Source organism: Mya arenaria, chromosome 3, assembly GCF_026914265.1.
Source record: "Mya arenaria isolate MELC-2E11 chromosome 3, ASM2691426v1".
NCBI lineage: Eukaryota > Metazoa > Mollusca > Bivalvia > Myida > Myidae > Mya > Mya arenaria.
The window spans coordinates 70,653,911-70,798,089 of record NC_069124.1 but is presented as its reverse complement, the minus strand read 5'-3'; the positions used below and the strand labels follow the sequence as shown (position 1 = coordinate 70,798,089).

The 144,179-nt window shown below is 37.3% G+C and overlaps 2 protein-coding genes across 5 annotated transcripts; one reads left to right on the top strand and one right to left on the bottom strand.

Annotated features, from left to right (window-relative positions):
* Positions 1 to 32,429: 32,429 nt before the first annotated feature.
* Positions 32,430 to 95,347, top strand: LOC128226697 (probable E3 ubiquitin-protein ligase HERC1). 2 transcript variants are annotated; one of them, XM_052936677.1, is made up of 84 exons: positions 32,430 to 32,552; positions 33,944 to 34,855; positions 35,749 to 35,847; positions 36,147 to 36,389; positions 37,076 to 37,307; positions 37,426 to 37,502; positions 37,934 to 38,030; positions 39,557 to 39,700; positions 39,920 to 40,047; positions 41,767 to 41,911; positions 42,065 to 42,236; positions 43,159 to 43,293; positions 43,589 to 43,754; positions 43,931 to 44,056; positions 44,418 to 44,582; positions 45,744 to 45,899; positions 46,184 to 46,319; positions 46,490 to 46,672; positions 47,517 to 47,696; positions 49,461 to 49,664; positions 49,905 to 50,025; positions 50,295 to 50,485; positions 50,853 to 50,972; positions 52,553 to 52,603; positions 53,599 to 53,730; positions 53,958 to 54,205; positions 54,401 to 54,604; positions 54,747 to 54,867; positions 55,059 to 55,299; positions 55,985 to 56,208; positions 57,069 to 57,160; positions 57,326 to 57,856; positions 58,049 to 58,288; positions 58,396 to 58,479; positions 58,729 to 58,856; positions 59,415 to 59,599; positions 60,142 to 60,218; positions 60,376 to 60,539; positions 60,815 to 60,956; positions 61,149 to 61,335; positions 62,010 to 62,102; positions 62,278 to 62,391; positions 63,894 to 64,604; positions 64,906 to 65,092; positions 65,678 to 65,877; positions 66,102 to 66,236; positions 66,544 to 66,712; positions 66,979 to 67,118; positions 70,808 to 70,849; positions 70,883 to 70,989; positions 71,241 to 71,343; positions 71,534 to 71,746; positions 72,018 to 72,197; positions 73,102 to 73,282; positions 73,473 to 73,707; positions 75,196 to 75,382; positions 76,077 to 76,203; positions 76,619 to 76,774; positions 77,512 to 77,714; positions 78,014 to 78,217; positions 78,703 to 78,827; positions 79,029 to 79,231; positions 79,424 to 79,520; positions 79,707 to 79,853; positions 80,280 to 80,378; positions 81,091 to 81,261; positions 81,684 to 81,807; positions 83,049 to 83,206; positions 83,463 to 83,654; positions 84,438 to 84,576; positions 85,208 to 85,389; positions 86,770 to 86,925; positions 87,796 to 88,021; positions 88,288 to 88,535; positions 88,901 to 89,131; positions 89,400 to 89,569; positions 89,764 to 89,929; positions 90,455 to 90,531; positions 90,786 to 90,957; positions 91,248 to 91,328; positions 91,594 to 91,746; positions 92,017 to 92,150; positions 92,640 to 92,811; positions 93,230 to 95,347. In XM_052936677.1, exons 2-84 carry the CDS (start codon positions 33,956 to 33,958, stop codon positions 93,440 to 93,442), a joined length of 14,694 nt encoding a protein of 4,897 aa, XP_052792637.1. In that variant the 5' UTR covers positions 32,430 to 32,552; positions 33,944 to 33,955; the 3' UTR covers positions 93,443 to 95,347. The 2 variants fall into 2 exon arrangements, with proteins under 2 accessions (XP_052792637.1, XP_052792636.1); XM_052936676.1 differs by having other exon boundaries at positions 70,808 to 70,989.
* A 20,683-nt stretch (positions 95,348 to 116,030) lies between these two features.
* Positions 116,031 to 137,921, bottom strand: LOC128227138 (repulsive guidance molecule A-like). 3 transcript variants are annotated; one of them, XM_052937378.1, is made up of 4 exons: positions 137,308 to 137,921; positions 127,078 to 127,247; positions 125,927 to 126,399; positions 116,031 to 121,746 (listed from the first exon to the last, which is right to left on the bottom strand). In XM_052937378.1, exons 1-4 carry the CDS (start codon positions 137,322 to 137,324, stop codon positions 121,060 to 121,062), a joined length of 1,347 nt encoding a protein of 448 aa, XP_052793338.1. In that variant the 5' UTR covers positions 137,325 to 137,921; the 3' UTR covers positions 116,031 to 121,059. The 3 variants fall into 3 exon arrangements, with proteins under 3 accessions (XP_052793338.1, XP_052793339.1, XP_052793337.1); XM_052937379.1 differs by lacking the exon at positions 137,308 to 137,921 and adding an exon at positions 127,351 to 127,395; XM_052937377.1 differs by lacking the exon at positions 137,308 to 137,921 and having other exon boundaries at positions 127,078 to 127,392.
* Positions 137,922 to 144,179: the final 6,258 nt, after the last annotated feature.

Genomic DNA, 144,179 nt, shown 5'->3' with positions numbered 1-144,179 from the left:
CAACCCATAACCCTGTCCCTTGAATTTTAAACAGTAAAGGCCCGAATCTAAACCAACAACCCATAACCCTGTCCCTTGAATTTTAAACAGTAAAGGTCAAAATCTAAACCAACAACCCATAACCCTTTACCTTGAATTATAAACAGTAAAGGCCCGAATCTAAACCAACAACCCATAACCCTGTCCCTTGAATTTTAAACAGTAAAGGCCCGAATCTAAACCAACAACCCATAACCCTGTCCCTTGAATTTTAAACAGTAAAGGCCGAATCTAAACCAACAACCCATAACCCTGTCCCTTGAATTATAAACAATAAAGGCCCGAATCTAAACCAACAACCCATAACCCTGTCCCTTGAATTTTAAACAGTAAAGGCCCGAATCTAAACCAACAACCCATAACCCTGTCCCTTGAATTTTAAACAGTAAAGGCCAAAATCTAAACCAACAACACGTAACCCTGTCCCTTCAATTTAAACAGTAAAGGTCAAAATCTAAACCAACAACCCATAACCCTGTCCCTTGAATTTTAAACAGTAAAGGCCCGAATCTAAACCAACAACCCATAACCCTGTCCGTTCAATTTTAAACAGTAAAGGCCAAAATCTAAACCAACAACCCATAACCCTGTCCCTTAAATTTTAAACTGTAAAGGCCAAAATCTAAACCAACAACACGTAACCCTGTCCCTTCAATTTTAAACAGTAAAGACTCGAATCACAACCAACAACACGTAACCCTGTCCCTTGAATTTTAAACAGTAAAGGCCAAATTCTAAACCAACAACACGTAACCCTGTCCCTTCAATTTTAAACAGTAAAGGTCAAAATCTAAACCAACAACCCATAACCCTCTCCCTTGAATTATAAACAGCAAAGGCCCGAATCTAAACCAACAACACGTAACCCTGTTCCTTCAATTTTAAACAGTAAAGGCCCGAATCTAAACCAACAACCCATAACCCTGTCCCTTCAATTTTAAACAGTAAAGGCCCGAATCTAAACCAACAACACGTAACCATGTCCCTTGAATTTTAAACAGTAAAGGCCCGAATCTAAACCAACAACACGTAACCCTGTCCCTTGAATTATAAACAGTAAAGGCCAAAATCTAAACCAACAACCCATAACCCTGTCCCTTGAATTATAAACAGTAAAGGCCAAAATCTAAACCAACAACCCATAACCCTGTCCGTTCAATTTTAAACAGTAAAGGCCAAAATCGAAACCAACAACCCAAAACCCTGTCCCTTAAATTTTAAACAGTAAAGGCCAAAATCTAAACCAACAACACGTAACCCTGTCCCTTCAATTTTAAACAGTAAAGACCCGAATCTAAACCAACAACCCATAACCCTGTCCCTTGAATTTTAAACAGTAAAGGCCAAATTCTAAACCAACAACACGTAACCCTGTCCCTTGAATTTTAAACAGTAAAGGTCAAAATCTAAACCAACAACCCATAACCCTCTCCCTTGAATTATAAACAGCAAAGGCCCGAATCTAAACCAACAACCCATAACCCTGTCCCTTAAATTTTAAACAGTAAAGGTCAAAATCTACACAAACAACCCATAACCCTGTCCCTTGAATTTTAAACTGTAAAGGCCCGAATCTAAACCAACAACACGTAACCATGTCCCTTAAATTTTAAACAGTAAAGGCCCGAATCTAAACCAACAACACGTAACCCTCTCCCTTGAATTTTAAACAGTAAAGGCCCGAATCTAAACCAACATCCCATAACCCTGTCCCTTGAATTTTAAACAGTAAAGGTCATATTCTAAACCAACAACCCATAACCCTGTCCCTTGAATTTTAAACAGTAAAGGTCAAAATCTAAACCAACAACCCATAACCCTGTCCCTTGAATTTTAAACAGTAAAGGTCAAAATCTAAACCAACAACCCATAACCCTGTCCCTTGAATATTAAACAGTAAAGGTCAAATTCTAAACCAACAACCCATAACCCTGTCCCTTGAATTTTAAACAGTAAAGGTCAAAATCTAAACCAACAACCCATAACACTGTCCCTTAAATTTTAAACAGTAAACTTTCGAATCTAAACCAACAACCCATAACCCTGTCCCTTGAATTTTAAACAGTAAAGGCCGAATCTAAACCAAGAACACGTAACCCTGTCCCTTGAATTATAAACAGTAAAGGCCAAAATCTAAACCAACAACCCAAAACCCTGTCCCTTGAATTTTAAACAGTAAAGGTCCGAATCTAAACCAACAACCCATAACCCTGTCCCTTGAATTTTAAACAGTAAAGGCCAAATTCTAAACCAACAACACGTAACCCTGTCCCTTGAATTTTAAACAGTAAAGGTCAAAATCTAAACCAACAACCCGTAACCATGTCCCTTCAATTTTAAACAGTAAAGGCCCGAATCTAAAGCAACAACCCATAACCCTGTCCCTTGAATTATAAACAGTAAAGGTCTGAATCTAAACCAACAACCCATAACCCTGTCCCTTGAATTATAAACAGTAAAGGCCTGAATCTAAACCAACAACCCATAACCCTATCCCTTGAATTTTAATCTGTAAAGGACAAAATCTAAACTAACAACACGTAACCCTCTCCCTTCAATTTAAACAGTAAAGGTCAAAATCTAAACCAACAACCCATAACCCTGTCCCTTGAATTTTAAACAGTAAAGGCCCGAATCTAAACCAACAACCTATAACCCTCTCCGTTCAATTTTAAACAGTTAAGGCCAAAATCTAAACCAACAACCCATAACCCTGTCCCTTGAATTTTAAACAGTAAAGGTCGAATCTAAACCAACAACCCATAACCCTGTCCCTTGAATTTTAAACAGTAAAGGCCAAAATCTAAACCAACAACACGTAACCCTGTCCCTTCAATTTTAAACAGTAAAGGCCCGAATCTAAACCAACAACCCATAACCCTGTCCCTTGAATTTTAAACAGTAAAGGCCAATTTCTAAACCAACAACACGTAACCCTGTCCCTTGAATTTTAAACAGTAAAGGTCAAAATCTAAACCAACAACCCATAACCCTGTCCCTTGAATTATAAACAGTAAAGGCCTGAATCTAAACCAACAACCCATAACCCTGTCCCTTGAATTTTAAACAGTAAAGGCCAAAATCTAAACCAACAACCCATAACCCTGTCCCTTGAATTTTAAACAGTAAAGGCCCAAATCTAAACCAACAACCCATAACCCTGTCCCTTGAATTTTAAACAGTAAAGGCCGAATCTAAACCAACAACACGTAACCCTGTCCCTTGAATTTTAAACAGTAAAGGCCCAATTCTAAACCAACAACACGTAACCCTGTTCCTTCAATTTTAAACAGTAAAGGCCAAAATCTAAACCAACTACCCATAACCCTGTCCCTTCAATTTTAAACAGTAAAGGTCAAAATCTGAACCAACAACCCATAACCCTGTCCCTTGAATTTTAAACAGTAAAGGCCAAAATCTAAACAAACAACCCATAACCCTGTCCCTTGAATTTTAAACAGTAAAGGCCAAAATCTAAACCAACAACCCATAACCGTGTCCCTTGAATTTTAAACAGTAAAGGTCAAAATCTAAACCAACAACCCATAACCCTGTCTTGAATTTTAAACAGTAAAGGCCAAATTCTAAACCAACAACCCATAACCCTGTCCCTTGAATTTTAAACAGTAAAGGCCGAATCTAAACCAACAACCCATAACCCTGTCCCTTGAATTTTAAACAGTAAAGGCCCGAATCTAAACCAACAACCCATAACCCTGTCCCTTGAATTATAAACAGTAAACTTCCGAATCTAAATCAACAACCCATAACCCTGTCCCTTGAATTATAAACAGTAAAGGCCAAAATCTAAACCAACAACCCATAACCCTGTCCCTTGAATTTTAAACAGTAAACTTCCAAATCGAAACCAACAACACGTAACCCTGTCCCTTCAATTTTAAACAGTAAAGGCCAAAATCTAAACCAACAACACGTAACCCTGTCCCTTCAATTTTAAACAGTAAAGGCCCGAATCTAAACCAACAACCCTTAACCCTGTCCCTTGAATTTTAAACAGTAAAGGCCAATTTCTAAACCAACAACACGTAACCCTGTCCCTTGAATTTTAAACAGTAAAGGTCAAAATCTAAACCAACAACCCATAACCCTGTCCCTTGAATTATAAACAGTAAAGGCCTGAATCTAAACCAACAACCCATAACCCTGTCCCTTGAATTTTAAACTGTAAAGGCCAAAATCTAAACCAACAACCCATAACCCTGTCCAGGGTTGCCAGCGGACTTGAAAAGTCAGGGAAATTGGGTATTTTTTCAAGGTCAGGGAATTGTCAGGGAATTTTGAAATTTGGTCAGTGAAAAATGAAAATCCTGAAAAGTCAGGGAAAAGTCAGGGAAAAATTATTTCAAAGGTCGAAAAATATACGCATTGAAGGTCTTTCTTGGCTATGGCAGTCTTTAGGCATTTAATATTTGACTTTATCACTCTCACAGTTAAGCATTAAATTCAAATAACAGTAAACTGTATTAAGAAGCATTATATGTTAACTTAGTGATTATAATACCCATTATTTACCTTAGAACATCATTCAGCCTAAAGACTGAAAGGCTTTGCAACCCTTGCCTCCAGAGCTGACTAATACGTAATTTCTGTTGTATTGTAGGAATATAACACCAGAAAAGAGAATTTACCTGACATTATATTCTAATCTATAGATTATTATCCTTGTTTCAGGTGTTGCGGTTTCTTTATATCATCTAATAAAGGGATTTGATGGCAGATAATATAATTAAATTACTAGAAGGGCTTTTAATTACTAACAAAATCTAGTCAATATACATGTATACCAAACTACCATATTGGCATATAACCTGCTTTGCTTTTTGCTTTGACACTAAGAAATTGTAAAAGAGGATTTGTCTTGCAAACATGATGGAAACTGGTTAAATTATGCAATGCTATGTTTTTCACACTAACTTTTTTTCACACTTACTTACCATACTCATTCAAAGTCTTTAATTTTATAGTGATTATTTCATGATATGCCAAAATGAGCCCTATGTTCTTGTTTTCATGCTAATGTTTCACATGTTTCACTGACCAACAGTCACACTGTGTTTGAATAGAAATAGTTAAGAATAGTAGAACACTATGTTTGAATCATTACTTTGATGTACAATGTAAATGTTTTATATTTTGGAAAATAAATACAAGTTTACATGCAAAAATATAATGGGAGGATCGGACGGCTATAGGGGAGGTCAGGAGGCCGTTAATGTGTTTGACGATTTTGGTCAGTGAAAAACATGAATTGGTCAGTGAAAAGTCAGGGAAAAGTCAGGGAATTTTATTTCACCAAAGTGCTGGCAACCCTGCTGTCCCTTGAATTTTAAACAGTAAAAGCCCAAATCTAAACCAACAACCCATAACCCTGTCCCTTGAATTTTAAACAGTAAAGGCCGAATCTAAACCAACAACACGTAACCCTGTCCCTTGAATTTTAAACAGTAAAGGCCCAATTCTAAACCAACAACCCATAACCCTGTTCCTTCAATTTTAAACAGTAAAGGCCAAAATCTAAACCAACAACACGTAACCCTGTCCCTTGAATTTTAAACAGTAAAGGTCAAAATCTAAACCAACAACCCATAACCCTGTCCCTTGAATTATAAACAGTAAAGGCCCGAATCTAAACCAACAACCCATAACCCTGTCCCTTGAATTTTAAACAGTAAAGGCCCGAATATAAACTAACAACGCATAACCCTGTCCCTTGAATTTTAAACAGTAAAGGTCAAAATCTAAACCAACAACCCATTACCCTGTACCTTGAATTATAAACAGTAAAGGCCCGAATCTAAACCAACAACCCATAACCCTGTCCCTTGAATTTTAAACAGTAAAGGCCCGAATCTAAACCAACAACCCATAACCCTGTCCCTTGAATTTTAAACAGTAAAGGCCGAATCTAAACCAACAACCCATAACCCTGTCCCTTCCATTTTAAACAGTAAAGGCGAAAATCTAAACCAACAACACGTAACCCTGTCCCTTCAATTTAAACAGTAAAGGTCAAAATCTAAACCAACAACCCATAACCCTGTCCCTTGAATTTTAAACAGTAAAGGCCCGAATCTAAACCAACAACCCATAACCCTGTTCCTTCAATTTTAAACAGTAAAGGCCAAAATCTAAACCAACAACCCATAACCCTGTCCCTTGAATTTTAAACAGTAAAGGCCAAAATCTTAACCAACAACACGTAACCCTGTCCCTTCAATTTTAAACAGTAAAGGCCCGAATCTAAACCAACAACCCATAATCCTGTCCCTTCAATTATAAACAGTAAACTTCCGTATCTAAACCAACAACCCATAACCCTGTCCTTTGAATTATAAACAGTAAAGGCCAAAATCTAAACCAACAACCCATAACCCTGTCCCTTGAATTTTAAACAGTAAAGGTCAAAATCTAAACCAACAACCCATAACCCTGTCTTGAATTTTAAACAGTAAAGGCCAAATTCTAAACCAACAACCCATAACCCTGTCCCTTGAATTTTAAACAGTAAAGGCCGAATCTAAACCAACAACCCATAACCCTGTCCCTTGAATTTTAAACAGTAAAGGCCCGAATCTTAACCAACAACCCATAACCCTGTCCCTTGAATTATAAACAGTAAACTTCCGAATCTAAATCAACAACCCATAACCCTGTCCCTTGAATTATAAACAGTAAAGGCCAAAATCTAAACCAACAACCCATAACCCTGTCCCTTGAATTTTAAACAGTAAACTTCCAAATCGAAACCAACAACACGTAACCCTGTCCCTTCAATTTTAAACAGTAAAGGCCAAAATCTAAACCAACAACACGTAAACCTGTCCCTTCAATTTTAAACAGTAAAGGCCAAAATCTAAACCAACAACCCATAACCCTGTCCCTTGAATTTTAAACAGTAAAGGTCAAAATCTAAACCAACAACCCATAACCCTGTCCCTTGAATTTTAAACAGTAAAGGCCAAAATCTAAACCAACAACCCTTAACCCTGTTCCTTGAATTTTAAACAGTGAAGGCCAATATCTAATCCAATAACCCATAACCTTGTCCTTTGAATTTTAAACAGTAAAAGCCGAATCTAAACCAACAACACATAACCCTGTCCCTTCAATTATAAACAGTAAAGGTCAAAATCTAAACCAACAACCCATAACCCTGTCCCTTGAATTTTAAACAGTAAAGGCCAAAATCTAAACCAACAACCCATAACCCTGTCCCTTGAATTTTAAACAGTAAAGGTCAAAATCTAAACCAACAACCCATAACCCTGTCCCTTGAATTTTAAACAGTAAAGGTCATAATCTAAACCAACAACCCATAACCCTGTCCCTTGAATTTTAAACAGTAAAGGTCAAAATCTAAACGAACAACACGTAACCCTGTCCCTTGAATTTTAAACAGTAGAGGTCAAAATCTAAACAAACAACCCATAACCCTGTCCCTTGAATTTTAAACAGTAAAGGCCAAAATCTAAAAAAAACAACCCATAACCCTGTCCTTTGAATTTTAAACAGTAAAGGCCGAATATAAACCAACAACCCATAACCCTGTCCCTTCAATTTTAAACAGTAAAGGCCCGAATCTAAACCAACAACCCATAATCCTGTCCCTTCAATTATAAACAGTAAACTTCCGTATCTAAACCAACAACCCATTACCCTGTCCCTTGAATTTTAAACAGTAAAGGCCAAAATCTAAACCAACAACCCATAACCCTGTCCCTTGAAATTTAAACAGTAATGGTCAAAATCTAAACCAACAACCCATAACCCTGTCCCTTCAATTTTAAACAGTAAAGGCCAGAATCTAAACCAACAACCCATAACCCTGTCCCTTGAATTTTAAACAGTAAAGGCCGAATCTAAACCAACAACCCATAACCCTGTCCCTTGAATTATAAACAATAAAGGCCCGAATCTAAACCAACAACCCATAACCCTGTCCCTTCAATTTTAAACAGTAAAGGCCAAAATCTAAACCAACAACACGTAACCCTGTCCCTTCAATTTAAACAGTAAAGGTCAAAATCTAAACCAACAACCCATAACCCTGTCCCTTGAATTTCAAACAGTAAACTTCCTAATCTAAACCAACAACCCATAACCCTGTCCCTTCAATTTTAAACAGTAAAGGCCAAAATCTAAACCAACAACCAATAACCCTGTCCCTTCAATTTAAACAGTAAAGGTCAAAATCTAAACCAACAACCCATAACCCTGTCCCTTGAATTTTAAACAGTAAAGGCCCGAATCTAAACCAACAACCCATAACCCTGTTCCTTCAATTTTAAACAGTAAAGGCCAAAATCTAAACCAACAACACGTAACCCTGTCCCTTCAATTTAAACAGTAAAGGTCAAAATCTAAACCAACAACCCATAACCCTGTCCCTTGAATTTAAAACAGTAAAGGTCAAAATCTAAACCAACAACCCATAACCCTGTCCCTTAAATTTTAAACAGTAAAGGCCAAGATCTAAACCAACAACCCATAACCCTGTCCCTTGAATTTTAAACAGTAAAGGCCAAAATCTAAACCAACAACCCATAGCCCTGTCCCTTGAATTTTAAACAGTAAAGGCCCGAATCTAAACCAACAACCCATAACCCTGTCCCTTGAATTTTAAACAGTAAAGGCCAAGATCTAAACCAACAACCCATACTGTCCCTTGAATTTTAAACAGTAAAGGCCAAAATCTAAACCAACAACCCATAGCCCTGTCCCTTGAATTTTAAACAGTAAAGGCCCGAATCTAAACCAACAACACATAACCCTGTCCCTTCAATTTTAAACAGTAAAGGCCCGAATCTAAACCAACAACCATAATCCTGTCCCTTGAATTATAAACACTAAACTTTTGAATCTAAACCAACAACCCATAACCCTGTCCCTTGAATTATAAACAGTAAAGGCCAAAATCTAAACCAACAACCCATAACCCTGTCCCTTGAATTTTAAACATTAAGGCCGAATCTAAACCAACAACACGTAACCCTGTCCCTTGAATTTTAAACAGTAAAGGTCAAAATCTAAACCAACAACCCATAACCCTGTCCCTTGAATTATAAACAGTAAAGGCCAAAATCTAAACCAACAACCCATAACCCTGTCCCTTGAATTATAAACAGTAAAGACCAAAATCTAAACCAACAACACGTAACCCTGTCCCTTCAATTATAAACAGTAAAGGTCAAAATCTAAACCAACAACCCATAACCCGGTCCCTTGAATTTTAAACAGTAAAGACCAAAATCTAAACCAACAACCCACAACCCTGTCCCTTGAATTTTAAACAGTAAAGGTCAAAATCTAAACCAACAACCCATAACCCTGTCCCATGAATTTTAAACAGTAAAGGCCAAAATCTAAACCAACAACCCATAACCCTGTCCCTTGAATTTTAAACAGTAAAGGCCGAATCTAAACCAACAACCCATAACCCTGTCCCTTGAATTTTAAACAGTAAAGGTCAAAATCTAAACCAACAACCCATAACCCTGTCCCTTGAATTTTAAACAGTAAAGGCCGAATCTAAACCAACAACCCATAACCATGTCCCTTGAATTTTAAACAGTAAAGGCCAAAATCTAAACCAACAACCCATAACCCTGTCCCTTGAATTTTAAACAGTAAAGGCCAAGATCTAAACCAACAACCCATAACCCTGTCCCTTCAATTATAAACAGTAAAGGTCAAAATCTAAACCAACAACCCATAACCCTGTCCCTTGAATTTTAAACAGTAAAGGCCCGAATCTAAACCAACAACCCATAACCATGTCCCTTGAATTATAAACAGTAAACTTCCGAAACTAAACCAACAACCCATAACCCTGTCCCTTGAATTATAAACAGTAAAGGCCAAAATCTAAACCAACAACCCATAACCCTGTCCCTTGAATTTTAAACAGTAAACTTCCGAATCTAAACCAACAACACGTAACCCTGTCCCTTGAATTTTAAACAGTAAAGGCCAAAATCTAAACCAACAACCCATAACCCTGTCCCTTGAATTTTAAACAGTAAAGGTCAAAATCTAAACCAACAACCCATAACCCTGTCCCTTGAATTTTAAACAGTAAAGGCCCGAATCTAAACCAACAACCCATAACCCTGTCCCTTGAATTTTAAACAGTAAACTTCCGAATCTAAACCAACAACACGTAACCCTGTCCCTTCAATTTTAAACAGTAAAGGCCAAAATCTAAACCAACAACCCATAACCCTGTCCCTTGAATTTTAAACATTAAAGGCCCGAATCTAAACCAACAACACGTAACCCTGTCCCTTCAATTTTAAACAGTAAAGGCCCGAATCTAAACCAACAACCCATAATCCTGTCCCTTGAATTATAAACAGTAAACTTTTGAATCTAAACCAACAACCCATAACCCTGTCCCTTGAATTATAAACAGTAAAGGCCAAAATCTAAACCAACAAAACGTAACCCTGTCCCTTCAATTTTAAACAGTAAAGGCCGAATCTAAACCAACAACACGTAACCCTGTCCCTTCAATTTAAACAGTAAAGGTCAAAATCTAAACCAACAACCCATAATCCTGTCCCTTGAATTTTAAACAGTAAAGGCCCGAATCTAAACCAACAACCCATAACCCTGTTCCTTCAATTTAAACAGTAAAGGTCAAAATCTAAACCAACAACCCATAACCCTGTCCCTTGAATTTTAAACAGTAAAGGCCCGAATCTAAACCAACAACCCATAACCCTGTCCCTTGAATTTCAAACAGTAAACTTCCTAATCTAAACCAACAACCCATAACCCTGTCCCTTCAATTTTAAACAGTAAAGGCCCGAATCTAAACCAACAACCCATAGCCCTGTCCCTTGAATTTTAAACAGTAAAGACCCGAATCTAAACCAACAACAAATAACCCTGTCCCTTCAATTTTAAACAGTAAAGGCCCGAATCTAAACCAACAACCCATAACCCTGTCCCTTGAATTATAAACAGTAAACTTTTGAATCTAAACCAACAACCCATAACCCTGTCCCTTGAATTTTAAACAGTAAAGGCCGAATCTAAACCAACAACCCATAACCCTGTCCCTTGAATTTTAAACAGTAAAGGTCAAAATCTAAACCAACAACCCATAACCCTGTCCCTTGAATTATAAACAGTAAAGGCCAAAATCTAAACCAACAACCCATAACCCTGTCCCTTGAATTTTAAACAGTAAAGACCAAAATCTAAACCAACAACACGTAACCCTGTCCCTTCAATTATAAACAGTAAAGGTCAAAATCTAAACCAACAACCCATAACCCGGTGCCTTGAATTTTAAACAGTAAAGACCAAAATCTAAACCAACAACCCACAACCCTGTCCCTTGAATTTTAAACAGTAAAGGTCAAAATCTAAACCAACAACCCATAACCCTGTCCCATGAATTTTAAACAGTAAAGGCCAAAATCTAAACCAACAACCCATAACCCTGTCCCTTGAATTTTAAACAGTAAAGGCCGAATCTAAACCAACAAGCCATAACCCTGTCCCTTGAATTTTAAACTGTAAAGGCCAAAATCTAAACCAACAACCCATAACCCTGTCCCATGAATTTTAAACAGTAAAGGCCAAAATCTAAACCAACAACCCATAACCCTGTCCCTTGAATTTTAAACAGTAAAGGCCGAATCTAAACCAACAACCCATAACCCTGTCCCTTGAATTTTAAACAGTAAAGGTCAAAATCTAAACCAACAACCCATAACCCTGTCCCTTGAATTTTAAACAGTAAAGGCCGAATCTAAACCAACAACCCATAACCATGTCCCTTGAATTTTAAACAGTAAAGGCCAAAATTTAAACCAACAACCCATAACCCTGTCCCTTGAATTTTAAACAGTAAAGGCCAAGATCTAAACCAACAACCCATAACCCTGTCCCTTCAATTATAAACAGTAAAGGTCAAAATCTAAACCAACAACCCATAACCCTGTCCCTTGAATTTTAAACAGTAAAGGCCCGAATCTAAAACCAACAACCCATAACCATGTCCCTTGAATTATAAACAGTAAACTTCCGAAACTAAACCAACAACCCATAACCCTGTCCCTTGAATTATAAACAGTAAAGGCCAAAATCTAAACCAACAACCCATAACCCTGTCCCTTGAATTTTAAACAGTAAAGGCCCGAATCTAAACCAATAACGCGTAACCCTGTCCCTTGAATTTTAAACAGTAAAGGCCAAAATCTAAACCAACAACCCATAACCCTGTCCCTTGAATTTTAAACAGTAAAGGTCAAAATCTAAACCAACAACCCATAACCCTGTCCCTTGAATTTTAAACAGTAAAGGCCGAATCTAAACCAACAACCCATAACCCTGTCCCTTGAATTTTAAACAGTAAAGGCCCGAATCTAAACCAACAACACCTAACCCTGTCCCTTGAATTTTAAACAGTAAAGGCCCGAATCTAAACCAACAACCCATAACCCTGTCCCTTCAATTTTAAACAGTAAAGGCCCGAATCTAAACCAACAGCCCATAACCCTGTCCCTTCAATTTTAAACAGTAAAGGCCCGAATCTAAACCAACAATCCATAACCCTGTCCCTTGAAATTTAAACAGTAAAGGCCAAAATCTAAACCAACAACACGTAACCCTGTCCCTTGAATTTTAAACAGTAAAGGTCAAAATCTAAACCAACAACCCATAACCCTGTCCCTTGAATTTTAAACAGGAAAGGCCCGAATCTAAACCAACAACACGTAACCCTGTCCCTTGAATTTTAAACAGTAAAGGCCAAAATCTAAACTAACAACACGTAACCCTGTCCCTTGAATTTTAAACTGTAAAGGCCAAAATCTAAACCAACAACCCATAACCCTGTCCCTTGAATTTTAAACAGTAAAGGCCAAATCTAAACCAACAACACGTAACCATGTCCCTTGAATTTTAAACTGTAAAGGCCAAAATCTAAACCAACAACCCATAACCCTGTCCCTTGAATTTTAAACAGTAAAGGCCAAATCTAAACCAACAACACGTAACCCTGTTCCTTCAATTATAAACAGTAAAGGTCAAAATCTCAACCAACAACCCATAACCCTGTCCCTTGAATTTTAAACAGTAAAGGCCAAAATCTAAACCAACAACCCATAACCCTGTCCCTTGAATTTTAAACAGTAAACTTCCGAATCTAAACCAACAACACGTAACCCTGTCCCTTCAATTTTAAACAGTAGAGGCCATAATCTAAACCAACAACCCATCACCCTGTCCCTTGAATTTTAAACAGTAAAGGCCAAAATCTAAACCAACAACACGTAGCCCTGTCCCTTGAATTTTAAACAGTTAAGGTCAAAATCTAAACCAACAATACGTAACCCTGTCCCTTCAATTTTAAACAGTAAAGGCCCGAATCTAAACCAACAACACGTAACCCTGTCCGTTCAATTTTAAACAGTAAAGGCCAAAATCTAAACCAACAACCCATAACCCTGTCCCTTGAATTTTAAACAGTAAAGGCCAAAATCTAAACCAACAACCCATAACCCTGTCCCTTCAATTTTAAACAGTAAAGGCCAAAATCTAAACCAACAACCCATAACCCTGTCCCTTGAATTTTAAACAGTAAAGGCCCGAATCTAAACCAACAACACGTAACCCTGTCCCTTCAATTTTAAACAGTAAAGGCCCGAATCTAAACCAACAACCCATAACCCTGTCCCTTGAATTTTAAACATTAAAGGCCCGAATGTAAACCAACAACCCATAACCCTGTCCCTTCAATTTTAAACAGTAAAGGCCCGAATCTAAACCAACAACACGTTACCCTGTCCCTTGAATTATAAACATTAAAGGTCCGAATCTAAACCAACGACACTGTAGTATATCAACTTTTAAGGTTCAATCCAAACTAACAACACGTTTCCCTGTCCTGTAGTATAATAAAAATTGAAAGCCAAATCTAAATCATCAACACGTTATCCCGTCTTTTAATATATAAACAAAGCCCACATTTAAACTAACCACACATAATCCTGTGCCTTTAATCATAAACATTGAAGGCCCGAGTCAAAACCAACAATACATATCCCTGTCCCTTGAATTGTAAACATCAAATTCTCCAATCAAATCCAACAGCATGTTACCCTGTCACTTTTGAATGATGATAAACATTAAAGGCCCGAATCTTCACCAGCAACACGTTACCTTTTCCTTTAATTTATCAACATTAAAACTCCGAATCCTAACCAACAAACCGTAACCCTGTCCCTTGAAATATAAGCATTAAAGGCCGCAATGTAAACCACAAACACATTACCCTGTCCAAAAAAATATAAACATAAAGTTCCCCATCTGTACCAACAAAACGTTCACCCTGTTGTTTAATATATAAACATTTAAGGCCCAATCTAAACCATCAACATATTACTCTTGTCTTTGAATATGGAAACATTAAAGGTCCCATATAAACCAACAACATGCAACCCTGTCCTTTAATATACACATTAGTGGCCCCATCTAAACCAACAATACGTTACCCTGTCTTTTTATATATCAACATTAAAGGCCCCATCCAAACCAACAATATGTAACCCTTGAATTATGAAGATTAAAGGCCCCAATCTTAACCACCATCATGTTACCATGTCCTTTTATATTCAAACAATAAAGGCCGAAATTTAAACCAACAATACGTTATCCTATCCCTTGAATGATAAACATTAAAAAAACCAAACTTAACCAGAAAGACGTTGCCCTGTCATTTAGTATGTCAACATTAGAGGCAAAGCCCAAATCTAAACTAACAAACCGTAACCCTGTTTATTAAATTATAAAAATTAAAGACTGCAATCTAAGCTACCAACACATATTCCTATCAAAAATATATAAACATAAAAATCCACCATCCAAACCAACAAAACGTCTCCCTGTCGTTTAATAGACCCAGTCTAAACCACCAACACCTTACCCTATCCTTTATTATATTAACATGAATTTAGGCCCCAATCTTAACTAACAACACGTTACCTTGTCCTACCATATACCAACAACGCGTGAACGTGTTCTTTAATAATAATAATTATATCAACATAATATTCACCCATCTAAACAAATAATGTTACACTGTCCTTAAATCTATAAAACATTCTAGGCCACTATCTAAACCAATCACACGCTACCCTGTCCCTTGAATTTTACACATTTAAGGTCCCTATCTAAACTAACAACACGTTACCATGTCCTTTAATATTTAAATGTTATAGGCCCCCATCAAGACTAACAACACGTTACTCTGTCCTATAATATATTAACCTGAAAGGTCCCCATCTAAACTAACAAATCGTTCCTGGTGATCTTTAAGATATACACATAAAAGGCCACCATGTAAACCAACAGCACGTTACCCTGTCCTTTAATCTAAACACATGTATGGTCCCCATCCAAACTAACAACACATTACACTGTCCTTTTAAAAATAAACATTAAATGCCCCCATCTAAACCAGCAACATTTTACCCTTTCCTTTAAAATATGAGCATTAAAGGCCCCAATTTAAACAACCAACAAGTAACCCTGTCCTTTGAAGTATAAACACAAAAGGCCCTTACCTAAACCACAACTCATTTCCTTGTTTCTTGAAATATATACATTAAAGATCCACATTCAAACCAACAACACATAACCCTGACCTATAATGTATAAAAATTGAAAGCCAAAAACTCTACCATCAACACTTAACCCTGTCTCCATATATAAAAACATAGGCCCCATTAACTAACAAAAAAACGTGTTCAGGCCCTTTATTATATTAACGAAGACTTGATGTAAAATGACAACAAATAACCCGTCTTAATATATAAACATAAAAGTCCCCAATGTAAACCAAGAATGTAGACCTGTCGTTTCATATAAATCCGTTAAAGACACCATGTAAACCAACAATACGCAATGTTGTCCTTTATATTTATAAACATAAGCCACATGCCTTTGAACAAAACGTTGCTATGACCTTAATGATATTAACATTAAAGACCACAATGTAAATAAACTACACAAAACCCTGTCCTTTAAAATATAAACACAGGCCCCCATATAAACCAACAAAACATAATCATACCCTTCAAAATATAAACATTTAAGACCGACATGCTTTCCAACAACGTGTTATATTTACCATAAATATATTATATTAAAGGGTCCCATGCCTTCCAAAAACAGGTAACAGTGACCTTTAATTCATAAACATATACGCCTCCATGTAAACCAATATCACGTAACTCTGTCCTTAAATATATAAATATTAAAAGGCCCCATGAGACTTACAACGCCTAACCCTTTACTTTGATATATAAATTTTAAAGGCCCCCATGTAAACCAATAACACATTACCCTGTCCTTTTACATATATTAACACAGACCCCATGCCTTTATACTACCCTTAACAATGCCTTTTACTATATAAACATTATTGGCCTCATGAAAAGCAACAACATTTAACGCTGCCGTTTGATATAAAAAACACCCGAATGTAAACCAAAAGCACATTATGATGGTCTGTTATATATAAATATAGGCCCCCATGTTAATCAACAACACGTAACACTGTCGATAAATGCATAAACACTGAGTCCCCCATCCCGTAATAATGTCCGTATATATACGTTGAAAAGTCATGTATTTCAACAATAAATTACACTTGCTTTTAATGTGCAAACCACCATGCCTTCCATCAACATATAATGCTGTCTTTAAAGGTAAAAACGTTTGCCCATTCAAACGCAGGTAGTAAAATGTTTCAAGGCTCCCATGCTATTAATATAAAAGCTTTCAAGGCTCCTATGCTTCTAACAACACGTTACGCTGCCCTCTAATGTTTAATCATGTGCTCCAACACCATGTAACACTGTACCTTAATACATTATCATTAAACGCCCCCATGTAAACCATCAACACGTAACTCAGCCCTTTATTATATAAACATTAATGGCCCCCTTGGAAATAAACGACACCTAACTCTGCTGTTTCATGTGTGAATATTAAAGGCCCCCATGTAAATCAACAACATGGAACCCTGTCGTTTCATATGTAAACATAAAAGGCCCTCATGTTAACCAATAACACGTAACCATATACTTTAATGTATAATCATTGAAAGCCCTATGCCGTCCAACAACACCTATCGCTGTCATATAATATATAAACATTAAAGGCACCCATGTAAACCAACAACACGTTACCCTGTCCTTGAATATATAATTAAACAACCCCATGTTACCCAACAACACATAACCCTGTCCTTTAGTATGTAAACAGTGGACCCCATGTAAACTAATGACATGTAACCCTGTCCTTAAATATATAAACACAAGCCCTAGTGAAAACTAACAACATGTTATCCGGTACTTTAATTTATAAAGATAGGCTCCCATATAATCCAACAACAGGTAACACTGCTTTTTAATATAAACACAAAGGCTCCAAAGTAAACTTACAACACATCACCCTTTTCTATTAATATATAAACATAGAACACAGTGTCTGCCAACATCATGTAGTCTTTATATTTAATATGAAAACACAGGCACTCATGTAAACCAACAACAGGTAAGCCTGTTCTTTAATATGGAACTATAGGCCCAAGTGTCTGCCAACACCATGCAACTCTGTCCTTTATATGAACATAAAAGGCCCCAATGTAAACCAACAGCACATACCACTGTCTTTTAATGAAATATTATATACAGGAAACCCCTATGTAAACCAAAAACATGTAACCCTGCCGATTAGTATTAAAACACAGGCCTCCTTGCCTTCCAACACATGTAATACTAACCTTTATTATATAAATATCAAAGGCTCCCATGTCAACCAACAACGTGTAACCCCATCCTGTACAATTTCATTATAGGCCTCTATGAATACCTACAACAGGTAACCCTGTCCTTTAATAAATAAACACAGGCCCCTATGCCTTTAAGTAACACGTAACAATGTCTTTTAATATACAAGCTGTGATGGAACCCTATGTAAACCAGAAACACATTACCCCCTACTTTACTATATGAACATTTAAACTCCAATGCCTTTCAATAACATGTAACTCTTTTTTTGTCTTTCATATATAAGCATTAAAGGCCCCCATGAAAGCAAACAACACACGGACATGTTCTTTAACATATAGAGACAGGCCCCATGTAAACAAACAACATGGTATAATTTATTGCCCTTTAATATACAAACATTAAAGGAGTCAATGTAATTCAACAACATCTAACCATGTCCTTTAATATGTAAACATTAAAGGCGCCTATGTTTAGCATTACCACGTGAACCCGTTTTTAGTATATAAACACAGGCCCCCATGTAAACCAAGAACACCTAACCCTGTATTTAATATTTACACATTAAAGGTCGAAATGTAAAATAACAAAAACGTAACCCTGTGTAAACAAAGGCCCCATGTAAACAAAACAACGTAAAACCCCTGCTTTTTCATATAAAAAGACAAGCCCAATATTTACCAACAACACATCAAAAAGTCCTTTTTTTATATAAACGTAGTTCCCCATGTAAACCAACAGCATGTTGACTTGCCCTTTAATATAAAAACACAGCCCCCAATGTAAACTAACAATGCGTTCCCCTGCCGTCTAATATCAAAACACTGAGGCCCCAATATAAACTAACAATGCGTTACCCTGCCGTCTAATATCAAAACACTGAGGCCCCAATATAAACTAACAATGCGTTACCCTGCCGTCTAATATCAAAACACTGAGGCCGCAATATAAACTAACAATGCGTTCCCTTGCCGTCTAATATCAAAACACTGAGGCCCCAATATAAACTAACAATGCGTTACCCTGCCGTCTAATTTCAAAACACTGAGGCCGCAATATAAACTAACAGCCCGTTACACAGTCTTTTAATATATAAACATTGGCCCCCATGTAAACCAATAACGCAGAACCCTGTCCTTTAATATAAAAACATAGGCCCCATTGTAAACCAACAACACGATGCTCAACACAAAGGTCCCTAGGTAAACAGACAACACTTAAGCTTTAATATAAAAACACTAAAACAAATGTTAACCAACAACATGTAACCCTGCCCTTAAATATTAAATATTAAACATTAAAGGCACCCAAATAAGCTAACAAAACGTTACCCTGACCTTTGATATATAAACACAGATCCCATGCCCTCCTACACAACGTATTGCTGCCCTTTAATATAAAAACAAGGCCCCGTGCCTTCCAACAACAAATAGCACTATCCTTTTTTATATAAAGCCCCCACCCCCATGTTAACAAAAACATGGTACACTGTCCTTTTATATATACACTTTAATGGCCCCCATATAAACCGACACCACATTACCCTTTCCTTTAAAATGTAAACTTTAAGGGCCCCCATGTAAATCAACAACACGTAACACTGTCTTTTAATTTATAAATATAGCCCCGGGTAAACTATCAACATGTAACCTTGCCCTTTAATATACACAATCATAGGCCCCATGTAAACCAACAACACATAACCCTTTCTTTAAAATATAAACATAGGCCAAAGTGTAAACCAACAACAGGTAACCATGCCCTGTTATATATTAACTCAGGCCCGGATGCGAACCAAGAACACGTAAACCTGTTCTTTGATAAATAAGCATAGGCCTCAATTTAGGCCAATAACACGTAACCTTGCCCTTTTATTTATAAATACAGTCCCAAGTGTCTGCTAGCAACGGCTAACCCTGTTTGTTTTTTTTTTTAAATTTTAGATACAGACCCCATATAAAACAACAACATGGTACACTGTTCTTAAATGTATATACATAGGCTATGTACCTGACAACACCACGCAACTTTGCCCTTTAATACACATACATAGGCCTAATGATTGCCCCCATGTATACCACAATTCAAAACATTTTCCTTAACATTTAAGCAAAGGACCCAATGTGTACCAGCAACATGTTATTCTGTCTTATAATACATAAATGCAGTTCCCCATGTGTATCAAAAACATATAACCATGTTCGTAAATATATAAACTCAGTCCCCAATGTTAAACAACAACATGTAACGCTGTCCTTTATTATAAACAAAGGCCCAAACATTTCCCAAAATCACATAACATTGTCCTTTCATGTATAAACACAAGCTTTTATGTCTGCAAACAACGCTCAATTATGATGTATTCAATTATGATATATAATCACAGTATATATCTTTCAATAATACATACCTTTAATATATAATTACTAGCCCGTAGGTTGACCAACAACCCCCTTATTCTGCCCTTTAATATATAAAAATTCAGCTCCCAATGTCTTCCAACAACACTTATAATTGTCTGTTTATATATGAACATAGTCTCCTATGTAAACCAAAAATCATAACCTTGTCCTTATATATAAACACATGACCCTATGTCAAAATTTCCTATATATAGCCATAAGCCCCACATGTTTACCAACAACACATAACACTTTCCTTCAATTTATAAGCACAGACCCCAATGTTGTAATAATTGCATGCAATTTACTCATTTATGTGTTGTGTATTTTGTGGATTCAATATAATGTAGGAACGGTTCAAAGTTTGTTAAATAATTTAAGTCATGTGTTGAAGAATACCAGGCTGATGTAAACAATAATTGAACCTTTTGTTTCACTACTTTATTTTTTGTTTCATAAACATTGCAATCAACACATGAGGACCATGAACGAAGATGGCGAAATGTCTTCATAGACATTAGCAAACCATCGCTTCCTTGCATCTGGCTGCGGTACCAAACCTTCGCCCCCCTGCTTCTGGCTGCGGTACAAAACCATCGCTCCCCTGCTTCTGGGTGCGGTACCAAACCATCGCTCCCCTGCTTCTGGGTGCGGTACCAAACCATCGCTCCCCTGCTTCGGGGTGCGGTACCAAACCATCGCTCCCCTGCTTCTGGGTGCGGTACCAAACCATCGCTCCCCTGCTTCTGGGTGCGGTACCAAACCATCGCTCCCCTGCTTCTGGGTGCGGTACCAAACCATCGCTCCCCTGCTTCTGGGTGCGGTACCAAACCATCGCTCCCCTGCTTCTGGGTGCGGTACCAAACCATCGCTCCCCTGCTTCTGGCTGCGGTACCAAACCATCGCTCCCCTGCTTCTGGGTGCGGTACCAAACCATCGCTCCCCTGCTTCTGGGTGCGGTACCAAACCATCGCTCCCCTGCTTCTGGGTGCGGTACCAAACCATCGCTCCCCTGCTTCTGGGTGCGGTACCAAACCATCGCTCCACTGCTTCTGGGTGCGGTACAAAAATTTATAAAACGGAAATAGGTATCGGCGATACTAGTTACCATTTCCTACCTGCTTTTGAATGGGCAAAGTGAGTCTGTGGCCAAACAATTGCTTCATTACTCATAATATGGTGCATGTTTGAAGGTGAACTCAGTAGCTTTCCATAGATGAAATGCGAAATAAGTCTACAGAGTTTTCAAGCCTGACTGGTGGTTTAAGTACATGATGTTGATTGCAGACATCCCTTCGTAACTGATCGGACTATGCGGCTAATGCACCCGATACTTGCATTAGTATATCCCTTCATGTATCTTGATCATTAGTTTGGCGTTATACCCATGAAATGCCAGTGTGGCCCCGTAGAAATGTTCCGAGAGGCCCAGTACTACTCCTCGCTAGGACTTCTACAGTAGATAACCCGCCTGGGAGGGCTCTTAAGGGTGCTGGCAGAGTAGTGGTGTGTAACACTTTTGGAAATAGGTTCTGCGAACATAGTAACCATTTCCTTCTCCTTTGTCAAGTGGGTAACCTGACCTAAGCCAGTCACAAGTCTGGTTGAAAAAACAGGGAGTGACCACATTTCATGACAAAAATAAACACTTTATTAAAAATAAAATCTATTCTCATATTTATTAACTTTGAAATTTTGTCATTTTAGCTCTTGTAATTTCTTGCTTCTGTTTATGTTTCATAAATCCAATTTCTTATAAAAATTTATGTTGTTGTTTCTATTGTTCATGCATATTTTCCATCTGTCGCCTTCTTTTAAATAAATCTGAAACTGAAATTAGTTGTACATGTATATGAGAAATGATCAATCGTTACCATCGAGTGGAACAAAATTTAAACATCATGAAAACTTTGTTGCTGTTTTCAAATCGGAGTAATCACTTCACTTTAACGAGGAAAGCATGTTTTAATTTCTTCGCGTGTTTTCAGAAACTTCAAAGTTGAAAAAAATTGTTATGTTTTCAAAAACTTTGGCAAAACGTTAGAAACAAAAGATATTTGTGTTCCTATTTCATTATAAATTCTCATTGCTTGTGTCTGATTAATTCAGTAGATGTCAGATATGTTATAAACAACTTAAACCAATTTCACTTGGGAAACACATTTTGGAGTATTATAAAAGTTTGAGTGTATAGGGTACAAAAAAGTGTATATGAGATATCACGAAAGATAACACCAGTAGAAATTAATCGAAAACGAGATTATACATTTACCCTTTTGGGTGCCGCTACTGTACCAATTATTATAACACTATGTGACTATGTCACAGTATCAAAAGAAAAGATTTACAAAGTGACAAAAGTAACCTGCATAGAATGAATTGAACATGCTCGAGAGAACGGAATAAGAAGCCATACAGTATGTGTTTGACCACTTATACAGTTGGTAAAAATATTTATATGAATTACTACAGAAACAAACCCAGCTTAAAGAGTGTGGAAAATAGGGGTTTTCATCAATTAAAGAACTTGCTATTACCATTTTCTATATAGCATGCTTTGATGTATTTTAACAGCTATGACAAATTTTATGAAAGAAATATCAACTAGAACTCTGCGAGTCGGATGTATCGCCTGACGAATTATTTACTGTCGGCATTATAGCTGTTAGATTGGCATTTTATTCATTTATAAATTATGTTGCCATTTAACTTTCAAGTGTAGGTGGCATTTGAACTGAAGGTAACAACGTTAAGGCGGACTAGAATAAACAACGAAATTTAACATAGGACAATAACTCAAAAAATATGGAAGCAAGACTTGCGGTTCTTGTTCACTGTATTTGCCCTCAGTAAGATATATCTACCTATTAAGTTTCAGGTTGATACCTCTTATAGTTTACGATATATGGCCCTTACAAAATTAAAGCTTGAAAATTAACAAAGGGAAATAACTCTAAACATATAGATGCAAGAGTTACGGTTCTTATGCACTGCACTTGCCCTCAATGAGATCTATCGAGCTATGGAGTTTCAAGTTGATACCTCTTATATTCTTCAAGATATGCCCCGGACAAAACTTTAAGCATAAAAATTAACAAAGGGCAACAACTCTTAAATATGGAAGCAAGAGAACCAGTTCTTGTGAACTGCACTTGCCCTTAATGAGATCTATTTAGCTATTAAGTTTCAAATTGATACCTCTTATATTCTTTAAGATATACCCTGGACAAAACTTTAAGCATGAAAATTAAAAAAGGGCAATTACTCTAAAACTAAGAAAGCAAGAGTTACCATTATTTTGCACTGCACTTGCCCTCCATGAGATCTATCTACATATGAAGTTTCAAGTTGATAACTATTATATTCTACAAGATATGCCCCGGACAAAACTAAGCATGAAAATTAACAGAGGGCAATTACTCTAAAAGTGAGAAAGCATGAGTTACTGTTTTGTGCACTGCACTTGCCCTCCATGAGATCTATCTACAAATTTAAGCATGAAAATTAACAAAGGGCAGTAATTCTGATAATATGGTCGCAAGAGTAATAGTTCTTGTGCACTGCACTTGCCCTCAAAAAGATCTAAATACAAATGGAATTTCAAGTCGATACCACTAATACTTTACGAGATATGCCCCAGACAAGTGGAAACGGGACGCGACCGCCACCGCCGCCGCCGGCAAAAGTAGCCCCAATGTGTTGCCTGACTATGTAGGAAAAAATAGGAAACCTTTCAAGTGGGTGAAAAGGAGGAAATATACGAGCACTGGAAATCACTTTCAGCCCCATTCCATTCACTCAGTATTTTATTTTAAATTAATTCACAACTTTACACCATATCATAGTTTTATTCAAAATAGAGATTTTATAAATTACAAACAGTTTCCAGGCATGTGATGAAAGTTCAAAAGGCACACATCAATGTAGCAAAATCAGAAAGAGTAGCAAAAACGTAAAAAAATCGAACAGAATCTGTTCGTTCCCATTTCATAAGTTAAGTCATTCCAAAAACATATTTCATTTCAAAGGCAAACATAATTCTTGTAACAATGACGAAATATCATCAACATTTAAGTAAGAGCTCTTTTTTGTTAACTATAGAAATAAATAATATAAATAAAGTATTAGAGAAGATGCTTATTCTAGCTGTAAAGCATAAGTTACACTAGGATAAACACATTTCTTTTTACTGTTTCTACTTTTGCACAGACCCTATATACACGTGTGTGTCTAGTATGTCACTGCCCATATATACATGTGTGTTTCTACTTCGTCACAGGCCCTATATACACGTGTCTATCTAGTATGTCACTGACCCTATATGCACGTGTGTATCTACTATGTCACTGACCCTATATGCATGTGTGTGTCTAGTATGTCACTGACCCTATATACACGTGTTTGTCAAGTAAGTCACTGACCCGATATACACGTGTGTTTCAAGTATGTCACAGACCCTATATACACGTGTTTGTCAAGTAAGTCACTGACCCTATATACACGTGTGTTTCTAGTATGTCACTGACCCTATATACACGTGTTTGTCTAGTATGTCACTGACCCTATATACACGTGTGTATCTACTATGTCACTGACCCTATATGCATGTGTGTTTCTAGTATGTCACAGACCCTATATACACGTGTTTGTCAAGTAAGTCACTGACCCTATATACACGTGTGTTTCTAGTATGTCACTGACCCTATATACACGTGTTTGTCTAATATGTCACTGACCCTATATACACGTGTGTGTCTAGTATGTCACTGACCCTATATACACGTCTGTGTCTAGTATGTCACTGACCCTATAGACACGTGTGTGTCTAGTATGTCACAGACCGTATATACACGTGTTTGTCTAGTATGTCACTGACCCTATAGACACGTGTGTGTCTTGTATGTCACTGACCCTATATGCATGTGTGTTTCTAGTATGTCACAGACCCTATATACACATGTTTGTCAAGTAAGTCACTGACCCTATATACATGTGTTTGTCAAGTAAGTCACAGACCCTATATACAAGTGTGTGTCTAGTATGTCACTGACCCTCTATATACACGTGTTTGTCAAGTAAGTCACAGCCCCTATATACACGTGTTTGTCAAGTAAGTCACTGACCCTATATACACGTGTTTGTCAAGTAAGTCACTGACCCTATATACACGTGTTTGTCAAGTAAGTCACTGACCCTATATGCACGTGTTTGTCAAGTAAGTCATAGCCCCTATATAACGTGTGTGTCTAGTATGTCACAGACCCTATATACACATGTGTTTGTCAATTATGTCACTGACCCTATATACACGTGTTTGTCAAGTATGTCACTGACCCTAGATACACGTGTTTGTCAAGTAAGTCACTGACCCTATATACACGTGTTTGTCAATTATGTCACTGACCCTATATACACGTGTTTGTCAAGTAAGTCACTGACCATATATACACGTGTTTGTCAATTATGTCACTGACCCTATATACAGGTGTGTGTCGAGTAAGTCACTGACCCTATATACACGTGTGTGTCAAGTAAGTCAATGACCCTATATACACGTGTTTGTGAAGTTAGTCACTGACCCTATATACACGTGTTTGTAAAGTTAGTCACTGACCCTATATACACGTGTTTGTCAAGTTGTCACTGACCCTATATACACGTGTGTGTCAAGTAAGTCACTGACCCTATATACAGGTGTGTGTCGAGTAAGTCACTGACCCTATATACACGTGTGTGTCAAGTAAGTCACAGACCCTATATACACGTGTTTGTGAAGTTAGTCACTGACCCTATATACACGTGTTTGTGAAGTTAGTCACAGACCCTATATACACGTGTTTGTGAAGTTAGTCACAGACCCTATATACACATGTGTGTCAAGTAAGTCACTGACCCTATATACACGTGTTTGTGAAGTTAGTCACTGACCCTATATACACGTGTTTGTCAAGTAAATCACTGACCCTATATACACGTGTTTGTCAAGTAAGTCACAGACCCTATATACACGTGTTTGTGAAGTTAGTCACAGACCCTATATACACGTGTTTGTGAAGTTAGTCACATACCCTATATACACATGTATGTCAAGTAAGTCACTGACCCTATATACACGTGTTTGTGAAGTTAGTCACTGACCCTATATACACGTGTTTGTGAAGTTAGTCACAGACCCTATATACACCTGTGTGTCAAGTAAGTCACTGACCCTATATACACGTGTTTGTCAAGTAAGTCACTGACCCTATATACACGTGTTTTTCAAGTAAGTCACAGACCCTATATACATGCGTTTGTCAAGTAAATCACTGACCTTATATACATGTACACGTGTTTGTCTAGTATGTCACTGACCCTATATACACGTGTTTGTCAAGTAAGTCACAGACCCTATATAGATGTGTTTGTCTAGTATGTCACTGACCCTATATACACGTGTTTGTCAAGTAAGTCAATGACCCTATATACACGTGTTTGTCAAGTATTTCACATACCCTATATACATGTGTTTGTCAAGTAAGTCACTGACCTTATATACACGTGTTTGTCAAGTATGTCACTGACCCTATATACATGTGTTTGTCAAGTAAGTCACAGACCGTATATACACGTGTTTGTCTAGTATGTCACAGACCCTATATACACGTGTTTGTCAAGTAAGTCACAGACCGTATATACACGTGTTTGTCTAGTATGTCACAGACCCTATATACACCTGTTTGTCTAGTATGTCACTGACCCTATATACACGTGTTTGTCTAGTATGTCACTGACCCTATATACACGTGTTTGTCAAGTATGTCACAGACCCTATATACACGTGTTTGTCAAGTAAGTCACAGACCGTATATACACGTGTTTGTCTAGTATGTCACTGACCCTATATACGCGTGTTTGTCAAGTAAGTCACAGACCGTATATACACGTGTTTGTCTAGTATGTCACAGACCCTATACACACGTGTTTGTCAAGTAAGTCACAGACCGTATATACACGTGTTTGTCTAGTATGTCACAGACCCTTTATACACATGTTTTTCAAGTATGTCACAGACCCTATATATACGTGTTTGTCTAGTATGTCACTGACCCTATACACACATGTTTGTCTAGTATGTCACTGACCCTATATACACATGTTTGTCTAGTATGTCACAGACCCTATATACACCTGTTTGTCAAGTATGTCACAGACCCTATATACACGTGTTTGTCTAGTATGTCACTGACCCTATATACACGTGTTTGTCTAGTATGTCACTGACCCTAGATACACGTGTTTGTCTAGTAAGTCACTGACCTTATATACACGTGTTTGTGAAGTAAGTCACAGACCGTAGATACACATGTTTGTCAAGTAAGTCACTGACCCTAAAAACACGTGTTTGTCAAGTAAGTCACTGACCCTATATATACGTGTTTGTCAAGTATGTCACTGACCCTATATACACGTGTGTTTCAAGTAAGTCACTGACCCTAGATACACGTGTTTGTCAAGTAAGTCACAGACCCTATATACACGTGTTTGTCAAGTAAGTCACTGACGCTATATACACGTGTTTGTCAAGTAAGTCACTGACCCTATAAACACGTGTTTGTCTAGTATGTCACTGACCCTATATACACGTGTGTTTCAAGTAAGTCACTGACCCTAGATACACGTGTTTGTCAAGTAAGTCACAGACCCTATATACACGTGTTTGTCAAGTAAGTCACTGACCCTATATACACGTGTGTTTCAAGTAAGTCACTGACGCTATATACACGTGTGTGTCTAGTATGTCACTGACCCTATATACACATGTTTGTCAAGTAAGTCACTGATACATGTGTGTTTCTAGTATGTCACAGACCCTATTTAGACGTATGTTTCAAATAGGGTTTGATGTATTGTGGCGGTGCTTATGCACTGGTGCACGATAAAGTACGAAAGAGCACCAGTATATCTCTACCCAGGGTTTCATTCTGTCGGTGCACTTTTCCCCAAAAATCTTATATGAATAGCAATCTTATCGGAGCACACGCCGACTTGGCATTGCCCAAGTGCAAGAATAAATACACGTATACACCCAAAATGAATATTAATTTCAAATAAATAAACGTATTATTGTGTTACTCTCTATTCATTGTTTTTTGGAATTTTGATATTGTATGTTATGTCTGATTCGGATGTCTGTATTGGATGTGCTGCAACACGCTATCACCAGCGATGAAAGTGACTGATGCATCGAGTCTGCAATACAGGTAGGTGTAAGCAAAATATTGAGCATTAAACAACCCACTTGCATATTATGTAAACAGTCAATGAACTCATTTCAAATAAGAGTGCTGGTTATTTGTCAATTGGAAACCTTAAATGGTGTGTTCCTACCGTAAACGTTGTAATGACATGAAAATATTTTAAGAGCACGTATTTTTAGTTCCAACCCTTATTATAGATTTCAAAAGTGCAAATGCTATTTAGGTATATAGCACTAGCGGATCCAGGGGGGGCGCCCCCGGCGCACGCCCCCGGCGCACGCCCCCCCCCCCCCTAAAATTCCCGGAGCTTACATGTTCTTTGGTATGGAAACAATAAAATATACTATATTTTCCCATTTTTTCTTCGCTCGCTTCGCTCGCGTATCTTTATACAACATTGCCTTTTGAGATGTACTCGTACACAACACAGAGTGCACGCAATTTAAACGTTCCCGCCTTCCCTTACTGTAATAATTCGGCACTATATAACATGATCATGTTGATGCGCCATAAAACCCATACAAAAAAACACATCAGTCAATTAATTTCCTTTGGGTACATTTATACGACAACAAATATGGCTGCGCCGTCAAGTCCCAAACGCCACTTAGTCGTCCTAATAGAAACCTCGTTATGATATTAGAACTATAGGTATGCCCCTGGATCTGCTAGTGCAACCTTTAGAGTGATTAAAAGTTACGCCCCCCTAACCCAAAATCCTGGAGCCGCCCCTGTATAAGGTGCATTGTAGCTGATCCACAAACAGCGAGCTTTCTCTTAGCCCATTACTTTTATATATATATATATATACCTCTGTACATTTGTCGGCATTATAAAATACACGCGTGATTCACTGACATGGTACATGTATTATCAATATATGATTTAATATCATTTTTAAAAGGACACTATGTAAAATGATTTATAACTTATTTGCATTTTCGATTTTTGTTTTGTTTTAATTATACACACCTTACAAGTTCAAAATGTATAAGAAGATGTGAACACAAGACTCGCAATGATGAAAGCATATCATTTCTATACGCCCACGTGGATGGAAATGTTGCCATATCTTCAATAAAGGATAAAAGAGGACCATTTTAAAAATAGTTTCGAAATATGTTTTGACGTTTCCTCATACATATATGATTCAAAATCTGTGAACATGTAAATACGGATATTGTTCATCAGAAAGTACAGGTTCAATAGACGATATACGATAGAAGAGCTTATCACCCAAGCCTGAACCCGATGCCTCCATTATTTAATAACTCAAATATATATAGTTATATATTATATAATAAATCCCTTGACTGCCAATGAAATAGACCAATTTACTGGCGCCCCTGTGGGAAGGGCGACCTCAGTTAAGGAACGCAATCTTTGGTTTCTACATGGGACATCGTGTAATTAATAACTGCACTCGTATAAAATTCATTTTATTAATCGTACATCGTTTTTGTTATAATTTAATGATGAAATGTTTTGAAACACGACCAGAACATAGAATAAAATAATTTAGGTTCCAAATGAACTCTGCATGAATGCCAGTATTGGAAAAAAAAATCCTTAGAAAGCACAATGCACAATTTTATTCTGAAAATTATCATACATTTTTTTAAGGGGAGGACACTACCCCAAATTACTACGAACATAACAACCTGTAATTTCTGTCGTTTAGTTAGTGTATAATGTATGTATAGAAACGGGAATTACAAATACCATCAATCTTACAGATTAACTGATTTTGATATCATTGCCTTCAATTCAGTCAGTCATATAAGATGATTCACAAAATAACAGATCTCAGTTGTTTGAAACACTGTCAAAAGACTCCATTTTCTTAAAGCGTTAGAAACGCTTCCAACCATAAATATATCCATTTTCAAACAAAGACATTTTTTTGTCAAAACGGTCAAGATAATTCTGTAAAAATGTTTTCTGATCTTCCATCAGCAATCTTATATCACTGGTTTTCAGACATTTTTTTTTGTCAAAATGGTCAGTCTGAGAATGCAGCTTTAAAACTTGAGCACTGTATTTACAATGATGAACAATTTTAGTTATGAAAATTAAAATACATAGGAGCAGATGTACATGTATTGAATCATTCAAGTCTTGAAATATTATGTATGATCTTGCTGGACATGAGCCTATTGTTTCTGGAAATTTGCATGTGTACCAAGTTTCATTTAAATCTCAAGGCTGTTTGAATTTGGGCCAAGAAAATATTCGGCCTACAGTACTGCGCTAACGACACCTAGGCTTATTGACTATAACAATACTAAAGTAACATGATAGGAAAAAGCTCGAACCAAGGGCTGTCGAAAAAAGCACGGTGCTCCTACAAATTAAGTTAACCGGGTGGCTAGTTATTGCCCACAAACGTTAACTCGACTTTATGTCTTTTTAATATTAACCATGGGAGTTTACACAGTCATTGGAATAAAAAGATCATAGACAATCATATTAATAACAACGGTATTTTTTACAATTCAATAATAACATTAAACATGATATAATTCAATAACAATAAATTGTCCTTGGTATGCAATAATCCCTTTAAAGGTTCATTTGCCAAGGGTTAAAAAACCACATCTTGCTTCTTTTTGAAAAATCTCTTGTTCGACTGTTATCAGCTATAAAGTGTTGTTTCACATCCTGTGTCATAATTTTAAGTTCTAAATGTCTACTTTTTGTACTAAACATTTAAATTTATGTCACTTGTGTGCATTTCTTTAGTCCTTGCAGTCAAGGAAAGTTTTCATTCATATTGACACACTTCATTTATTTTATCTCTGTTCTTGAACCGATTCCGTCTCTTGTGTTTTGCACAAAAATATCTTGTAAAACCACTGATATAGCAGGTGCTATCAGATCAATGGTATCAACTGCCTACTCCTGTTGAGCGTCAACTTGGCGGAATGAAACATCCAGAATGGACATCTCTGAAATAAAATAAATAGTTTTATCATCACCCAACTTAGCCAGAAAAAAATAAAAATATAAAAGACTCTTAACTGTTAAAGCTGCACTCTCACAGATATACCGTTTTGACAACTTTTTTTATTTGTTGTCTTGAAAGAGGCAATTTCTGCGTAAATATCTGCAAACCAGTGATATAAGCCTGCTGATCACCGATTTTCATATCTCCATTTAAAAATTATTATTTTATGGCTAATTTTAAAAGCGTTACTAACAGTTTAAGAAAAATGCATTAAAAAATATTATATTTACTTAAAAATGAAAATCTGCGATCCAATGTTTTGTCAGCAGTCTTATATCACTGGTTTTCTTGCACGTTTGCATAAATTGGCAGTCGAATACAAAAAAAAACAGTTGTCAAAATGTTTAATCTGTGAGAGTGCAGCTTTAATATCAGTCAGATATTTAAATAGTTACAATTTACTAGTACAATATCAATAAGCTGTTATTTTAAGACCTGCATATTTGTTTACATACAGCACAGCAGTCAGTATTTAAATGCCCTTCTTAATCACATTTAAGCTTCATTTACTTGACTGTTTTGAAGTTGCAGATTTTAACAATTTCACACTAATTGCAACATATCATTCATTTAATTTAATAACAACTCAACAAAACACAATTGAATGCATACTTCATAACAACCAATATGTATTTGAAGTCTTTAAGAACTACTATGAAAGTCTTTACCATTATATTTGCTATTTTACCCCACCCACTTAAATGTGTACAGAAGTTGGGTATAAACGTCGAAAACTTCATTGACATTTACAAAAAACGGTAGATATTTATAGAAGAATGTATAACCTGATGTTTCTAACATGTTTTACTCACCTATCGATCTTATTTGGCCAATTATGCTTTCCTTTCACTCGTATCGATAACTAGGAAATTGAATGCGGAAATAAACCGGAAGTCACCTTTGTCGCAAAGCATTATGGGCTTCTGGAATAAGGCGAATAGGAAGAACTGGTACAAATTTGAAACGAATCAGCAGACGGAAATCTCAGCACGCAAAATGCGTTTTTCGGAGTAAATGATGAAAATAAGAAACGGTAATTGGAAAATAAAATTGTTGTATATATATTTAATAATTATGTACTAAACATTTGCATTGCTTTTGACCTGATAGCGAGCTTGCAGATAAAAATTGTAGAACACTATTCGGACATTTTATATTTCGGATAATGAAATAAACATAGAATCTTAAATGGATTGGTAATAGCCCCTTCATTTGTTAGTAAGCAAGACGTGAGGAAAATAATTGGTCCAAAACTTTGGTCCAATGGGATGAGCATGGGAGAGGTATGCCAATACATGGGATATTTTTTGCAAAACTCACATTAGACTTAAAAGTTCAAGAGATAGATTGTGTCGGATTAAAGTCTCAATTTACAGTCTTACAAATAAGTCAACGTAGACAAAAAAATAGTATCAGATGCAAATTAATAAATAATACAGAATAATAATGATGGTTCATAGCATCTAGGCACCGGCATTGTCTATTGATTACATTCAATGTGTAACTAGAATTTTCAGAAAACATAAAGGCGATGTTCCATGTTCCATTACTCAATACAAGTTTTACACAGTTCCAATGTTGTTAGTGACCTCCTTGTGGTTTGTACACTTGTGTTCAGAGGTTTAATTTGATTTGATTTCAAGCAGTTTACCTGACAGTGCAGCAAAGTAATTTTGGAACCATTGTGCATTGAACACTCTTTTTCTTGATTTTCAAACATCAATTTCTAACTTTACTTTCATTATAAAGGTAAAGATTTCATGTACAATAAAAAACCAGTACATGGTGCATGCAATTTGTACAATGCATTTTTGCTAGTTAATATATTTATCATCTTTGAATCCTATCTCAGTTGAATCCTTTATTGTTTTAACATCCAAATAATGCATTGTGTAATGCAAATGAATTTGTTTGTCACCTTGTTAGTTTTCTTCTAATTGACATAGTGCTCTATTTTTACTGTTGGGGAATGTGCCCGAGCCTTTCCAAAGTGGAATTTTACTGACAAAAGGGAATTTTAAATTCATGCAGTACTACTTATTCATATAAGACAATGTTTTTTTATGCTATATATTATTTAGATTCACATTTATAAATACAACACGATTCTAATACATGACAGCATATTGCAAAAGAAAAAACCTATCATGGCAATTTTTGTCAGTATTTTTACAAAACAAAATTGCACTTAAACAGGAAAATTCATACAATGGAGCTTCAAGAAAATAAAATATGAAAATGTAAATTTACACTCAATTTGTTCAATCTGTGAATTTACAGATTATGTGTAACATGTTGTGCAAATTTAGCCCTTTCTTCAATCTTGGACCTTATGAAGGGTCTTAGAAACAAATGTTTTTCAGCCTTGCATTATATCATCATGAAGTAATTTATGCTTAATCATTTTTATATTTTAAATTACAGTGAAAAAAAGCCATGAGTCGGGACAGCAATGTGCAGCTCAAATTTTCGGATCATTTCAACTCTAAATGGCTTCAAGAGAGCTGCAGAGCGGTTAGCACTTCAACTGAGCTTGATGCGCTGTATTCTAGACTAATTTCCAGTAAGGAAATTATCATCAATGTACCACATACTATTCATCTGAAGGGACCCAACATTCCTGACTTTGACCAAGATACTCCATCAAATGAAGAACAGGAACATTTAGTTAATGCTTTAATATCAAGTCAGACGTCTTTGGCTGAAATAGTTGTATCAAGTTCACCATTTGCACAAAACCTAAAGAAAAGGCTTTCAGTACTTCAAAGAATTTACCATGCAACATCAAAGCTTTGTCAACTTCCAACTGTTGAGATCATTGATGGTATTGGGGTTTCAGACAATAATTCTGGGTCCTCTCAGGATGACAATGAGCCTAAGACGGGAAATGAGGTTCTTGTAGAACTTGGCGTGGAGACTGGCCTCAGCCTTGTGTTTTCACTGCTTGAACAAAACTGGAAACTGTCAGCGCAAGTTGGGACTACAAGCTTTTGCAACAATGTTTTATCAACAGCACTAAACATACTAGTAGTGCTTAAACCTTTGTCATTATCAAATGAATCAAAGCTCACACGTCTAGGTATCAAATCCTTGAATCAAACATCAAGTTTTCTAAAGTCAGTATGCAGCTCAAATTCTGGTGCGGAAGGTTCTGCGAGGAAGTTGGCCTCAGAGCTAATGATAACTCTGGCAGCCCAGCGTGGGTCCCTTAAGTTTCTCCTGGAATGGGTGGAGCTGGCTGTGATGACCCCAGCCCGCCCTGGTAACAGTGATGGGGAAAACAAGATCAGCTGGCAGCTTTTCCATGATGTTACTGGCAAGATGATGAAGTCAGCAGTAAGTTTTTTACATATGAGTGATTGACGTTTCAATAATATAATATATACAACATGAATTGTGACTTAAATGCTCTTTCAAGATGTTGTTTATCTAGAAATAATGTAAAATTCTAAATGAATAAGGGCCGTAATTCCTTGTGTTAAAATGTATACACTATTGGCTTGATCCTAACTAAGAAATTAATCTTAATTAACAGCACCAACATCACTTACTTTCCTTTGCATTATAAAACAAAGCTTGTCAAGGTAAATCACTGCATATGAGTTGAAGTGTTTCTACATCAGTTATGCAGCCATCTTTCATTTGGTCATTATGGATATTCCTGAAAAAATGAGCAATGGTACTCCCCTAATAACAATTTGTATTCATACCGTCCGATACAAACAGATTTGATTTGATTGGTGCATTTTGAGCTGTATTTACGCAAATTACAATACTGCAAATGATGCATACATGTATTTTAATTTTTTTACATTTGGTTCAAGTGACCCGACCCTACCTAGGATATATAGGCATTTTTTATTTATTAAGTGTGTTTTGATATGTAGTTTAAAACGTTTGACGCTGTATACGGAAGATTACTTCAACACGATTCTCCAATGGTGAATATAACATTCTTATATAAAGCCTAATAAAAAAGAAAGCATTAAAAAGCTTACCTACCCTAGGCTACCTGTTTTTGAAAAGGATGTTATTATAACCAAACTATTATTCTTTTTTGGCCTTTCATATTTATCGTGTCATTTTTCTTTCAATTATGTTTTCTGACGCTTGTACATGTTTTCTATTTGAAATGAAGTTTATATTTGTATACTGAAACATATTAAGTTTTAAAATTCACCTCTGCAAAATGTCTTTTCAACATTGATTAAAGGGCACTTATCTTGCAGGGGTTTGGAGATCTGCAGCCAGGGTCGGTAGAGGAACCAGTGTGTGATGAGGATGGGCAGGTGCTTGTTTACCAGGCCGCCATATACCTACTACAGCAGGTCAGGGACAGACTGGTTTGATTAATTTGGGAAGCTGGTTTTTATACCAAAAGAAAAAGAAAATATTAGGGTCAAATAATAGACTTACAGCACATTAGTGGATAAAAAATTTATTAGACAGTGATGAATGTTTTTAGAGAGTAAGAACTGTTACATGATATTTATCTGAATCAGATATGAGAGGCCTAGCCAGTTGTTATAAAATTCTTACCGTCAGTGTCTATGTAAAAGTTGAACTTATACTACCTATTTAATGTATTTGTGTCTTATTGCTTAACTGGCTTTCTACATGTTTTCAGTTGCACAAGCTGGCAAAGGACTACTGTATGTCTCTTTCCCGCCTGTCCCCACCCTCCTCAGATACCCCACCCTTCCCCAGCACCTCCCGCTCCTCGGGCATCTCCTCGACAACCTCCTCCGTCGCCATGGAGACGAGTGACGTATACATCTGGGGCAGCAACAGCACCCACCAGCTGGCTGAGGGAACCACAGAGAGGATTCTTACACCTAAGATCTCCTCAAGCTTCAGGGACAGTCCTACGGTAATGTGCATGTATACCAGTACTCAATATATTTTAAATGGCAAATATTTATAGTACAATGTAAACAATTATATTGATGTAAATCAGTCACAATTTTTTTTAGAGGTCTGAGATCATGCTAAATTTGCAAATTTATGTCATTATGTCTGTAAGGTTGAATATAAAGTAAGCTAATACTTTTGATAAAATGAACTCTTTTTTATCAAAGCCTATAAAGCTTCCATACTAATTTTATAGTGAATCCATGCATTCTGCAATAGTTAAAAGTTCTTCAAGCATGTCCTTAATTTTATCGTAACTTTGATAGCCAACTTTAATATTGGCCTAGAAAGATCAATGTCGGAGCATTTTCAATAGTTCCTTGATATTTCAAAATTGGTTTTACTTTAAAAGTGACTAAAACATGCTGGTTATAAAAGACTGAATATTGCTAGGGTTGAGAGGCATTTTTGAGCTCACTGGAAGTTATCAAAATAGTTCTAACTGGAATTATAATTTGAAATTGTGCATCGGTCATTGTCAGTGAATGATCATGGGTCGAAGGTCAATGTCATTGTTATCTTTATTAGAAGAATTACAGGGTCATTTGTGTCCAATTAATACTCAACTTATGAACGACTTGGTGTAAGGTCTTCAAACTTTGTATGCACATTGGTCAGGGTCAGTAGATTTTTTTTTTATCCCAGGCTGAGGCTGGACAGTTCTGCACTTTCCTGCTCACAAAGGAGGGGTATGTGAATGCATGTGGGAAGGGTAGCTATGGGCGACTTGGTCTTGGTGACTCCACCAACCAACCCTCACCCAAGAAACTCACCTTCCCAAAGGACCGCCCAATCAAGGCCATCTCCTCATCCAAGGGCTCGGATGGACACACCTTAGCCCTCTCCAGAAACGGGGAAGTCTTCAGTTGGGGTGATGGTGAGTTTGTTGTTTTTTGTTTCATGTATGAACAAGCATTTCTTCATGCTATAATAAGTTTGAAAACCTAAGATGGTTCTGTGAATAAGGCTGATTTAAGTTTTGTTTTTATTTTCAGGGGACTATGGAAAATTGGGCCATGGAAACAACTCCACACAGAAAATTCCAAAACAAATCGCTGGGCTCTCTGGCATTGTAAGCATAATTAAAATGCATGTGGTTATGTGAAAAAACATTCTTACCACTTATATTATAGTCGAACCCCATTGGCTCAAACTCCTAGCGACCGGCTAAAATACCTTGATCTGCAGAAAATTAGAGCCAAACGGTAATGCTTACATTCAGTTTAAATAAATCAGTCCTTTCAACTTCAAGCCATTGAGGAGTTTACACCTTGATTTCAAGCCAACGGGGTTTGACTGTATTATTAACCATGAAACTTTTAGCATTAGTCTTCTGTGCTCTGTACATGTTGTTTTTCTGCCATCATCAACTTTATAATTTAGCACAGGTTGGTCACATCAATGGCCTACTGTGAAATTGTGTCTCAAAATTGAAAATTTCATTTCATAATGTCAAGAAAGTTGTGAAAATAAATACTTAAACAAGTTTTTCTATGCCTGAAGATGGTGAAGCAGATATCGGCAGGATTTCGTCACAGTGCAGCGGTCACGGAAGACGGGGATCTATACACCTGGGGCGAGGGAGATTATGGCAGGCTAGGTACGTAAAGTTGTAGAAGTAGGGAGATGGCAGGCTTGGTACATATTGTTGTAGAATTATGGAGATTATGGCAGGCTAGGTACATAATGTTGTAGAAGTAGGGAGATTATGGCAGGCTACGTACATAATGTTGTAGAAGTAGGGAGATTATGGCAGGCTAGATACATAATGTTGTAGAAGTAGGGAGATTATGGCAGGCTACATACATAATGTTGTAGAAGTAGGGAGATTATGGCAGGCTAGGTACGTAAAGTTGTAGAAGTAGGGAGATTATGGCAGGCTAGGTACATAATGTTGTAGAAGTAGGGAGATTATGGCAGGCTAGGTACATAATGTTGTAGAAGTAGGGAGATTATGGCAGGCTACGTACATAATTTTGTAGAAGTAGGGAGATTATGGCAGGCTAGGTACGTAAAGTTGTAGAAGTAGAGAGATTATGGCAGGCTAGGTACATAATGTTGTAGAAGTAGAGAGATTATGGCAGGCTAGGTACATAATGTTGTAGAAGTAGTGAGATTATGGCAGGCTAGGTACATAATGTTGTAGAAGTAGGGAGATTATGGCAGGCTACGTACATAATGTTGTAGAAGTAGGGAGATTATGGCAGGCTAGGTACGTAAAGTTGTAGAAGTAGGGAGATTATGGCAGGCTACGTACATGACGTTGTAGAAGTGGCTTTTGGAGATCACTTATGTTACTTTCTTTGTAATTTATTGAAATTTAAAATCCATTGAGAAGTTGTGCATCCTAATTCAAGGGAGTAAGTTAGTTTTCGTGTCACCTCAAGGTAGTAAGTCAGTTTTTGTGTCACCTACGAAGCATGGCTGACACAGCTATTTCTTTGTCCAGCATCAGGGCCACATTTTTGTTTTCTATCAATAACTTTGAACAGCTTGTTTTTGAACAGGGCTGCTAAATAATTTAAACTCTATCATGGTTCAGGCACGTCCACCTCAGCCACCTCCCCTGCCATTTTTTTTTAAAATAAAATAATAAATGATATGAAAAAAATAATCAGATTATAGAAGCCCTGGTGTTGAAATTTAAACTTGATAAGCACCTTGGTCATGGTCAGTAGATGTCCCCTTATAATTTTGGGTCATAACATCATGGCGACCTTTACTTAAAATACAGGTATTTCCTTTCAATAACTTTTGATTGACTTGGTGTGGAATCTTAAAACTTTGTTTTCACATTTGTCATGGTCAGAAGAAAACCCGATATTTTTGTGGTTAAATAGGTCAAGGTCATGGTGACCTTTCCTTAAGTCTTCAAACTTGGTATGCTAGTCATGGTCATAAGATTACCCCTTCTTTGGGGGGATCAGTAGGTCAAAATCATGGTAACCATTACTACAAAAATTATAGATGCTCCCAACAGACAAGACACCCAATTTGGGGAAATTATTTAATACCTTGAAAATCTGTAAAACAATGATACATAATTGCTTTCTGCCTTTCAACATAAGGTATTGTTGTTGTTTATGATAATATGGCCATTCAACAATGTGTGATTGTGATACGTAGGCCATGGTGACAGTGCAAGTAAGAATCTGCCAACAAAGGTGAAAGATTTACCTCCCCTGGACCATGTGGCCTGCGGTAGCTCACACACGGTGGCTGTGTCCAAGGATGGCAAGACAGTCTGGTCATTTGGAAGCGGAGATGCTGGTGTGTAACTTGTAGTGTACATGTATACATGCTTAAATAACAGAAGAAAATATTACCATGTCTCAGTGTACCATTTTCAGTACTTAAACCAAGAGCAAAGTACTTGTTACTGTCATTAAAAATATGTCATGGTAACTATAAAAATGCTTTTGAAAATATTTGCACACAGTTTTGTTGTTCAAACAAATACATGAATATGATAGGGCAAATGTTCTACAGGTAAACTAGGTCATGGGGACACATGTCGGCAGTACAAGCCGAAGGTGATAGACAGTCTGGCTGGCCTGGTGTTACAGAAAGTCACATGTGGATGCCACTTCTCCATGGCACTCTCCAACACTGGACAGGTAGGTAGTTTGCATAGTTGTTTTGTATTTCCAAAACTGGACTGGTGGTAGTTTACACTGGATAGGTTGGGTGATGTACATCATGTTTTGTAAGCATGTTTGCAGGGGTCGACACTAACCATTTTCCCAAGGGATTCCGAAGGGACACCAACATCTGAAATCAGGTGTCCCTTCCTGAAATTAAGAGTCCCTTCCATTTTTTACATTTTTTTCATTAATGAACCTGTTTTAATATTAAATTGAACATACAAATTCAGTGCCTTTTACTTTTCAAGTATACACCATATTATACATGTTTTCAACAGCATGCAATGACAAGTTAGTTATGGCACAATGTCACCCATGTGAACCTCTGGCAATGGCAGAGAGGAAGATATGGGTCTTAAGTCGGTAGATTGGGTTCAAAAGTGGTAGTCACACAATGGGTACAATGTAAACAAAAACTTGATGTTGTTACTATTTTTAGATTTTCGGAAAATACGCATTAAAAATGCCATGGTTCAGGGTCTTGTCAGATGTCATTGCTTTTGATTGAAAAACAGTAGAAATATTACATCTGGCTTGTGAATCAATCAGACTGCCCAACAAGTGTAGTGCATACTGGAAGAGCAGACAACTGGAAAATAGTGAATGTTTATTTTCGCGCCAAAATATCATAATATTTTTATCCATTGATTGAAGATAAATAATAAAACTTTGGGAATTTTATTTCTATAATGTTTTGATCAAGGCATAAAACAAAGAATGCTGAATAGTAGGATGGCTTCCCAGTAAACTAGTTCCGTAGGATGCCAGTCTTTTGTGCCGTAAATGTTACTGAAACAACTCGATGGTCGCATCATTAAGGCATCAAAGTCAGCAGTTTTAGCATCTTTTTGGGCGGTTCTGACACATGAGCAAACTAGTTCACCATAATTATTGTACCGATTATAACAGTCCGTCACCTCTGACACCATAATTATTGTACCAATTATTAAAGTCTGTCACCTCTGACCTTGTTGATAATGTAAACAACAAAGCGGAAGCGTTAACCCGCATGCGCACTGTGAAATGACCTGTTTATTTATAGATTCATGACATGATTATAGTGAAAAGGTCAGCCATACTTTCGCTTTAGTGTGTGCGACATATTAATATTAATATCTTATTTACGTGCACTGTCAAGAAAGTTAGGGGGACCCAAATTTAGGTAATTAATTCATGAAACGCTATTTATTTATTGATATTTAGCTTTTATCGGTCAAAATCTAAGTGTCCCGACGGAATACCGGACTTTGAAGTTCAGGTGTTCCTCCCGAAAAATTGGTGTCCTCGGGATCCCGGGACCCCGTTAGTGTCGAACACTGATGTTTGACACTCTTGTATGCGTCTTTGAAAAATCTTATTCCTGCTAGTAGGGAATGATTATGCCTACAACCTAATAAGGCATCTACTTGGTCCTTAATGTTTTAATGTCACAATAAGTAAAGATTTACAGCTCAGAAAATCGAGCTTTGATTTTTGTGAGTTCCATTTATTGCAGATAACATACTGTGTTATTTTCTTATTAAATTTGGGGCCAAAATTGTGCATGTCATTCAATGCTTAAAATATATGCTTTTATCACAAAATGAATTCCCAATTTTTGTTTCTAACTAATTAAACTGGAAACTGCTTTTGTTTGGAAGAATTGTATGGAAAAATTGGTGTTCAGACTTGTTATCATTATTTTCATTGCAGCTATATGTGTGGGGAAGTGGGTCAGTGATCGGCTGTGGATCCCAAGATGCTATAGACGCCAAGCCCCGGGTTCTGGAGGACTTGCAGACTGTCCGTATCATAGACATTGCCAGTGGGGACAACCATTGCCTAGCTTTGTCATATGGTAAATTGCTGATGTATATTCATTAGGCCCCTTATGGATGTATTGTAATTGCAAAATACACATTGTAAATTTTTGCATCTGCAATTTTGTAAAAAAAAAATTTTGCACATTAAATTTTGCACATTTATAATGAAAAAATAAATTCTCTTACAGACAACTGTGTGTATGCATGGGGTAACAATGCCATGGGTCAGTGTGGTCAGGGTCATTCCCAGAGCCCAGTGACACGCCCCCGGAAGGTGGTCGGGCTAACCAAGGTGCCTGTACAGCAAATATCTGCCGGCACATCACACAGTCTTGCATGGACTGCCGTACCCAGTGACAGGTTGGATGTTTGTTAAAACATGTTATTGTGTGATTGATGTTAAGGAGTTAAGTATTTTGTTGCTATCAATTATCATGATATATAAATATAAAGTTCAAGAAAATGATATAATTAGATTGATATGTGAATTTCACACTTATAATTATACCCCCCAAAACAAAGTTTGGGGGGGTATACTGGAATCGGGTTGTCCGTCTGTCTGTCCGTCCGTTTTTTTTTTGTCCGGGATTCATCTTTGTCGTTATTGAACAAATCTTTTTCAAACTTTCAGATATTAATGGCCATGATGTAAACTTGCGCCTCTGTGAAATTGGTACGGGTCACATGACCCTGACCAGAGTTATCTCCCCTTGATGTGTTAAAGTAGGCAAAATAAGCCCTGTCCGGGATTCATCTTTGTTATTATTCAACAAATTTTTATCAAACTTTCAGAAATTAATTGCCATGTTGTAAACTTTCGCCTCTGTGAATTTGGTACAGGTCACATGACCCTGACTGGAGTTATCTCCCCTTGATGTGTTAAAGTAGGCAAAATAAGCCCTGTCCGGGATTCATCTTTGTTATTATTCAACAAATCTTTATCAAACTTTCAGAAATTAATGGCCATGTTGTAAACTTTCGCCTCTGTGAATTTGGTACAGGTCACATGACCCTGACTGGAGTTATCTCCCCTTGTAGGCAAAATTAGCTTTGTCCGGCCTAACTCCAGGGCAAACAACCTAGACATGGAGGGGTGGGGGGTATTCGTTAGCCTATGGCTTACAGTTCTAGTTGGATATGGTATGTTAAGCAATGTTTGTATGTTGCAAGGTGAATGAACTTTTACAGTTTGAATTTTAATACTGCAGCATCAATTCATCTTCATTTGCTCTTCAAAAATGTATGTACTTTTTGCACATTCCGGGATCCATCTTGTTTGCAGACGCATGTTGTCCCTGCACAAGGCTTTCTGTGTGGACATACAGGAGGAAACCTTTTGTGTGCTGAGGTCATTCCTGGAGAGATACTGCCTCGGATTCACTGATCAAACCCCGCCACAGCCCTTCAACACAGAAATGTAAGAGTTGCTGCTAAAATTGTTGGATCCTCTTTGCTTTTCTATTGCCAAAAAGCTATGTAAATTTTGAATAGATTGACAGCTTTATTTAATAGCATTTCAAATATGGTTAATATATAGGGTAAATTTCAAATATCAATTTTCATACTAAGGGACTTATTAGAAGTGAAGAGTGCATTGAATGTCATAGTGGTTAAAATCTGAATACAGCTTATCACACAACAGTGACTGTTTATATAACTTTCTTTGGGTTGTTAAAGAACTTTACATTCTGTTTCTTTACATTCATTCCTAGTGAGCATGAGGAGTTTGTCTTGCTGTGCCTGAAGGTACTGTGTGTTCACCTGAACATGGCGGCTAACATGAGCCCAAGCACTTCTCACTTGGGAGCCCAGGCCCGCCCGCTCAGGAATCTTCTCTTCAAGGTCATTGATATGAACACTCCACAGTCAATACAGATGGTGAGCACTGCTTTGATTGTAGAACATTTTCTTCTGTAGAATTGAATCCTTAAATGGGTGTTATTGTAGTTAAGAGTGGCAACTTATTTTTCTTTTCACTTTTTCCAATTTCTTCCCATATTCTTGGTGAATTGCTTCACTTTCATTTGTTGACGACTGGTTTTCTGCTCTTATAGAAAGTGTGTGAGTGCCTGTCTGTGGGGACCAGCCTCCTGTTGCCGAGCCTAGGAGAAAGGCTGGAGCTGCTCCACTCCCTCCTGCCACAGTCTCCAGAGGCATGGAAGGCCCTCTCCAAGGGACAGGTATACCATTTTGACAGACTGTAGATTTACTGACGTATGATATTGTCATATCCTATAGCTATAGCCACTTTATTACTCGTAAGTAGGTTTGCTTTTGAAAATTATCTGGGCATATCTATAAATAATTGTTTGATTTTAGTACTTAATGGATTTTTTCTCACCCTAATTGTAACATTAAGTCCATCCCATCCAAATTGTGTTTACCAACTAACCTTACAGGTACAATGATGAATTAATAACCTAAGTTCTAAGAAACAACCTATAGCAAGAGTTGTTTGTTGATAGAGTATAAGCACATATTGTTATTGTATTGTTATTGTTTAAATACTGTCCGAAAATATACAATGCCATATATTTACAGATGATGCAGTTGAACATGGTGTTACACAGCCTACAGAACAACAGCCACATAGCAGTGCTACTGGGCCTGAAGCAGACCAGGGCAGCCAGTCTACAGTTCACACCAGACCTAAACCTGACACAGATGCTTATGAAGAACTTACTAAGGAATCTCACTTTTGAAACTGTAGGTCTTTTATCGTGGGATTCTTAAAGACTTAAAGAACCTCAAAAGATTAAAGAACTTAGTGTGAAAGATTTAAATATCAAAACATTTATGCTTAATGCTTTGTAAATGCAATTTGAGGCTTGAACTATTTAGAACTTCTTATTTAAATGTATTAGAAGGTAATAATGCAGACAATGCTTGGATCATCTCATTACCCAATTCATAGGGGATATTATGATAGGACGCTTTTCTGGTGACCTGTATCACATCGAGTTCGGTGTGTAAACACGGTTTCGACGGATACATGTTTACTCACCCAACGAGACGTGATGCAGGTCACCAGAAAATCGTTTTATCATAATATTCCATTTATTATATACCTGCCTATTTAATTACTCCTTTTTATTTTTCGGTTTCAATTTGAATTAAATATAATGCCATCTGTCAAATGCGTGTATGTATTCGAATGTGTTACATAGTTTTGTGTAATGAAGTCAAGGGAGGCTAATTGTCATTTCCTGTAATGAAACGCGGCCATTTTAAACAAAGTAAATATTTGTGGGATTTTTTGATGATCATAATATGCAGAATTGAGGGAAGTTTGTGAGTCAATATTTCTATCGATGACGCGAATTCGCCTATTTCTTTGTATTGGCGAGCTGCTCATATTTATGATAATAAACATGGATAATGCAACAATTTATGAAGTTCGAAATGGCAAACAACTAGTTCACTGAAGCATGTGTGAAGTAGCTGTCTAGATAGATTGGAAGTGTTCTCTTCTCTGTGCTTATCCTCATGGTTTTTTGAAGAACATGAGAACCATGCTCTTAAATATTAACATGCTTCTGGAGCGTGAGTCAAGATTGCTATTTTTAGCAACGCGGAAGTAGTTCCGACATTACAAACGGTACTCGCATGATACGGAATCAGAAAACGACAGTATCATGATACAGATTTTTCAATACGGCGTGCTGTATTTTCACTGTTGGATATGGAAAAGGAAATTGATAGGCATATAATATACTGGTATATTATGTTGTGTTGGCATGCGTTTCAATGACTAGAAAGAAAGTGTATGTGTTATTGTGATATACCACATATTGACCCAAACCCAATCACAAACTGTGAACTATCAGTCATCTCTACCAGAGTATATAACAGTTACCACCATTCCAGGAAATGGCTCTTCACCATGTAGAGACAACCTCTGACACAGGTGAGGCTAGCATGTACCAGCCCGACTCCTGCTGTCCTCAGCTACATGACCTCCTCTCATCTATACACAAACACCTGTTTGCCTACTGCACACAGGAGGAACACACACAACCTACTGTAAGTAAAGCACCAAACAGTATAGTGGTATCTGTTGGAGAAAAACAAAGCTAGATTTTACTGCTAAATTTTGTATAGTAAATTGTGTAGAAGTATTGTGCTGGTGTCCAAAATGTCACTAGCATATACTAGTTCTTGGGGCCCAATTTTACATGAGATTGTTAGCTTTCACAAATAGCGTACAATAAAGCCATAGTTTATACATGTACATTCATGTTACAATGTACAGCCAGAAGTACATACATGCATTCAATAACTAATTATAAATTCTTTCACTTTCCCAGTATGATGGAGTGATAGAGCTGATCCAGGAGCACATATCTCTAATCCTGCCTCTGAGCTCCGAGCTGCTCTCACAGTCAGCTCGTATACTGGGACACTGCCAGGACAGGAAACTGCTCATACAGGAACATGTACTCGGTAAGGCTTCATTATAAGAATAGGTATAAAGTAATTCCATATATTGTAAACACATGAAGTTGTCATGCACTTTGTCAGGTTCAACAAAAATTGTCATAATCAGAAACACTACAAAGCCATGTTGTTAAAAAAAGTTTGTGTATGAAATAAATGTTGAATGTTTATTTTAGACATCCTGTATGACTCACCAGTTGGAGCGATGCTGTTCCATCTACTGCATTCCCTCCTGCTGATTCCCCAGTGGAGAGTTGTCCCCCTTCTCAACTCGCTGCTCTCCCTTCTCTCGAGACTCGACCACCTCTGTAAACTCCTCACAAACATCGAACGATACGAGAAAAGGGAACTTGAACAATGTATGTTGAACCAGACTACTACCAGTAACATTAATTTTTATATGAATGATATTGACAACATGGTTCTAAGACAGGTTTTAAAAAGAGCAAGATGCTGCAGAAAAGAGACAGGGTGATAAGGTAGAAAAGGGTAATTTTATCGGGCTGTGAAGAACATTTAATATTACATGTATGCCATAATTAGATGCTATAAATATAACGAATATGCACTATTTGTACTTTTAAGGGGTTTTTTACCCAAAAAGTCAAATGAAATACCACATTTAAATGAGCTGCTGTTGCTGCTTTTTTTACATAAAAAACCCCGCAATTGTTTTTCCCTTCTCTTGTTTAAACGTGGGAAAGTATTATGTTTTATTTAAACAATCATAATTCTTACACATCAATGACCTTCATTTTCCTATAAATTCTTATTTTTGCAAAACTATGTGTTACACAAGCGGTTAAACAAAACTGAGTGGCCTAAGTAATCTAAGTAAAAATCATAAAAATGGTTTTAGGCCTAATCCCCCAGTTATATTAATTGTATATATTATTATATAAAAAGCTTTAAAACAAAACAAAGGTCCTTAGGATGCTTATCATTCAATTCTAAAATGGTAGAAGGGTGCACATGCTGTACACTTTTAGAGCAAAAGGTGGTACCCAAAATGGGCAGGGTGCAGCACTATTGTATACCTACTTAGTTAAAACGCTACTACAACATAAACATTATATTAATTAGGTTATGTTGATGTTATATGATACATTTAAAATTCATCATATTTCAGTGAGAGTTGTTTGCAAAGTTTGGTTTGTGATGGAATAACTTTGGCTTGAATTTCCTATTTTATTTTTGTTTCAGGTTTCAACTCTAGCATGTCCGCTTTATGGTTGGTTGACTTAGAAAGGGTGTGCTCTCTTCTGATTGGTCATTGCCTTGGCAGCATGTTGCTGGGTCCACCAATCAGTGAAGCTGAAAATATGTCAGCGGCCTGGCTGGAGAACAAAATCTTCAGCAATGGGCTGGAATCCTTGCCAACTGGTACACTATTGTTTAATGCTCTTGAGTTAATATGTTAAATGGTTAAGCATTTGTATTATAACACAAGCTATTTCTGGTTAATGCTTATTTTACAGGCAAAGAGTGTTACAATAAGTCATTTTAAAGCCTGCTTTGTGTCATATGCTTATATGCTTAAAAATGTTTATCAATCTAATTATGCCCCCCTTCGAAGAAGAGGGGTATATTGCTTTGCACAGGCATGTCGGTCGGTCGGTCCGTCGGTCGGTCCGTCGGTAGACCAAAGCTTGTCCGAGTGATAACTCAACAATCCCTGGACGTATGGTCATCAAACTTCACATGAAGGTTGGGCCTGACCAGTAGATGACCCCTATTGATTTGGGGGTCATCGGGTCAAAGGTCAAGGTCACAGTGACCTTTAATGGTAAAATAATTTTAAAGCTTGTCCGAGTGATAACTCAACAATGCCTGCACCCATGGCCCTCAAACTTGATATGGAGGTTGGGCCTGACCAGTAGTTGACCCCTATTGTTTTTGGGGGTCATCATGCCAAAGGTCAAGGTCACAGTGACCTTGAATGGTAAAAGGTTGTCCGAGTGATAACGTGACAATGCCTGTCCCCATGGCCCTCAAACTTGACTTGGAGGTTGGGCCTGACCAGTAGCTGACCCCTATTGTTTTTTGGGCTCAATGTTTTGGGGAGTCATTGGGCCAAAGGTCAAGGTCACAGTGACCTTGAATGGTAAAAGGTTGTCTGATTGATAACTCAACAATGCCTGCACCCATGGCCCTCAAACTTGACTTGGAGAATTGGCCTGACCAGGAGATGACCCCTATGGTTTTTGGGGGTCATCTGGCCAAAGGTCAAGGTCACAGTGACCTGGAATGGTAAAAGGTTGTCCGAGTGATAACTCGACAATGCCTGCACCCATGGCCCTGAAGGTTGGGCCTGCCCAGTAGATGACCCCTATCGACTTTGGGGGTCATCAGGCCAAGGTCAATGTCCCAGTAACCTTTAACGCAAAAAAGTTAACAAATCTTCCCCCACTGATTTCTCAACAATGCCTGAACCTATGATCATTAAACTTGACATGGATGTTAAGCCTGACCAGTAGATCACCCTTATTGATTTTAGGATTCATAGAGCCAAAGGTCAAGGTCACAGTGATTTTGAATGGTAAAAGGTTGTCCGAGTGATAACTCAACAATGCCTGAACCCATGGCCTTCAAACTTGACTTGGAGTTGCATCTGACTTGTAGATGACCCCTTATGATTTAAGGGGTCATCAGGTCAAAGGTCAAGGTCACAGTGACTTTGAACGAAAAAAACTTGTCTTGTGATAACTTGACAATGCCTGCACCCATGGCCCTCAAACTTGACATTTAGGTTTCTGGTGACCAGCTGATGACTCTGGATTTTGAGTTCATAGAGTCAAAGGTCATGACGGTCATGACACACTTTATCCTCACACTTTAATGGTCATAATCTTAAAACAGCAACAAATTAGCTGTCATTTCGGTCCATGCATATTTCATTCAATTGTCCATATAATCCTGACAACATGGCGCTCAGGGGGGGCATAATGTTTGACAAACATCTCTTGTTTAATTGGAGTTGATATTTCTCTTGAACCTTTTGTATTTCAAAAGATTCTACTCTACTAGATATATATGAGGTTTCCAAAGCTTATACTGTTAGAGCTCAAGTTGGGATACACAACGACAAAAAGCTGTGGATAATGGTCAGTTAGCTCACATACCATACCCTACATAAACCTGTTTCAGGGTGTGAGGATGTAGGTGAGGAAGTAAATCAGATAGTGTCATGCCTACTGGAGTTCCCTACAGAGACTGCGGGTCACTATGAGCGATTGAGTGCAACAGAATGGGAGAGGGACACTGACTGGCTTCTCAAACTGGGCTGTCATGTGCAGGAGGACAGCGTGGTGGCCATACACAGCCTCATGGTGGACACGGCTGAGAGCCTGGGTATGTATAAAAATTTGCCCATTACTAGTAGTGTGTGCCAGATTTTACAAAAATGTTTTAGCCAAATATTCAACTTTGATTGTCATTCCTACTGTTTTGATTGCAAATTATGAATACAAAAAAATTATGGTATAGTGGTGCTCCAGCCTTGTACTGTTCATTATATGGAATCTTTAGAAGAATGTGCTGTAATAAAAAAGGACCATGAACCATGTGAAAACAATACCCCTCTGCTTTCAGACCTTGACACATGTGATGTACGTGGTGACCCTGTGCTGGAGTTGGTCACCCGCTTCACCCTGGCTGCAATCCTCAAGCACACCAACACAGTGGAGCAGGCTAGGAGTGGCAAGATTGGCATGTAAGCGAACACTTGCTTAATGGATTAGTTAAAAGAGGATCAACCACCTTGACTTATCTAAAATGAATGTCTTGCTAGACATTTTTTTAAATGTTTAATTGCAAAACATGACACTTACTAGGTCATTTAACAATATTTTACAGTTTTATCATGTTTTATTGGTATTACGATTTTCAAGGTCTGAGATTAATTTTTGGAAAAAGAAAGTATTAAATTGATATTTGGTATCTTGAAAAAATGAACATAGATGGACAACTCTTTGCTTTCAGTGATGATGCCAGCTTCATATCAGCTGTGCAGGAGGTTTATCGTCTACGCCTGTACCTAGTTAACCGTCATAAGTTCCAGGTTGCCGGGAGTGATGGAGAGAATGCTCCCCCAAATCTGTCAGCAGACTTGGACACGGGGGAGAACTCAAGACTCCGCAATGTAGACATGGAGAATGGCCATGACACTGATGGTTTGTATCTATTTGTATTTTGTCTGTCCAGGTGACTGTATTCCAATGGATGTTTTTAGCTTTAATTGTAATGCTATCTTTGAAAATAATTTGACATTATCCTGAAAATTAAGAAATCTCATACTGTTCAACTTACATTCTTTACTATGAAAAAATTGTAAAATGGTCTGTAAGCTTACCATCATTTTTTAAGGAAGGTAACTGGGTAGTTATAAAATTAAATGGACTGGATTATGCGTTTATAGGCTATGGCAACTATGCCTACAAAATTCGAATCTATTGGTCAACTAAATTTTTGTTGGCAAATTTTCATTTGTTAATAAATTAGTTTATATCCATTCATCCATTCTTTATTGTTCCCCCATAGATGAGAGTGAAGACGCTGAGACAGTAAGGCCAGATAGCGAGAGTTCTTACCAGGATCTGTGTGCCGCCAGCCTTAGACGAGCACTCTTCCTCATACTGGCTGTCAAAACTTACTGGACTGGTGAGTTAGTTCCTCCAAAACATTTAGGATTTGATTTTATTGAAACAAAAATGTAGGTCTGTATTGTGCTCGAAACTTAGAATGATGATGTGTCTTATGAGGAAAAGTTAGCGTCTTGAGAGGTGAAGGTGAAAATGTTCTAACCTTCTTCATTCAATGTCATTTAGAACCTTTTTGACAATATAAGTCTCCATGTTCTTAATTATGCCCCCTTTTGAAGAAGAGGGGTATATTAGTTTGCACCTGACAGTCGGTCCATCTGTCCGTCCGTAGACCAAAGCTTGTCCGAGTGATAACTCAACAATTCCTTGACGTATGGTCATCAAACTTGATATGAAGATAGGGCCTGACCAGTAGATGACCCCTATTGATTTTAGGGTTCATCGGGTCAAAGGTCAAGGTCACAGTGACTTTAAATGGTAAAAGGATTGTAAAGCTTGTCCGAGTGATTAATCAACAATGCATAGACCTATGGTCATCAAACTTGACATGGAGGCTGGACCTGACCAGTAGATGACACCTATTGATTTTAGGGTTCATCAGGTCAAAGGTCAAGGTCACAGTGACCTTGAATAATAAAAGGTTGGTAATTTGACAATGCCTACACCCATGGCCCTCAATCTTGACTTGGGAGGTTGGGTCTGGCCAGTAGATGACCCCTTTTGATTTTGGGGCTCATCGGGCCAAAGGTCAAGGTCACATTGACCTTGAAGGATGAAAAGTTGTCCGAGTGATAGCTCGACGATGCCTTCACCCATGGCCCTCAAACATGACATAGAGCTTCGGCCTGACCAGTAGATGACCCCTTTTGATTTTGGGGGTTACCAGGCCAAAGGTCAAGGTCAAATTGACCTTAATGATAAAAGGTTGTCCAAGTGATAACTGGACAATGCCTGCACCAATGGCCCTCATACTTAACTTGTGGGTTGGGCCTGACCAGTTGATGACCCCTATTTGTTTTGGGTCAAAGGTCAAGGTCACAGTGACCTTTAACACAAAAGAGTTAACAAAGCTTCTCCCAGTGATATCTCAACAAAGCCTGAACCTATGATCATCAAACTTGACTAGGGGATTGAGCCTGACCTGTAGATGACCCCTTTTAATTTAAGGGGTCATCAGGTCAAAGGTCAAGGTCACAGTGACCTTGAACGCAATAAGCTTGTCTGTGTGATTCCTTGACACTGCCTGCACCCATGGCCCTAAAACTTTACGTGGAGGTCAATGCATATTCCATTCAATTGTCCAAATTTTCCTGACAACATGGCTCTCAGGAGGGTCATAATGTTTGACAAACATCTCTTGTTAAAATTTGAAGTCAAGTCAATATTTTATTGGCAGATACATTAAATACATTGCCATAACACTGTCAGAATAAACAAGCAAGGTCACAATTTCTCAAATTATCTCATATTCCTTATAACAGCATCAAGCTCAACACCAATTTTATTTGGTATAATTTGTGTTATATTCTCATTCTATGTACTTTGTAATACAAGTAAAATTAAGTAATTTGGCTAAATGAAACATGTGTCTGATTTTTCAAGAATTTTGGTCCAGATGTTTGTGGTTTTCGATTTCAGTGCCATCTTCACCAAAAGAAACAAGAACAAATGGGAAACCTAGTGATAAAAGTAAGTTAACATATAAACCATTATGGTGTTGCTTTTAAATTTTTGTATACAGATTAACAGGAAAGATAAATATAAACATCATAAATGTGGTGTCATGGATACCAGAAATCTAAGTATTGCATTTGATAAGATATCAGTATCATTTTACAATTATCAATGTGAATTGCTTCGAACTTCATATGTGCCAATCTACAAACATTTTAAACAAATTTGATGTTTTCATGTGCTATGTGAGTTGAAGTATTTTTCTGCGTCATAAATACAAATATTTTTATCCGATCTTCATGTTACTAGGTCAGAATATTTGTCAGCATGTTGTTTATGACCGATGTAAATATGGATCATCTCTTGGAACACGCTAGGCCGAATATTACGACAAAATGTGTTACCTCTTATTCCCATAACAAATTCATCAATAAATCTAGAAGAAACTCAGTCAGAAAGAATCTGATATATAGGACCAGTGTGTATATGGGTCAACTTCGGTAAAAAAAATAGGTAAGTAGGTCAAATCAAGAAAAAATGCATTTATAAGTTCAACAGTGATCTTTATGAAACTCAGTCAGAATATTTATCAATATGATATTCACGGGTCCAAATATAAGTCACTTAGTCAAATATTAAGACAAAACATAGTGTTAAAATTTCTCATTCTGAATATTTCTCAACATGATGTTTAGGACCAGTGTGAATGTGGGTCATCTAGGGTCAAAATCTAGGTCAGACCAGTGTGTTTATTGGTCAGCAGCAATTACTTTTTCCTCTTTAGGAACTTTATTTTCATAACACACCCATCTCCACTGAAAAGGTAAATCAACTTGTGTGTATTTGAACACTACACTTTAAATACAACCTTTAACTGATCCATAATCTTGATCAAAACCCATCTAATAATTGCTTTGCGACATAATTGATATAATTTGATTATTTCATGGAAACGAATTAATCCCCGTAATACTCCTACAGTCATCCAACATGTACATGTTTTTATCAAGGGGAGAGCAAGTCCGACACTGAGCAAGGTGTTGTTCACAAGGGAAGCTACCCTGATCTGCAGACCCTGGACCCCTCTAGTGCTGAGTTACTTCACCGCGAGGGCAGTGCCACACCTAACCCATCAAGTACAGGTAGTTAAGAAGTGGTCTGTATTTCAAAAAGCTGATGATGTGAGATTTGGTACATTACTGAATAAGCTCAAACTCTTTATTTTGCAAGCCGTATTCTGCTTTTTGATTCAGTAATCTTCAATAATTTAATCTGTCGTTAATTTTTAAAACAACGTATTTTTAGGGAAAAAAGATGCATCAAATAACTTAAGGGATATGAAGCATTTTACAGTTAACTTTCTTTACAGAAACAAGAACATTACTGTCACTACAAAAAGTTAAACAAACCCTGCGAAGGCTTCGCTGGCACCACCACCACTCAAAGCAACTTGCTGGGCTGAAAAACCTTCAAACTGAGCAAGGCATAGCTGGGGAGCTGTGTGCTTTCATTAAGGGAGAGTCTCAGTCTCAGAAAAGGCCGACAGGAGTTGCAGCCCCTGATGTTTCGTACAAGTCTGTGCTGGAGGCAATGCAACTGCAGAACAAAAGAGCAGAGGTACCAGACACACAGTTTATGCAAGACTGATTCTTATTCATAAAATAAGAATAATAAATAAAAATTAACATTTGTTACATTTCCATTATAGTTTCAATCCATCAGACTTAAACGGACCAGTAGGGCATGAGAAATATTTAACATTTTTATGATTTAGACCAGTGAAACTTACCATTAACTTGTACTCCATTCTAGAGTCGACTGTATGCATTGAACCAGATCCGGGAGATCTTGTCAGCCCACAAGGAGAAAGAAGAAGGTGCAGGGCCTCCAGTCCAACCCCAAACCCTGTCCACCCTGCTATGCTCCGCCCATCTCTGTCTCCTGGCTGGGTGCTTTAACCTTGGCCTTACACAGGGACCTGAAGGCACAAAGATTCAACGACTTTCGTACTACTGCGTAAGTCCTTTTTGTTATTTCCTAGTTTTGCATGAAACTAATTGTAGATACACATGGAAAGAGGCAGATAGTTTTAAAAAACATAATTCACTTAAGTAAACTAGTATTCAATTTTATTTCTATTTTGATCCAACAATTTCAGGATGGTGTGAGGTCAGCCCACTCAGAGACCCAGAGAGAAATCCAGATTGCTGCTCATGATATCTATGAATCTCTCGTGCTAGGACTGCTGGACATTGTTAGATCTGATTCACTTAGTCTAGGCAAGTGCTCATTTTACTGATCATAAGCTGTAAGTTTTCTGGAAAGTAATCATTTATTTGATCATTAGTCACTTAGCTTTGCTCTGACTTAATCATTATATAGCTGATGTTGTGAGCAATTTAGCTTTGATCAACTTCTACACATTTGAAGATCTTGTTTATGGTTAAACATTTAGTGTTGTCTTTTTCAGCCTGCAAGCACCGAATGATCCTGGTATCTCTGTTTTCATTGAGCGTGAACTACCGGGCTGTGGACATTTCTCTGTTCACAGCCTGTGGTCTTTTGCCTTCCCTCTATGATATGGTTGGGGTGGTTACGCCCATATTTGGTTTTGTGCAGCCCGTCAATGGCAGACTGCTGCAGTCACATCTTGCCATCATACTGAGGGTTGCCAGCTTCAGATTGGTCCAGATTATCACACTCACTGCAAGGTATGTAAGAGTGAAGGAGCTGTGTCATTGAGATACTGTTTATATGATATTAAATGGGCACTAAGTTTGATCATTAAAATACATGTATCTGTATCTTACAGGACCTTTAGGATGATTAATACTGAGAGATTGAGGCATGCTGTGACAACAGAAATATCTTTTGCAAAAAATGGATATGAAGAAATTATGTGGATTGCTTGATTTTTAGTTTTTTGGTCAAACCAGCCTTGATTTATTCACAATTAGAACAATTTTACAGTAAATTGAAACGCAATATTTATATAAGATCTCCTTTGGAGCATCATCAAAGCCGTGCTTCACGTGCACAATTAAAGAATAAAAATGTGACTAACTTACCGTACTAAAAGAATAAATTAAATATAAAAAAATCTCTAATTCGAAGGAACGGGCATGCATTGCATTATTTTATGTAAATTTCAATCATCATGAGCATCATCTAACAACAACATTAAAGTTTGATGTCGTGATATGATGAAAAGACTATTTTCAAATTTCTCTTAATTCTGTAATAAAAAATATCTTTGGTGAAACCTTGCATACCTGTTTCAGATAGTTTAATCTCTTTTTTAAGTAAATAACAAATAAATTGCATGAATGGTTTTGAAGTTATATGAAAAGTCTACAATTTAGCACCATTAGTATGTAAGATGTTTTTTTGTTCCAGCCTACACTGCAGTGAGCTGACCAGTGGGGTGTTACAGTCTGTCCTGGACCTGTTGTGGCTGCAGATCCACCGTCACCTTGACAATGCCAGTAGCCATGGTAACCAGGTGGCCAACTTCCTGGGTTTTGTCCGTCGGGTCATCCTTGCGCCCAACATACAGCAACTCCTCACAAACAGGCGCTGGACAGACATGCTCATCTCTGTACTCCGGGAGACAAGACATGGTTTGTAGAATGAGATGTTTATACACTGCAAATTACTTGCATTTTTAGGGGATCATTAGATAACACAACAAATCAGTTGTTTTTGCCAGAGCTTTTTCTAGGGTACCCGCAAGGGGTGATATGCGGCCCATTCCCAAATCCATTTAGCCTTTAAATTGAGACAAAGTCCCAAGAAATTGAACACAATTCTACAAAATTGATACAAGTGAAATAGGAAAAAGTTGATGAAATATGATACGGTAATATAATTGGATTTCATGTTGAAAATGTTATCTTTGCAGTAACTTGAAAACAGTATTTATACATAAAACTTGGTACACATGTTGACATTCACTTGTATATAGCTAGGCTCTTAACTCTGACTTTGATATTTGTTGAGTAATGCCCTTTTTAAACAAAAACAAAAAAGCTTTTTTTTACCGTGGCAATGACTAAAATGCTGTTGAAGGTGTGCAGATGAAACTTAATACGCATGTTGACAGCGACAATATGCACATGTATATAAAGGCCCATAACTCTGACTTTACTAATGGTGGGAAGTGCCCCTTTTTCGCCAACACAGTGATTAAAAAACTTATTGTACTTACTGGCATAACTAAACAAAAAACAACCAAGATATTCGAATTTATCTTGGTTTATATGTTGCCAGAGACAATTTGCACATGTATAGCACAGCTGCCTACTCTGAATTCAATAATATCAATAGAATAATAATCATCAAGTTTTGCCCCGTTTTCCACAAAAACAACAGAACAGTGTTAGTGTTCTCTCCATGGCTCTCTTTTTTATACTAGATAATTTAAAATTCTTTTAAAATTCTGAAACAACTGCCCTGTTTGAATGAAATAATCTTAATTCAGGTCACAGTCTAAGGACAAAGCTAGCTGCTCTGCAAGTTCTAGAAAGCGTGCTTCCAGCTTGTGACAGTAAAGACACCGATTTCCAGAAACAGGTAAATGTAAAACCAGTTTTTGTCCTACTGTGTTTTATCTTACAGAGGATTTTACATATGAAACATTTTATAAAGCATGCCATTGTAGCTCAGTTGAAAGTCAATCGCTTCCCATTTACTTTGGTACACAAGATTGTCATTGAATACTCATCTATTCTTCTTCAGGTGGTGTCAGACCTGCTCATCTGCCTAGCAGACAACATGTGGAGTCTCCCCCTGGATTGTGCCATCATGAGCGCGAGGTTAGAGGAGCTGTCCCTCATACGAAGAGTTGAGAAACTCAAGATAGAGGAGTCAAGCACAGATCAGCTGAAAACCAGTCAGTCAGATATCCAGTCCAGCAGCAGGTTTGATTCCCCCAGGTCCAGCTTTTCAGATAATATTGTCACTGAATCTGGCCGTTCTCGAAGAAAGGGGAGTAAGTATGTAAGAAATGACTCCATGGGAGGTAACTCTAGTGGAGAAGAGCAAACTAGAGGAGATAACAACATTGCAGAAGTGAGCAGGAGTGGTTCCATTGTCAGTGGGGATATTGACTTTGATGATGAAGGGCTGACAACATTGGATGTGTCCTTTGACCTTGAGAAGTGTGTGTGCTGTACTGTGGAGAATGGACATACACTGGTACACAGCATTGCTGGAAAGGGGTATGGAGTGGCCTCAACACCCATCTCTTCTGGGTGTTACACTTGGAGGGTAATTATTAAAAAAAAAAGTGTCTTTTCTCCAACAAATTAAGCCGAGTTCATTCTTTCAAATACTGAAATACTTAAAAATATAATGTTTTAATATCAAAGCAATAGATACTAACTGTTTCGACATCATAGTAAAAAGCCTTATGTTAAATTAACATTCTTGGCGGTACAGTTCTGATATTGTTTTGTACAGTTCCAAGTCCTGAAGGAGAACAAGAGCAATGAGGGTACGTGTGTGGGTGTGTGCCGGTTACCAGTGTTAGACTATGGGCACCGGTCAACATCAGACATGTGGCTGTACCGGGCATACAGTGGCAACCTGTACCACAATGGGGAGCAGGCCCGCTCTCTCACAGGCTTCACACAGGCAGACTACATCATCTGTGTACTTGACATGGACTCCAAGACTCTCTCATTTGGCAAGAACGGAGAGGTAAAGCTTTACATCTTAAAAGAAGCTTAGATTTTTAACAATATGCATTATTTAAATTGATTTTCAAATGTTTAATCTTATAAATATTTACTGTTTACATTTTGTAGGAGCCGAAGTTGGCCTTTGAAGACATTGAAGCGACAGAACTGTACCCATGCGTGACCTTTTATAGCAGTAATCCAGGAGAAAAGGTAACTGTTTTGACTTCTTAGAGAACAAAAGTCATTTAGTTACAACATATAAATTTTTAATAGAAGTCAACAGTGATTCCCTGATAACAGACACTTTGTTAATAACTCAATTACATTGCAAACATTTATTTCAGATGAAGATAGTGACCATGCATATTTAGATAGTGAACAATGACCTGTTTCCATTGGAGGCCATGTGTGCCCCACCCAACACTGCCATGCAGTACATTCTCTACTGTCCTGTTTCAGATTAAGATAGTGGACATGCAGATTCAGGCAGTCAACAAGGAATTGCTGCCAGGGGAGCCCCTGTGTGCCCCACCTAGCACCGTCGTGTCCGAGGCCATGGTCAACCTTATACGAACTCTACATTCAAGGTTTGCACTGACTTATTTCTCTACCAAACAAGCACATAAAAATGATCATAATCATGTGGTTTATCATTATGTGATCCCCATTTAGAAAAACATGTGCAATTTAAAATATAGTCATTGCAGTCAATGTTTTATGTAAAATTATATATATATATATATATATATCATTTGTGTTGAAACAAATATTGAAACTGTAAATATGCATGCATTTCTAAAAGGCAACGTTCTTAAACCTAGGTGTATTTTGGTGTGCACCATACCTACATACATCGGTATTATGCTGAAGTTACTTTTTTTAAGTTAAATTTTTTGAGTGCATCATTATTTTTTTGATTCAAACTGCTTTATAGAAAAGAAAATTATTGTTTATTACATCTTGTAAGTTTTACTGTATTTGTAAGTCAGATATAGAAAATAGTAATAAATTCTTTGATTTACAGGGGAACTCCTTGTGGTAAAATAATTTATGTATTATCATGATTATAAAGTATCTTGATGGAAATGAGTCTCCTAAATAGTTTGCAATATCTTGTGTGTAATCCACAAACCCTAACGCTTCAGGCCTGAATGGACCGAGGTTGTAAATGAAGCCATCATCCAGGGTTTTAACAAGGTCAAGGACACTGACATGCTACAGGAAGTGCCAGGCATGAGCAGTAATCAGGGGAAAGAAACAAAGGAGCCAAAAGAGAACATTGAGCAGAAAAATGATCAAAAGGAGCAACAAGATTTCATGGACAAAGATGGTATGAACATTTCAGCTGATGAGAAGAGTGCTTGTATCAAATTGTTTTTATCTTGAAATCATCATTGTTGTGCTCAAGAATTGCTAAAAGAAAATGCTGGACATAATTACCGGAAATCAGAGCTCCAATAAAGGTGGTTAAATGGATTAAACTGCAAGAACAAAATGAAAAAAAAGCAATTGATTTTGATATTTTGTGTATTGAAACACATTGGGATTTTTCCGGAACATAATTCAATTTATTAGCATGCATATTTGTGAGTTAAAAAGATATTAATCAATTAGATTTTAAAAAGTTGAGTGTAGCCATTTCCAGACAGCATTTACTTCCCTTTACGATACACCGGATATCCCATTGGATTTAAAGGGGAGTTCACTGCATAGGAGATTGTCTTATTTTAACGGTTTAGCATCTTTTTTAGAAATAATAACTAAATAGGACTTCATTTATTTCGATACTGGCCGTTTTTATTGGTAAATACTTTATGCATTTGAATAAATACTCTTAGAAGAGAAAATCAGGGAATATAACACTCATTCCAGATAAAGAAACATCTAAGGAGACAATTGAGAAAGAGAGTGACCTGGATGATGACAACATCTCTCAGCTCTGCTCACAGGCAAGTAAAATGAATTCAGAATAAGATCAAACTCAAAACTTGTTAATTGTTATAGAAATCAATAAACTCACAGAAAACTAGACATTTCTGTTTTCCTCTTTAGGTGTGGCCATGCCTAGCGTCTCGGTAAACTAGACATTTCTGTTTTCCTCTTTAGGTGTGGCCCTGCTTAGCAGTGCTTGGTGGTGTGGACGCAGGTCTCCGTGTTGGAGGCAGATGTGTTCACCAGGGCACATCAAAACAGGGAACCATCCTGGGTGTAACCAGTCAAGGGGCCACCACTGTCAAGGTCCAGTGGGACAATGGGGACGTCTCTGTCAGGTAGGTGTAAGGACGGGCATGGTATACAGTCTGCACACCGTAACAAGTCTGTTTCATGAACCATCTATATATAAACAGTGACCAATTAGTGATGATTGTGTTATACAGGAGTTCAGCAGCTACATAAAACAAATGATTTCCAAGATTCAAAGGACTTTAAGACAGAGCACTGATTTTTTTTTTTTTTGGAAAAGATTATCAAAAAAGATTATTGTATACAAATGTAACATAGTTTGAGTATCAAATGTAAACTAACAGTTGCAACATTGTTGCAGTGATATGGCCCTGGCCACCCTGAAGCCGTACCCCTCCCCACAGTTTGACATCAGCCTGGTAACGGGCTTCACAGCCAAACACCTGGAGACCATCATGAAACTGGCCTTCCTCACACCACACACAGAGTCCAGTAAATCACAGGTATGTACCACCAAAGTCAAGACACCAATGGGTGATTGTCTAAATATTTTGCACTGCAAACAACTTGTGACTTTTTTTTGCAATGAAGATGGCTAAATACTTGAAAAACAAATTGATAATTGTATTTCAAAGATTCAGTTGGAGTGGATTGAAGCTACATATAGATCAAATGATGTGTGTCTCTCCTTGCAGTCAAAACCAAAGCCTGCCTTCCCTGTTTCGGTTATAGAGGGAGACTCCACAGCAGTTGATGAAGCCAGGGTTGTGCTGGAGGAGTCGGACGCCCTGATGAGGAAACTTGATGCGGATATCGCCCGGGTTCTTGACCAGGAGGAGCAGGATCACAACTCTGATAAGAGGGATGTTGTCAGGCAATCTGGTAAGTTCTGAATTCAAACGCAGTTGATGATTTAATAGAACAATGTCTTTGTTTTACCTCATGAAACAAAGTTTGCGAGGTATATAGTAGTGAGCTTGTGGGTCAGTTTTGTTGGTTTTGTGGGTATGATTACACATGAAAGGTTGGACAGATTTAAATGAATTTTGGTACACATGTTTAACACCATAAAATACTTGTCCTTTTCAACTTTGCCGTAATTGTGCTGTCTAGCAAATAACTTGTGAAAGGATTGGTTGATTTCAATAGTTTATGGCACACATGCTAAACACCATTAAATACAGGTCAAGTTTGACTTCGGTTACTAACCACTACTTATTTATGGAGTTCTGGTCTCTTTTCGACATGCAATTTGCCAACATATGGTGTCTGGACAAAAACTGATGAAAGGGTTGACAGATTTAAATCATGTTTTATATCTAATACATGTTAAACACCATAGAATACATGATTCCAGATGATAGATGTAAAAAAACAAAAAAAACAAAAACACATAAGACACTGAATAGTCCCTTCTTAATTGGGGGTAATTTGCCCTTAATATTAAATTGGTTCAGTTGCAAAACAGACTACAAAGAAAAGAATTGGCTTTTTGTATCTGTGATTTACAAATGTTAGCAAATGATTGTATTGCAACACAAGTTGTTCATTCACAGATTCAGAGTCCGGAGCCGACCTGAATGACAGTTTCCTGAGTGCATCTTCCACAGCGAGCAGTGGCACAAACCTGACGATGTCTGGCCTGCCAGGTATGGGGAAGGGTTTCATTTTGCCCACACAAGCCATTGAACATGGACAAGATTTTGATATGTGAATTTCAGCAAAACAAATAAATGAATTAGTTAGCTATGGAACACTTTTATGTGGTCTTCTATTCCAGATGTAATTATGTGTGAGTTATTTTTTTCTGTCCCTGTTTTGTAGACCTGACCTCCTCATTGAAAGTGTCAAGGAGCGAGACAGAAGACTCCTCCACCAGCCTTACTGCAGCTAGTAGTTTCCTCACTGCCAGCAGTCAAATTGATGCTTCCAAGTCGGGTAATAGGCTAGGATAGCAAACAGGTTGAGGGCTTGGTTAAATGCCTGAAAGGGAGCTGATATTTGGTGGAATCCATATTCTAATACTTTGCTGATATAGTGTTTTAGTCTTAGTGTTGGAAACGTTTCTTTGATGTAAGCACATACTTTATTCTTCAAATTTAGGCAGTCTGGACAAAATTAAATGTAAATGTCAATACCTGGAGTGCTAGTTTCAAACTAAAACTACTTATCACATACTGCTGTTAATACTATTGTGGGACTTGTAATACAAACAACATAATTTTAATAGCATGATTATCATGTAGATGTATGAAATGTTTTTCTTTCATGCTTTTCAATGAAATATGGAGTTTCATCCGTGAACTAACAACAGTGGAAATATCAATTTGATATTTTCACTGCAAAATAAGGAGTGAAAATATCAACTTTCAGAACTACTTTTAAAATCCATTGTAGTTTCCTCCCCTTGATCAAAACAGAAAAACTTTATTAGAAAAATGGTTATCACATTTTCAAACGTTTTCTTGATCTTGAAGCTGAATGTTTGAACATTTGCTTTCATACCAAACAAATTGCACAAGAAAACAACTTTTCAAACATAAATAGAATGTTATATCATCGTTCAAATGTATTTTGAATTGTTTGTCGTTGTAATACGTAATACTAACTTCTTGGAAAATTCACACTACAATTCAAAGATTTACTGATTTTTTACCCCACCCACGCCTCACAATTTGTCAAGATACTAGCGTGGTCCTCATCATTACCTGGAAATCAACCTGTCTTCAAGTAAAACAGACTGGGGTCTGACAGTAAAATGACTGAATATCCATGTATCATAAAACACACTCTAAAACTAAGAAAAATGTTTTATATTCAATGATTATCTGCAGTTGTTTTGCTAACACATTTGATCTTTCAAATTTTCATTCAAAGAATGGCAGCATAGAAATTTGGTTATGTATATAAAACAAAGAAAAATGTTTTATATTCAATGATTATCCACAATAGTTTTGCAAACACATTCGACCTTTCAAATTTTCATTCAATAAATGGTGGGGTAGTAATTTGCTATGTATTCATGCCCCGCTTAAAATAAACGTGTTTTCGTTATTTTGTTTTAACATAGATGCACTAATATAACTTCATTGATTACTTTTCATAAAATCTTTGCACTATAAAACGAGAGAATAATTTACTATAAAAAAGAATTTCAGAGAACTTTTTCTCAACAAACCAGAAATAAAGAATTGACAGCTACGTCATCTGCAATTATATATGTAGAATTTGCGTGAGGGGCGTCCCACGTGTTACGGCGTAAAAAAAAACACCCTTTTCAAAAAAGGGAGTAATTAAGAAAATAAATTAAAATACTAATTATAACTTTGAAAATAAGCACAAAAGAAACAGAAAAATTGTTTATTTCTGTGTAAGCACGTATTTTATTTCACGAGTGTCATAGAAAAACATATCTTCACAATATTATTTATTACTTTCAGAATCAAGACACCAGAAAGCATTGCCTGCAGGTATAGACACAACAAGAGATGCTATCACTTCTCAAACGCAACTGAACCAAACAGCAACCAACATCTTTGATAACCAGGAGAACTGTTACGATGGTCTGCTTGTGCGTTCCCTACACCAGGAAACAGATAGGGGCGACAGATCTCCTAGCAGCTCTGGGACTGAACGAAGCCAGGAGGATACATCCTCGAGAACAGGGTTGGAGATTGTGGGCCACAGAGTTAAATTTGCTGAAGATCAAGAAGGTGTTGGTTTAAAGTCTGAGAATCTAGCTTTTGATGTTCAAAATCAAACTGATGGAGAAAATGATGCTGAAGTGCAAGACAAGCTTATACTCAAGGAGATTACTGCTCTACAGTTCTCTTCCATCCAGATAACAGCTTTGAAGGCAGTACAATGTGTCCTGTCCAGCCAGAAGTATGGTGAAATGCTGCTGGTTCCCAAGTCAGACCTGGTGGCAGACAGCAGCAAGGCCCTGGCTGATGGAACCGTCATACGGAAGGATGAGGAGATGAAAGGGGTGATATGTAGCTTTATGAAGCGGCTCATCCTTGTAGCGGCTAGCCCCTCCCCCTTCAGGAGGGTGGTCGGTTTGGAAGAGTTGGACAGGACACGCGCGATGCTCCACAAGCTAGCCATAGAGAAACATGCAGAGGAGAAGACTAACCTCCGTGGGCTCAAAGGTACAGCATGAAGCTAATGTAATGGTGTGTTTAAAAGTGAAAATATAATATTGTGAGATAACATTGCCTGTTAATATGTTAACCAAGTAAAAGTTTTTTTTATATCTTGGTAACTCTTTGATACTTTATCATGAAAATAATGGTTAAAATTGAAGCTCTTTGCAGAAATTTATTTATTTAGTCCCTCTTCATTTTATCACCGTATATTAATTTAGGAGAAAGGGGAATGTTTTGAAAATTTGGGATTATTGCTTTGCTGAAACAAAATAAACATCACATGAAGTATTTACTAAATTTCCAGAGAAGTACATGCCCATACTTTCATGCCCACCCTCCTACCAGTCAAGTGTAGAGAGACTGGCACCACCTCTAGCGACGACAGTGCCATCCAAACCCCCACTTACCCGCCTGTGCAGGGGCCAGGACCGCACCACTGACCAGCAGAGGGCTCTTATGCAGACATCCATACTCCAGTACATTAGGGCTGGGTAAGTCACTGCTATAACAGCTCTCCATCAGTCAATAATTTAAAAGTGAGGAATTAATGCTTATGTTTTAAAATGCACTCTTGCTTCAAAATGAGCAGTACCACAATTAATTCAGTTGTTTTAATTAAACAAAAAGGATGAATAAATGTCAAATCAATGGTTCTTATGAAGGATTACACGTTTAATTTGAAAGAAAGGTGTAGAAAACATGTTTTTCTATCTTATGAGACAATAGTTGATCACTGTAAATCTTTTAGGACCCACCAGTCTTTTTAACAATTGTGCATTTTCAGCTTTTAAATACATGGTTACAATCTTGATAGAGTAATAAATATTTTCCTATAAATGTATTTTTAGTAAGTGATTGAAGGTTTATCAATCAAAATTTATGTTTGTTATACATGTATATGTATTGATTTTAAATATGAGTACCACTTTAAATTAGGGAAGAACATTCTTACATGTGTGTAGGAATTTTGCAGATCTTGCTGTTTAGGTTTAATACTTTGAAATGTTTTCCAAACCAATCATTCCCATAGGATTCCCATATTCAAGGTCTTAATTGGCTTGTATGTTTATACACAGGAACCCAGAGAGTAATGCATTACGCGGTGGTCGTGCCCGAAGCCTGCCCCACTATGTGAACCGTACCCAGCAGGATGGCACAGGTCACCCGAGCGCCCACACCAGCCAGCTGCCCTCCCTGTTCACCCAGGCCCTTGTCAGCGTGCCTACACCAGCCCCACCCCTCCGTGGACCACCACCACCACAATACACCACTGCCGGTGGGTAGTGTCAGAATCAGTTTGATTATTTTGATAATTTGATTATAATAGGTGATTTATACATGTGTTTAGTTGACAGTGTTTATGAGACATGATAGTGTTGCCTACTGTGCGTTATAAAGAGGTTTGATTGTATAGTGTTGATCTTTTTCTATTCAAGTGTTATAGGGTCTTACTCCTGTTATGTTTAACTGTTCTTTGATAATCATGCTGCATGCTTGTAGGAGCCAGCCCTGTGTTGCGGCACAAGCGTCGAGCCCAGCGCACCCCATCCCCTCCATTGATGCCCCCAATATACACTCCGCTGATTGAGATGGGCTTCACCTCTTCACATATAGACCAGGCTGTAGAAGAAACAGGTGAGGCTTTGTCGTCTAGGATGTGATAATTAGAGAAATTTATCAGCAATTGATATTAAAAAATAGCCGAATTATCACATATGTATATACAATATTGAATAAATCCTTTCTTGTTTTAAACAATGGCCTATGTGATGCACAGTTAAAGTAAAATGTCTTGAATAAAAAAAAGTGGCATCAGTGGACCCAAAATAACTTCTTTTATTCACAATAAAGAATGAGAACACACCATTTAACAAATATTCACCTGTATTATTAATCTAACATTTATTTTTAATAAAGAACATGAGTGTTTTTTCCTGTACAGGTATAGACCAGTGGGAGGTGACATCTCAGGCAGTGAACAACTTGGCCACATGGATGATAGAGCACCCACAGGAAACGACCCTGCCCTCGACCTCCTTGGAGCCCGGACCATCCACCAGGGAGCCTACGGTGCCCACTGAGGTTGCCATCAGCTCTGACAGGCCCACCAGGTTTGGGGTTTGACTTTTGAAAAAGACAAAACTATTGATAATGTTACTATAGGTTCACTCCTAAACAAAACTTCATGCCTGTGTTGTTAGCATGATAAACTGCCTTTCAATAACATTAAGAGATGAAAAACATGTTCTATGTGTCTATCTGGGTTTAAAAATATAAAATTATTATGCAAAAATTTAGTCTTACCATCTGTTATAATATATATTTACTTGAATAAACAGTTCCTGGATAGAATGTACAATCTATTTATCTCCACTAGGACATCAGTGAGTGACGTGGTGGATCTGTCAGAGTTCCTAATAGAGGAACTAGAGGATGACAACCCAGGTCTGATACGGAGACCAAGAAGGCTAACCCGAACACGGCACCTTGACATACGCAGCTTCCTTTCCAGTCTTGGTATGAACCATTGGATTTATACCTCTTTTAAGTTCTAAATAGTTGTCTATGTGTTGATAGCTATGGTGATTATGTGTAGATAGCTATTGTGTCTATATGTAGAAATCTATGGTGTCTATGTGTAGATAGCTATGAAGTCTGTGTAGAAGGCTATGGTGTCTATGTGTAGATAGTAGCTATGGTGTCTATGTGTAGATAGCTATGGTGTCTATGTGTTCATAGCTACGGTGTCTATGTGTAGATTGCTACAGTGTCTATGTGTTCTTAGCTATGGTGTCTATGTGTAGATAGCTATGGTGTCTAAGTGTTGATAGCTATGGTGTCTATGGGCCGAATTCAGAACAACCACTCTCACTCACGAGTGCTCGGCTAGGCCACTTGAACAGCACTCGAGGATTGATTGTGAATACAAATTGAATGAGTGTGAGGGATAAATGTACATGCCAAGTAGAAAAGGTGAAATATATCAGATGTTGGAATAAATAAGAGACATCCTCGCTCCCAGAACATATTTAAGAGACCGGGATAATCCATTGAAGTACGTGTGCTTCAAAAACGTTGCCTTCTATAAAAATCAAATTTTCAAAAGGAAGCGCCAATCATATATTTGTTTTGTTTCGTAATGATCTTGAACGCCCAGCAAACTTGATGGTTGTGTTTCATCGATGGCTGCAAGAACATGCAGCTAAATGTATGTGAAGTTAGCAGCCTAGCGGCGTGAACTTGGCGGACTAGCTGCCTAAATTTGTTCTCTATTTCAAAGTTATTGTTTATGCGCTTAAGTGGGAAATATGATAAATCAATGTTTTTATTCATACATAATTATAGCGGTCTTAAATTGTTTTCAAAGCATGTTTATATGAGTTTTCCTCTAAAACAATGCTAAAATAATGTTTTTCTATGCAAAATTCATCACGCTGGAGCAATTTCTTTTTATCAAGCATTCCAGCGCCCTACTGTGGCGTGTAGTTAGCAGCCTAGTGGCCTAAAATTCCCAAAAACTCAATCCACCAGCCCCCCAAAAGGGGGAAACGCTAATATTCGCTAAAGGATGTAGATTTATGAATATAACATTTAATTTATCATTGTTTTGGAAAAGAACTCATATCAAATGCTTTGAAATAGGCAACAATTTTAGGCCGCTAGGCACATGAGGCAGCTAGACCGCCAGGCCGCTAACTATACGCCGCTTGGTCGCTAGACATTACATACACGGTATTAGGCAATGCTCATGTTCATTTCAGATCGTGGTCAGAGAATTGATATGTATTTTCCAGCCGATACTCAGTTGGATTATTATCATCATCATCATCATCATCATCATCATCATCATCATCATCATCATCACCACCTCCACCACCACCATCACCACCAACAACAAAAACATCATCATTATTATTATTATTATTATGCCCCCCTTCGAAGAAGAGGGGTATATATTGCTTTGCACATGTCTGTCGGTAGGTCGGTCGGTCAGTCCGTCGGTAGACCAAAGCTTGTCTGAGTGATAACTCAACAATTCCTTGAGGTATGGTCATCAAACTTGACATGAAGGTTGAGCCTGACCAGTAGATGGCCCTTATTGATTTTATGGCTCATTGGGCCAAAGGTCAAGGTCACAGTGACCTTGAATGATAAAATGTTGTCCAAGTGATAACTCAACAATGCCTGCACCCATGGCCCTCAAACTTGACTTGGAGGTTGGGCCTGACCATTAGATGATTTTAGGGGTCATTGGGCCAAAGGTCAAGGTCACAGTGACCTATAATGATAAAAGGTTGTCCGAGTGATAACTCAACCATGCCTGCACCCATGGCCCTCAAATTTGACTTGGAAGTTTGGCCTGACCAATAGATGACCCCTATTGATTGAAGGAGTCAAATGTCAAGGTCACGGTGACCTTGAAAGCAAATTCAACAATTCCTGGACCTATGGTCATCAAACTTGACATGAAGGTTGGGCCTGACCAGTAGTTGACCCCTATTGACTTTGGGGGTCATCGGGCCATAGGTCAAGTTCACAGTAACCTTTAATGCAAAAAGTTAACAAATCTTCTCCCAGTGATATCTCAACAATGCCTAAACCTATGATCATCAAACTTGACATGAAAGTGGGGCCTGACCAGTTGATGACCTGTATTGACTTTAGGAGTCATCGGGTCAAAGGTCAAGGTCACAGTGACCTTGAATGCGAAAATGTTGTTCGAGTGATAACTCAACAATGCCTGCATCCATGGCCCTCAAACTTGACTTGGGGTTACGTCTGATCTGTAGATGACCCCTTATGATTTTAGAGGTTATCAGGTCAAAGGTCAAGGTTACAGTGACCTTGACCAAAAAAAGCTTGTCTGTGGCATAATGTGTGACAAACATCTCTTGTTATTATTATTATAACTTAAGTTGTTTTTCACTCCGAGGTGTAATTACCCCATAAGAGGTAGATTCATTCGCTAATTTTATCCATGTGATATTTTAAATTAAGTGTTTTCAACTTTCATATTTTTTTAAACGTCAAAGACCGCTTTATGCAGACTACAAAAGCAAAATTATATACCAATACATATTTAAATCAAGTGATACAATGGAAAGCGGATACATATTTAAAACAACAAAAAAACATGCATTTAAACGCATTTTGCAACAGTTATTTACAATCCAAAATGTTTATTATTATTAACCAAATGTTTTAAAATGTTAAGTGTCAGAATAACAATTATTGTCATTTGTTTGTCGCCATATCTACCAATAAGGTACCCAAATCGCAAATAAACATACGCTTACTGTAAACATCACCATAGTCAAACAGGTAATCCGCTATGATCATGAAAACATACATGTATTTGTACTGTATTGATCACTTGATGAAGTGGAGTGTTAGTGAGGCATGTGAATACGAACAGATCACTTGAGTGTCACTCCCCTTATTTCACTCAAGTGATCACTTGGGTGTCCCTTACGGGAATGTGGTTGTTCTGAATTCGGCCCTATGTGTTCATAGTTATGGTGTCTATGTGTAGATAGCTACAGTGACTATGTGCAGATAGCTATGGTGTCTATGTGTAGAAAGCTACGGTCTCTATGTGTAGATAGCTACGGTGTCTATGTGTAGATAGCTACCATGTCTATGTGAAGATAGCTACCGTGTCTATGTGTAGATAGCTACAGTCTCTATGTGTAGATAGCTACGGTGTCTGTGTAGATAGCTACCATGTCTATGTGAAGATAACTACTGTGTCTATGTGTAGATAGCTACGGTGTCTATGTGTAGATAGCTATGGTGTCTATGTGTAGATAGCTATGGTGTCTATGTGTAGTTCGCTATGGTGTCTATGTGTAGATATCTATGGTGTCTATGTGTAGATAGCTATGGTGTCTATGTGTAGTTCGCTATTGTGTCTATGTGTAGATAGCTATGGTGTCTATGTGTAGATAGCTATGGTGTCTATGTGTAGTTTGCTATTGTGTCTATGTGTAGATAGCTACTGTGTCTATGTGTAGATAGCTATGGTGTCTATGTGTAGATAGCTACGGTGTCTATGTGTAGTTCGCTATTTTGTCTATGTGTAGATAGCTATGGTGTGTAGATAGCTTTGGTGTCAATGTGTAGCTATGGCTGGTCTCTTTATTACCAGTTTTGCAATCTCCAAGTTGAAAAACACAGTACGTCTGGACTGTATTTCTTTCTTCCAGAGAACCCTGAAAGGCGGGTAGAGAGACCGGAGCGTTCCCGGCAGGTGGACAGTGATGGTCGGTCCCTGGAGGAGCTATATGACGAGGTTCGGGACCTCCAGGAGGAGCTGTATGGAGATATGGCCATGGATGACATCTTCTCCTTTGACAACAGGGAGACACTCGATCTCTTCACTGCACTTGTAAGTGGGGAAAGTATGGTTTAGTGAAAAATAAATGGAGAAATAGAAGTCGTATTTGTGCAGATTTCATTTTATTAATTGGCATATACTCTTTGAGTATTAAAGGACTTGATTTGTCAGTTTGTCACATCTCAAGTGTGAATAAATGTATTCTTTTCATTAGAATGCCTGGTCAGGCTTGTGAATAGACAACAACATTTAAAACCTAGTCACTCGACAGACTTCCAATGGTCACACTGCATCAATTACAGAGGCGAGACTTGGAGGAGGACCTGACTGTTGTGTGTGAGCTGTGTAGGGAGAGGACCATCAACTTCAACAGGCACATGAAGACAGCACACCCTGGGTGTGGAGGTAGTTCACATTATTGACAATTAAAAACTCTTTTTGGGGAAAAACCTTTTACATACTTTGAACAATTAAAATTTGTTATTTTATCAACTTCATAAATAACCTCAGAAATGATTAAACAATTATCTTTATAAAGTGAAAAACAAGGATGTGTATTCTTAAGAGGTTTACTCAAAGTGTCGATCTTTTTCAGGAAGTTGTGACAACCATGGTTACCGGAGTACAGGCAGCTACTGTAGTGGCTGGTTTGGTGGCCAGTGTGGGAGCGGCCATCCATTCTACCTGCTATGTCAAGCCTGCAGGCAGCGGTACCTTGCCCAGGGGCCCAATAGTGAGGGGACAACAGGAAACCAGGAAAGCAGGTTCAATGAGTTCCAGGAGGGAGTAGAGGCTGTCTCATCACCAGGTATGGGGATAATTTGTTTCAAGAAAACTGCTATTATATTATACATTTGTCAAATTTAATACAAGATAAACTTAAATTTATACAACACTACATTACCCTTTTCATAAAGAATATATTTGTAATGTTCTAAGGTTAAACTCAAGTATAACACTTTGAAGTTTAATTTCACTTTAGGTTAATGTTCATTACTTTTTGCAGATTATGTAATGTAATTGAATGTTCATTGTATGAAATGTTTGATGATGTTGAATACATGGTGTTTTACCTGTAGACATGGTGTACAATGTTGAGGGTGAAGGCTGGCTGCCGAGTCTGGACAACACAGACAAGCTACAGCAGCTACTTGGGCTATCTGACAAGGACTCCGTGCCTGACCCTGTCACCTTCGCAAGTAATGATCCCCTTGGGGCATCCAGTGTGGCAAAAACTGGAGATGATAATGGGTCAACAGGTATACAGGAAGACTTTCTGCCATATGTGCCATCTTCACTACAACAGTTGTATGATATTAGTAGTTATGGCTTCAACCAGGACTGCTAAAATCCAACATTTTGCCAGTTTTGACCATTTTTAACCACGCCAGATCGATTTCATTAATAGATAATGGCAAAAAATTTAGTCAGAATTTTTTACTTTTTGTATAATTTTTGTCCATAATGATTAAGTCAGTAGAAAATGTAGTAAACAAACCCTGTTTGTTGTTCACACATTCCCAAATACCCCCAATAAATGTGTCAAGATAACCAATGCACCAACTCGACCATGCTGCTAATCCGCTATGATGATCAATCTTATATTTGGCGGAAGCTTGTAATTGGTCCAAACATGTGGTAGATCACAGGAGACGCAATTAAACAGATCATATTCTTGAACTGTTAAACTTAAAACAAACAGCTGTTGCCACTGATCACTACATGAGACTATGCTGTATGTATAGATAGCAGCGTTTTGTTTGTGGATTACCAAACTTTTGTTTTAAAAAGGGTTTTAAAGATCACCTTAATATCATAAAAAAACTGCCAACAATTCTTGTTTTTATTGCTAACGATATGATGCAAATCTTTTGGATATTGTTTGCATTGAAATGAAAGTATTATAATTAGATAAAACACATATTTATACATTATTTGAATAGAACAACTAATTTTTTCTATGGCATTGTGTTTATGAAGCGTAACAGAGATCAATATTTGCTATATGCATTTATTTTGGGAACATCAAGTAAACTTCTGTTTACATAAGGGGATTGTTTATGTTTTAAGAGAGTCATTTACAATCCCATTATTGGAAAAAGACTTTGTTTATTATTTTCTATTTTGTATTGCGAAATATTTCTACAACTCCTATTCCTACAGGTGCTGATGGCCCGCGGTGGAGTCGCGGTGAGGATCGGGCCACAAGGAGCCTTGCTGAGCAGGTGTGTGGGCTCAGTTCTGGAGCAGATAGACTGCTTGCCCTGCAGAGAACCACCCGGGCGGCTCAGGTTGCACTTGCCCGCGCTGTTATACTTCAAGCTCTTGCTGTTCTCTCTGGAAGGTGTGGCTCATTGGCTGTTTTCTTGTACTTAATAATCAAAAGAAATACTAATTTGATTTATAGAAGTACCTTCATAACAGGTGCACAAAAATGTATTTAAATGAGTCAATAATAACAATAAACACATTTAAATTGTGTTTTCTGTTTTGAAGTAAATTAAGTGAAGAATATTACTCCTTTCTTTTCGTAGTGGTACAACCTGCAGCCTGCCAGCTGCCCTGGAGAAGATGGGACTGTCAGACATCATGCTGATAGTGCGACTGATGTGCCTGTGTGCCGCAGGAAAGGTAACTTTGTCTGACATTGGCCCAGAGGACAGTCAGGGGAGTCAACCCAGCAGTCTTGATCACCTTACTGCAGCGATCGGTTCCCTGGTGGCAGAAAATAACAGGGCCCAGAACCAGCTCCTTCACCTCTGTGTCAAGGTAAGGAAATCTTAGTATTATAAATAGTTACAAGTTTCAAGCTCAAAGTATTCCTTCAAACATTGATATAACTCTTCATTTCTAATCTATCCCATGTTTATATTTGGTCTAAGCAGTCTTCAAAACCTTTTTTACTGATTTTGCCCTGTCTTGCCAGCAGCTTTCAAAATGTACCTGCCAAAAACATTTTTAACTTGCCCGACAGCTTCACATAAAAGGTAGGGATGAGGTGTTCAAGTCATCATGCGATATGATTTGTATCGATACAAATTCATGCCAATATTACATTTTCTGATGCGCTACAGATACTTCAATTCAAATACAAAGCACAAAAGAGAACTTTTATAATTTGATTTTCATTTCATTAACCATTTCTCAAACATATTATATAACATGAGATATTTGTGACAGGAAGACATCTTGAATATATATATTTTTTTTATTTTATGTTTTTGTTTGGTTTGTTATAAAAATAATTAATATATTTGGAATTCTGATTTTTTATGACGATTATATGACACTGTTACAAATGCTGTTGTTACCATCCCATTGATATTGATAACACTCCTGAAGTCCTATCATGTTTTCTACTCCTTCAGTCATCACTGTTAACATTTTTGTTGCCATTATATTCTCCCCTGCCACTGTTGTTACCACCACTGATGCAGTATTACAGCTATCATCATTAACAGACGTCATGTCATCATTGTTTCTGTCTGTGTCATCACATTTATTTAAACACCCTCGGTTGGCACCATTTTTTCACCTTTGCCAGTGTTGTTGAGTCTCCCGTCATGGTTGTTTATACTCCTGTTGCAATTGTTACCACTCTCACTATTACCGTTACCACTCCTATCTACTTTTACTTACTACCTGTCCCTTCTCTGTTTGTTATTCCCCTGTTTTAAGTGCCATGGCAGTATAAACACCTTATGTTTCTGTCTGTGGCGTAGCCGATGACATTATTACAATTTCTTTGTTGTCACTGGTACTAAATTGTCATAGTCAGTCACAATGTATGTTTTAGAATTTCGTTTTCATATTTTGTTTTGTTTTATCATCAATATTAGCTCAGTGCTATTGTATATGGTATATGCTATATTTGTCTCTTTGAATATTAACATTCAATTAATTGTACATCAACAGTTCACATAGGAAATCCATAATATTTTGGCACTTGTGACTTGCATGAAATTGGCATGTGGCTAATAAGTGGCGATGTATTTTAATGCATTTTCGATTTCCGATTTTGATTACTTTCAACCTTTTTTTTAACTTTCCACCAAGATTTTTACTTGTCCCTTGCTAAAGGCAAGGGTGTTATTTTGAAGACTGTATAAATTGATGTCTATATTTGCTAAACTGGGACTCGGGTCAAAACACCTTTTTTCAAAATGGATATTGATATTTCAATTGATATTTTATCTTTTCCCTATGGTCGTCTTGTTAAGAACGTCCAGCTGAATTAAAAATACCATATCCTTTTAGGAGTTGTTATCAGCTGCCTTGGGAGGAGCACAGAATTCTGACCAAAGTGTCCGCAACAAGAAGCCCTCAAAGTCAACGGGTGATGCCCGCAAGTCCACCCTCTCTGTCACCAAGTCACTTGTAGCCCTGCTTGCCAAGTGTGGGGTCACTGGTACACAGGCGGCCACTGCCAGACAAAAAGCTGGAAGTAAGATTGATACTTGTGGTATTACTTGTCTAAGAAAACCATATTGGGTAAGAGCGAAGAGTTGACGACCTGTTTACTTTGATCAACTTATGGGAAATGTATTATTTATTGATTGGAATTGGAAAATAGGAATCATTTTGGAACGATATAATTTACTGACCCAATATTGGGACACCACATGACTGGTTTTCCACCAATGGCGTTGCTTCATTCATGTTTGAGGCGTGCTTTAGAGAGATGTAGCAAGGCACCTTACTCCAGCTTAATCATTTGTCTAGTTGTGGGTTTGAAAAAGTTAACTTTATTTTAGCCATTTTTCAAAAACTGTTCAAGATAATTACATGAAACTTTGAACACATGTTACCTGTGACAATTGCATATAGATAACAAAACCTACATATATAAGTATTGAGTTATACCCCCTGTTAGACTGAAGAAAAACAACAGGCTAGCATTGGGTTTTCACTCTATAGCACTCTTTTTAGTTTTGTGGGAGATTGATTAAAATTATACCAATGTCTGTGTTTGTTCTCACTTACATTTCAACCTTTGATATTGAGTTTAGTTAAACTGAAATCGCAATAACTAAGTTAATATGTCACCATTTAGGGATGTTTTATGCCAACCAAAGATATTATGATGAATGTATTGAAAGGTGTTTATCATGACTGGTAATGCCAATGTTTGCCTCCAGGTACAAGTGGAGAGCAGGATGATCAACCAGTGAGTATGGTCCAGCTGATTGAAGCCCTGGCTGCATGCACCCTCTCCAAACACATCGACCAGCAGTATCGGCGCTGGGCCGGGGCTCAACTAGTCAGGTACAGTGTAGGGGGAATGATTTTGACTAAGTATGGAATAGCTGATAAATGCCCTGTAAGCATCCACCCTCTCCAAAAGTAAATACTATCAGTCCTGAAGTTGGGTCACAGCTGAATAACCGTAGCCAAATGGGTTTTAGGGAGTATTGTTGAATGAATATAAAGGGTTGCTGCAATCTTAACAGGGTGAAGAAATAAAAATAATTCATGATGTCTATCAATTACAACTTTAGTTATTTGTGCACCAAAGCAAAAACAATTATGTATCAGTATTTTTATCACAATGTTATGATTGTCTTATGAATTTTTGTCATGTAAACACAATGGACATGCGTTTTTTAAGGGTATCAATAAAATGATGATGTGTTTGGTTTATGTCAGTTGACAGAATGTAAAACAATTCATGATTTTGCAGGTCAATAGCCACAGAGCTGGGCCACTCTGGCCTCAGTGGCCCCCAGATAGACCTGGGGTCAGACCTGCCCCCCTGTACAGTGAATAAGCTGAGAGGCCATCAGAACAGACTCTCTGACTGCTGCTGGAGCAAGAGCAAGTCACTTCTGGCTACCAGGTAAATGGAGAAGTTTATTATGCTTTTATGTGTTCTATAAAGCTTAGTAAGCTTACAATCCGATTGATGATAAGAAATGTGATTATTCAAACAAAGGTAAGAGGTATATTATAATATTGATTGAAACAAAATGACTTACCTATAATAGTTTGCGCCTGGTCCATATCTTTCTCATTCATGGGCAGATTTTAAAATTATTTGGTAGAACTGACACCATAACATGAGAACGTGTTGCGACCAAGACTGGTGACTCTACCTTCAATGCCAAGGTCACATTAACCTCCTGAACTTAGTTGGTGTTCATCGGTCCGTCCCATTTTTGTCTAGTCCATCCTTGTACTTGTCCTGACCATATCTTTCTCATGATTCATGATCATTTTAAAATTATTTGGCGAAGGGACCACATTAGCAGGAGGATGTGTCAAGCACAAGACCTTTTTCGCTACCTTCAACGTCAATCACAGCAACCTCATGAATTTAGTATTGTTTACTGATCCAGCCCATATTTTCTTTTCTGTGGTCAGATTTTAAAATTATTTGGCATTCCAATACTTAAGTTTGCGGGGATATTAATCGCATTCTGTGATAGCTATAGTTTTCTTTCACATAGTGTAGAAATATGTTAGAGAAATTCCTCATGCAATACAGTGCTTTGTATACTATCCTAAGATGTATAAATATTTCTTTGAAGTAGTGAAATTTCAGTTTTAATAAGAATGATTGTATCACAATCGCAGTGGGTGTGATGGTGTGGTGCGGGTATGGAGTGTCCTGAACAAGACAGGCCAGGGTCTCCAGCAGACATGCATCTTTAACTGTGGTGAGGGCGTGGCAGGGGAAAGTACAGACGGCCAGGTCTTGGATAACCTTGCCTGGAACAGCTCTGGAAAGCTCCTTGCTTGCTCCATGGACAACATGGTCAACATCTGGGCCACAGGAGGTACACTACCATGTAGTTTATAAAGTTATGAAGACCAGATGCAGCATGATATCATAGTGTACAAGCAATTAGCTTCTTCCCACCCTCTTGTTGGCGTAAGCCTGATTTACAACCATATAAAATACAGGTTTTGATTCTTGTAAAAAGATACTGAAAATAAAAACGAATGATGTGGTAAAAAAATTAGGAAAAATGGATCATGGCAAAATTATTGATGATCAGAATCATTAGAGTGCCATATTGGGCAACATAAAGGAAAGCTCACTTATGAGTGTAATCTCTGTATTCCACCATGTCAGGAGGTCGAGGTCACCTGGACATCCAACCCCACTGTGTGACAGCCCTGACCTGGGCCCAGTGTAAGCCAGTGTTTGGGGGTCAGATGTGGCTCAACACTGACAGACTCGTTGTGGGCAGGCTGGACGGGTCACTGGCATATATAGACATACTGGACGATGCGGGATGTGACCGACATGAGCTGGAACACTGCTACAGGCAGGATGGTCAGTACGGGAACAAACATATACAGATTTATTTTCACATGTTTAGTAAAGTCATGTCAATTCCACTTTTTAATATTTGATCAATGCCACCTGCACAATATGTTACATACATAAAACAACACAAAACTTGTATCAACACAAGAATATTAAAAACATGATTATGAAACTGGGAATAACTGCCAGATTGATCCTTGCGGAAAATTTATTTTTTTACATCATTTGTTTTAAGGTAATTGTAAATTTGTCAAATATTGTACAATTCAAGTGAACTATTTCCAAACAAGGCTAGGTGAGTTTCTCCAATGCATGTATAATAAATTGATAAGTTCATAAAAGATATGGAAAGCAAATTGAGATAGTTTGTTATGAAGATATGACATATTTAAGTTCCAACATGTATTTCATATTTCAGTGTCAGTATCTCTGAGATAGTTTGTTATAAAGATATAACATATTTAAGTTCCAACATGTATTTCATATTTCAGTGTCAGTATCTCGGATAGCTTGGTATGATGAGGGTCGGAGGTTTGTGGTGGGCTATAGTGATGGCATGGTGTATCAGTGTAGCCCAGAACCATTTGAGGAGCCATTCAAAACTCAGGCACATGAGGTAGGCATACCATGATATTTCTGTGTGTTTCCAATCCATTGATTTAATTGATAGTGGCTTGAGTCATGTGTTTTGTTATTTAGATAACATAGCACTCTGTATACACATAAACTTGTTGCAAGTATGCAGTGTGTTTCCCAGTTAAATAAATGTATAATATTATGCACAAGCTTCAATAAACAAATTACTTCCCATTTTCAGACATCACTGACATGTATAGAGTGGGACCCTACAGGTCACATGGTGATGACATGTGCAGCAGGCGACTCCCACTTGAAGGTCTGGATTCCAGGGCTTGACGGGCTAACCCTCTTACACGACTTCTCCCACAGCGCGGCCGTCACCCTCATACACTGGTGCCCACTGCTGGGAACTGGAGAAAACAAGAACTTGCTCCTGGCCAGGTATGTGTGATATACACAATGGTTAGTTTCTGGTAAGCAATTGCTTACTCAACGTAAATGAAATCTGTAATGATTTAGAAAGTTTTAAATCTTCTTTAACAAATGTTTGCAAAATAGGAATCATTTTGAAAGTCATTCTTCAATCTTGAAAAGCCTATTCTTAATATACTGTGAGCTTCATGTTTATTTTAGTGGCTGTGACAACGGAAGTGTGTATGTGCAGACTGTTCCTCAGCTGTCTGTCAACGAGCTTCAACTCTCACCAGTGCATTCACAACATAACCTTCCAGTAAGTAAAGTACTTATGGACCTTTAAACTTCACACTGAAATGGCTGTTGTTACTTTTATTTGCTTTATTACAGTAGCTGTCAAATTTCTTTTTCATCAGAATCATACGGCATTCTATTATTCTTAGACTCGAGAAGGTAAAATAATTATGTCATTGATAACACATGTATAATTATCCCCATTTAGGCAGAGACACAGGTGGCATCCAGCCCGCGGACCTTATTTACCCTCAGTGGTCATGTGACAGCCATCTCCTCCATGGCCTTTTGTCCCAACAGTCTTCTTCTGGCCACTGGCTGCAGCAAGGGCTGGCTCAAGATATGGTCACTTCAGGTAAGTCCTTGTATTTATGATGTATGTAAGTATGTGGATACCAGCTGTGTAAGATCTATTATTTCTTCTGCAAAGAGTTTGGGTCTAAGGACCTAGAATAAAAAGCCAACACTACAGTCAGTTTTCTGAAACACTACCCCTACAGCAAGGAAGGAACTTGGTACAGCTTGCACTACAGCATGTTCATATAGAGTATTCCTTTATTAGCCGTACTGTAAATAACTGTTCATAGGACACTCCTTTTCCTCTCAGAATTTCCATAAAAAATGCCTGTGTCTAAACTATAGTATTAGGCTTCTGATATTTTTTTTACAGAAGCCTAATATTTTAGATAACACTCATAGTATTAGTGTTAATTCTGGTAGTAATTATAAATAGTACGATAAAAGTTAAGTTATCTATAACAATGCTTCATATTTCCTACAGGATGGCAGCCTACTTCAGGTGTACATAGGGGCAGGATCTCTCCGTAGCATGTGCTGGTTTGCTGACTACGGCCTGGCTGCCTGCTTTAACAGGTCTAAGGTGGGACATTTGGCATTCAAGTCTCACAGAAGGCACTCATTTCTGGCTTGCTTCTGTTAAAGAAGGGCATTAAATCATTGTTTTATTGCAATTTATCATTTATTAGATGTCAGATGCAAATGATTCAAAATCTTTCCTTGAAGTAAAGTCTTTGCTAGTATTTAAAGGGACTATACACCAGATTTGCTCCAAAAAACGTTTTTGTCTGTAATGAATCTCAGGACAATTATTTAATAGAATGTTCTACTCTTTGATATCATAATTGTAAAAAAAAATACCAAAATGAAAAAAAATCGTAGACCGGGATCGAACCGGTGTCGCCATAATTGCAGTCCAGCATTGTATCCACTGTGCTATGAAGGCTAACGCTAAACTGTTGGAATATTTAAGCTATATACCTAACTTGGTAATATCACATGATAACATCGACTAGCCAATCACATATAAGGAATGAATTCTACTAGGTAGACATACCTAGTAATCTTTTTTAATGGAAAAAACTGTGAAAAATAAATTGTAAACTATGTGGTACTTCATTTAGTAAGTTTCAATGCATTGTACACATCGATACCAAGTTTTTGTCAGTTTACTACAAGTTTCTTTTTTTTTGCTATTTCATCATACGGAGTGCAGCCCCTTAAAACAAATAGAAATAAGTCTAAATCAAATAAAGTTTTGTGAAGTTTCAAAGTTTTTACCTCATCATTCCCAGGATGTGGTGTTGGTGAGCTACCCAGAGGACATCCGCATGAGGCAGCAAGTGTCTGCCACCGCCCGAACCCACCTCCAGACAGGCGGTATTAACCTGATACATGCTCCCTGTCTCAAAACACTCCTCAACAACATACCTCAGCTGCTCCAGCAACAATACACATATGAGAAGGTAGGTGTTTGGTTTCAGCTATATATTAGTTTCAGCAGCTGTACATTGATTTTAGTCAGACAACTGCAGTTGTCCCATTATTGTAAATACATATTAAAGTAACTGTTGTAATTACAAATCAAAGTTGATAAAATCATTGTTGTTACCTAATGTGCAATAACAGTTTACTCATTTCAGTTATTTTAGTGAGATTTTTTTTTAATAAGCAATAATTTGTACTAGGTTCTTAGCAACCCTTGGTGTGTGTTCCCTCACTGTGGGGCTATGGCTGGATGGGGTTTAATATTTTACCTGTTTCTTCATTCCTTACAGCCTTTAGTCATGGGGGGAGATCAGTTGCTACACAGCCATTACCTACAAGCCATGTGTTCTCTCACGGTGTGGCTACAGCTGAATTTAACATGTTATTTTTTTCCTTACAGCCTTTAGTGATGGGAGGAGATCAGTTGCTACACAGCAGTTACCTACAAGCCATGTGTTCCCTCACTGTGGGGCTACAGTTAGACAAGGTCCTCTGCTACAACCCATCACCCCCACACCATACAGGTACAAATGGACTGCTTGTCTGCATAATGTACACAGTATATTGTTCTGTACCTTTTGAGGTTTGAGAACAAAATGCCTGTGACTTTTTTGTTATTGTCATAGACAAAATCGCTTCTTCCAACCCCAGGCATGTGCAGAAATTCTTAAAAAATCATCAATTTGAATTAATGATTGAAAATTTTGAGCTCTGGAACAAGCATTTTCTTAAAATTGCAAAAGAATCTAAATAAATATGACTTATTGTATGGGTTAACTTGTAAAATCAGTAATTCATGTGTTTATATTAGGGATGGCAACGTGTAGCAAAATTAATACTTGAGTACTCGGACGATCGTTTGATCGAGTACTCGATTATTCGGAAAAATTGAATATGTGTTCGCGAAGACAAGTTTGTATCGTTAATGGCGTATATTGTGCGTTGGTCGTATTATTGGTCGTTTTCACCTTTAAAGTAAACTTTAATTACGTATTTTAACAAAAAATGATATAAAAAGAAAACAAATGTTGTTTCATGCTTTTAATTTGTTTAATTCGTTTCATTTTATACAAGTATGCACTGCAGAAATGAACAACAATCAGAATTACAATGAACAAAAATTAATAGCATACATAAAAAAGTGAACGAAATTCAATACGAAGTTCAGTTTTTTAGTTGTTTACTTTACAAATGATATTTTTAAATGATAGTTTTTCGTACTCTGTAATTGTTGTTTACCTCATTGATATTCATAATTCTTGATTTAAAATATCAACCAATAAATTGTGATAATCATTGCAAAAATAGTTAAAATACGCCCATTAAGAAATCAATTCTCGTAACGGGTGATACTCTTTCGCTCGTTAGCGTCCTTTGTTTGGTGAAAGGTCTCTAATTGGTATACAATAGAATTGTGTAGGTGAAAGTACCTCTATCAAAACTTCGCTAATTGACATCAGTGTGAATTTGAAATTGGGGTCCTTTGTTGACAGTTTGCAACTATCACAACAACTGTCAACTAATCGATTGAGGTCAATTGTATACACAGCGGGGATTAGAGGGACCGTAAATTGTCCTATTGGCAACTAACCAGATCTGATATTTTGTCTGTAAATCGTGTATTTGGTGATTTTTAAAGATTTTTAAAAAACAAATCCGAGTACTCGAGTAGTGATTTGGTACTCGAGTACTCGGACGTTCGATCGAGTACTCAAGTACTCGGGTACTCGTTGCCATCCCTAGTTTATATGTGTTCCTCCCCTAGATGTTGGCCAAGGTGTGATTCAAGAGTGGCATTGGCTTCACTCCTACTCTCTGGCCCTGAAGGCCTCCCAGAGTATTGTGGCCAGACAGCCCTTCCCTCAGGCCTTCACACACCTTGACATCTCCACATACAGTGAAAACATAACACCAGATGTCTGGGTTAGTACTGTCAGTTCACATTCATTGCTAGGAGTTTTTATTTAATCTCATTATCTGTAGATTAGTTTCGCTCAGAAATCAAAAAGTCAAACCAATAACAATTCACAATTTGATTTCATCACTCTAATTCAAATTTAGTGGGTAAATATATCATTGGAACTTGTTAAGTTTGCATTAGTGTGACATTTTATGACGTTTTGTGGTACTCAAGTAGATGCCAAGTCAATGACTTCTTGCTCTTTATTTGTTCACACAGGACAACTCCAAATGGAACCTGTCTGCAGATGCTGACATCATGGCTTGGGCTTCCCAAAAGCCAGAGGACTGGCAGATAGGTGGAAAGTGTGAGGCCTACATGTGGGGGTATGAGAGGCACGGACAACTGTGTGAGGGTGGCAGAGTGGTCCTCACACCCATCAATGTACCTGCATATACTGTTGCACAACAGGTGAGTGTTGAATGGGGAAGTGTAAGGTTTACATGAGAGATATGAGAGGTATGGACAGCTGTGTAGGGGTGGCAGAGTGGTCCTCACACCCATCAATGTACCTGCATATACTGTAGCACAACAGGTGAGTGTTGAATGGGGAAGTGTAAGGTTTACATGAGGGATATGAGAGGTATGGACAGCTGTGTAGGGGTGGCAGAGTGGTCCTCACACCCATCAATGTACCTGCATATACTGTAGCACAACAGGTGAGTGTTGAATGGGGAAGTGTAAGGTTTACATGAGAGATATGAGAGGCATGGACAGCTTTGTTGGGGTGGCAGAGTGGTCCTCACACCCATCAATGTACCTGCATATACTGTAGCACAACAGGTGAGTGTTGAATGGGGAAGTGTAAGGTTTACATGAGGGATATGAGAGGCACAGACAGCTGTGTAGGGGTGGCAGAGTGGTCCTCACACCCATCAATGTACCTGCATATACTGTAGCACAACAGGTGAGTGTTGAATGGGGAAGTGTAAGGTTTACATGAGGGATATGAGAGGCATGGACAGCTTTGTTGGGTGGCAGAGTAACTCTCATGCCTGCCAATGGACCTGTATACACTGTTGCACAACACAGAGGAGTGTTAACATACAAACTCAGGGTGGGGCTAAATGTAATGAAAATGATTTTGTATACAGTGTTGTACCATAAATTGGCTTGTGATATGTGACACTTTTTATCCATCCTCCTTTGAAAAAAAACTTACTGTTCATGAACAATGTATGTGTTTTATTGTAGATAATCTGTGGGCAGAACTGCACGTTTGTGATCCAGGCCAATGGCACAGTGCTGGCCTGTGGGGAGGGGAGCTATGGGAGGCTGGGACAGGGCAACTCAGATGACCTTAAATCACTTACCATCATTTCAGCATTGCAAGGTCAGCTTCCTGACTTATATTTATCAGCTTATAAGTACTAATTCATGATGATATACATAGTAGTATCAGATCATGCTAACTAAGTATACCTCCGACAAGTTTTATTGGGTGTATTGAAGTCCCCTTGTGGTGGGTTAGGTCAGTCTGTTACTTTTTTTTACTGGAGCATTTCCCGAAAACCACTGGTTGGAATTTAATTAAACTTTATATGATGGTAGAGCACAATGAGAGGAAGTTCAGTGCATAAGAACCATAACTCTATTTCAGCTTCTTACATAGTAATTGCCCTTTGTTACTTTTTCTTGTCAGCAGCATAACTTCTTAACTTCATAAATTACTCAATGGATTTAATTAAACAACACACATTGGGTAAGCATGTGTACAATCACCTCTGAGTTATGGCCTCTTTTCAAAGAAACAGTTTGCCATTCAAGTATCCGGGCAGCATTCAGGGGTATTTGTCACTCCTGTGACATCTCTAGTTAGATTTTTAGTGGCATAGCAAAATGCAACACTCCTAACAATCTACACAAGTATAATCTGAATTTCTTTAAATTTCAAGCAGAAGATTTTGTGCTTTTGATATCCTGTGTTGAATTAAAGTGTATATGGTGACTGATGAATTCTACAGGTTATGTAGTGACGCAGCTGTCCACATCGGTGGGATCTGATGGACACAGTATGGCATTGACTGAGAGCGGAGAGGTGTTTAGCTGGGGTGATGGGGACTATGGGAAACTAGGGCATGGAAACAGTGACAGACAGAGGCGCCCCCTACAGATAGAGGCGCTAAGGGGGGAAGAGGTTATACAGGTGGGTATTCCAGGGTTTAGCTGTGGTGATGGGGACTATAGGAAACTAGACCATGGAAACAATGACAGACAGAGGCTGGCCCTACATGTGCAATTAGAGGCGCTATGGGGGGAAGAGGTTATACAGGTGGGTATTCCAGGGTTTAGCTGTGGTGATGGGGACTCTGGGAAACTAGACCATGGAAACAATGACAGACAGAGGCGGGCTCTACATGTGCTATTAGAGGCGCTACGGGGGGAACAGGTTATACAGGTGGGTATTCCAGGGTTTAGCTGTGGTGATGGGGACTATAGGAAACTAGACCATGGAAACAATGACAGACAGAGGCGGGCTCTACATGTGCTATTAGAGGTGCTAAGGGGGGAAGAGGTTATACAGGTGGGTATTCCAGGGTTTAGCTGTGGTGATGGGGACTCTGGGAAACTAGACCATGGAAACAATGACAGACAGAGGCGGGCTCTACATGTGCTATTAGAGGCGCTACGGGGGGAACAGGTGGTACAGGTGGGTATTCCAGGGTTTAGCTGTGGTGATGGGGACTCTGGGAAACTAGACCATGGAAACAATGACAGACAGAGGCAGTCTCTACATGTGCAATTAGAGGCGCTATGGGGGGAAGAGGTTATACAGGTGGGTATTCCAGGGTTTAGCTGTGGTGATGGGGACTCTGGGAAACTAGACCATGGAAACAATGACAGACAGAGGCGGGCTCTACATTTGCTATTAGAGGTGCTAAGGGGGAAAGAGGTTATACAGGTGGATATTCCAGGGTTTAGCTGTGGTGATGGGGACTCTGGGAAACTAGACCATGGAAACAATGACAGACAGAGGCGGGCTCTACATGTGCTATTAGAGGCGCTACGGGGGGAAGAGGTTATACAGGTGGGTATTCCAGGGTTTAGCTGTGGTGATGGGGACTCTGGGAAACTAGACCATGGAAACAATGACAGACAGAGGCGGGCTCTACATGTGCAATTAGAGGCGCTACGGGGGGTACAGGTGGGTATTCCAGGGTTTAGCTGTGGTGATGGGGACTATCGGAAACTAGAGCATGGAAACAATGACAGACAGAGGCGGGCTCTACATGTGCAAGAGAGACGCTAAGGGGGGAAAAGGTTATGGATATGCCAGGGTTTACCTAGGAGTATATGGGAAACTGGAACATCGAAACGGTGACAGACATCTATGCCCTCTACAGATATTTCAGTATTTATTTGATCATTTGCGTCAATGTAATATTAACTTATTTAATTCAATAAAGATGAGGAAACAATAAGTTTATTGTTCATATTATTAATGCTCATCCTCCTATTGACAATGCCTTTTTTTCCTGGCATTAACTGGCATGTGTTCTCAACTCATTCTAACTCTGTTTTCCAGGTTGCTTGTGGATTCAAGCACAGTGCAGTGGTAACTGCCAGCGGGAAGCTGTTCATGTTTGGTAATGGTGATTATGGCAGACTGGGCCTGGGCTCCACCAGTAATGTCAAACTGCCCACCAGGGTACCAGGCCTTGATGCATTCCAGATTGGTCAGGTATGCTTTGCATGAGGATATTTGTGTATTAGAATAGAATTTTCATTCAACCTTTAGTGTGTATTTTCTGACCTAGTAAAGGCTGAAATACAGCCCTATTCCCAATGCTTAAACATAAGAATATGAAAATAAAATTCTTAATTTTGAGTTTTAAAATTAATATATTTTATTTTAGTTAATATAAAAATGGACCCTCAACCATTTGTGTTTATGAGTAAAATGCCCAATTATTCCCAAATTTAAAAAAAGAGAAGCATTTTTTCACTGAGATATTTATTTTACAAATAAGCGAGCCTTGGGGATAATGTATAATGTAATGTGACCCTATATAATCATGTGAAAAGGAATTGCTCGCTGATTAATAATATGTAAGATAGTTGACAGAAAGATAACTGCCTTGCACTGGAAGCTTAACACTGTATTTGGCATTTTAGAATTAGTGTCTTTGTTCATTTTTATATTTAAATTTTAGGTATTGTCTTCAAACCTCATACACATATCTTCTTTGTTTATTTTTTATCCGCATTGTAACTCCAGAAGTCTTTGAGGTAAGGACTTCAAACCTCATACACAGGCAGATCTTATTGAGGAGGAGTTCAGTACACAAGAAACATGACTTTTTTAGTATTTTAACAATAGTTGCCCTTTGCTCAGTTTAATACTTATTTTTTGTCTGGAGCATAGTTTTTATGACTTTCCATGCTTTAATATCAAACACTAAAATTCTTAGGTCACAAGGCGTCCAATAATTGTTCATCAGATACAAAATACTTGGATACTTTCATTGAACAAATGAATTATTCTGTTAGTGGGAATTGTAGAGTATAATGCGAGGCAAAATGGGAAAACCATCTTGATTTTCTGCTGCAGGTAGCATGTGGTCTAAACCACACCCTGTGTGTGTCGGCTGATGGCTCCACTGTGTGGTCGTTTGGTGATGGTGACTATGGGAAGCTTGGCGTGGGAAACACCAACCGGGTTCTCACACCCACTAAGGTTGAGGCCCTGCATGGGATACCTGTGAAAAAGGTTGGCTGTGGGGCCCAGTTCTCTGTTGCCCTGTCCAGGGATGGAACTGTCTACACATGTGGGCAAGGTGAGTTAGCTACCATTAGTTTATGAACAATCGTAATGACTGTAATATTTACCTAAAACTTACAAATTAATTGAAGAACATTTCCATAGAATTTCCATGCTTTCATAACAAATTAGTTTCATTCTATATAACTCTGTTCAGATTCGGTCGATCAATACTTAGCTTAAAAAGATTGACATTCATTAAGATAGTTTAAGTGTTTGTCTGTTGTTATAACTTGAATGATTAAAAATACATCAGTTATTTAATGTATTTATTATTTTTAGACCGGCTACTAGGCCAGCCTGACCACCGGTCTCGTAATCACATGAAGCCCCAGCAGGTTCCCAGCATCTCCAGCTACTTTCTGGAGGATGTGGTGGTCGGAGTGGACCACACCCTTGCACTCACCAGCTCCGGCAACATCTGGGCATGGGGGAACAATGCGGATGGTCAATTGGGGCTCGGGCACACAAATTCCCCAGTCAGGGAGCCCCAGATTGTCCCAGGCATGGATGGCAAGGAGATCAGGCAGGTCGGTTACACAGTTTTCATCTTTTAAATTTGTTTTTAGACATGAACGATTGAGATGTAGGGAGACTCTTAGTTATAAAATTTAAATATGTTTTATTGTGTTACTGTCAAGATTTAACTTAAATTTGATAATGTTTATAGATCGACAAGGAATTAGTTATTTCATAACTCAATTGTGACGAAAGCTAATAGCTTATAAAATCACTCTTGAGAATGCTTTCTGGGTAAAAACCTGTCCATTGTGAGAGGTCATGAGAAAGTACCCCTGGTGGGGCTTAAACACATAACATCTTGAGTGAGATGCAAACAATAATTCCACCAGACCAGAATATATTGTCTTTTAGATTTACTTTTTCTCTCACCCAGATCTCGGCTGGTAAGAGCCACTCAGCAGCCTGGACCTGCCCCCCTCCACCACGTCGACTCCCGGGTGTCCCTGCCCCTCTACTCCTGGGTACCCCTGAGTCGGTCCCTGTTCAGTACTCTAGCCTTGCCAGGTACCCTGTAGCCGACATAAGGGGCAGACTGAGGCTCCTACATCACTACTCTGATCTCATCTACTCGTCATGGAGACTCCTGCCTCTCAATATTCCAAAGGTAAACAGAGGATGTTTAAGACACAATGATTGTTTGTGATGTTTTTCATTCAAGTGACAACAGTTAAGATTGTAGATATAATTCCTTCTTCCTAGCATGTTGTAGAATTGTTCAAAGCTATGTACAGTGGTTGAAATAAGCACAAGCCTGCATGTCCTTTAGGGTAAAACGTTAGCCAGGCTTGCTCAAAATTTGAATGCTGAAATTAACGTAAGCCAAGTACAAATGTGGATTTTTTTATACTTTACCTTTTCCCTTACTTCTCCAGGCTGAGCTTTGTGTGTTTGACCAGGGTGTGTCAGGTATAGTGAGTGGTAAACTACGTCACCTCCTGGCTCCTCGAGTCTACACCCTGCCCCTTGTGCGCTCTCTTGGGAAAACCATGGTGCAGGGCCGCAACTATGGGCCACAGATCACAGTCAAGAGGATTGCTTCTAGGTTTATATTGGACACATTTGACATCTTTTGTTGTAATTTTAGTAACAACCTTGCATTTCTTCATTTTTATTATGTATCTGCCTTTGGTTTGATATTCACTTGGGTACCCATTTAAAATAGGTTAGACTGTAAGGTATATTATGTGCTATAAATGAAAATAAAATAAAAAGTTGTCAGTGTTTTATAATTTTCAGAGGCAAGCGTTGCAAGGCAGTGTTCAGCCAGATATCTGGTCAGGTTGTGAGACTGCGTCCAGAGGAGTTAAGACTGCCAGCCCGGGCCTGGAAAGTAAAACTGCTAGGGGAGGGGGCCGACGATGCTGGGGGCGTGTTTGATGATACCATCACTGAGATGTGCCTGGTGAGTACAGGAATTATACAAAATATATGTTATCTGTTTAATTGTTTTCATTTTAAACTCATGTGAATTTGAACATACTGGTATGGTTATAAATAGGAGGCTCTTTTTTGGAAGATATATGAACATGCACAAGACTTTTCTTGCATACTGGACAAATGTTTCTAGTCAAGTGACCAGTGATGGAAAAATCAATCTTCTTACCCCCATGGAAAATAAGTCATTTGTAGTAACACGCCAACTTGGAATACTATGATATATAATTATTATGCAATTAAATGCCGACATTTCAAAACAGTCCAACCAAATAAATATTTATTTATATAATAAGTGAAATGTACAAAACTACATAATGGGGCCTCAATGGCTAATAGAATTTGGAAATTTAAGCTATGCTATAAATAAATCAATCAATTATTACGTTCATGTGTTCTCGTGTTCTTGTGTCTGATTTTACCAGCTGTAAGGAAACACATGAAAGATTCTTATATACACATGTACATGGATTAATTCTGTTTTACCTTTCAGGAGCTCGAGTCAGGTGTGGTTCCCCTACTGTTGCCCACCCCCAATACCAGCACAGAGACGGGCAACAACAGGGACAGGTAACTATAAAGGGGGCTTCAATTAGAGGATTTAGGAATCCTATGATTACTTTGAAAGAAAAACATTGGAACTATTGCATGTACATCATATTCTGTAATGTATGTTTGTTAACTAATGCACCAGACACTTGTGGTGAAAAATATTTCAAATATAGATGACCATAAGCATATGCTACATACAACCCTTCCAGCATAACTGCAATGACAAAAATTACTTAAGCAAATCTAAATAATAAAGATGTGTAATCTTCCAGGTACGTGTTAAACCCGAGTCTACGATCAGACGAGCACTGTAATATGTTGAAGTTCCTGGGTATCTTGTTTGGGGTGGCCATTCGCACAAAAAAGCCCCTAGACCTTCACCTAGCCCCTTGCGTGTGGAAACTACTTGTTGGCGTCGCTCTACGTGTAGAGGATTTGGAGGAGGTCAGACATAAAGGCTTTATTCGGCTTTTACATTTTTTACCTCAGTTTTCCTTCTTTTCATTCTTTCAACTTAATGTCAAAACATAATACATGTGAAACAGATGAGGTAAGTGTTAAAGAAGGTTTACTTAGAATTCAATGAGCATTTTAGAAGTTTCATTATGAAATGCTATACTTGAATGATATTTAACATACACATTGAACTTGTACCCTGATCAACACACATACTATTACTTGTAAAATGTGTGCATGTATGATGTATATGTATATGATACATGTATTTCTTTCAGATTGACTACATGTATGTACAGAGTTTGAGGGGCATTGCAGAAATCCATAAGAGAGGCATCAATGAAACCAACTTCCATGAGGTATGCTAACTACTGTCACTTGTCAACATTATATCTGAAATGATAAGTGTAAAAGGAGAGAATGTGCGTCTTAGTACAAATTTGCGTTGATGATTTAATTTTGCAGGATTTTCAAAAACAAGACCAAAAAATTGAGCAAAGGTACGGTGTTTTATTTGTATTTGAAATATGTGTGTGTAGAAAGAGGGAAATCATTGTATAAGATTTACTGAAACAAACAAACCCAGTTATGACAGTTATTGTAAGATCTGTTTTCTATCTCCAGTTTATCCCACTGGACTGTTTTGAGGGCCAATCGCTGGATGATCGGATGGTGCCAGTGACCCCTGGGGGACGGAACATACCCCTGAACTTCCACAATAGACAGGAGTATGTGGACAGTGTCATAGCATATAAACTGCATGAGATGGATGCACAGGTAGGTTGAAGAAACAAGGCACATTCTTTTATGGAACTCTCTTTTTTCTGAGCTTAAAGCATCATTAATTTCATTAGTTTGTACTTAGAGGAACAAAATAAGGAAGTTTGTTTTATTTATGAGGTGTCAGCATCAGCAGAAAATGAGTAAAAGCTGTAAAAATAATTATTTTACTATTGCATGTATTGATTATTTAAGAAGCAAAACTAATCTATTAAGTCTAGCCTACCTAACTGTTGTATATATGAACCTATTTCTATCCGACTGCAGGCTACCCTGGTGCGTGAAGGTATGTCTTGGATCATTCCTGTGCCCCTGCTCAGCCTGTTGACTGCCACGGCCCTTGAACACCTGGTCTGTGGGGTGGAACACATCGACATTGACATGCTCCAGAAGGTTGTCAGGTATGACAGATCATATGAAAAATGTCTCTGCTAATAAGAAAAAGGAAAAAAAAGGATATGTGGGATTTAATCTTGTCAAAATACAAACTCAGGGACAGAATTGAAAAAAAGCTGTTCTTGAACATAAATGTACTTGAATTTAAGATGGTAACTGTTGTTGCAAATCAATGCAAAGACAAGAGTGTAACAAAAAACAACAAAAATAAATTTCATCAACGCTTTTTTTTTGGCAACCTGACAATTTTATCTGACTTATTCGGCACATGATTTTGGTAGTTTTATGTCATCCCTGAAAAAGGTGATGGTTTGAAGTGTAAAAATGACATTCATACACAGTTTTCCGTAATGAAAATAGATTCCCACCTACCAACACTATTTTTTTGAAAGTGAATATTATAAGCAAACATAAAGATGCAAGCACATTATTGGCTGTTCAAAGAAAAGTTGTTAATGACCAAAATGTGTGAATGACTGGCTTTAATTCCCCAGGTACCGAGGTATAGACGAGAATAACAAGATGGTTGTGTGGCTGTGGCAGGTGCTTGGCTTGTTCTCTAACGATGAGCGGATACAGTTCCTACGGTTTGTGTCGGGTCGTACACGCCTCCCCGCCAACCCAGCAGACATACCGCAGAGGTTCCAAATCATCAGCTCTGGAAGGGTATGTGTGGGGTATGGGGTATACTAGTGTAAGAAGGCAATTGGTAAATTTTATAGCTCTCAGTCTGCAGTGGACTGATTAAGATATTTGATGTTATGAATGAGTTTTATACAGTGATGAATTAATTAATAATAAGCTTAATATTAGTATAAAATGTACAATCAAAATGAAAAACATTTATATCTTACTACAAACAAAATATACTGTAAATGTAGGATTTCAATCAGGGAGCAAGACTCAATACAATTTTGTTTAACTTTGAAAATGGTATTGAGTCCAGTTTTGTAAGATTCAAACTTTGAACACCCAGAATATTGTTTTACTTATTTCAAGCCTGTTGGGGCCAGGCTGTCTTTTATTTGCAAATTTGCATGTTTGACTGAAGAAATGTTTGTAAATTATAGTACTTGTTTTCCAGGGAGAGGACAGCCTGCCAACATCTCAGACGTGTTTCTTCCAGCTTCGACTACCCAACTACTCGAGTATTGAGGTGTTGGCCGAGAAACTTAGGTATGCCATCAACCACTGCAAGTCTATCGATATGGACGATTACATGCTCAACCGACAGGAGGATAATGAGGGAAACGGCCTCTTTGACAACATTTGGGCGGAAGAGGAAAATGAGGATTGAATGTGTGGTGGTGGCACTCAACAAGTATTGGGATGTTGAGGCACTGAACAATACATGGAGGACAGAAACTCGAACAGCAAAGTTGCTGGCTAAAAATGTGCTATGGTTTCATGGTCCTTTTATAATTGTTTTCTGCAGAAATAAGTGACATACACCATAGTTGCTTCCTTCTAGTCATGGGACGATTGGAAAGTGCTATCATGTATCACTATAACATTATTTTTCACTCAACGCGCTTGTAAATTATAACATATACCTCGAAGGCAGAATTAAGGACAAATAACAAGAAAGTTGACAGTAATAACTTACCAGAACAATTACATAATGTAGTGAATAGTAATATTGAACCATTTAAGTAAAGTTTGATATTAGATGTTATATAGTTTAGTACTGAGGTCTGTGATGCACTTTGTGATTGTCTTTCATGTTTTACTGTAATGCAATTAATTATTTCAGTGTTGTCAGTCAGAAAATGCCATATATGCTGTCAGTCAGAGGATGCAATGTGTATGTGCTCTGTCAGTCAGAGGATGCAATGTGTATGTGCTCTGTCAGTCAGAGGATGCAATGTGTATGTGCTCTGTCAGTCAGAGGATGCCATGTGTATGTGCTCTGTCAGTCAGAGGATGCCATGTGTAAATGCTCTGTCAGTCAGAGGATGCAATGTGTAAATGCTCTGTCAGTCAGAGGATGCAATGTGTATGTGCTCTGTCAGTCAGAGGATGCAATGTGTATGTGCTCTGTCAGTCAGAGGATGCAATGTATATGTGCTCTGTCAGTCAGAGGATGCAATGTGTAAATGCTCTGTCAGTCAGAGGATGCAATGTGTATGTGCTCTGTCAGTCAGAGGATGCAATGTGTAAATGCTCTGTCAGTCAGAGGATGCAATGTGTAAATGCTCTGTCAGTCATAGGATGCAATGTGTAAATGCTCTGTCAGTCAGAGGATGCAATGTGTAAATGCTCTGTCAGTCAGAGGATGCAATGTGTAAATGTTCTGTCAGTCAGAGGATGCAATGTGTAAATGCTCTGTCAGTCAGAGGATGCAATGTGTATGTGCTCTGTCAGTCAGAGGATGCCATGTGTATGTGTTCTGTCTGTCAGAGGATGCAATGTGTATGTGCTCTGTCAGTCAGAGGATGCAATGTGTATGTGCTCTGTCAGTCAGAGGATGCAATGTGTATGTGCTCTGTCAGTCAGAGGATGCAATGTGTATGTGCTCTGCTCAGTTTCGCTTTATGTGCACTAGCTAGACGGCAGTTTTCTAGTAAAGAAAGTGTATATGTCTTGGCATGTTTTCTTGTGAAGTAAAACATGGGTTTGATATTTATTTGAAAAGATTGAGTTGCGAAAAAAATAATTGGTCTGCTATAGTGTTATTTATTGTTTTGTCACACTGGATTGTTGTTGTTTTTATTATTTAAATGTCTGTAGGGAATGTTTAGTAATGTTTATCATCTAATTATTTTTCTGCATTATGTGCTTAGATCTTGATTTTGGCATTTTGTAGTCTAGAGTTTCAATTACATTTGACATCTGGAATTAATATGTCAGTATTATTACTCCCAGCCAATATCAAATGTGTCTAATGTATGGATTGCTGAAGGATGCTTCATTTTGTTCAGATTTATTTAGAATAAGGGATTGAGAAATAAAATAAAATGTCTAAAGGCGTGAGAACACTTTGGTTGCATGTAGCTTTTGAACGAGAGATAAGGAGAATCTGGCTTTTATGAGTTTGTATTTATTACTTCTTGTTTTAACATTATGTTATATCATCGAAATGTTTGATTGGAATGTCAGATTTGTGTTTGAGTAATATTACCGATTTAATTATCGATGTTCTTTGTTGATAACAATGTGTTACCTGTTTTGGAGATAATTTCAAATAAATTTTCCCTGAGGAGCAGCAACTCTCTTATTACTCAGAGTACATTAGTGGGGTTGTTTCCCTTTGTGACACAATAGTGACAGAACGTTATAACATATTTCCTTATATTGGTATGCCTTTATATCTGGCAAGTGTTTATTTTTCATGATGAAAAATACGCCACATGAATGTTACTGCACGGGAAACTGCGTTTCAATTTTGCGGGTCGGGTCGAATTGAGGTCTCAATGTTGAAGATAACCTTTTAAACACGTATAAAATACGTGTGCAAAAATTTGATTTTGCGAACAAATAATATGAAGTAGTGTTCAATACCCGGCTTTGAACAAATATAATTTGAGCCCGTCACTGCTAAGCCCATGGTGATTTATAAATCGTACTTGACGCCTTGGCCATGCGTTATCTTTGTTTCACGCCGAGTTATTAGACATTTACAAATATCCGTGGCCTAGAAAAGAGCACATAGTTCGATCCCTTACATCCTAGTGATAAAACAGACCTTTTTTATGAGAAAGCCAGTCATAAATGCCTGAATGTTTCAGATACTGGATCCAAGCACGCTAGGGTTCCGGTCCCGAGGCGAGCGGGGTGCCGGGACTGGGGACACGTCGGCTGTGAAATTAATTCGTTGTTTCGCGAAGAAATCATTAGAAATTCGTTGCAACTATGGATTCTGTATAAACCAAACCAGACAGTCTTCACTCTAAGTCTGCCCGGAGATCTATTTAGCTTTGTGTTTTACTCTTGCTGAAGAAGGTATTAAAAGATAATTGCGTTTGTTTCTATTAAGTGTCGTCAGTAAACGGACAAATACAGATTCATATTAATCCACGACAAGTCCCACTTGCGTGTTCATATGTAATATTCCTAGTTCTTGTATTTTTGCCTGAGTTTCTGGCTTATAAATCGGAATTCCGGCGATGTGGCAATACATGTAGCCGCACACCTGCGAACACCTGCCATCTATCTCAGCCAACAAACAAAATAAACAATCCAGCCATATAAATTGCGGCTATATACGATTGAATTATTGCATTTTTAATTTCAGAAGGTAGAATAAATTACTTCACGCCGGAGATAAGCTAATCAAATACTGCATATGTTTGATATATTTTATCTGACTCGATCTGGCTTGATGTAATGATAGTTCATTTCTGATAAATACTCTTTGACTTCTTTGATGTGCAAATTTTAGTTTGCTTTTTATCCAATTTATGAATGCTGCAACGTCTCGACGTGGTATTTTGCTCATTAAAACACCCGGGTGTACTGTAAAGTAGGGGATTCAAGCCAGAGGGAACAGGCACGTCGATTACGGGCTTTTACAAAATATGACTTTTATTATTAAATATCGATGCATATCGGTTATTATAACTTGAAACTTGTGCAGAATTCTATTTCTGATCATTTATTTTTCCATTGAGTTCTGAAAGAAGCACTTAGTGGGCATTATATCGACGAAAATACTAGTGCAATATTTCAACAAGACCTTCTTATGTGCGTAATCCCCAACTAGGATAATCCTTCTTTGGTGTGAAAAATTTCAATATATATTAACAAATTTAATACCTTTTCTCCAACTAATACCATAAATAAATTACATGGTCTTTGTGGAACATTTTCCGCTCTGCAGACATGGAGGGTCAATGTTTTACATAGCAATAGCAATCCAAATAATGTCACTTACGTTCTGTGTGAGGTTTAGTTTTATCCACTTGACAGGTGTTCGAGAGTTCTATTGTGCTCATTTATTGGCATACTGTTCATTATTATGCGCTGACCTTTAAGATATTTTACATCAATTTCATTGCTTCCAAGCGGCGAAACAATACAATTCGTGCCTCTACATGTACGTATCTACGAAGACAATTTAACCTAAAATAAGAGAAATGCGTGAAATTCGACCACAGGGACTGAGAAAGGAGGTCGACATACCGAAAAAAAATCGAGATTGAAAAATCGACACAAGCAGGTTTATTGTATATAGAAAAAGAAGGAATAAATTCGGGACCGGGGAAAAACTTCGACACAACCGGATAGTCGAGATATCCGACGTCGACATTGCGAGTTTGCACTGTAGTTCGACATATATATTCAATTATGATAATAGAGCATGAATCTCCGTCTCTAGACATCAGTCGGTCCATGCATGTTCTTGTATCATGTTGGTCCCATTCCCTCCAAGCTCATACTCCTGACGCCCATACTCCTGCCTCCTCGAACGTCGACGCTGTAATTGCTATATAACGACAAATCAAGAACCCATTTCGCCACGGTCAGACTCAAATGGCTGAATACGTACTAAAGGGGCAGCGCGCTGACCCGCACCCAGCTGACCCTGCCCGAACCCCGGGACAAAACTGACACTCCGGGCATGAACCAGACAACAGGATGCCCCGGCCTGGCATTTCACATTTCTAGCCCAGTCTTATACACGTACTGGTTTATGATTAATGGGAGATTCGCTGCTAATGATATATTAGCCCTCTAAATTGCCATGTAAATTCAAAACGCTTGACACCATTTAGACAAGGTTGACCAAAACTAACTTGTGCAAACAAAGCGTGAAATTTCCACTCTGAATCGAACGATTGGCAAACAGGCACAAAATTTAAATAGGAGAGTTCAATTTAAGAGATGAAGTAACGTTGTTTGAACGACGAAGGGTCATTTCCCATGGCTGTGGCCAGGACTCAAGTGGAGTCCAATCTTCAAACGGTTAAGTGTGCAGTGTTGCGGCTATGTTGTTTCGATAACTCCCTCTTGAACAGTTGGTCAACCCTAACTCCCCCTGTTAAGCTTTTCAATTGCCAATTCAACTGTTTTAATGAGTTTTTACACAAGTGAAAACCCAATCTGCAGGTGGTCGGGAAAATTAAATGGTCCACTATAATACTTAGTCATCATTGCAATGAATAGCGATCGTCGAATTCCATTAAACATTAGTAAAGATTTGTGAACTTGTTTATGCTGAGGTTCTTCAGACATAATTCTTCTTGGATCTTCTTCAAGAAAAAGGACATTTCAAAGGGCTAATCCATGAAGGCTCGACGAGTATATGCGTACCTGTAATAACACTTGTTTCACCCCAACTATAATGTTGTTCGTCCACTGTACGTGAGTTGTTTCGTTGAGTTTTAAAACTAGGGTATGTGGCAACGTGCGTATTGCGTAGGGTTTTAACACCCGGTATGTGGCAACGTGCGATATTGGCACGTGTGTTATTTCGTTAGGTTTCAACACCACGGTATGTGGCAAACCTGTTCGAGGTAACTGAGAGGATGGTACACGGACTGGACAGTTTTACACCTTTTACAGTTCGATATCATCACTTTTATTGTTAATATAGTTTTATATCGCTCAATATTGACAATTATTATGCAAGAAATCTACATTTTATAGAAATGGCGGCATGTAGCTGTCATGTGTCTATCGCTGGTCAGCTAACTACTCTCGAATATTCAGAAATAAAACATACAGGGGCTAGTCCCCATGTCTCTGGGCATTACATTCCAGGACATGCATAAAGGTACGAGTATATGTATATAACACCAAATATGCACTCTCGAGATATTTCGACGAGCTTGACTCATTGTTCTATTTCAGTTTAGTTTCGACGTTGACTCTAAATGTCTTTTTATCAGGCGTTATTTTTATCAATTAATTGATTATTAAGTATAACAATGCAATATATTTTCAAGGTTTTTTTTCTCATGCATGACATATTCACGGTAACTCTTAATAATTCTTAACCATTTCTAATTGGTATGTGGCGAATACTGACTCAAGGCCGCTGAGCCAATGCCGTAGCGGTACGTTTTGTGAGCACGTTGACATTGGGGTGGCGAACGCTGACCCAAGACCGTAGCTGTAGGTTCTGTGAGCACGTTAACCTTGGGGTGGCACACGCTGACCCAGGGCCGTACTTGTACCTTATGTGAGCACGTTAACCTTGGTGGGGCGAACGCTTACCCAGGGCCGTAGCTGTACGTTCTCTGAGCGCGTTAACCTTGGGGTGGCGAATGCTGACCCAAGACCGTAGTTGTACGTTACGTGAACACGTTAACCTTGGTGGAGCGAATGCTGAACCAGTACCATAGTTGTACGTTATGTGAACACGATAACCTTGGTGTGGCGAATGCTGACCCAGTACCATAGTTGTACGTTATGTGAACACGATAACCATGGTGTGGCGAATGCTGACCCAAGACCGTAGTTGTACGTTATGTGAACACGTTAACCTTGGTGTGGCGAATGCTGAACCAGTACCATAGTTGTACGTTATGTGAACACGATAACCTTGGTGTGGCGAATGCTGACCCAGTACCGTAGTTGTACGTTATGTGAACACGTTAACCTTGGTGTGGCGAATGCTGACCCAGTACCGTAGTTGTACGTTATGTGAACACGTTAACCTTGGTGGAGCGAATGCTGACCCAGTACCGTAGTTGTACGTTATGTGAACACGTTAACCTTGTTGTGGCGAATGCTGACCCAGTACCATAGTTGTACGTTATGTGAACACGATAACCTTGGTGGAGCGAATGCTGAACCAGTACCATAGTTGTACGTTATGTGAACACGATAACCATGGTGTGGCGAATGCTGACCCAAGACCGTAGTTGTACGTTATGTGAACACGTTAACCTTGGTGTGGCGAATGCTGAACCAGTACCGTAGTTGTACGTTATGTGAACACGATAACCTTGGTGTGGCGAATGCTGACCCAGTACCGTAGTTGTACGTTATGTGAACACGTTAACCTTGGTGTGGCGAATGCTGACCCAGTACCGTAGTTGTACGTTATGTGAACACGTTAACCTTGGTGTGGCGAATGCTGACCCAGTACCGTAGTTGTACGTTATGTGAACACGTTAACCTTGGTGTGGCGAATGCTGACCCAGTACCGTAGTTGTACGTTATGTGAACACGTTAACCTTGGTGTGGCGAATGCTGACCCAGTACCATAGTTGTACGTTATGTGAACACGATAACCATGGTGTGGCGAATGCTGACCCAGGACCGTAGTTGTACGTTATGTGAACACGTTAACCTTGGTGTGGCGAATGCTGACCCAGTACCGTAGTTTTACGTTATGTGAACACGTTAACCTTGGTGGAGCGAATGCTGACCCAGGACCGTAGTTGTACGTCATGTGAACACGTTAACCTTGGTGGAGCGAATGCTGACCCAGTACCGTAGTTGTACGTCATGTGAACACGTTAACCTTGGTGGAGCGAATGCTGACCCAGGACCGTAGTTGTACGTCATGTGAACACGTTAACCTTGGTGTGGCGAATGCTGACCCAGGACCGTAGTTATACGTCATGTGAACACGTTAACCTTGGTGGAGCGAATGCTGACCCAGTACCGTAGTTGTACGTTATGTGAACACGTTAACCTTGGTGTGGCGAATGCTGACCCAGTACCGTAGTTGTACGTTATGTGAACACGTTAACCTTGGTGTGGCGAATGCTGACCCAGGACCGTAGTTGTACGTTATGTAAACATGTTAACCTTGGTGTGGCGAATGCTGACCCAGTACCGTAGTTGTACGTTATGTGAACACGTTAACCTTGGTGTGGCGAATGCTGACCCAGGACCGTAGTTGTACGTTATGTGAACACGTTAACCTTGGTGGAGCGAATGCTGACCCAGTACCGTAGTTGTACGTTATGTGAACACGTTAACCATGGTGTGGCGAATGCTGACCCACAGCCGTAGTTGTACCTTTTGTCCACAGTCACCAGTAGAGATATCAAAGTGACGAAAGTTATTCCTACTTTATTGCCAATAGCTGTCAGGTCAGTGACAAAATATTACGGCCACAAGATGAGCTGTCCAGGTGTTCCAATATACTACATTGGTCAAACAAATATCGAGGCTGTTACGAGGCAATAAACAATATATTTTTTGCTGTCTGTATGCACAACTACGTGTCAAAATGCGTTTATATTCATATAGTTGTTTTCAATCGCAACTTAGTGTTAATGTCATATTTTGATCGTTAGAAAAACAATAACTCTTCAGCTGTTTAAATTGATAACCGTGAACTTCAAGGGTTCTACCGACCCGGGGGACAAAATTTGATAACGCTCATCAGATACCTACTGTTTTATACATGATTGTTATCAAAAACAAACAATTAATACCTTTATCGATTGGTTATTTTGACAAGAAGTGGCAAATGGACACTGAATATGGTTATCTCCGCTTCAAACGCCCTCGGATCCCGCGAGGCAACGCAACTTCATCAAATAGAAACATACAATTACAAGTTAAGGTGACTTATCTGCCATTGTAGATGAACATTGTATTACTCTAGATGAGGGTACCTCCTCAGACAATTAGCTCGACAATTTTATGGCACGAAAGGCGATGTAATCAGCGATACAATCTAAACGAAATGTGATTTTATACGAACATGTGCGTGCATAATCGTCTGCATGTGTTGATATTTGTGCTCAGAAGTTCAAGATGTTGTATATGTAGTTAACTGATGCTGTATGCCCCCGATCTTCAGTACGTGACAAACTGCACCAACAGGTTAGTTTATTAGTATATTAGGATCCTGCCTTCCGGCCAAGAGGACCACCCCTCGGACAATGACTTAATCATGATGCAGATCCCGCCTAATTGAAGCCCCAACCCTGGTGACCCCTTCATGCACATGGTTTGTCCAGCCTGTCCGACTGGTGGCATCAAGTCAAGTTCCAGACCCCTGCATCAGGTAACCTCTGACCCTCGTCACGTCTCCGGTTATTGAGATTGGATGATCATTCTTATTCATTGGCTGAAACTTATCTATGACCTTTTGGGTGTCAAGCGTTCGGATTAGAGACTCCATCTTTGACAAGACACACGGGTCCCAAATTAGCCAGTTGATTGAGTCGGTGAAATCGCCCCTTTATTACAACGTCAAGCCACTGACCAGTTGTTTGACCCCTGTCCGCAGTAATTACCATACATAGGGAAGAACCGACAGTGCTTCGTACCGTTGAACTTGGGCTCTGGACAGGCCTTTCAAGTGTCAGTTTTAAAACATAATTTACCAATTTCATGGCTGAGGGATGACCAGTTGAACATACCTTTACACTGGCCGTGGGGGCAATGGAAAAATGATGGATTTTTTCTTATCAATATGCTTTTCAATTTAACTTGTTTTTTATGTATTATTCGTCTTATCGATGCTAATTGTGCTTGTAACATCGACTATCGTTCATCTTTTTTAATCAAGAAATCCCACTATTTGGTGCGTTTGAAACCAGAGACGAACTGTAAACAATCGCATTATGTTATGTATAATGTCAAGTTTTGCAGCTCAGATGGCAATTACTCAGGTTTGGTTAGTTGGAGCACAAAGACGGGTACGCAGGCATGCCCGGCTGTGGCGGAGTTCGGTTTCGCACTTGGGCGCTTTACAAGCGTTCAGATGACTGTGGTCTTTGTTTCCAGGGCGCTTGTTTCATTGTTCTGCACAAAGTTTAAGGGGTTTTGATTTTGAATGAATGGAAAAGAAATAGCATAAATTTGGAAATATCACGAGATCACAAACACCATCAAATGCTTTCCGGACTGTTAATTTGTAAATGATACAAGATCACTTTACGTTATATGGTTAGATCGGTTATAAAAATTATTTACACGAGTGGAAGAACAGTCCCTGGTTTTATTACTTCCATGAGCTAATAAAACTTAATGGATACTGTTTGCTCGGCCAAAATTTCGTGCAGATCTATGCAATGTCATTCATCTGGCATGAACAAATGCAGAATGAATGTCTTTCTTAGCAGTTACAAGTTATTGCAAATTCATAGCAGAACATGCTGGTTTCACAATAAACATACACATTTAGATAATAGCCTTATGCACAATAAAATATACAAGCATGTTATACCCTTGTCTATAAAACTGCATTTTCTATACATTATTCATCAGCACGTTCACAAAAAGAATCATGAAATAACTCACGAAATCTCTTATTTATCATGAATTCGTGTATGTCAGTTTTAAAATATAAAACATGTGCATTTTTCATGATTTAAAATAAAAAAAATGATTTGAATTCAGACAGTCTTAATTTGTTTCAAGTTCATGTTAGAGCATCAATATATAAAACAAGGGTGAAATAGATCGTGATCATGTTTTAAATCTTTATATGTATACATAAAACATATATTTTACCTACTGTTGGCGATCTAAGGCTGTACGAACACCTGTGTGTCGGTGATTGATAACATTTGAAATGTGAACACCGCGCTGAGATACCTGACGCATCTGGGAGATAGATGCGGGATTTATCAATTTTAATTGAAATATTTTACCTCCCTCATTCATTTCATTATACGGGCTGTGGGGGAAACAGATCTCCGGCTGGGATTTGAAGTCACAAACGTTTACAACGTCCGGAGAACGTGTTGCGTCGGTACGTCTTCTTGTGGAAACTTAGAACGTCGAAAATGGTGGAAAATTAAATAATGCCTGCAGATGACAGCTCAATGTTTCTCGAATGATTTGTTTTAATGTGTTCAAACTGAGTTATTAGTTTACTTATTTGTATGAACAACTACCAAAGAGCAACTGCCTGATATTCATTTGAATATACTTCTTTCTAAATCCAAATCTTAATTTATTTATTTTTCAATAACGTTACTATAAACGCTTTCGGCAAAATAAAACATTTTCTGTCCGATTTCTTAATAATTGTTAACTATAAAGTCTAATTAAACCTTTGATGATGTTTTATTATTTCTACACCCAATCTGTTCGCATTTCAAATGCAAAGTTTGTTTCGATGGCGGACCCTATCCATCGTGAGCAAGTCCCTTTAAAGCTGCACTCTCACAGTTTAACCGTTTTGACAACTTCATTTATTTTTTGTCTTAGAATGGGCCAATTGTTGCGTAAATATCTGAAAACCAGTGACTGCTGACGAGTTTTTCATATTTCCGTTCAAAATTAATGTTTTATGGCTAAAAGCGTTCCTAACACCTTCAGAAAAATGCATAAAACAACAATTTTTGAACATAAATATGAACACCTGCGATCTGATTTTTGTCGGCAGTCTTAAATCACTGGTTTCCATGCATTTTCTCAAAATTTGGCTCGTTCCAAGACAAAAAAGTTTAATCTGTGAGAGTGCAGCTTTAAGACACGTGCAGACGTTGTGAGAACGAGATAACCAACACATGCATAACATAGTGGAACGATAACACTCAGCCTTCATGACACCGCCTGGATGTCACCTGTGCCGGTGTTTGCCGGGGGCGACTTCCGGCATCCAAGCCTCCATAACAACGCCAATAAAACCTCCATGGCTTCCCTGATTCTGTAAGTGGTCCTGATAGCACAAGAGCTTTCAGATGGGAATTATGTCTCATTTATACTCCTGATCTTACGAGTGCATATGTTGCCTCGTCTGCAAGTAATAGTGTTTGAGTGTTAGCACTTTATAGAGATGTGTTCAGATAAATAATCAGCTTGAATATATTCAATACAAAACTCAACATTTTACATATTTTTGCTACACGTTTTAAACTTTGTAATTAAAACCTGGCTCTCATGGTTTAGGCTACGATTCACCCCGATTGGTCAAAGACGTGTTAAACTCAGTGAGCCGGGGTAAGTCGGGACCCCGATTTCGCTTTCAAACGGATACAGCGGGAGTACGTGCCAACGATGTTGCTACCACTTAAAACAGATTATGTGGAACCAACGAAGTCAATCGTGATGCATTCGTAGTATTATCTCCCAAAAACATGCTGGATTCGTCATAAATCGCCGTATAGCCATGACCGGTATTCCTGATTAATCAAAGGTTAAAGGGGGGGGGGGGGGGGGGTACGTAGAAAACCGTACAGTTAAAGTGACGGCTCGTTCTAGAGCGTAGGTCATTCTATGCCATAGAAACGATTCTCCATGCTACGACCGCCTAACGTGACATACCACGAATTGCCACGACCGCCGCCGATAGGATAGCTTCACTTTTAGCACTAATTATCCCGACCGCTTAAAAGATTGCTACCGTTACATACTGCGAATGCAACGACCGCCACTACGTTACACATACTACGAATTTGCTCGACCGCCAATTTCACTTTTAGCACGAATTATCACGACCGCCTAAAGGATTGCTACCGTGACATACTGCGAATTGCCTCGACCGCCTTAACGATGGCTACACATTCCACGAATTGCCACGACCGCTTATATGATGGCTACACATATCAATAATCACCACGACCGCCTATACGTTGGTTAAAAATTGCACGAATTGCCACGACCGCTTATACGATGGTGACAATAGCCACACATTGCCACGACCGCCTTAACGATGGCTACAAATATCACGAATTGCCACGACCGCCTTAACGATGGCTTCAAATATCACGAACCGCCTACAAGATTCACTAGCCACGAATTGTCACGACCGCCTAAACGATGGCTACACACACCACAATACGACGAATGGCCACGACCGCCTATACGATGGCTACACACACCACCATACGACGAATGGCAACGACCGCCTAAACGATGGCTACACACACCACCATACGACGAATGGCCACGACCGCCTAAACGATGGCTACACATACCACCATACGACGAATTGCCACGACCGCCTATACGATGGCTACACACACCGCCATACGACGAATTGCCACGACCGCCTATACGATGGCTACACATATCACCATACGACGAATTGCCACGACCGCCTATACGATGGCTACACATACGAATGTGCCCGACTGGGTAACAAATGCAGGATCCGCGACGGTTTGATTTTTTAGCTGTACCATTCCTTCAGGATTCACCAGGATTCATATATGTGGGCTAAGAATGTATTCACGAGTTGTCAAGAATCATCACGATTTTCTAAACCGTATTCTTGTTACGACCGCGACATGCTACCAAATGGAGTAAATCAGCTATAATAGCAATTTTCCTTAACAACAAATGCTGTGAACAAAAGAAACATTATATCCTCTTTCCCACTTTGAAATATTTGATTTCTTCATGCTAGATATTCTGAGAAAATGAAAGTACAGTGAAAGTTCGGATGAGAAGAGAGAAAATCGATACCAATAAATTACTTCATTGATAGAGTCGATTTTCTTCCATCAAGATTGCTATCTGAAACCGACTGCAACGCCGGGCCCCAATTCCAATATTATTTCCCCACTAATGGACTAACTTGTTTAAGTAATTGGCTGTACGGTAAATAATTGGAACCCGGTCTTTCACCGCTGCTGATAGATGCCCTGCTCATTTGTACTGACAGTGGTTGTTTCTTGACCCTAATGGGCATGTTCTAAAACCTGGCCTGGCCTGGCCCGGCCTGGCCCGGCCTGGCCTGCTGACTCAGCATTTTGTGTCGGGCCTGGCCGGGCCAGGCCAGGCCAGGCCAGGCCAGATTTTATACATAATGAGGGTAAAAGCTCTGAAAATACTGGAACACAATGATATACTTTTATATAGAAATTACTCTGCATGTATAATATAATATTTTATTAAGTTAAAACATCTAGTTTAATTGATTCAGCCATAAAAAAATAATTTTCTTATACAAAAATCAGATTTTCAATTGCATGTAGTTTTGAACGGCTTGATGTTAAACTATATGAACTGTAATGTAAGATGGAATTTCTACATCTTAAATAAACACAAAACATAAAAAAATCATCACAAACAAAATATATATGAATGTTAAAAATAAAATGCATGTATGTAAAATTTGAGTTTGAACACATTGATTTAAAGATTCGATAGTAAACCCCACTTCTGTGCACTTAAAAAAATATGTCTGATTAGTGTTAACAATGTTTCCATGCATTCAATTAAACTACTTTTTATCTTAGTAAACTCAATTCATCTAACATTGTTTTATTTCCAAATAAAGGTCTATAATTGTGGACCAGTATATTCCCTGCTTGTAATCTCAAATTGTATAAAATCTGGCCTGGCCTGGCCTGACACAAAATGCTGAGCAGGCCAGGCCAGGTTTTAGACATGCCACCATAATGTGATTTGAATTTGACGCATTCCTCGTAATTAAACATGTTAGCGCCTCTAACATTACAGACTCCTAGTATGTCACATCGAGTTTGGGCAAGTTCTCCTGTATGTGTCTCTAATGCACCAGTCAGTTGTTACCACGCCCACCCCCACCTCCCAGGTCCGGGGGTGTACCTGGGATAGCGGGGGGAATTGTTCCAGGTGGCCTCGTAGTGCCGAGTATATTCGGTAGTTTTGCTTTCGCGCAGAAAATAGCGGGGCATGGGCATTACCTAGGACGGGAGCATTTGACGGGGATTTTGCCAGCAGATAGTCCCCGCGGGTCGGGGATTTGACCCGGGATTGGCTAGATCGAAAGTCAAAGTCCCTGCTATTCCCCGGACCGGGTGGGGGCCTGGTTACAATTGACTGGTGCATAAATCACGGACCGTTAAAATGGCTGCCGATTTCTTGTTATTCCCTATATAATTCAATGTAAAATTATAATTTCTAGACAACATTAAAAGGCATATCGAGCGAATGCAGGCTATGATAACCATATATATTCTTAAAGTACAAGCTTTAAATTACCTTTTAAGCCAATAAAAAAGGGGGGTCAAGTTATTCCTAAGAAAAATCACTCCACTTGAAAAACAAACTCTAAAAATTGCACCGTCCGCCATGACAGATCTTCCAAAATGACCTTTCAACTATAGGGCAGCGGTTTATGCTTTAATCTCTACTCTAAATGATAGATCAAGCAAGAATAGATACTTAAGGTATAAAAGTTTCAGGAATAATGATAGTTTTGATTTACAGTGTATTGAGCATGTGAAAACATGTCTATCAATCATAAGAACATTTTTTTTTTATTGAGAATTTTCCACACAACGGAAGTACATATGACGTAATGGTGACGTCACTCCTTTAAATAAAAAATAGTTGGACAAGTGTGTATGTGTGTGTTTGTAAAATGCGGCGACATAAAATTGACCTGTGACCTTGAAACGATGAAATGTAAATGTCTCGAAGCGTGCGAAGCGATGTTTATCAGCACACGAAAACATGACGGACGGACACACAACTGAGTATAATATATATCATTCTGCCATAAGACAGACCTGGTGTAGCTGCAGTTTGGAACAATGGAGGCAGTTATGTTCCGAATCATAATGCCGTTTCAGTATTGTATAGGTTATCTCAATACATGGTACGTTTATCGGATATGTTATGCATGACCATCCTAATCAAGCAATATCACCAACATGACGGCTCCATGTTTTTGTTGGTACCCATGGTCCCAACAGACCGTATAATGTTCCGAGTTCAGTATGCATCGCAGGATGCTTGCAAGAAAAACAACATCGATTTCCCCTTGATAAAAAGTTCAACATCTAAGGAAAGCTAATAGGATGTTGCAGCGTATAAAACAGAAGATCAATCAGCGGGCCGGTCCAATATTGGCCGAGCCGGGCCTTGCAGTGGGTGCTTTTCACTAACCATTCCAACAGAGGTCTCCCTGAGGTGGCCTGTGCTTCCGTTTTAGTGCTCAACTAGGATGTTTTGTTGCGGTATTCATGTTTTTGCATTGATCAAAGTGGTGTGTATGGTCATGAATATCTAACTATATAGCTCGGTTTACTTTGCAGTCTATATCAGACTGGCTTCTTACCAGTTTAAGACCAGTCATACCATTACAGGAAATCTTCAGAAAATAGAACAAAGTATGTAGTATAACACAGGGTACTGTTAGACCTAATCTTAACACTGTCAGTATGGCCGCATTGCGGCCATCTTGGAAAATGGCCGCCAAATTTTACATTGCACAGTCCTTGATCTCCATATTGGTTCAAATATTGAGTGGATCATTTCCTTAAAGTTCGCCCCAAAAACTTGACATTTTTTCATAAGAAAACAAGAGGGTCATGATGGTCCTAAATCGCTCACCTGAGTAAAAGAGTTTAACCTTTGTAATCAATATAGCTTGATATTTGTTCTCAAAGAATATTGAAAAACATACTGGTCAAACATGTTGCCTGGATAATCACTGACAGGACTTGTCAATTGCCTGCACACACACAGGACATCGTTAAACTGCCTGCACACTGACAAAAATATGTTAAATTGCTTGCACACTGAAATAACTTTTAGTACAGAAACAATAAACAGTGCACCATCCAATGAAATTAATAAACTGCCTTAAGCTCTAAAAATCAAATATCAGAACAGATTCAGCACCTTCCACTTAAATATCATTTCTTCTTCCATCTAGGTCAACATCACCCTCCTTCACATGTTCATAATCATTTTTTTCTTTAAATACATTAAGGCTTATTCACTATCCACACAGAAGATAAGATTGTAGCTTAGAATATTCTACATGAAGTTTACAATAATCTACATGAAGTTCAATGGAAAAGTCTGATTATTAAATTTATCATTAAGTAAAAATGAAATTTCTTCTAAAGAATAAAGTGTATAATAATTATTTGAATCTATGAACCTAAAAAAAGAACAATAATGACCTAAGAAGCGACTATGTTGAAGACTTAATAAAATTTAAAATCTATTCCCTTGTTACTAAAAATAGAAAGTAGTGGAATCTCCAACAAAAAGGGAGACCATATAGCAAGACTTGCTGCCCTTGCTTCAAGAGTAAACTTTACATAACTATCATATTTTAATATTTTGGCCATTTTGTTGTTGTTGCTGTTGTTGATCAATCGTGACCCCTTGTTGTATTTTTGTAGAGGGTCACCCAAGAAAGCTTCCTGTAAAGTTTCATTGAATTTGGAGCGGTAGTTTTAGAGGAGATGTTTTTAAAGCAAAACAGGATGTCGGCCATTTTGTTGTTGTTGATCAATCGTGACCCCTTGTTGTATTTTTGTAGATGGTCACCCAAGGAAACTTCCTGTGAAGTTACATTGAATTTGGCCAGGTAGTTTCAGAGGAGAAGTTTTTTAAGCAATTGTTGACGGACAGACTGACGGACGGATGCTGGACAAAGACCGATCTCAATAGCTCACCTTGAGCACTTCGTGCTCTGGTGAGCTAAAAACAAACAGGAACAAAAACACCAACTTAACAGTAACACATTTAAGGGTTTTTAATTTTATTTTAATAACATTATAACAAACGTATTGTTCATAAAATAAGTTTCAAGACACAAAATAGTATATTCATAATACTAAAACAATCACATAATAAAATGCATTTTCATTCGTAAGGATAAAACAACATTCATACAACATATTAGCATGTCCTTTTGAAGGAGAAGCATGCTATTTCCACTAAAATGAAAAGTTTAGACTGTTCATACACCCAAAAATTGAGATTATTAACTGCAAAATACTCCTACTGTTATCATTTAATACCGTAATATGAATAGTTGATAACATTCTAACAGATGTTTACCTATGTGAACTGCACCTGTGCACATAATTACCGGATAATTTATGCATGTACATAATGCATTAAGATACTGGATTCCTGCTTTACAAATAATGATATCTTATTACAAAAAACTAACAGGTTAATGTGAAACTGTTATTACAAAACATGCACATTAATCTGCATAATCATTTCCTAGACAATCAGAATACAGGCGGTCTTAAGGGCCTTTGTCAGGGTCTACCATACATTGATTCTGGCCTCAGAGATATTTTGTTTGGTTGTAGATATGACATATGTCTGAGAAACAATTATCACTTTTCTGGGTAAAACAACTAATTCCAGACAAACAACACATGGAATAATATTATAACTTGGTGTTTCTGAAGGAATATGTTTATGCAATGGAAGTTTCAAGATACTTATATGAAAATCTAAAAAGCTTTGAGGGGTTATATTAAGAACATTAGTTAAACATGAGACAAACTTATCACCGCGATAAGCTCCAATGTTTGAAATATTTCTAGGATTAAAGCTCAAAACTCAAATAAATGACAAATCAAATGAACCTGCCGGTGCACTGTTTCACACATTAGGTCTGCATAAGAAAGATAACAGCTCACTATTTATTAGACCGGGGTTAACCTTTCATAGGTTTTGGCACATTCTTGGTGTATTATAACCTCAGACTATCTTAAGCCATTATACCATACATATGCCCCACTATCTGTGCACAAATGCAGGCAGATAGCTCAAATGAAACAGACCTTTCTTCTGGTAACACTATCAATCCAGCCCAGCCTCATTACTAACGGTTGTTTATTTCTTTGAACATAGTCGTTTATATAATCTATTAGGTATCATGCATAATTTAGACATAAAACTCATTTACCCAGCATCTAAATAACACAATAATGAAAGAACTGTGTGTTTTAACCACGAAATTGTAATACACCTAAAAGCATAAGGTCAGTAAGACTTTCCAAACACCTAAAACACCCTACCAACAACAATTAAATGTAAAGGTCATACTATACCAGTACAATACCTAAATAATTAGTTGTAACCAGCACAGGCTGCTGAAATCAGTGATATATATGCAACTGGTGAAGACAAGGCCAACTGAAGATGAGTTTTGACACAAATGGTGACAATTTTTCCTGCACATTTGTCTGGAAGATTTTCATGTCTGGAATCATCCATCACCCCCGGTGACAGATGGTGTGGCATAAGACTGTCAGGTAAAGTGAGGGGGTTTATTTATCATTTTGTTATGTTTAACCAGATTACATAATAACAAGATTACCTTAAATACATTTGGTTCAAAACATGTGCAGCAACTTTTGTGTAAAAAAAAATTGTTGTTTTTTCAGTGTTTTGCCAAAAAATGGCTACAGTTTTATTTATTTGAATATCCGACTCAGATAATTAAAGTGATAAGAAATAACGGCATCATAACAATTATGAAGAAAACCGGAAGTTTACTTGACTCTTAAAAAACCAAGACTTCAACCTGTATTTTCTAGCCGATGTGACAGACCTTAGACTTCAACCTGTATTTCCGAGCCAGTATGAGCAACCTTAGACTTCAACCTGTAGTTCTGAGCCAGTATGAGCAACCTTAAACTTCAACCTGTATTTTCTAGGCAGTAAAAGAAACCTTAGACTTCAACCTGTTTTTTCTAGCATGCAGTGTGAGAGACCTTAAGGAGACAGTATGGGACACAAAGGTCGGGCGAGGTGGGTATTTATTAAACAGATAACATACCAGCGCTACCAAGTCAGGGCCCAGTCATCTCTATCTCCTACCACTCGTCTATTCCTTCATATAAAACAGCAAGATTCAATAATAAATAAAGACCCGCTTATCTTTCCTGAAAATATTAGCTATAATACCGAGAATTAAAGTATTATATTGACGTTTATTAATTCAATTATCGAAATATATATCTTGTTAAGAATTTAGGTAATACGTTATTGAATATTATGAAATTGAAGGTAAATGCTTGCAGACAGAACAAGGTTACAGTGGTGCCTCATTAATTTTACAAAATTACAGTATTAAATCACATCAAACTTTAAGTATAGTTATAAAGCAAGAAATAGATCTGGACAATAAATTTCAAAACTATTAATTATGTAATGCTCAGCTTCTAACTGAAAGGTAGCTTTTCATGTGAAAAAGCCCAAAATTTTGAAAATATATCCACAGCTGTGCCTGTAATCGATACCATGAATTCAGAGGAGAAAGAATTTAAACAAAGTCTGAAATAACTAATAAAAATGCTTCTCAATTTCATTTCAAGAATTTATGGACTTGCACTGTATTTACTCTCATGTCAAGATTCAAACCTGGCCCGGAATATATTTTAGATTCTTTTGTTAGCAAACATTGCTTTTTGAACATTTATGTGCACTATGCATTTTGTGCCGATTTTTCACAAAACTTAACTGTTTTCACATGGAGGGGCTAGTTTTTCAGGTGTTGAAACTTTTTTATATATTTATTTATGCCTCTATATCAAATCTTCTGTTCAAGATTTCCCAAGTGATAGAGCGTTATTAATGTTATATTTTACATGAACAAGAATAACTAACACCTGCATGGTGCTTAACAACAGGGCCAAAATGGGCTAAATACACATATATTAACCTTCCCACTTATTTATACCACCCCATAAAACATTTGTACTTAGTTAACTGATGAACATAAAGTCATAAAGAATAAACATTGCCTGAATTCAGATGAGAAACACACTACAGCAGTATGGCAAGCATCTTGCCTCAAACACTGGTGTGAAAATATAATGGACATTAAAACACTCACTATTTATCAAACTTGCAGCCAAGTAAATACCTAGCACAAGCTGGAGAGAATTTGGGTTGTAATCATTCAAGTCAAGATGAAGAATAAAATGATATACAATTCTGACATAATCTTATAAAACATATGATATACTTGTGGTTTGCTAAAGGATTCGATTTCCAAGAAATGTTAGAAAACTCACTCTAATTACATACTTGGTACATGCCGAGAAAACCAAAAAGTGCATTAAAATTATTATCTTAAAGTCAAAACAACACTTGTCATCAGCTGAACCCCTCAGGAACATCAAATGGTGTTAAAATGTAATAAATATTCCGTTAATATACTTAAAAATCATAAATCACTAAAACCTAACCATTACCAATACTTAAATGTTCATCGTATAATATTCAAATGATAAAAGTGTAATGAAACCATGGGAATATACATGGAGAATGGGAAACAGGTACGGCCATATGAAAGATGATAGTCTCAATTTGCAATAAATTTACTAGGTTTCAGTAGACAGGACTTCTAAACGGCCAATGTATAGCATGGTATAGATTGTTCCCAAGATATATAGACACAGGGAAAACGTAAAACTTGAAACCGTTTCAAACAAGATACACACTGTGAGGCATGCATATTAAAAGGCAATAATTCAACCATGCCCGGCAATAAGAGAGTTTAGCTGACTGATCAAAACAAACATTAGGATGGGGATATAGGACTTCCAAGATGTTTACAGAGCTTGCTTGTCCCAATTTAATTCTGGTTTATAAACAAATCCTAGATTACCTTGAACAATTGTGGCCCACCAGCCATAACAATCAAATACAGAAATGAGAAGACAGAATCAACAAGTGAATCTGAATAAAATTGGGAATGTTTCTTCCCTCAAATGTTGCTTCCCTGAAAGTATGGTTGTGTCATAAATAATTGTTTAAGATTACACCAGTCAGTGAAACAGAAAATTTTCATTGAAAACATTCTACTTTACAACTGTAATTTAACAGAAAATGGATTTCAATTTTGGTGATCTGACTAGTTAAAACATTCAGTGTTTTATAGCTACCCTCAAATTTGAAAACATGCTCCTTTGAGGATTCGAATATAACCAATATAACACAGTGAATTTTCAACTTAATAACAGCTTGTAAAGTGTTGGGAATGAAGTTTGATTTTCACTATCATAAATTTTTATCTCATTTTAATAGACATTTAATAAAACGCAAGAGGAATTATATGGGTATAAAGATAGGGCAGCACTGACATGGCTAACAAAGGTAGCATGTCAGAGATTGTTGGCTGATGGGTAACATATTCCTAATACTGCTTTATCGCGCAATCAGATTTCTCAAACAATATGAAGGCGAAAAAAGTACTTGCAGCCCACTTATATCATCAAAGTATTGTCTATGCCTGAAAATGTAGTCTTTTCTTTGTAACATTTTATCTGATCAATTAAATTCTGTATCACCAACATCGGGAATTTTCATATTTTTACAAGTATCAGTTTAAAAGATTATAATTTTTATGAAAAACGCTGTACAATCTTTTTCTTCCTAAATCCATCAATAATGGCAATATCTAAAATATTAAGCTAGAAGCAGATTTAATCAACTTTCTTAATTTTTATTTAGGCATTAATACATTGCTGCTTCCAGTTACTAAAATGTTTCACATGTAAATTACAAAATCATAGCATCTTTATGAATAACACATTTTTCTTTTAATTTCCTAGAAAGCATTTTATGTCTCTAAATTTAATATCTCTTCCATAATTTGGTGGTTACAGAATGGGATTTTTATGACTACTGATATTAAGTTTCAGATTCGGAGCCAATAATATTTTGAACAGTTTTATAGTTTTTTATACAGAGCTCCATTTTTCTGACTCTCCAACATTAATGCGAGATGCAAATCTTTTCCCCAGTTTAATTCTAAGCCGTGTAATTTGGCTGCGCATTGTTTCTAGGCATTTTTTGTTTCCCCTCACAAATATTCCAAATATGGACTAGAATTACTGCACAATATTCCTCTATAATAAGACAAAAAATAGTCTCTTTTTTTCATATTACGAAACATTGTGAAAACTATTTGAGAGGTTTGTTTATAGTAAAATTACAAGTCTGTCAAAGACGGATGCTTTTATAGACAAAAACGACCAGTTCCTATAAGTTATCTGCAGAATTTGTGCAAGATTTCCGGTATGGAAAAACGCCAAAGTTTTCCACATCTGCGAGAATTTCTGAGCCACTATCAGATTGTAAGGTCTCCCGTTCAATGATCCACAAGCACCGAGATCTGATCATACACTGGGCCCTCCCCCCACCCTTTGTTTAAAACCTAACATTCAAACATGTGCGCCTTAAACTGTTCCAAAACATGAATAATACAGACCACTATCTGCTAACATTCGAAACGACTTGAAAGAGCTCGATATTCTGACATATGAGCCAATACTATCTAGCGTGCAATAGTTTAAAGCCAATTCAATGAGTTTTTTTGAAAATTGGTCACACATTTATTCAAAACAGTTTTATAAGATTAAACTAATTAGACTAGGATCAACATTATCAATGTTGGAATAAAATACTAGACAATGAGGGCACCTCAATCACACAATTAAGCCTTGTTTAAAACATCTTTGTCTTCAAGCAAGATGTTGTAATTTGCTCTCTTGGTAATATTCAGTATAATACAGCACACATGGAGTCAAGTGCTAAATCTTGCTGAGCTAACTAAAACATCAAGTATGCATGTAATTTCCAAATCTCATCAAAATTTATTCATAATCCAATTTTATCTCTAGCCTATTTCCAACCATTAAGATTTGGAAGAATATCAGACAATCAATAAAACTATACCAGATGACACTTCTGAAATTACTATGACATTACTTTTTCATCGTTTAAACTAACAAACAAGTAAACATAATTATATATTGTATTGCCAATCTGAAAAAAAAATATCCAACTTGGGCTAAAAAAAAAAATCTGCTGCTATCAAACTTCAAAGTCGAACATGTGGACTGAATTACGAAGTCACATAAATGGGGGCGGTTTTAGTGTCTGAAATGGTTGCCAAACGAAGGTAGATGTTGGACTATATGTATCAAAATCTTAATGACTTGGCCAGGTGTTCAGCGAACAATGCCTACAGATATTTTATCCCGATACACACTGCATGCCTACCTAAGTTTTCAGCTATAGCATTTATCATTTGTTATGTATGAGGCAAAGTAAACTCAGTTTTTTCTTATATATATATATATAATGCTTTATATTTAGCTTTCTTGTGTCATGCAAAAATATTAACAAGGAAAAATTAACAGGCTATATCATTAAGATCTATTTTTTCACCAACCAGCTGTTTTGAATAAAAAAACTGTGACATGAAATAAACAAATGTGAAAATAATTGTAATCTTAAATACCATACTGTAATGAAATCAATTAACAATATTAATAAAGCCAGATTTAAAATATTATGCAAACCAACCCATATGGTGTTCAATGAAAATAAAATAGAAGTAGACAGAAAGTTTTCAAATAAATTGGATACTTTTATATCATGTTAAATCGTCTTACATACACCTATATAGGATTTCCTTCATCATACATTTGAACAATAGCATGTCACCTCTCCTTTCAACAGAAGACTTTGGGGTAAGGAGTATAAAGAAAAGATTTACAAGGCTTTCTATTCCACAGGTCAAGTAGTAAATACAATGTTACCAAATGAAAACACATTGCTACTTTAGATACAGTGTTTCAACTGAATGTGTTTTAGCTCCTGGAGTTTTTCAAGTTTTAACCCTAATTCTGTGAAAGATCTGTTCACATCAGTCTGTCTCTATGACCAGCACAGTAAAAATGAAAAAAAGACTGGTTTAATATAAGGTATAAATACCAACATCTCAAGAAATGCTCAAGTGGGTGTGGCACAAATTCATGTTCTTATCATTCAAGCCAAGACCCTGTGAAGGAGAGGTTACACAGCACTATAGAAAATGCAACCAAATGTAACAACTAAACCAACACCTGCCAACACAACTTTCAAATCAGACCTGGCCAAGTAATTAGTACCTAAGTATTCTGCACAAAAGTTTTAGCAAAATAAACAAATGCAACATGTTACAATTGTATATAAACTCAATTAAGTTTTATCATGTATTCATTAGTTCTTCAATAAACTGTCCACAGATAAGCGGATGGCATTTCAATTGCACATAGCAATGATAATTATTAAATAGTTGTATTGAGCACTGACAATGTTATGAAATTAGCTGCGAAAATTATTTGACAGGTAAGGTTGTTAAAAATGGCAGAAGATCACAGCTGTATCCATATGTGGTAAATTGAGGGGAAATTAAAATTCTCAATTCAACATAAACACCTGGTCAACTTGTAAATACGTAAATAAAGTGACTAATGAAAGCACGTTTGCATTTTACATTAACCTTTAAGCTCATTTTATACATATTTGTTCCCCATAAAATGGCCTTTCTTTCCCCCTTTTTTATTGGCGGCACATGAAAACAAAGACATGCAAACTGCAAGCACCTGATACCCTTTTATAAACAATAATATTCAAATCAAGCTGATCTTGTTTTACCAAGAGCTTTTGAACTCTATTTTCAAACCTTAGATTGTAAACAGAGTCCTTAGGAGTGATTTTAAAGAGTTTTACTTGTTAAACGTGTAAACAATGTCGGCTGAATAGAGTTAGAATCTTGGACAGAAGACTAAATATTGGTGAATTTCGACATGAGCTTTTTAAGAGGGTTTTTATGCAGAGAGCGCAAAACAAATGCATTAAAAGTTATTCTCCTTTGCTTATTTTTGATACCCTGATGGTTTAAATGGTATACATGTAGACTCACACACATGTATGGCAATAAAGATGACATTGAATAGAAAAAGCAGTCAACTTTTTGAACATAAACATGGTGTAAATCAAACAGAATTGAACTGAAATCAAAGAGTTGGGCGAACAAAGTGAAAAGAACTTGACTACAAACAAGGACAATGGTGAAAAATACATAAAACTCCCCATTATTGAGTCACACTTGGCTGACAACACATAAACCACAGAGAAATTTAGCAAATTTATCCCTAAATTTTGGAGGTACTAAAAAGATGACTGAGTTTATACAAACATAGTTTGCAAATGTGCCAATTTATCTTTTATGAGCTGTTAAAATTCAAATATCATTTAGCTTTATATAAAGAAATATAGTGCAAACTCAGCAGGGATCCACCTCACAAATGCAAATACGTTTAATATCTCAATGCATCCCATTGAAAATGGAAAACATAAATAATGACACATTCTGAAAATACTTAAGAAATGTAAAAAAGTTAAGCTTCATTTTCTCATTTCAAAAAAAAGAGTTATAAGTTAATATTTGGGTGTATGTACAGTCTATCCCCCCCTCCCCGTTATGTAATATATAATCCTGATGTTATCACTGTGTACGGCTGGTAAAATACAGAGATAACAGTAGGAGATCAATGCACTCATTAACGTACATAACTCACTGTCTTGTCAACCCAAACAATACATGTTGAAAATTAATATTGTACAACATGTACAGTACTTAAATCTTGAACAGCTTTTCTTTGAAGTATTATCATTTCAGCAGTAACAATATATAACCACACATAACATCTTCCTCTCAATACAATAACAATTTCCCCAACAATCGAACAACAATCGAACACCAGTCCTGACCATGAGTGCAATGTTGGGTAACAATGCACAGTTAATATAATTGGAAAATAATAACAATATATCCAATTATCTCATAATTGTATTGTGCGATTGTTTTATCAAGAGGTTCTTTATAATCAAACCACATGAAACAGAACTAACTTCTTTGAAATTTCTCACTTAATGAAAGTTTTTAATTTCAAAGTATACCAAGATTCATTTAACATTATTATGAATAACCACATGAATAGCAACAGAAAGATTAAAAGAGTGTCTCAAATTGTGTAAATTCGGCATTTCTACCCAACACTACACACATGGCCTGTAACCCTGGACCATATGTGGTCCTACAACACTGATTATGCATTAGGTCAGTTTGTATGGCACAACTAAGACACTGGTCAACCCGGCCGTGGATTCTGGCCACACTGACCAGGCCGTTCTTGCATCATTTTCTCCCGTCATGTGATTGAAGAGTGCAAGATGGGGGAGCTCCAGTTTGTCGCCTGGTATTATAATATGACCAAACAAGGTATGACTTGGAGCCTTAAGCCTTTCAAAGGTTTTTGGGGGTAGCGCAAAATGTAATTCCGTTTATACTTTTCGAGAGTAAACAAGACATAAGAGGAGTTAGAAGATTAAAAAAAGCACTGAAGTCTAGTAAAGCTGGCTACTTTCTAAACGTGCGAATGAATAACAGGCATAAAAAATACACTTCTACAGGAGATAAGATCATGACAGGAGAAACATACAATTTTCAAAATAATACCACACAGTTTCACAGGTATATATATTACATTTGCATGGGTGCAATTCTGCACAAAATGGATTTGGCATAGAATTTGGTTGAAATTGGATGACCAATGAAAAATGATGTAACATGATGTATGACTAATAACAAATGACATGACACTATGAGAGCTGAAAAGGTTCATACATAAGAACTATATTCTTCAATGGAAGAGGCAATAGCAATGTTACACCTCTCTGTCTATGGCAAAACAAAACCTGGCTTAAACTGCCACCATGAATGAATTTCTACTGGCCATTTTAGCGAACCAATGGTGTTGAAATTAATTAATTAAGTCCACAATAAAATATTTGTTGATTTTAGGAAAAATATGGTACACTCGGTATTGTTAGATCAAACACATTATTGTATAAAAATCATAAAGCAAAAAATGTCTAAGACAGATATTATTGCTTAAATCAACAATTTAGTTGAGAATAACTAATGAAAGACACATTTCAAATCCATTTTCTAATTAATCATGTTTCACTAAGCTAAACTTCAAAGCTGGGTCTTGAATAAGTCCTTATTTATATGCCATTTTCTAGAAAACAAACTCATAAAATATCTTCTTACTAAAGCATGTTACTAGATTTATTGTAATTGTATGCAAGAACATTCATCGTTTATCAAGAATTTATGATTATATTATTAAAGGCAAAATGCCCTTTGTGATTTTTCTTCGTTTAAAAAAATGCTGTTTAAGCATCATAAAATGCTGAGAGAAATTTTCCAAACATTCCTCTATTTTTCCAGATAACTTTGAGATGTTTAACACTCACGTTTTCATTTTTACATAATTCATAATACTAGTCTTCTAACGTTAAGTAACGAATACAGCACAGGTGATGACAATGATAATAAAGATGATGATGAGCGATGATGAGCGATGATGAGTCTGTGATGGAAACTGCATGGTCCAGATGCAGCAACATGTACACATCAATGTCTGGTCTCCATGGTGATGGGTTGCCATGGAAACTCACCTCACCTTGTGGACATGCTGGTACACCTGTTAACTGCTGCTACGTCACAACGCTGGGTGAACATGATGCTGCCAGTGAAAATGTTGTCAACATCAGCACAAGTAACACACTAAAAAAACTTATAGTGCACCGTATCCCTGAACTGGGGCTGTATATATCTATAGTAGTTCTATTCTGTTGAGTTTTATAAAAATCTGGATCTAACTTTAGCACATCTTGTAAAGCAGCATAAGCTGACAGTTTGAATGTTTCGTTCCCTGTTGTAAGTAAATCGAACACACAGGAATCGAGATAGAAATCAACTAAATTGGCACTACGACAGAGCTGTACCGCGTCTTTTCGCGTCATATTCACATTGGTATTGCTAATCTCCATTTCCTTTGAAGAGAGAAACTTCTGATAATCTATAATTTCACTTTTTGGACAACCCTTAGTACATAATTCTAACACAGCACTATTGAATGTTGAATTCAAAATCTCTTCTGGCATGCTTATGGAAAACGTCAAGTAACTTCCGACCAGTCGGATTAATATTTTTGTATCAATATATTTAAGGGTAATCTCAACATGTTTGCCAGGGTCCATTTCAACGAGTTTGACACTGTGGGACTTTCCATAGCTTGTCATTCCATCCTCGAATGTGCCAGGAAGTTGCTCCGAGTCGGCCTGGTACATGATGTACTTGGAGGACGCACAGTTTTCATTCTTCTTTATTATGACCGTGAGCTGAAATGACAAGGCAAGATAATTAGTACCTGGTATTAACATATCTGTCACTCTCAGATTATTTATTTACACTCATTTGCAAAAGCTGAAGGAAAGCTGAGTAGCTGTTTTTAACCATTTAAAAAGTATAAAATTATAGAGTTAATGTTATACAGTAATAAACATTTACCATGAAATTCATTATGATCATCAGGTTCACAATTAGATCTTAAAATTGGAGGAGGGTAGTGTCTATTTTATTTTAATAGAAATTAATTGAAGAATACTTTTATTAAGCTTTCACACATCAAGTTTCAAGATGAGCATTATGAGCTTTGACATGTCCATGATACAGCAAATTTCATCAAAATACTACAAAGTCGCCTTTCCTGACAGAGCCTTTCGTGTCAATACACCGTGTCATACACCGCAAATAGTTTATATGTTAGACAAAAAAACAAGATTTCTGTAATAATAAACCCCAGGCCTGTTTCAATAAGATCTTAGTCCTAAGCCTTACCCTGCCTGTTAGTGCTCAGGAACAGTGTAAAGTCACAGGCAGAATGGTTACTAAAAACAGTCTTGAAATATCTTTATTGAAGATTACCAGCAAAAATAGGGTTACACCTGGAAATTTATGATCTAAAGCTTTATGATCTTTATGATGAAATTGAGCCCAGGTTTCAACACTGAAAGACAACGAGGCCACCAGCATACTACAATGTAATTGAGAAGAACACAAACATTTCGTGGCTCTTTCAATAATGCGATAAAATGATGAATGACTGACATGACACTGTCACTTAACATGCAGAAAAAACCGTCATGATTACACTTAATAGAGTAAAAAAACACTGTCAATGTGTTCATTTCTGGCCAGAATAAAATCTTTATTGTACAATGGAGTTGCACACTTGTTTATGGTCCAAAAACATAATCAAGACTAGTATTGTTTCTTTAAAACCTTTTTCATTAAACATTTTTCATTAATTTCCAAACGCTTGAGAGCATTTGCCGGAACATCCAAACTAATCAATATTTGATCGAAAGGGGCTGACTAAGTAGTTTTGATGATCGATTGTGAAACACAAGTGCTTACTGGAGTTTTTAAAACAAAGCATCTTTCTCAACATTTATTCAACTTTCTAAAAACTAAAATTGTTGCACAGACAGAGAGAATGGGGTTGAGATAGGAGACTGGAGTTAATGGAAGTCGAGAGGCTGATGGGTACCAGGTGGAGAAGGAAAACACTTCTAGCGATAAGTCTGGGGGAGAAACATAGCAACTCCAGTGTTGGACAGATTATGTCAGATTAGACGTGGTTTCAATCTAAGGAATTGGGGCTCCTTTGTGCCATCTCAGATGCCTTAATTCTAAGCAGAATTTATAATTACACAAAGTGCACATACATAGGGCTATTATAACAAAGGAATATACCCTTAACCACACCCCATGCAACATTATGCTGGGTACAAACATATGTCATGATTTTTGACCATCACCAAAGGTTATTGCCATTTTATATATCTAAACATATATCATTACAAGTACTGGCTATCACTTAGGGCCAGTTAAGGTCATCATGGCCTTTAAACAGCCTAAGTAAATGACCTTAACATTGATAATTAGATAAAAAAAATCAAGCAAAAATAAAATAATTCTGCACTGATACATGCAGGTTGCTTGGAACTATTTGAAGTCTCATAGGACTATGTTTTAGTTCTGGCAATGAAGTTTTAAATACAGCCCGTTAATAATGTATCATGTACCCACTGACCTTAACCAAATGACTCTATAAGGGATTTATTAAGACAATGAAATAAGTGGAATAATGGATAATATCATGTATGCATTTTAAAATAATTGTTTTTTTAGTTTAATTCCTTAGTTTGGCCAGATATGAGTGTTAATTGTCAGATATTTTCAATAAACATTATCAAAACACTAGAAATACCACAGTTGTCAAAATAATGATAAAGAACTCCGTTAAATAATTTAAAATAATGATGAAAGACACCATTTTCATTGATTTTTCCTAAGCGGTTTATATCATTAAGCATGCTATATATTAATTGCAACGAACACGCAATCTGCCTAACACAGAAGAATAAAAACATGTCTTTTTTCCTCTGAAAAAATGAGATTCTGAAACCAATACCAACTAGTGTGCAGACTGTATTCATGTACATGCCTATAGATTAGAAATTAAGAATCCACATAAGAATACACCCTAGAATTTCTATTCTAAAATGCTTTATACTTCAGACTGCACACATATAACATATTACTGGGTTTTGCATTTCAAATTTAAACTACATTTGAATTTAATTAGGGTCAACTTCATTGAAATAGATTTTTCTCGGCTTAGTGGCTTTGAATCATGCCTGCCGTATCCAGAATTTCTATTTTAATGAAATAATTTAAACCAGTAGTGGGCTTAACTATATTGACAAAATTATCATGACCCCTCGCTTCGTTGTTAAGTAAGGCACGAAACTTTGTTTGCCAACTGAATTAGACCCTGGATAAAATTTATCATAAAATTAATTAATGAATATATCGACTGTGAGGAGCAGTGTTTGAACTGGGGACGGGTTTTTGTGTCCATGGTTATACAGTCGAGAGCTAACAATGTTCAAATACCATTCGCAGATGTCCTTGTCTTTATCAGCAAGCTATTTGAATTATTTGTTTCATCTTGTTGTCTCTGACTGTTAAAATATATTACATGCATTTTTTTCACAAATCTGCCCAAATCTTAATTTAATGTGTACTTATTTGCCTTAACATTTGTGTCTTATTAAGTTAACTTTTTGCAACAGCTCAGAAACAAAAGGAACAATTTTCATTATTTTTCAAGTGCCAACAGAGCAAGCCAACTGTGCTTTTTGTTCCAAGATGAGAGATATAAAATTGCAAAACCAGTCTTTCCTTGAAGTGCTGCACATGCCCAAAACTTCACACTGAACTTGTAAGAAAAAACATGTGTTCCTGTACGAATCTAGATTTCTCATAGTTTAGGCAAGATATTATGATAACAGGCGATGCCTTGCTGAATTAATATGTTATGTTATAGCCTTTCTTTGAAGTTTAATTACACCAAAGTTGTAATAGCCAATAAATGCTGCCAAAACTGGAATCATGGGATATTATGATACAAAGATATTCATGTGTACTCAAAATTGCCAGGTTCTCCTAACAATTTGTTCCCAAAATTGCCAAATTGATGTGCTTCTATTAACATTTTGCTTCTTTTTGATTTGGTATAATGAGTATGGAGCAACAGTTTTCAATTTCCATATCTCTAAATAATGTAATAACCAAAAACTTTGGACAGACTTCAAACTTATTAAAAGTACATTCCTTGGAAGTAACCATTTCGTGGGAATACTGTGAGGAAACTTGAAAGCCTTCATGTATTGTGATTTAGTATGTAAAGTTGCCTTATTGTTATATACTGTACAGGTATGACGGCATGCTAACATTACCTTTAGAAACACTTTAAAACCAAAATTTATAAAAGAAACAAGATGACCTTTCACTTTTCATTATCAATTTCTTAATCAGACAGTCAGAGCACAATATGCATTTAATGTACAAGGTGGGTTGGAAAATAAATCATTACATTAGATCCTATCTTTCAACACCTGACACAGTTGTGCCTCCTGGTCCTTTAACCTGTCAAAAGGGGCTGGCCCTTCCCTTTCCTCATTAATAAAAAACAATCAATAATTGAATTAAAGAAATACACAAGGGCCTTTGACATCATAGCTGTACATGTTTCAAATTGACAACCTAAAAGCTATCATTTTAAGAGTGATTGATTAATATCAATTTCATTCAAGATAATTAAAAAAAAAATATGTAAATAAAGTAACGACTTTATTAATTCTGAAATTTATGTACTAGTACTTGAATTGTTGCAAATGCTAATAACATGTAATCTAATTATGTTTAGAAGAAATAGTACTATTGTAACCACTTAGAAGCAATAATGCTGTACATGTTATTTCTAGAGTAAATCATTTGTATAATAGCACACAGGCGCATGAGTCTTAATTTTTTTCATGGGCCTTCATATTTGCCTACTGAGCTATTACTCTGATTCTCCTACAGACCCAAGTGCTGCCAACATTTATCCTGCCCATTCTTATGATAAATTTTCTTTTGCACATATTTTAAAGAAATTAGCTTCCTTACTTTACTTGTAGCAGTTGCTCCATCTGAGAAAGACACTGGTTCGTTGGTTACTTGCACTGTTAGATGCTTATTGTCCACTAAAGGCCATGCTCCCTTCACTCGGCAAGTCTGAAACTCCCCATTAAATGTCCGCAAATGAGGATCACCAAATAATCCACAATGCTTGTATGTGTTGCTTCCACGAAATGTGCACAGTTCATCAGGTGGCAGCACCGGCTCAAACTCCCCGGTGTACACAGGTCCGCCCGATGTGCAGTTATGCTGATTCATCTGATTGCGTACCACTTTTTTAATACTATGGAATTTAATGTTGCCCTTACAACCAAAGAGCTCTTCAAGACATTTCATGTAAGTTCTATAGCCCATGCACTGGATTTCACGTTCGGAAGTGTGAGTTTCTTTGAGGTTCTGTTTCAATGTGGCTGCAGCTACCTGATAGTTGTCCCAGCACTGGTCAACATTGCACGCTAGCACTGCAAAAGTTCAAATTAAACATTACATTGTATTTCAGTAATTATTTTATTATTATACTCATACTAGTCAGAAGTGGATGTACCTGTAGTTATTAAAGCAATTAATAAAATGATAAATCTCCTTTAAATACACAAGAAGATAAGTGTTTAATCAATAGAATGATTTTATAATTAATGAAATTCATGATATTCCACTCATGATATACCCTTACACATGTATAAATTATTTAATCATATTGCATAATTTATTATATGATCACATCATTTTAAGAATTTATCAAAAATTAATCAAACATCAGTATACTATTCATCTCCAAATATGTACTTCCAAAACAAATATTAATACATGAATATCATTTTGGAACCATAGTATGTCAAGAGAGCTGCATTTTGTGTGATATGCAATTAGTTTCAATTAAAGGACAGGTGCTTGATCAGGTGCTAGGAACTACACTAATTACTACATATATAGATGGCAGAATGTTTCTGTGGTAAATTATACGGATATCTATTCCATTTTCTACACTATGATAATGAAAGTAATAAAATCAAACGAACTACCATTATCAAATATACAACCCAACTACACTCGGGTAGGTCCAGTGTAACACCTAATTCATCCGAATAGGTCACACCAATTAATGGTATAAAACAACTTGGATTAAAGAGAGTTAGTACCTGTGTTGACTAGGAGACACGCTATGATGATGAGGACGGACGGACCCCGCGCTGGTGGGGCGACACGGGGGCACATTTCCTCGCTTCCATGACACGAACCCACCACTCTCGAGCCCGGGTCACTTTCTGCCAAAATGTCCGAACAGTGCGACTTCTTTCGAGTTTTACGTCTGGGAATAAAGTAACAATATCCATAAGCCATGAAGCATTTTCAAAAATCTCCCTCTGTAATTTACATTTTGTTTACCGATCAACTCAACTCTATTAACTCACATTTAATTTGAGTTAAATCCAAAATTAGGTTCACATAACATGCTCTTGTCTATTTCTATACACAACTGGCATAGTGTACTGTGCTAAATCCGATCTGGGTCAGGAGGCGGAGCGTATTGCACAAACCTGACACCTTTGACCGGCGTACTGCGCGCTGATTGGTCCAAGATAAGTCATACATATCAAACATCAATAGCGCTGTCAAAATGAAATCCAAACAAACATGGCCGCTGGAGATTTGATTGGTTGATAAGCCTATCTACTTTCACACCTGGAGTGTAAGGACAACGCTTCAAAAATAATTTAATCAAGATAAAAGCAGTCGATGAAATTAATTAATAATTTCTTTTCAATTTATTAAAATCTTGTTTCATCCATCAATTACATAACTATGAGGGTGGTAAAGATGCAAAACAATTTTATTTTGATATTGATAAAATAAAGATAAAACGATCTTGTAAACTCATTTTGAAAGATCATCGAAAAAATCTGTAAAATTTCTGCATTCAGATATGGAAAGATACATAGAACACATTGCTTTGAAAAGGCACTTAGTACAGTTTCAATTTGATATATAATTTTACAATTACAAGAGCCTCATCTGGTCGCCAGTCTACTAATTTAACCTATATATATATATATATATATATATATATATATATATAAGGGAAGTAACTATAATATCACACGAGAATTTTGTACACCGGAGCTGCCTCCCATATGACAGGGAAATTGGTAGCCATAAAATTCATCAGAATTTGTTCAAATTAAAATTTGACACATTACTTCCGCAAACTGGATTTTCTGGAGCCTCTTAGAACTAGCTTTATTGATCAGCCTCTGACAGTTCCAATTTTGCCAGAAACGCGTAGTCTGAAAGTTGTTTTCGGCGCTGCCAATAAAATGTTCTTTTCAATTCTTCAATAAAAGGCTATTCATGATTTATATGACAAAAACAATTCACTGGAGAGCAGTGAATGCCTAACTTGGAATGCAAAGCCAGTGAGTCAGGAGTATTTTTCTGACAGAATTTCAAATTGGAAACAGAATCACAGCTGGTAATTCAAAGTAAATTGAAATTAGCCGGATCTTAAGTTTGTTTTATTTCTTCCTATATTTGGTGAGACAATTTAAGTTGAGCATTATCTTAAACAATCGCTCGAGGAATTCCACAAGTGGTTCACGACGCTCCCTGGGAGTTCTTGAATGATTAGACACACGTTCTTGTTTAAAGTTATTGCTTGTAAGCTTTCCTTTATGGCCTTTTATCTTAAAGACATTATATTGTATATTCTTCGTACTCGACATGATGATATTCATTGGTTTCAGTATGTTACATGAATTACTACGAAGAAGTTTGTACATATACAACAATCTTTATTCAAAGTCAACTTAGACAAGTGAGCTATTTTACTACGTTGTAAATGGTTAATCTCTTCACGCACCTGGAATCACCGCTTATACTGGGTATTGTAACCTTTGGCGATAAAGTATATTAACTGAAATAAAACATGACACTATAATAAATACTTATACATATATATGTATATAAATATTATACGCACCAGCCGTCTTTAAATTAAAATTATCATTACCATTTCAATTAAGGCAACAGTCATTTTTGGTTATGAAATGTATAAAGCTTTAGGTATACATTCCAGTGAATTTTAAATAAATTCTGTTATTGGGAATATATAGACTACATCTGAGAGATTAGTGGCAATTTTGTTTATATTGTACAACCAAATGATCGATCTCGGCTGTACTCTGAGCTCCTGTAATTCCAATATATAGGCAAGTGCGATTGATTCATCATTCCGTTGATGTTGTAAACACATTTATTAACACTATGAATAGACTTACGTGTTGTTTTTTTCAGTATACCTAATGCCTGTTACAATCAAACACATGTACAATCTGACACATGAAACACATGTACAACCTGACACGTGCAAATCCTAGAAGTAGCCAGTGGATAACGTTTCTTTCGTGTTTGTCAGGTTATTGACGGACCAACCAAGGGAAGACCATGCTTCTTTATTGAAGGCTGTTTTGTTTTGGCGTTTAAGTAATTTAAAAGCAATGTCGGTCAAGACGAACAAAACAAACGGACAGCAAGAAGATACCAGCAATATACTTTAGTTGATTATTGTATCTGTACAGAGCATTTTTCGAAAAAAAACACACAACATTTTTACGATTGAATACAACAACTTCTTGCAATCAAGTAATACAAGTCCATTTGCGTTTTTTTCGTTTGTCTTTGACATCAGAACATACTTGAAATCTAAACGATAATTGTAAGATTATAAAAAAATCAAAAGAATTCACAATAACCCAGGATATAAAACACGTCTTTAAGAGTTTGTTCCTCCGTTCTGTTACCCGCGACACATTGCCAGGAAACACCAAATTATTATGGTCGTAATTTCGTCTACCCCCCCGCCCCCCCCCCCCCCCCCCGCGAAAAAAACGAATAGACGAAACTTGCAAAAATCCATCCAAATAAAATGAAGTACCGATAATGCATTTAATTGTTTTAATAACTTGTTTACAACACATTGAGTACTAAGGAACTTAACAAAACGTATATTTGCTTTAAAATTAATGGATATAATGGGCAGAATTAATTTACCAGTTCGACGTAGCGCTTCAGAATAAATCAAGAGTGAAATACATATAACGTGTAAGTACGCCTAATTTTAGTTGTGAACAAGATGCCGTGAAAAAATAAGCATAGCAACATCGAAGAAATGATTTACAGATAGGCTGCAAGTAATCCATCATCGCACGTCGAAATATAACATTGTCTTGTCAAATCTTGAAATGCGCTGGGAAGAGATTGTTTATTTAGTCTAGTTGTCACTGGTGTGAACCTCCAGCCTGGAATTCACTTTTTCTACGAATTCACCTCTTTCCCCGTCCCCGATGGAATGAAAACATAATTAATCTACTGCCGATTTCTTTAACACTCTCTGGATCTGATTTCCACCGAGGTTATCATGTAATGTGTGCAAAGCCCACTCTGCAAACGAATGCCACTTTCTCTGCAGGGCACGAATAGCACGTTACCGCAATGTACTAAACCATTCTTTGATTCAAAACAATGGCCACAAATGAAACATAATCACCTAAAACATGGTCGTTTTTTGTATTTAATCAAAGTTTTTGCGCAATCAACTCGGTTTTGGCACTGTTGATCTAGAGATACAGTATAATTATGTATAAATCAGGTTTGCGTGCATTATCTGTATTGCTTTTGAAGATTTCAGACTGTCTTTAATCAAATTTCATTCGGGGTTGATATCGGTCTTCTTCAAAGATTTTCCAATGATGGTGTACATTGGAAAAGCCATCTTTAAGAAAGTTCTTGATTGATGCGGCAGGTTCTCGGCCCTGAGAGTACAACAAAATATCCCCGCTATATCACTCATATAGCTTGATTCCCAGATGAAAAATGAATTATGGCTCGATAGTGATCATATGTGAACGAAAGTTATGAAGCTAGGGATGTGTTATATTCATACATATTGGTATTGTTTTCGCATTACTGTCAGGGGCGGCGAGCAGCGTACAAGGAGAGACATGCAAACAACGTGTCAGCCTGAGGCCCGGCAAGCGCGAGATACACTCTTGAATCCGTTTAATTTCAAGAAACGAAATAAGTTATAAATGGTGCACAGGAAACACACTGATTTATGTCTTCTGTAGAAACAAAAACAACAGCAACACCACCAACAACAACAATAATATTCGTAGCGAGCTGAAATAAAAATGCAAGCACCCCATAGCTCAGGCCATGTCTTTAGACCTGAAAGACTACTTCACATATTTTATGTATTCGTTTTTCACATATTATAGAAAATATTGTAAACAAACAGCATAATGTACTGTCATTTGATCAAGTTCCACTTTATGTAGACACCGCATCGGGGTTACAAGCATTTCATGGAGCACTGCATCCCCTGTTTCATTTGTCTTGATTAAAGTTGCCTTAACTCATGCCAATATAAAATGTCTTGCACATTTATCCTTCCATGTTTATTATTCACAAAAGATGAAAACCATAATTGTTTGCTATAAAAACGTCTTGCCAATACTGGACTAAATGCTTGTTTTCCAAGAAAAAATAAATTTACTATCAATGGGAAAATGGGATGTTTCTCCCTTGTGTCCAAATCTTGTCAGGGAGACATAAATTACAGGAGTTACCGAAATGATGTTGCTAGCTTGTCAATCAATAGGCAATTACTATTCCAAACAATTTTTGTACGAACCGAAACGTTGGTTTTGGATCTATGTATTATTTACTAGGCAAACCCAAGCAGAACACACCATAAAACGTTATTACATGAAACGTGTTCCAGTAACTTGGACAGTGTTACATGAGTAATTCTTGAACTGTAATGTTTATTATAGAACTGACATAAGTATTTATCCTATTTCCAAAGCATTTTTTCAATCAAATGATTTAAAGAACCATGTATAAATGTACTTTTTAATACGACTTTCTTCTATCTCAAAACAGCACGATCGTGAACCTTTGATACAGATTAAAGGATGTAAAAAGTATTTTCTCTAGAAACAAGTGTTCAAGGTCACGATAACATATGTTATATTCTGGGTGCAGACTAATCATTCTATCGGAATTATCGAAATACGGTTAAATCAAAACCATTATTTATGTATTATATGCGTATTATTTAAGGATTGATACCATTTTCTCTTGCGTTTATGCTGTATGAACGCAGTAGGGCACGCGAGCAAATTCCACGAAGCACGCTATGGAATGACGTCATACTACCTTGCATATTATACAAAATAAACGTCAAGTTTTATCTACACGAAGGACTAGGTGAATGTAATTATTAAGTAATATGTATATGAAAATTGGGACAATTTTAAATTCAAAAGACGGTATTGACCTTGAAAACATTGCTGGAATCTTTTGTTGTCTAATACGAGAGGTGTTGTTGAAGTGAATTTCAATAGTTTCATTTTTGTACAGATTTTCCCAGTGTGACCATTTTTGGGATCTGACTATAAAGGTAGTCTAAAACAATACGTGTTATACGGGATTCTTCCAATCATTAACGTCAAAAACAGGGTTTTTTTTAATAAATATTGAAATTGTATTTAGAGAAGTATTTTATGTTTGAAATAGATTATAAAGGTTTATATTCATTTTTTACCATGTAAGTGCAAAGATATTTTGGACTTACTATAAAGGCAACCGATTTCGACCGATTTAAAGATAATCATAACTGACAATAAATTTTAACATTGACACAACACTAAATTATGTTTAAGCAGAATTAATATGTACATAATTACTTAAATGTATATAGTAAATGAATACGCTAAACAAAGTAGTAATACTACTTTTAATAATTAAGGAGCATATTATCATGATACTATATTGATAAATAATGTAAATAAATGTACACATGAAAGTCCAAATTCTTTTCTATACTAATATTTTTTTCATAATGAAACTAAATGTATTTGAAGTATACAATTACCTTTTCCAGAATTTTAAATTCTAACATGTTTAACAACAATTCAATTTAAACAGAATCGTAGATCTGTTTTTCCTGCGTCTGTGATCGATGGGGATTATCCAGTGCCGACAGTATTGTAATGCAGCAAATACGCGTTTGTCCTATGCAAATAAGGCATAAAGGTACCTTATGGCAGATAGAACATTTTTATGTTGTGTTTTCGCATAAACTATGTATTGAAAGATAACCTAATACAATATGTTTGATTTTGAATTATAAAGAAAAGATGAACAATATGACCGTATATTACGCCTCCAACATAAATGACGCAGTGCCATTGGTCCAGAACTGGTCACGCGGTGACCTCATAAGATTCCACATTGGGTCAGTAAATTATATTGAACCAAAAAATGTCGACGTCTATTTTCCGATGGAAAAATAAGTCATTTCCCTTAAGTTGATCAATGTTGACAGATCGTCGACGTGGTATACTAGTAAACGTTACGGGTTAAATAGGTGACCCGATGCTCGAACCCGAATATGGTTCGATGCGCCCCGTATATCTCACATCGGGTCACCTACTAACCCCGTAAATTATAATACTGTCCAAATACCTTGTTATGTCGCTGTAATAAAATGCAGTGGTCATGGAAGGTTGTACGTATTCAATCGGTAGAGCGTTGGACTCTGAATCGGACAACCCGGGTTCGATTCCCGGGCGGACCAGGTCACTTCTGTTGTGATTGGTTATGAAATCCTTTCTACGGCCATTCGCACTGTACCACTGCCCCTGGCATGTACAGAAGTTGTCAGTTCCTTGCAGAGGTGAAGGCACCCAGTACTGGTTCTGCCCAGGATAGGTGTGCGGTGGTTGAACTGTCACTCTGGGACCCTTCAATGTGCTCACGCCGGGACCCGGAGTATAAACTACTAACACCACCACCACCAGGTTGTACGTATTTTGAATGACATTATTTTGCGTTGGAAACCGCGGTAACGTGTAAAACACTGAACAAAATGAATAAAAAAAAAACCGTTGTAGAAAAGGAGTAAATTCGAAAAAGATAAATTTATATAACAAATATAAATAATTTTGTATATTTTCTCAAACACTATTTGATGAATTATATGATTTAATATTTTTGTAGATTCTGCTCCTATGTTTTGGAAGTATATATATATTGCACAAATCGACATAAAGAGGACAGCAGGAGGACATATCAGTATATATATATATATATATATATATTTTTTTTTTAAATGTATGAAATTCATATTGTCTATCTAGTGTCTTCTTATCAAAGCGTTTTAGATAAAACTCGTGATTGATATTAAATTGTACTACCGTTTGTGTTTAGTCAAAAGCAGGCTTAAATCAGTATGTCGAATAATAACACAACATGTTGTCAACATTATGTTGACTTGTTTACGTATAAACTGGATATGTCGACCTTTCACACGTTATGACCGCATCATTTTTGCGTGAAGTCGTCATAGCTTGTTCGACTGGTTGTCGACAAAAAACAAATTCGGCATTTCCAGAAAAAAGAACTGAACACGTCGACATAATTTTTACAACATGTCTGATATAACTCATCAAGTTGACCACGCTACAAGTATATACGATATATTAAAAGTTATGATTATATTTTATTATGTTTGCAATTATCTTTAAAACCGTCAATAAGAATCACCCAAGGATTGACTATAGGTAGCTTGCGATATTATTTCTGAATAAAACATGTCTCAACTACATTGCATGAATACGAATACATGAATACAATCTTTGCAATTATACTTGTTTTTTAAAATTCAGACAAAAACTTCCGTGTTGTATATCTTATTTCAGCATATATCGTATATACTGATGGCGTGACCATGCAGTCTTGTCAACTTATTGTTATGTTATCTTGACCAGATACTAAAATATCACAATGTGTTGTCGCCAAATCAGGTTAAACACGTTATGGTTTTCGACTTTATAATAATGGTGTCCACATATCATATTCAACCAGTTATGCCGATGAAAAATAAGTCGTTATGTCCGCTTTATAAGTAGGCAAATCGACATATCTTGTTATTACTCGTCAAGAGGTCGGAGTTGAATACTACAACAGAGAGAGTAAGATAGGCTCGCCCCAACCTGAGCTTAGGGTGTTTTGCGGAACGACCGCAGAACACCTTGAGCGGGGGTTGAAATCAAAGTATCTTACACGTGCGGCCATGGTCATACGTTTTCTCCGCCACCTCAGTTTAACAAAATATGGAAAAAATGTATTTCAACTTTTTGTGTACATACGGGTACTTTTATCTCTATCCTTGCACATGATAAGGATTTACAACGTGCCCAAACATTTGGATCTACTTATCCGGGGTGGGAGAAAAATGTATCCCAACCCAAATGCAGGGTACTTACGGGAACGAGGATTACAATCAATAACAACGGGTTACCAACAGTAACATCCCTTCGCTATCGATATGAAATGGGGGTGATTTTTTAGTTGGAATTGCTATTTCACCGGACACGCATGCAAAACTCCCCAGGTATTCAAAACAGGGATATATATGACACCGGCAGCGAAAAAGTAGTCATCTACATCCGGGCGTTTTATCTTTACCCACGTTTATCTTCCAGGACTGAAATGACCGAATATCCATATTGTCTAGCTTTTTACGTACATACATCGTTACACCATAACTTATGTATTACATATTGTTTGTTAATTATTGAATATTTTTTCAATACAGTTACTAATCAGATATGGTTTTATACTTTTCCCCTTTATATGGATTCATAAAGTAAATCATTCAAAGCTAAACCAACTTATAAGGTGAAATTTGCAAGACAATTATAAATGAGTCTTTTATCAGAAAATGTGTCCAATAAAGCACAGGCGTCATCTAATGTCATACCAGAAGATTGTTTTCCCCAAAGATATACGATATTTTGATAGTTCACACATTTCTTACATTTTCATTGATTTTTTTCAATAAATGTATTTTAAACACTACACCCTGTACTTTTATAAAAGTTGATATAGTTGATTGGCATACAAATGCTTTGCAATGGTTATCTTCAAACCAAGTATAGAAGATACGACTATCGGTCTGACGAACAGACGTACCTTTTTGACTAATTTGTAGAATAGATTCATACCTGCTGGTTCGATTGTTCGTTAATTTCGGTCAAATCTACATAGTTATACTCAATGATGCGGTGACAGAAGTGCTATCATTTCTATGAATCGTGGTCTTTCAGGCAGTTAACTACACTTTAATTTGTGATAGGACAGTCTGCGGACCAAGCAATAAGGCAGCCAGTGGGCACGATCAGACCTTTACTCGAAACTCTAAAACTCTACTCCCTATAAACATGTTACATATATCTGTCATAGCGTTAGTTTATTCTAAAGACAGAACTCTATCACTCGGAACACCTCAGTCATTTTCCATCGAAACCACCTCGGATGTATGCTGGTACACCTGTCCAGAAAAACTACATGTAGTTTGAAACAATATTATTTCTATTATTCAATAGTAGTGGTGGTTTAACGTGTATTTTGTATCACTTAGTTTAAATTGATTCGCAGTGAAGTAGAATTTTTGAATAAATAAAAAATTAAGATTTCTCAGAAAAAAAGTACTAAGGTTTTACTGACTAATTCAAGTCTATTACTACGCGATCATTTTATAGAGTAGTTAAATGTAAAGAATTCAGACAGTGTAAACCGTCCATATACATCCGAGGTTGTTTTGACAGTTTCGTGGTTGGGCTGGAACCACCGACCTCTTGTGGTATCGTTACGTTGCTATATTCATACAAACATTTTACGATTAAAAGAACCAATCCTTTTATCAAATTAACTACTGGTAAACGATTTTTTAATTGTGTGTAACCATGAACGTATATGGATTCATTTCGGAGCAGTTCTATGTTCTTTGCATAGTTTGAAAATAATGCACCATATGCGTCTTTAAAAGTTACGTTTTAAGTATGTTTATTTTGTATATGTGTTTTATTTCTATAAATATTTTATTCTAAAACATGAACTAGCGAATTACACTGCTTATTTTAAATCAACTTTATCTCAATAAAGGCTGCTGTAATATCGAAAAAGCGAGCATTATTATGACATTATCATGAAACAACCGATTTAGCTGTTATCTTCTATGGCCGTACTTGTAACAAATAAAATATACGAGTAAAATTTTGATTTTACTCATAAAAAAGTGTCGGTCCTGTCATTTTATAAGATATCAGATTTAGCACACAATTTGCAATCAAGCAAATACGAAGACGTCTTACAACCTGTTTTAAATAAACGAAACGAATATTGTTTCATTCCTATCAAGTAAGAACACATACACAATCTTTGTTATCGTTAAAATAACATTTACGATAATCCAGATTATACGAAGTACGGATGAAGCTAATACAAGAAAGATATCCACCAACCTGTGAAGCCAGTTCATAGTTGAGAGCGGTCACTTCCTGTGCATGCTGTCAAGTTTTAATAAATCCACATATATGTGAAACTCTCCAACTGTAAACGTGGTTATAATATAGGCAAAGAAACTGTATTCGCAAATAGTTCTCTAAGTAAATTTAATGATATTTTCCCTAATAAATAACGTTCCTTTCTCTGTTAACAATCAAGAATTAATACTGTGTGAATGAATATTACTCTGTGGTAGATACATCTTGAAAGTCGCTGAAGTTTGATATTAGATCTGTATCACACATAATTGTATCATATATTATCGTGCAACAGTTTTATGTAGTTTTATATAGCTTTATTGGTAGAAGCAACGACTCCTTTCACATAAATTTAACCATTCATTCCTCTTTTCAGTATTTTTTTTCACACTGCTGTGTTTTCACATCCCTGAGTCGATTTCCCCGTAACCTAGCGCGTGCAATGCGCGCGGGAAATTCTAACGAGTGTCATCTGCATAATAACTTTTCCAGATTTTCAATGCAGACCTTAAATCCAGATTTAAATGAACAAATCTCATTTGAAATCTAATGGTACATTGATACCCACTTTTACACTTAATTAACTGTTGCTATGCGTTGACAATTGCGTGCATAAAAATGAGGGAACCTTCTCCACACTTAAGCCTCTATTTCCACAGTTTGAATACAAAGCAGTGAAATCCAAGTATTCATGTTTGTCTCTTATATCGGACTTTTTTTGTTTTTGATGCACAAGTTAAGAAATTCGATCAGGAACTCTTAATCGACTTCAAAGACACGCGGACGAATCTGACTAGCTTAAAGTCTGCGTATTAAGCGAACATAGTAATAAAATCTTCAAGCATTTTTAAGCATTTGATATTAAACTTCACAATTTGTTTGCTTATTTCGCTGAAGGTTTGAAAGGTTGTACGAAAACCGCCGTATTGACACGCAAAGTTTGCTGTTTTAGTACGAAGTGCAAACGAAGTGTTTGTTCAGGGCTCTTCCCGGCGCTGGAACATAAAAGTGTTAATTTTCTCCTACCCGATGAATAGAATGCCGAAATTTGCATTTATATTGCCACATGTCTTCGTTATATAGACGAGTAATTATCTGCTACCCGACCATTTCTTACATAAAATATTACAACTCTCAATTTAAAAGAGACCTTATACAGGCCGTAAAAATCAAATATGGGGAAAGGCAGATCTTTGTGCGGGACACTTTAAAAGGTAACAAAGTAAATACGCTGACAAAGGGTTGTAAAGCTACTTGAAGAAGCAATCAATTCAAAGAATTGCATATTATTTGCATGACTAAAACCTGTTCTAAATAACCCTTTCAAGACTGATTTTATGCTTGTAACGATAATTTATTGAATAAGAATATAACTTTTTCTTAAAAATACAAGGTTTCCTGCCTCCAACATTTCATCAAACGCATATTAGTGTCATATCTTTATCATTAACTATGAATAAATTTTTAAAAGTTGAATACTTTAAAATTATGGAACAATGACATTTTCGGAACTTCATGGTAAGGAACAGAATCAAAATTGATATTTGATAAGGGTTAATGACGGTTTAGCAACTAACCGAGATCATATATGCGTGGGGTATCAAAATGTACGGGGTATAACAATGGACGAGTTATAATGTACGGTGTATCAAAATGTACGGGGTATAACAATGGACGGGTTATAATGTACGGTGTATCAAAATGTACGGGGTATAACAATGGACGGATTATAATGTACGGTATATCAAAATGTATGGGGTATAACAATGGACGGGTTATAATGTACGGTGTATCAAAATGTACGGGGTATAACAATGGACGGGTTATAATGTACGGTGTATCAAAATGTACGGGGTATAACAATGGACGGGTTATAATGTACGGTGTATCAAAATGTACGGGGTATAACAATGGACGGTTTATAATGTACGGTGTATCAAAATGTACGGGGTATAACAATGGACGGGTTATAATGTACGGTGTATCAAAATGTACGGGGTATAACAATGGACGGGTTATAATGTACGGTGTATCAAAATGTAAAGGGTATCACAATGTATGGGGTATCACAATGTACGTGTCATAATGTAAAGGGTATCACTATGTAAGGGTCACAATGTACAGGATATCACTATGTAAGGGTCACAATGTAGGGGGTATCACAATGTACGTGTCATAATGTACAGGGTATCAAAATATACGGGGTATTACAACTTTGGGCATCACAATGTAGGGGAGTACGGGGTATCAGACTATACGGGGTATCACGATGTACAGTAAAATCAGATTGTACGGTGTATCGCATTGTAAGGGGGTATAGCAATGTACGGTGGATAAAAATGTACGGGGGTATCACAATGTACGGGGGTATCACAATGTACAGTGGTATCAAAATGTACAGGGGTATCATAATGTACGGGGTATCGCATTCTACGGGGCTATCACGATGTACGGTGGTATCAAAATATACGGGGGTATCACAATGTACGAGGGTATTACAATGTACCGGGTATCAAAATGTACGGCCAGTGGTATCAAAATGCTCTGCGTATCGCATTGTAAGAGAGTATAGCAATGTACGGGGTATCAAAATGCACGGGAGTATCACAATGTACGGGGGTATCGCAAAGTTCGAGAGTTTCACAATGTACGGAGTATCAAAATGAACGGGGGTATCACACTGTACGGGGGTATCACACTGTACTGGGGTATTAAAATATACGGGGTATCACACTGTACATGGGTAACGCATTCTACGGGGGTATCACAATGTACAGTGGTATCAAAATGTACGGGGTATCATTTTGTACGAGAAATCACAATGTACGGGGTATCCCAATTTTCCGGATACCACAATGTTCGGGATATCACAATGTTCCGGATATAAAATGTTCTGAGTAACAAAATGTTCCGGATATTACAATGTTCGGGGTATCATACTGTTCCAGACATAACAATGTTTATTGTATCACAATGTACGGGGTATCACAATTTCCGGATATTACAATATTCGGGGGTATCACAATGTTCCGGATATTACAATGTTCATGGTATCACAATGTTCCGGTTATTACAATGTTCGGGGTATCACAATGTACGGGATATCACACTGTTCCAGACATAACAATGTTCAGTGTATCACAATGTACGGGGTAACACAATTTCCGGATGTTACAATATTCGGGGTATCACAATTTCCGGATATTACAATATTCGAGGTATCACAATGTTCCGGATATTAAAATGTTCGGGGTATCACAATATTCCTGATATAACAATGTTCGGGTATCACAATGTACGGTGTATTATACTTATCCGGATATTACAATATTCAGGGTATCACAATGTTCCGGATATTACAATATTCGGGGTATCACAATGTTCCGCATATTACAATGTTCGGGGTATCACAATGTTCCGGATATTAAAATGTTCGGGGTATCACAATATTCCTGATATAACAATGTTCGGGTATCACAATGTACGGTGTATTATACTTATGCGAATATTACAATGTTCAGGGTATCACAATGTTCCGGATATTACAATGTACGGGGTATTACAATTTTCGGGGTATTACAATGTTCCGGATATTATAATTTTCGGGGTATCACAAAGTTCTGGATATCACATTGTTCCAGTTATTACAATGTTCGGGGTTTCACAATGTTCGGGGTATCACAATGTTCGGGGTATTACAATGTTCGGGGTATGACACTTTTCGGGGTATTACAAAATACGGGGACATATACAGCGGACTTAGTGCAAGATGGTTTTAACTCGAAAAAGAAATAGAAAACATAACAACAGTTTGCTTGAGCTCACGGCAAATGCCGCCTTGTAAAGAGAAAACAAAACATTTATCAAGACTTTAAATTTCAATCAATATAATTATTCATCAATCTTTGGGTAAAACTACGAGAAAATAAAATCTCTGCCTGAATATCATTTCAATAATGTCATCCTTCTTTTCACTTTTATTCATGGACCAACTCACAGCAAAATCGCATGCATTTAATTAATGTATGAATAAGCCAAATGAGATGCAAATCCTTTCAAAGTCCCTTTCAGCTCACCATTATACCAAACCTTCTCAAAACCTAAATTGTATTTACACCTTACATGGTTATAATGGGGAAATATTTAACCCTTGCCGTCTGCCTTTGAATATTACCATTTCTCTATAATTTGTTGCCTTCGAAGTAGTTTTATTTTATTGAAATCATTTCACGTTGATAATTGAAAGCTCTAGACATGAGCAGATCCTGTGTAGCCCTCCGTGGTTTCACGCTGAGGACCCAAATAATTTGAATATTCGCTGATTCATATAATGAGAAAACAATTTGGGCCTACATTTTTAGTGTGAAGCAGTCATTTTGTTTATAATGTCTAGGTAAAATTCGCTTTTTCTCTTACAACAGTTAATATTTCCCACCATAATAATGTTTGAAAAAACTATTTAGATACCAAGTGCAAGCAATACCATTTGTATAGGTATTTTATAAAGGAGGAGCCATAACTCTGTTCTGCTTTTGTCATCTGCATAGTAATAGATCTTGACATTCAAGCATGACGTTCCAGTTGCAATACAATAAGTTCCTTGTGTCAACCTGCTGGTTTCAGACCAGGGTTAGTATTCAATTGGTCTTAATTGGGTCTAAGATTGATGTAGCGTATCGGATTGTGTGGTATAAATAACAAACCAATACCGTGAATGAAATCAATGATGTATGACCATATTAAGCTTAAGTTGAATATTGAATACCACCTAGGGGCCGTCTTCATAAAGCTTCTATGTAATAATTTAAAACTAAAAGCATAACAACGAATATTTTACGAACTCTCAATTTTACATTAAATTTATTGATAACTCTTTAATTTAATAAGACCTTTTATTGCTGATTTTAATATTTTTGGTGTTAATCATTGTTAGTTTTCTTTCATCTCAGAAAAAAACACATTTCCACTAAGAAATAAATGTTCACCAAGATGCTTTATGAAAGCGGCCCCAGAACTGACGTTTTGTTTGTCAGATGTGCAAAAGGTCTACCAGTTTTGTAATTACACAATCCAGTCTCTTTTATCAAGTGTGCATGTCCAACGTTTGCATGCATGTTTGACCAATCCAAGAAGGGGATATACTGCACTCGTTGAAACGGAACGGTGAAGGCGATAATTCATACGCTATACGATATATATTAAAAAGCCATTGTACGGACGTAAACATCACAGTGCCTCATGTTTTAAACTAGGGATGCAAACGAATATTCGAATATTCGATCGAACGTTTTGTATTCGAATGTCAAAATCGGTATTCGAATATTCGATAAAAAAGTTAAAAAAAGAGAATAAAAAACCTTTTGCCTACAACAGTGTTGTTGTTTATAAAGTTCTTTGTCTTGTTTTAACAACGATTGGACCCTAATGCCAGAGGTGTGAATGTTATGGCAATTCACTAAACACGCGTCATATGTCATTTAGGGACTTATCGTCGGGTACTTTTAAAAGTCCCCCTACTCTTACAATATCTGGCTAAGAATCGGGTTTAACACCAGTGTGTTGTCTTAGCTGCAAATTAAGCTGTGCAACATAGCTCAAATCGCCGTGATGACAAGAATGTCATGTGCTACAATAATGTTGTTACATATATGTGCTTCAAAATGTTTTCCTTGTTCGATACAATGATCGTGCTTTGAAATGTCAATGTATAGTTAAGCGTTGTAGGATATATTTCCTCTATTGATATACAATATATGAGCCGAATCCACATATATCTTTCGTTTTATTATTTTACTAGCTCCGAGTTGGTTTGGGATTTCCATAGTTATATTAAGTCAATTTAGAGGTCAATTTCAGAACGAGGCTGCACGTCATACGGAAAGACGGAAAGTCCCTACCATGATTGACGTAAAACGCTACTTGACTAGGAATCCATCTAATTTTACTTTGTTTACAAATAAAAGTGCAGCAGAATTTAAATTATTCGATATTGTTGTTTGTTTGTTTATAATGTTTTGCTTATTTCTTCCTGAAAATGGAGAGTTTCAAAAACTCATTTGAGGAAAATCAGGGTCCGCCGCGCGTATTTGCTACACCAAATTACGGGATGAAAATACCTCGGCTATTACTTTAGCGAATAGTAATAATAGTTTACTACATCTTCTAAAATTATATATTTCGGTAATCGAATATTCGAATATTCGACCGAAAGAATTACCGAATATTCGAATATCAAGTTTGCTATTCGTTTGCATTCCTGCATTTAATCGCATTTCAAAGATCACGGTATTACATTATCGTGACGGTATTTATTGAATAAAATACTAAAAAAACCGAGTACACTACATTATTGTGCTATATAATGGTTTTGTGAAATGTTTGCGGTTTTATTTTGACTTCGCCAATTTCTGCACTTGTATTGGTCATTTCTACTACATATATCTTCTGCATTAAACTATCCATATTCTTGATATTCTAATCTGAACAGAGATGTTTGGTTGATGGATTCATGCTTAAATTTTTTTGTTGTTGTTTATAATAATTGTTCAATCGTAGAATCTCAATAAGATAAACACTCCATATAATAAAGAAGACATTAATACTGGATGGAAAGAGCGGTAATAATTAAGCACGTTCAGTAGACATTCTGCCTAATCACTGGCAAAGCATCGAAAAACAACTCGACCACACCTGATTTAGCCATGTATCTGCCAAAACACACAGGTGTCGGCGTTAATTAGTTTCCTTCTTGGCTACACCAATGTCTTTCTACTTTCACCAGTTCCCTATTAAAATATTTACTTTCAATTTAACTAGACACTTTGTTTGTTCGGTATTTTGAAAACGTGCTT

What these genes read in the sequence shown, in the direction of transcription:
- LOC128226697 (XM_052936676.1), top strand. Translation starts at nt 33,956, where the DNA reads ATGAGTCGGGACAGCAATGTGCAGCTCAAATTTTCGGATCATTTCAAC. An exon ending in GGAATCTCACTTTTGAAACT is followed by an intron (nt 44,583 to 45,743) that starts GTAGGTCTTTTA and finishes CCACCATTCCAG; the next exon opens with GAAATGGCTCTTCACCATGT. An exon ending in GAAAAGGGAACTTGAACAAT is followed by an intron (nt 46,673 to 47,516) that starts GTATGTTGAACC and finishes TTTTTGTTTCAG; the next exon opens with GTTTCAACTCTAGCATGTCC.
- LOC128227138 (XM_052937377.1), bottom strand. Translation starts at nt 127,279, where the DNA reads ATGGCTTATGGATATTGTTACTTTATTCCCAGACGTAAAACTCGAAAG. An exon ending in GTGTCTCCTAGTCAACACAG is followed by an intron (nt 126,400 to 127,077) that starts GTACTAACTCTC and finishes GAACTTTTGCAG; the next exon opens with TGCTAGCGTGCAATGTTGAC. An exon ending in GAGCAACTGCTACAAGTAAA is followed by an intron (nt 121,747 to 125,926) that starts GTAAGGAAGCTA and finishes TTGTCATTTCAG; the next exon opens with CTCACGGTCATAATAAAGAA.